Raw genomic sequence first — 142,843 nt, 5'->3', positions numbered from 1 at the left:
TTCAAAGACCGGTGGACGAGAGATTGTCAGGTCACTCTGACTCAGCGAAACTGTTTGCTGCTGTTTCTGAGAGATGTCACCAAGTATCCAGTGACAGATGTGGTCATCTTACACAATGGGATGAGCTTTAATTAAATGTGAGATCTTGCCTTGTGACCTCAATGGGATGAACTAAATCTACCAAGGCAAGGGCAGCTGGGGTGGGTGGGACAGGGAGTAGAGAGGGTTGACAGAGGGTAGAGTTGCACTGGTCTGCAGTGAAGGGAAACTGAGGCCTGTGGTGGGTGTGGTGTGGCCAGGCAAATTTCAGAGGGCATGAAGTTCTACTCCTGAAGCACACAGTTTTGTAAAATCAATGTTACCTCAATATAAGTCAAGGGAAGAAGGCTAGAAGAAAGAGGTGTGGCTCTACTTTGCTCCTACTTCTTTCGAGATTTGTTTATTTATGTCTGGTACATGCAATGCCGGGAGTTGAACTTGGGACCTCGTGCGTGAAAGTCTTCATCTGAAAGGACCAGGAGGAAATTCAGGGGAATGGTCCCCCAGCTCACTGGTCATCTGGCCAAGACCTGAGAATATTTCATGCTGTTTGGGAGAGCTGGCTGCTTAACTGTCAGTGAACTGCATCTTAATGTCTCTTCTTGCATCAGTCTTGAGGGACTTACTTTTTTTTTTTTCCAAATTTTTTATTAGTGATTTAATATTGGTTTACAAAATAACAAGAAAACAATGGTACAATTCCACACCATTTCCACCACCAGAGTTCTGTGCCTCCATTCTCTCCACTGGAAACTGCAGTGGTTCACCCAAGGTCACAGATAAGGGTTGACTACTATTTCTATAGCTGTCTGTCTGTCTACCTGACCATCTATCTGTCTGTCTATATTATTTCCTTTTGTGTGTGTGTGTGGCCCTGCCTTCACTTCCTTTCTAAGTCACATCTACACCTATTACTGCTTCCAACTGTTCTTCCATTTTTCCTCTTCTCTCTCCGGGTCCTGATGGAGTTGGAGTTCAGAGTCCTCTGGTCATCTTCTCCTAACATTTCTCCCCCATGGGAGTATGAACCAAAATTCTTTTGGGGGTTCATAAAGTGGGAGTTCTGGCTTCTTACTGGACATGGGCATTGGCAGGTCAAGAGGGGTTCACTTTTCTTTATAGTTGAATCCCCTATAAGTCCTTGCCTGGCCAGCCACAGGTCTCTGTGCTCTCACCAGCTCCTGAGGGTCCCACAGCAGGGTCCACTCTTCCTGGGACAGGCAGACAGGCCAGTAAGCTCAGTCATGTGTTTCAGTGACAAAGTGTGGAGGTTACAAACATCCCAGAAGCACTCACTTTGGAACCCACCACACTCTGAGCTTGGCCTTGCTCTGTGATTTCCACCTTGCCAGTGGAGCACTACAGTGCACCTTTTCACAGAGGGTCAAACAGTAAAGAATTTTGGTCTATACCCCTGAGGGGGAGGATAAATGACAGGGGAAGATGACCAGTGGGCTCTGAACCCCAATCCCATCAAGACGTGGAGAGAGAAGAAAAAAGGAAGAAAGGACATTTGAAAGTAGCGACAGGTGTAGGTATGACTTAGAAAGGAAGAGAAGTCAGGACCATAAAAATGTGCAAATATATAAATATAGACAGATAACTATAGAAATAATCATCAACCCCTATCTGTGACCTTGGGAGAACCACTGCAATTTCCAATGGAGGCAATGGGGACACAGAATTCCGGTGGTGGGAACGATGTGGAATTATACCTCTGTTATCTCATCGTTTTGTAAATCGATATTAGGTCACTAATAAAATTATACCAAAGGGGGACTAATAGGAAAGACTGAGGCTTTGTGGACTGTGTGAGCTCTGTCGCTACCTACACATACCATGAAAACAGGCAAGCAGACGTGGCGCCCAGCTCAGATAGCAAGTGTGGTGTCCTCTGGTGGCCAGAGGACACAGGAAGGTGCCTGAAGGTTGTACCTGGCCAGGTGGAGTGGACTTGGCATGTGTGTGTGTAAAGAGGTCAAGGTAGGCTAGCAGGATGAGGCTCCCAGGGTCAAGGTGCTGAGGCCAGGTGTGACTGTTAAGAGTGTCCAGAGACACACCTGGACAGGAGACTCAAGCAAGGTCCCAGGGCTCAGAAACGCCAGGGTGAGGAGTTTGAATCTCTTCTTCACACACAGAAAGTTTTTCAGGCTTTTTGAGCTGAGGAGGTATGAGGAAAGCTGTGCTTTGGGAATGTTTACAAGGCAGCCCAGAGGAGGAGAGACCAGAGATGGATATTTCCAAGAGAAATTAAGCCTTCAGATTTATTCTCTTGCCTCGTCAAATGTAGTGATGTAGAAGAGGGATTTCGCAAGCTATAAAATGTATGGGATTGTTGGGATTATTTATGATAACAGTAATGCTAACCTGGGTAAGATTTAGACCTCCTTGCTCAGATTCATCCCCACGTTTCAATCATTTTAACTATTCCCTCATCCTGGGTTGTATTTTCACTTCTCCAGACTATTGTAATTGCTGTCCGCGTAATATTGGGTGGAGTGTTTGATTAAATTGCTGTGTTGTGCGTGGAGTGGCACAGAGCATGTTGTAACACCTTTCTGCTTCACCGCAGGGCACCGAACTCTGCCCCAGACACATTTTCCACTAATGGGCTCTGGACACACACTTCCATGGCTCTACCCCTGAAGAATGCTGGCTTTGTGCTATGAAGACCATCACCAGGGCCCAGGAGTAGTAGCTCAGTGGACACAGTGCTGGAGTCTCAAGCCAGAGGTCCAGAGTTCAATCCCTGGCATCTCATGTGTCAGAGTCATGCTCAGGTTCCTCCTCTTCCTCCTCCCCCTCTTTCTCCATTTCTTCTTCTCCTCCTCCTCATCCTCCCCCTTCTCCTCCTTCCCTTCCACTTTCTCTTTCTCCTCCTCTGGGCAGCCACCCAGAGGTATTAGCTGTGGCCATCGGTGCAGGCGGGAAGTTCTGTGAAAACCAGAGACATTGGGACCCATCAGGCAATGAGTGCACGTTCCAGCTCACTCACTAGCTGCTTGGCCCTGGTGAGGAATCTCTCTGTGCCTCGACCTCCCTATCTGAAAATGAGTTGATGATGCCACTCTGGGCACTGGGTCGCAGTGGGCAGGGACACCCCAAGGTGGCTGTCACGGGACATACAGTCATCCCTCAACCACTTCACCTTCTTTTTCTGGTTTAAATGTTTATTTACTTAATATGGCAGAGAGAAACTGAGAGGGGACAGGGGAGCTAGAGAGACAGAAACATCTGCGGTCCTGCTTCACCACTCTTGAACCTTCCTCCCTGCAGATAGGAAACGGAGACTCGAACCCAGGTCCTTGTGCATAACATATGCGCTTAAATACATGTGCCGTGGCCCAGCCCCTTGGCCCACTTCACCCTCTATCCCTGGAAGCACACCACCACCCATCACCCCCAAACTTGGTCCCCTCAGAAGCTCTTGAAGGCAGCAGGGCTCCCCGGGGGCATGTCCCTGCCCCTTTGATTGGTTAGAAAAAGCCCTTTTCCTAGAATGCAGCCCCAGGGAGAGAGGGGAGCCAGAGCATGTGTTTGGCGTCTCCGATATTAATAGCACCGAGTGTCACATGTGAGGACAGTGATGAAAGTGTGGATGGACGCCGGGCCCCTCTCCTAGAGCAGTGCCACGCCCCCTTGCAAACAGAAAATAAACACAGCCCTGCTGGAGCAGAAATGCCAATAACTGTGAGATTTTGATTAAATAATAGATATGTGTTCAGAAGCACTTCTTTATAGTATGTGATTAAGAAAGATAACTAGACATTCTTACAGCCCTAATGATAATAATTACCACCACACATAAAGTGCAGAATATGACACCAGAAAGGCCATTATTAACCTTCCCCAGGGTGATTTTGGGGGTATATTTTTGACACCGTGGACACCGGCATTCAGAAACGAAATAAAACTATAGCTGCAGCAATTACTCGCAGCTCATGCCCCCTGATCCATCAGGGGATCAGGCCGGGGGCCGAGAAGGGGAGAGAGAGAGAGAGAGAGAGAGGCAGTGTGCGGGCGGGCGGGCGGGCGGGGGCAGAAAAAGTCTTTGATGCCAAGCAGATGCTTGTTTAATATCGAACATCTGGCCAGTCTTAGAAAGATTTGTATTAACAGTTCTGCAACTGTCAGTAATTCAGGAAACTGACAGAGCATCCCTGTTTAAATTTTTGCTATAAATAACAACCTTAGATCCAGGCTTTTTTTTTTTTTCTGCTTGCATGCAATTTTTGGTCCCTGACATATGATCCTCAGCCTCTCAGCACATCCTTTCTGCTCTGCCCTGAGGTTGCCTTCTCTGAAGTGCAGGTGCCTTCTCTGAATTCTCACCTCCTAGCACCTTCTCAAGAGCTGCCCCAGCCTCCTCTCTCCCTCCCCTGGGGGTGAGGCTTCAGCCGCCTCCATTTCCCTGTGGTCTGTACCAAATGCATCCTTATTTGTGTCAAGTACACCTTCCGTTGGTTTTGCCTTAGCTGTGTAACTATCCATTTTCCAAAACTGAGTGGTTTCAAGGAGTGGCCAACTCTTTTGCTTATTTTTTTTTTTCTTTTTGCCTCCAGGGTTATCCCTGAAGCTTGGTATCTATACTACAAACCCACTGCTCCTGGAGGCCATTTTTTCCAATTTTTACTGGAATAGGACAGAGAGAAATTGAGAGAGGGGGGAAGATAGAGAGGGAGACAAAATAAAGAAAAAATAAAGAAGAAACACGGTCAAGATGGAGAGAGTTTCAAGGAAGAGACTTTGTTTTCTCTGCTTATTTTTCCTTTCAGATGGACCCCAGTTTTCAAGTTTCTTCCCAATGTTCTTAACTGGTTTGGTGATGATCTTACCCATCTGGCAAGGGAGACAGACACCTGCAGACTTGCTTCACTGCTTGTGAAGCGACCCCCCCCACACACACACACAGGTGGAGAACAAGGGGCTCGAACTGGGAACTTTGCGCCAGTCCTTATGCTTCATACTATGTACGCTTAACCTGGTGTGCTACCGCCCAGCCCCAACTCTATTCTGTTCGTGACTCTATGGGAAGGTTCAGACTGGGCTCTGCAAGGAGGCCTTTCTGGTGGTCCAGGATGGGCTCGTAAGCTCCTCTGTAGTCAGCGTCCAGGTTGGTCCAGGGCTGTGACTTTAGGACGGTCTACCAGGGAAAATTCTTACTTTTCTCACACGCTCCCTCCTGTGCTCTGGCCTAGCCTCTGCCACGTGAATGCTGGCACCCTGACCACAGGCTAGGTGACATGCAAACGGACAAGCTTTCTCGAGGTCTAGGCTGCTCAACCACAGAGCACCATTTCCGTTGCACCCTGCCAGTCAAACCAAGTCATAGAAGCATACTTTGGGGGTCAAGAAATACCGCCCACCCCTTGAGAGGCATGCCAAGTCGGGTTTGCAGGGACATGGCTTGAGGGGACAATTGCGCTTCTTTGCAAACAAGCTCTCCCTGCAGGTACAGCCTCTCAGTCATCACCCTGTGGCCCGCGCAGCCAGGCATGGAAGGAAGGCACTCTCCTCCTGGCTTTCCGGTTAAGGAACCACAGGAGACAGAGAGGCTTGCCCAAGCTTATGTGGCTACTAAGAGATGCCATGAATCAAAAGTCAGGCAATGAGATGCCTGGAGAAGGAAACAGAAGGAAAGTTCTCCAAGTGGGCAGTGAAAGGAAGTGTGGAGATGGGATTCGCCCCAGCTGCAGTGCTGCCCATGGCCAGGCAACGCGTCCCAGCTGAGGGAACCAGCAGCCTCCTCACACAGACACCAGGCCCGCCAGAAGCTGTGTCTACTACTTCACAAATCTGCCTCTCCCACCAGCTCATTCAACACAGCGACCCAGGTCGCAAAACCAAAAGATCTATGCAAATGTCGAAAAGCATTTTGCAAGCGGTGCTGCACCTGGTTAGTGTACATGTTACCATGCTCAAGGGCCTGGGTTCGAGCCCCCACTCCGTACCTGCAGGCGGGGAAGCTTCATGAGCAGTGAAGCAAGTACTGCAAGTGTCTCTTCCTCTTAATTTCCTTCTTAATTTCCCTCTGCCCTGTCCTATAACAAAGAAAAAATAAAAGGGAGAAAAAAGACAGGGGCTGGGTAGTGGTACACCCAATTAAGCGAACACATCACCATGCACAAGGACCTGAGTTCAAGCCCCCAGTTCCCACCTGCAGGGGGAGGATTCACGAGTGGTGAAGCAGGTCTAGGGTCTCTGTCTCTTTCTCCATCACTACCTCCCTCTCCCCTCTCGATTTCTCTCCATCCTATCAAACAAACATAAAGAGGTCAGTGTCGGGGCAGTGGGAGCCATACAAAAATAGATCACAGGGCCAGGCAGTGGCACAGCTGGTTAAGTGCTCACATTACAGTGCACAAGGACCCAGGTTCAAGCCCTGGGTCCCCACCTGTAGGGGATAAGCTTCACGAGTGGTAAAGCAGGGCTGCATATCTGTTTTTCCTCCCCCCCCCCTCAATTTCTCTCTGTCTCTATCCAATAACAAATGAATTAAAAATTTAAAAAATATATTAATAGATCACAAGTTGGGGTAGGGTAGTGCACAGGACTTGCAAGTGAGAGGTCCTAGGTTCAATCCCCAGCTCCACCAATAGCCATAGTTGACCAATGCTTCAATAAAAAGCAAAGCAAAGCAAAACAAAACGAAACAAAAGCCAGAAAATACAAACAAGCCCAGCTCTGGCATGGTAGCCAGGGAGTGAAGTCTCCACCCTCCGACCCTTCAGTGGGTGAGAGACTCAGAGACTACATGGGACACACAGCCCAGCTACGACCTGAGGATTCTTGAACATGCAGACAGACCAACAGACAGACGGAGCCCCTGCCATCCCAAATTCACTCCACTTGACTTAGAACTATGTCCAGAAAGGTGCTGGAAAGGGCAGCAGATTTCTGGGCTCTGTAGTCGCTCCACAGGTTTAGAGCCTCGTGCGGGGGAGACAGAGACAGAGATGATGCAGGGCTTGGGGGCTGAGGTAGCCGCCCGCCTGGGCGACATTCTCAGGTGGCTGTCTCTGTGGAGAGCCTCCCGCTGGCGTCTTCCAGCTGAGTGCCAGTTCAAACGGGCACCCTGGCGTCGGGGTGCTATAAGGAGGCCCTGTGTGGCAGAAGCAGGAAGTCGGTGATGCAGAGCCTCTGAATCATCCAAGCCAGGGACACAATTAGATCTCGGCTGCCTTAAGGGACTGAGGCATCACCTGGAACAGCCCTCCTCCTCCCCCCCCTCCTCCTCCAGATGCTGATGGGAAAACTGAGGCCAGGGAGGAGGTAGGGCAGCTGGGAGAACTAGGTCTCTCCACCTGGGTGTCCTAGGGACAGTGTGGTGGGAGAGAGCATGGCATAGAAGATTCACCAGGGGCGAGGGTTCAAGCCTGGGACACAGGTGCCCCCAAACCTAGGCTATCTCAACATTTGGGGCCACACAGATGGGTGGATGAGTGGGTGGATACGTGAGGACAAGCCGGGCTCTAGATCCCAGTGTTCACTTTTTTGAAACAAAGCTCCCCCCAAGTGAACGCACACCCCACCCCCGCCCACAAGTGCAGCCGCACAGCCTTGCTCCTTCCCCCAGGAGCCTGGTCCGCTGCACCTGACCGGGGCCCGCTGCTTCATCAGCAGCGCCGAGCACGGAAGTCAGAGTCAGCCACACTCTGCACCCTCAGCTCCATAGCTCTGTCCACCGCCAAGCAACACGAACATCCTCTGGGGGCAAAGGAGGGTGAGGACCGCAGACAGAACTCACAAGAACTTCTGTGGGAGGGGGTACTAGTCAGAGGCTTGGCGGGGGGTGTCCCACGCAGCAAGGAGGACCCATGAATCTGTAGAACAGCAACTAGAAGAGAAGAGAGGAGAGGATTCTGGGAGGGCACATCCAGAGTGGAAGCTCTGAAGGGACTGTGGTCTTGTGGAGGACAATCCCTGAAGACAGACCCAACAGCAAGATGGCAGCCATGGCGGGGCTCTGGCATTAAGTGGGTAGCAGGCCCACCCTTGGCTGGCGGCAGTCAGCAGCAGGGGCTTCACTTGTAAACATTTTGTTCCATGGCAGAGAGTTAGAAGCAGGAAGGTGACATCCCATCAATTCTCACTTCCTGCTGCCATTTTTTTTTTTTGGAGCAGGGATGTGAAGGGAGGGTGCCTGTTACACAAACAAGTGACAAATTTCCGAGTCCCTCTTCCTTCTTGTCACTGTTACTCTTCACTTGTCTGTGTGCACGTGTGTTTTTTTACAGGTGAGGGTTCTTGTCTTCTGACTTCAGATGACAATATCAAAGACCACAGAAAGGGACATTCCCGTGGGCACACTTTTAAGTCACTCCTTGTGTTTGGAGGACAATGGGGTCCCTTCTAGGAGAGCAGTGGCTCTCACCAGCCACAGTGTTTCCAGTGAGTTTGTGTCCTTAGCTGTGAAACAGGGGACTTGGGTTGACTTCTCAGTAGCTCTGAGCCCCACCACACCTCAAGTCTTTGACACCAGAGGGAAAGACAAGCTCTCCTGGGGGTGGCAGTGGGGAGATGTCTATACAGAAGTCAAGTCAAAACAGAAACCACCCTTCTTCCCCTTTCTGGGCTCCTACACTGCTTCTTTTAATAAAATATGCAAATGTCCTGCAGCACATTGATTTTCCAGTTTCATTCTCTTATCTCCGTGTTTATTATCCATGATTCTTCCACTCCTGGCTGGGACGTGCACAGGGGGCAGGTCTGGAACGGAGCCGCTCTGACTTGCCTCCAGTTGATATCAGATGACTCCCGCTTTCAGTTATGAGGGAGACTCAGAGGTAGAAAGGTCTTTTTAAAAAAAAAATTTTTTAATTTTTTTATTATTGGACAGAGACAGAGAGAAAGTGAGAGAGGAGGAAGAGATGGAAAGGGAGAGAGAGACACCTGCAACCCTGCTTCACCACTTGTGAAGCTCCCCCTGCAGGTGGGGATCAGGGGCTCGAACCTGGGTCCTTGTGCATTGTAACATGTGCGCTCAACCAGGTGCGCCACTGTCTGGCCCCGATGCAGAAAGGTCTTCACTCATCTAAAGACAGGAGCCCCCACAGCCTGGCAAGCCTGAGCTGGGGTGTGACTTTGTTCGGTCCTTCAAGCAATGTTGCCTAGATGCTGTCCACATACTTGCTCCAAGTGAGTGATTCTCAGTCAAGAATTTGGTGAAGGAGAAATCGAAGGGGCTCTATTGCTTGACTAGACAGCTTTTTTTTTTAATTTGCTTTTTTTCCCCCTTTTGTTGCCTTTGTTGTTTTATTATTGTTGTTATTGATGTCGTCGTTGTTGGATAGGACAAAGAGAAATGGAGAGAGGAGGGGAAGACAGAGAGGGGGAGAGACAGACAGACACCTGAACACCTGCTTCACCGCCTGTGAAGCGACTCCCCTGCAGGTGGGGAGCCGGGGGCTTGAACCGGGATCCTTACACCAGTCCTGGCGCTTTGCACCATGTGCGTTTAACCCACTGTGCTACCGCCCGACCCCCTGACTAGGCAGCTTTTAAAGGGGCTGGGCAGTGGTGCAGCCGGTAGAAGCACCAGGGAGGGATCAGGATGGTGGTGCACCTAGTTGAGAGCACATGTTACAACATGCAAAGACCCAGGTTCAAGCCCCCAATCCCCATCTGCAGGGGAAAACTTCATAAGCGGTGAAGCAGGGCTGCAGGTGTCTCTCTGTCTCTTTCTCTCTCTGTCTCCACTTCCCTCTCAATTTCTGGCTGTCTCTATCCAATAAATAAGACAATTTTAAAATATGTTAAAAAATTAAATGAGAGAGCACCAGGGAGAATACTCAAGGACCCAGGTTCAAGGCCCTGGCCCCCACCTGCAGCGTCATAAGTGGTGAAGCAGGGCTGCAGATATTTCTCTTTCTCTATCTCCCCCTGTCCTCTCAATTTCTTTCTGTCTCTAGCTGAAATAAACAAGTTAAATATACTCTCTAAATTAGTATTAGACTGTTCATTGTGTATCAAACCTGGCCCCAATGTTCCAGCATCTGAAGCAGAGAGATCTGGGCATGAACCATCACTGGGCAGTCACACACCACCTCAGACCACAGTTCCTGTGAGTCTTCAAGAAACAAATTTCCTCACCTCTCCTTCCCTCTGATGCTCAGGGAGGTCTGCCCACTGAACTCGCCTACCCCTGAGTTACCCCTGAGCTCTCCTGTCACTATGCTCTGGGTCACCTCTCTGCTCCAGCCATGCCTTGACTGTGGGTTTCACCAGCCTCTCCCCATAGGGCGTCTTAGCCTCACTGCTCTTCTGGACAAATTCCCACCCCCTCCCCAGCCTCCAGTCTGTCTGACCACCCTCCCCCATCCTCATGAGTTGGGGTGGGGGGGTGCTGGTTGGGGACAGGGGACAAGCCAGGACCATGAGGTGGCAGCCACAGGCACAGAACCTTGGGTGCTGCTCTGGTGGGGCTCCACGGGAGACGAACTTACCCATCAGTGACCCTGTCCAGAGCTAAGGCAGCAGTGAAGAAACTGCCACCCAGGGGGGGTAGTTGGGGGGCTGGAGAGCTGTGGGGGGCGGGGCGGGGAGCAGCACACCAGGGGCCTCAGATCTCTAGTTCAGTTCCTTGTCACCAGCAGATGTTGGGCCTCATTCACACCTGGTCGGGGTAGTTGGGGGGCTGGAGAGCTGTGGGGGGCGGGGCGGGGAGCAGCACACCAGGGGCCTCAGATCTCTAGTTCAGTTCCTTGTCACCAGCAGATGTTGGGCCTCATTCACACCTGGCCGTCAGCAGGGAAACTCCTGTGCCACTCTCTGCTTGTGTCGGACTAGTTTCTATTCTGCAAGAGGACAGAGCATCGCTCCACTGTCCGTGCTGGTGAGGACTGAGCCCACAGCAGTGCTGCCCTCTGCCAGCTGGCTCACCCCCAGCAGGGTCATGTCTGTCTTGTTGTGTCTTCTCAAGAGGAGCCACACCAGGGCCTTCGAGGATGGACTCACAGCTCCTACTGTGCTCCCAGGGGTCTCAGAGTCCAGTGGGACCACTTGCTTTTCATTCTTCCTTCCTTCCTTCCTTCCTTTATTTTTTTTTCCTCCAGGGTTATTGCTGGGGCTTGGTGCCTGCACTATGAATCCACTACTCCTGGAGGCCATTTTTAAAAAATTATGATTATTATTGAATAGGACAGAGAGAAATTGGGGGGGGGGGAAGAAAGACGCCTGCAGACCTGTTTCAACGCTTGTGAATTATCGACCCTGCTGGTAGGAAACCAGGGACTCAAACCCGTTCTTGTGTCTCACACTATGTGCATTTAACCCAGTGCACCACTGCCCACCCCCCCTTCTCTCTCTCTCTTTCTTTCTTCTCTTAATTTATTTTGGAGGTGATTTTTTAAAATATAGTTATTATCTTTATTTTATTGGGTAGAGACAGCCAGAAATCAAGAGGGGCAGGGGAGGGAGAGAGGGAGAGAGACAGAGAGGCACCTGCAGCCCTGCTTCACCACTCGAAAATCTTTCCCCCTGCTTGATTCTGGGCCCTTGCACACTGTGACCTGTGCGCTCAGCCAGGTGGCACCACCACCCGGCCCCTTTCTTCCTTTCTTCCTTTCTTCCTCCCTCCCTTTCTTTCCATTTCTTCCTTTCTCTCTCTCTCTCTCACCTCTCTCCCCCTCTCTCCCCTTCCAGATACAGAGTGACAGACAGAGAGGAAGAGAGGGGCAAAAAGAGAAGAAGAGACACCAGTGCACCCCCCCCGCTTCGACAGCTTGTGAGGCTTCCTTTCTGTATGGTGCTCCCAGGGGTGGCCAGGGGCCTTAAACCTATCTCCTCGAGCATCACAAAGTGTGTATCGTACTGGGCAGACTTTCTCCCAGCCCCCATCACTATGCTCGGGCTGCACAATGCTAGGACTCGGGGCTAGTGGTGTCTTCTGCCTCTTTGATCAGATTCCCTCACCCCTGTCACTCAGTCACCCAGGGTGTGTGTGTGTGCGTGTGCGTGTGCGTGTGCGTGTGCGTGTGTGTGCCTAGAATAATATGTGGTTTCCTGTATGAGAGAGAGACCTGGTATGGAAAAAAGGTCCAGAAAAATCCATATTAAACACATCAGAGGCCCATTTCTCTCTCATACGTCAGACTAGAGGGTGTGACCCTGGGCTGTAGCCATGGTTCTGTGGCCACTGGGAAGCCAAGCACCTTCTCTCCTCACACAACCTCCAAGCATCTCGAGTCCATTCCGCCGGTTACCTCACAGCACAAAACAACAAAAAAGGCTGCCGAGAGCCAACCACCTCATCTAGACTCTAGGTCAGAGGATTCTGCGCCCCGTGTTGTGATGCACCGTCCCCCTGGCCGGGGCTCTGTCCCTTGACCGGCCTTAGCCTTGGCGGGCAGTGGGGCTTTGTCACAGGGCCCTTCCCCAGACAGCAGGCGGAGCTGCCAGGGAGCAAAGCACCAAGTCATGCCATGCCCTCTTTGCTCCCAGTCCCCACCTGCCACCAGGCCCTTCCTGGGATCACAGGGCACAGGGGACCTGCTGTGACTGACTGTCTTCTGCAAGCTGAGTACTGTCCCTGGGCCCCAACAGCTCTGGGGGAACCATGGGTGCAGGAGGGGAAAAGCACCCACAGAGTGTGCCCCAAGACAAGTGGGTACTGGAAAGGTTTGCGTGCTGTGCCCTCCAGCTAGGCCGGGCCCCCTCCCATTGCTCGCTGGGACTCCGAGTGAATTAATAATGCCACTGATGAATATTCAAAAGTAGGCAGCTATTGTGCCTCCGAGCGCATAATTAATTATTCATTACACATTTTTATTCACCGAATTAAAAAACACGGAGAGCTCTGGGAGCTGGAACATGCTGGCGGCGGGTGCCGGAATCCGGCGCTGCCCCTTTAAGAGTGATCATTCTCTCTTGGCGGTTTCCAGGCAACATAAATGCTGGGCAATTAGATCATGCGTCTCCCCAAGACTGATGGGATAATAAGCAGTAGTTAAGTATTAAGTTGACCCAGCGAAGGTCCCATCTGAATAAACCTGGCTGGGACTGCAGCTGGTGGCTTTTCTGAGAAACTTGTACATGAATCCGGTACAAAAGGTGACTCTGGTCTCCCCACCCCAGCACGTGTCAGCAACATGGGGTTCTTCTCCACACCCGCAGTCCAGTCTCCAGGGCAGCCTGCCTAGGACGTGAGGTCCAGCCTACCCCCTTGGTCCCTCCGGGGAAAGAGGGACGCAGCCCAGCAAGTCGCAGACACAGAGGCGGTGAATGGGCTGGAGCAGGGGGTGGGGCGTGCGAGGAGAGAGCTCAGGTCCCCTCCTGCCTGGACCCAGCCCCAGGTGGGGCTCACTGCCCAGGACCCAGTGCCCATGACCTGGGCTCAATCCCCAGCACCACATGGAAGCCTCCGGGGCCCCGGGGAAGCCCCACGCTCGGTATCTCTCCCTCTGTCTTCTTTCCTTCTGTTTTTCTATCTAAATTCTTTTCAGGGGCCCTACTCTGTGTTTCTGAGTCCCCCCCTTCAGCGCCAGTGTGACTGTGTGTGATTCCACAGCTAGCTTTGCAAGGTGGGGCTGGGAGCTCCAGGGAGAGCTAACACCACCAGGCATCTGCAGACAGAGGCGTCTGACCGTGGGCACTGCAGGCCGGGGACCTGGCCCAGACACCACCCAGCATCCTCGGACCCAGGGCCTGTCTCCTACCTCCCCACATGAAATAGAGGCTTCAGTTTGAAAACTCCTAGGAGACTTCCAATCCCAGATCCTTGAAGGAGGAAAAATAAAAGCATCTGCTCTCTCTCTCTCTCTTCTCTCTCTTTCTTTTGCTAAGGCTGGTGGTGGTTGTTTTGAAGTTGCCACTGTCTTGTGTTCTCCCCCAGCCCCGTGATGGGAGATGGGGAGGGGGGCTTCCTTGTGTTTGGAGATCATTAATTTTGTAGACAAAAATGTGAACACACGGCTTATCTCGGGCTGCAGACACTTCGCTAGGCTGGAGCATGAAAGAGTTGGCAGGTCGAGATAAAGAACAGCCGTCGAGAGTTTGGGGAGATGAAGCAGAGGACACGGCTCTCCCCGAAGCTGCATGAGGTCTGTGTCCAGCAGGGGACACTCCGCAACGGTGACAGCCTCTGGGTGACAACCAGAGCTTCCTGGCAGGGAGCGAGGTGCTGAGGAAGCTACAGTGTGTGTGTCTGGTGGGGAGAGAACACAGCATTCTGCCTAACCTAACCACACACACACACACACACACACACACACACACACACCCCAAATGAAAAAACTGGGTACTGGCTCAGTAGTGTCACCCATGAGTGAGGGTCTGAGTTCACAAGGAAACAATAAAATAAATAAAAACCAGTGTTTGGGGCAGGGAGGGGTAGATAACAAAACGGTTATGCAAACAGACTCTCAAGCCTAAGGCTCCATCAAGTCCCAGGTTCAATCCACCGCACCACCATAAGTCAGAGCTGAGCAGTGCTCTGGTAAAAAAAAAAAGAGTGTTTGGGGGCTGCTCCCCCTGGCCTGGACGGACATCCCAGAGACATGTGCCCAGCCAGTCTGGACATGTGTCCTTGTCAGTCTTGGAACTGACAAGGTGTCGACTCTCTTCAGAGCGAAAGAGTGGCGATCGCTGGAGACTTTAGCTCTCCGCTCTTCATAGTGGCTAGAACTGGGGGCCAGGGAAAGTGCTCATGTTGCCGTGTGCGAGGACCTGGGTTCAAATCTCCGACCCCCACCTGGAAGGGAGGAAGCATCATGAGTGATAGAGCAGTGCTGGAGACAGCTCTCTCTCTCTCTCTTTCCTTTTATCAAAATAAAAAGTCATCTGCAATAGTGGAGTTATGTAGGCACTGAGCCACAGCAATAAACCTGGTGGCAAATAATAATAATAATAATCATGATAAAGAGTAGTAATGATAATTGTTGCTAGAATAAGTAGACAAATAGCCAAAGTAGAGAACACTAGCAACCATTTCTGGTGATTTTTCAACATTTTTTATTTTGATATGACAGAAAATTGAGAAGGAAAGGAGACAGAGAGACACCCGCAGCCCTGCTTCACCACTCGTGAAGCTTCCCCGTGCGGGTGGGGACTGGGGGCTTGAACCTGAGTCCTTGTGCATGGTAATGTGTGCACTTAACCCAGTGTGCCAACACCCACCCCGTCAACTGTTTTCATTTATCCAAAACCTTTTTTTTTTTTTTTTTGCCCCAGCTTAATTGTGTTATGTGGACAATCACCACATGGCTTCATGGTGACGTGGCAACATGGTGACGGCAGGCACGCATATTGTAGGTGAGCCGTGATAAGGTGAGCTGACACCTTGAAAAATTACTGTGTGTATATATAATGTCAAAAGAGTTATCAAGGGGCTGAGTGGTGGCACACCTGGTTGAGCGTGAGTTGCATGTACAAGGACCAGGGTTCAAGCCCCTGGTCTCTACCTGCAGGGAGAAAGCTTTGTGAGTGAGGAAGCAGGGCTGCAGGTGTCTCTGTCTTTCTCCTTCTCTATCTCCACCTCCTCTCAATTCCTGGCTGTCTCTATCAAATAAATAAAGATGATAATAAAAAAATAACTAAACTTAAATTTTAAAAAAGAGTCATCAAAAGATGGTTGCCAAGCCCAATGCCAAGCTTTGTTCCCTATTTCTGATAAAGTGCTCAGAGAATTCCAGGCCTTCTGTTTAAGTATCTAGTCCATCTTGAGTCAAGTTCCATGAGTGAGGTCCATGAGCTCATGTTCACTCTTGCGCTTGGGTAACTTCTAGGTTGACACCGTTCACTGAGAGTATCTGCCCCCTTTGAGTCTCCTTGCTCCCTGGAGGAGCGCTAATTGGCCCTGTGTGTGTTATTCCTCACTGATCTGGGCTTCGTCTTTGAACATGTCTCCCTGTCCGCCAGAGCCAGAGAGCCTGAATAACTCTGGCTTTGGAAATCAAGCTTGGAGTCAGGAATTGGGGTGCTTCCAGATTTGTGCTTTTTTTTTTTTTTTTTTCGACAGGACTGCTTTGGTCACTTGTACTTCCTTCTACCTGAGCTTTATGATCTCTGTCTTGGTTTCTCAGAAAAACCAACATGGGAATTGGAATTATTATTATTATTTTACCAGAGCACTGTTCAGCTCTGGCTTATGGTGGTACAGGGGATTGAACCTGGAACTTTGGAGCCTCAGGCATGAGAGTCTGTTTGCATAACCATTATGCTATCTACCCTCCGCCCTGGGAATTGGAGTCTTATTAGGACTTGTGTTGACTACAGGCGGCATTTGGTTAGCCAGGAAATTTTAACTATATTAAATTTTCTGGCCCATGAACATGGGATATCTTTACATTATTTTCTTGATGCTGCCCACCAACTTGGCCTGGCCGACACTGTGGAACATTCCCCCAAAGACAAAGTGGAGCCCAAGTTCTTTATCACATGTACACATAATATGCACAAAGAGAGGCAATATATTCCAGGCCATAAATCAAGTCTCTTTTTTTTTTTATAACTGTAATTCATATTTTATTTAATTTTTAAATTTTTTTTAATTTTTTTTTTTTTATTAAAGAAAGGATTAATTAACAAAGCCATAGGGTAGGAGGGGTACGACTCCACACAATTCCCATCCATAAATCAAGTCTTAAGGGGCCGGGTGGCGGCACATCTGGTTGAGCACACTTGCTCCAATGCACAAGGACCTGGGTTCAAGCCCCTGGCCCCCACCTGCAGGGAGAAAGCTTTGCGATTGGTGAAACAGGGCTGCAGGCATCCCTCCGTCTCTCTCCCTCTCTATCTCCCACTCCTCTCTCAATTTCTGGCTGTCTCTATCCAACAATTAAAAAAAAAACAAAGTCTTAATACATTTCAAAGGATTGGAACAACAAACATTCTGAAGATGAAATTGTGGGGGGAAATATCCCATCACAATAGTATGTGAAAGAGTACAATGTCAGGCCTCAGCATAACAGGAGAAATGCATGGCTTGGACACAAGAGCTGTACCATGTTGCTGGAGTGGCTTAAAGGGGATGTCAGTGTGTGAAGAGACAGAGCATGCCCTGACACCGGAAGCTCAGGATTAAGATGACAAGTCTGCTCAGACTGGTCTACACAGTGCCTCAGAATCCCACCTGGCCATATGACGAGGGGATCCGAAAAGTAACTGGTCAAAGTACAATGGCCCAGAATCACCAAAGCAATTCTTAGAGAGAAGAACTTGGACCATCCATCTTCCGAGTTGCTCATGAAGCCAATTAGCCAAGACAGGAACCCAACAGACCGATATTGAAAGTCCATTTAATTACACTATTATTTTATGACCAGCTGATTTTTGACAAAGATGTAAAGACCACACATTGGAGATAATAAGAGATAACTGACCTTTTCAACAATGCTTCAGAGATCATTATACATTGTGGTCCGGGAGGTGGCACAGTGGAAAAGGCATTGGACTCTCAAGCATGAGGTCCTGAGTTCAATCCCTGGCAGCACGTGTACCAGAGCAATGTCTGCTTCTTTCTCTCTTTCTTCCTATCTTTCTCTTTAGTAAATAAAATCTTTAAAAAGAAAGAGATCATTATACAGTTACAGGTAAAAGAATACATTTAGGCTATTAACTCATAGCACTCCAAAGTAATAATAATAATTCAAATGGGTCAGAAATTGAAATATATAACTACAAACATAAAGCTTAAACAAAAATTTCTTAGCAAAAAAACTTTGAACCTGAGGTTGGATAAAAACATCTTAGGGGGATCCAGGTGGTGGCGCACCTGGTTGAATACACACATTACAGCGCACAAGGACCCAGGTTCAAGCCCCTAGTCCCCACCTGCAGGGAGAAGAGACAGAGAGAGACCTGAAGCCCTGCTTCACCACTCAAGAAGCTTCCAACTGCAGATGGGGACCAGGGGCTCAAACCCAGGTCCTTAAGTTCGGTACATGCGCTCTATAGGCCGCACCATTGCACTGCCCAGCCATCCAGCTGACATTTTGAAGCAAATGAACAGTCCCTGTCCTGAGCTGTGTGAGCGGTGAAGCAGGGCTGCAGGTGTCTCTCTGTCCCTCTCTGTCTCCCCCTTCCCTCTCAATTTCTCTTGGTCTCTATCCAATAATAAACAAAAAATAAAATTAAATAAATCTTAGATACAATGCCAAGAGCACAAATCCAGAAAAGGAAAAAAAAAATACATTGGGCTTCATCGAATTAAAAACTTTTGTGCTGGGGGCCAGGTGGTAGTGTAGCGGGTTAAGCGCACATGGCTCAAAGCGCAAGAACCGGCATAAGGATCCCGGTTTGAGCCCCCGGCTCCCCACCTGCAGGGGAGTCGCTTCACAGGCGGTGAAGCAGGTCTGCAGGTGTCTGTCTTTCTCTCCCCCTCTCTGTCTTCCCTTCCTCTTTCCATTTCTCTCTGTCTTATCCAACAACAAGGGCAGCAATTACAACAATAATAACTACAACAACAAGGGCAACAAAAGGAAAAAATAGCCAACAGGAGCAGTGAATTCACAGTGCAGGCACCCAGCTCTAGCAATAACCCTGGGGGCAAAATAAATAAATAAATAAATAAAATAATAAAAATTAAAAAAAAAAAAACCTTTTGTGCTTCAAAAGACAATATTAAGCAAATGAGGGGCCAGGCAGTGGCGCACCTGGTTGAACGCTCACATTACAGTGAGCAAGGACCCAGGTTCAAGCCCCTGGCCCCCTCCTTCAGGGGGAAAGCTTCATAAGTGGTGAAGCAGGGCTGCAAGTGTCTCTCTTTCTCCCTCTCTATCTCCCCCGTTCTCTCAATTTCTCTGTCTTTACCAGTACTTAATAAATAAAAAATATTTAAAAATAAAATGAAGAGAGAGCACACAGTGGCAGAAAGTATCTGCGAGTCACATATTGAACAAAGGATTTGGGCCCAGAATACATGAAGGACCCTCACAACTCAATGATCGCAAGACAAAATGAAAACCTCTATTTCAAAATCGACAAAATTGAATAGACACCACCAAAGGCACTACACAGGAGCTCATAAACACGCAGGGAATGTCAGCATCGCTAGCCGTAGGGAAATGCAAACTAGGGCCACACAGAGAGCATCCTGCACCCCCAGGCGGCTATTTGGGGACACCAAGGCTCACATGGTTGGGTGCAGAGTGGCTTTGAAAAGCTTCCATGGCTTCAGGAAAGGCAAAACAGGTCTGCATGTCACTTTTTTTTTTTTTAAATATTTGTTAAATTATCTTTATTTATTGGATAGAGACCGCCAGAAATTGATAAGGAAGGGGGAGATAGAGAGGGAGAGAGACAGAGAGACACCTGCAGCCCTGCTTCACCACTCGCAAAGCTTTCCCCCTGCAGATGGGGGCACCTGGGGCTCAAACCTGGGTCCTTGCACATTGTAACGTGTGCGCTCAACCAGGTGCACCACCACCCGGCCCCTCACTCTATCTCCCCTTTCCTTCTCAATTTCTCTCTATCTCTATCCCTTTAATAAGAAAATAAAAACCTTTTAGGGGGCTGGGTGGTGGCGCACTAGCTGAGTATACACACCACCGTGCTCAAGTACCCAGGTTCGAGCCTCCACTCCTACCTGTGGTGGGGGCTTGGGAGGGAAGCTTCCCAAGTGGTGAAGCAGATGTCCAGGTCCATCTCTCTCTCTGTCCTTTTTTCTCCTCTTCCCTCTCAATTTATCTGTCTCTGTCCAATAAATAAATAAAATATTTAAAATACTAATAATAAAACAAAAAAATAAATAAAAAAATAAAATACTAATAATGATTATGATGATGGTGATGAAATAACCAGGAGAGAAGCCAGGGAGGAGGAGGAAGGGGAGGAAGGGGACAGAGACTGGAGTAGACGCCATGGCTGGGGGCAGCGAGCAGCACCGAGTCCCACGAGGTGCCCGGGCAGAGGCCGAGATGCCAGCTGGGCTTCCGGTGGCCTGGCCAGCGTGCGGGTCTCGGGGGCTGCTTGTGCCAGGTCCCCGGCCCGGCCTCCCCGCGGCAGGCAGGCGGCCTCGGCAGGCGGGCAGCGCCGTGGAGAGGAGCTAATTGGATTTGTTGTCACCTCCCGATGCTGCCAGGAGTGCACGTCTGCTCCGGTTACAGATGAAGACATCAGCGTGACAGGCTTGCAGACGGCTCAGCTGGCGTCGCAAGGCCACTAATGGAGCCGTGCAGAGCGAGTGTCCAAGCCGAGAGGGGCCGCAAGCTGTTCAGTGCTGCCTTCCAAGCCGGCGGGGAGGCCGGCCCGCGTCATCTGTGCCTCCTGCTCATGCTGCCGGGGAGCCCGGCTCGAACCCGGGCATGGATTCTCCTCCGTGGCCTCGGGCGGAGCGGAGGCCGGGGCCTTGAACCTGCCCTCCTGAGAGAGAGACTGGCGGGGCGGGGAGGGCTGGCCTGTTTTTATCCTTGCCGACACCAGTCATCCTTCCAGAAGTGCTAAGTGAGCACTTACTACGTGCAAAGGTGCCTCTACTTACTCAGCACCTGTCCAGAGCCATAGGTCAAGGGCGCTTGCCAGGTAAGGGGCCCAGGTTTGAGCCCCAGCTCCGCATGGAAGGGTGCCATGGCTCCAGGAGGAGGTCTGGTATTGTGGTGTCTGTCTCCGTCTGAAGAACAAGCAGCCTGGGAGAGGTGGAATGGCGTCTGTGCGGGTTTCTCCCTCCACAGAGAAGTGGAAGAGGATTCCAGTCAGAGGCCGAGCAAGGAGGGGGCCCTTCACCTGGAAGCTGGGGAGTCGGTGCCAGTGGAAGAGGCAGAGGAGCCAGGGAGGAGCCCGAGGGCCCAGGGTGAGCTCTCCCTGTCCGTCCGTTTGTCACCCAGGTCCCAGCCCAGCTCTGCTCAGCTCAGCCATGCTGCCTTCCCCAGAAGTGACCTGGCAGTCAGCCTCACCCCACCATGCAGTCCTCAGGGAGAAGGGAAAGGAGGGAGACAGAGCCAGAGAAACATTTCCTTGAGAGCTAGAGAGGCAGCACCATGGTTCTGCAAAAGACTTTTCATGCCCAAGGCTCTGAAGTCCTAAGTTCAATCCCCAGCACCACCATCAGCCATAGCTGAGCAGGGTTCTTGGGAAAATGATGATGATGATGATGGTGATGATGATAATGATGATGATGATGATGATGATGATGGGGAGACAGAACAGTGGTTCTGCAAGACTCTCCTGCCTGGAGTTCTGAGGCTCCAGGTTCAATCCCCAGCACCACCATCAGCCAGAGCCGAACAAGGCTCTGGTTCTCTCTCTCTCTCCTCTCCCCCCCTCATTAAAATAAATAAATAAATGGGGCTGGGTGGTGGCGCACCTGGTTGAGAGCACATGTTACAGTGCACAAGGACCCAGGTTCAAGGCCCTGGTCCCCACCTGCAGGGGAAAAACTTTGCAAGTGGTGAAGCAGGGCTGCAGGTGTCTCTCTGTCTCTCTCCCTCTCTATCTCCTACTTCCCTCTTGATTTCTGTCTGTCTCTATTCAATAAATAAAGTAAAAAGTTTTAAAAAATAAATTTTATATATATATATATATATCAAAAAAAGAAAAACTCCCCCATTTATGGGAAGGAATCCAGGCCCGGCAGCCCCACACACCAGAGAACAAAGGCAGGATGGCAGCTCCCGGGCAGGGGAGGCCGTGGGGAGTGCTCAGGGCTCCAGAAACAGCAGAGCCCCATAAAGCAGCTCCTCCTTGCCCCACTGACTGGGCCTGCACTTCCCTCCCCATGGACCTTTAGGTATCAGCCCCCCACACTCGCCACAAAGGATCTGCACGTCAGAGACCCTCGATGGAGCCCCGACTCTCTCCCCGCCCCACACCCTCCTACAGCCCCAGCAAGCACTGCCCTTCCCAGAGCCCGGGGCTGCACTTGGAGGCTGTCACTTTGCAGTGAGTTGTTTTTGCTATTTAGGTTCCACCAATGAGCCGTCTGCCACTTCAGGCTTATTTCACACAGCACAAGCACTGCGGAGTTCCCTTCATTTTTGTCCCCAAAGATACAGTGGCATCTTGTTGTGGGCCTACTGGTATACCATGGAGCCTAGAACCCACAGCCTCTTCACCCTGTCACCTGACGTTGAGGACGGGCTGCCGGCACGCTCTGCTGTTGTGAATCCTGCTGTGATTAACAGCGAGGCAGAGAGGCTCTCACATGAGGGCTTTTGTGTCCCTCTGATAAATGTCTGGACAGGGAACCACAGGGCCTTAAGGTTGTTCCACTCTTTATTCTTCAAGAACTCTCCCACCATTCTCCATAGAGCCACCAGGAAGAGGAGAGGAAGAGAGAGAGAGAGAGACAGAGAGAGAGAGAGAGGAGAAAGGAGAAAGGAGGAGAGAGAGAGAATGAAAGGGTGCTAGACGCTGGTGCACCCAGTTAAGTGCACATAGCACTAAGCTCAAGGACTCCCGCGACAGTCCAGGTTCGAGCCTCTGGCTCCCCACCTGCAGGGGGACGCTTCAGAAGCAGTGAAGCAGGTCAGCAGGTGTCTGTCTTTCTCTCTCCCTACCTCCCTGTCCTCTCTCAATGTCTCTCTATCCTATCGAATAAAATGAGGGGGGAGTCTGTGTTGAGACTCGCAGTGCCGGGCTTGGCTGCTGGCAGAGTCAGCTTCCCGGGATGAGCCCCGGGCACAGATGTCCCATTTCTGCTCCATCAGTGCAGCCCCGCCCTGCGCCCCGACCTCTGCACCCATGATGATTGCCTGGCACCGGCCCATCCCACCAGCTGGCTGGGGAACCGCTCCGGGCCAGGCCTGCCTGCTCTCAGCCCTTTTCAGGCGGGGCCACAGAGATGGCACCTTCCAGAACCTTCTGGAACCTTCTAGAACCCAGCCCTGGGCAGGCTGCAGAAGGGGGGAGGCAAGGGATGGGGGAGGGAAGGGGGAAAAATCAGAAGAGGAGGAGGAGGAAGAGAAGGAGGAGGAGAGAGGAGAAAGAGAGGCATCTGGAATGGAGAAAGGGCTGGGAAGGGTGGAGGGTAGATAGCATAATGGTGATGCAAAGAGACTCTTGTGCCCAAGGCTCCAAAGTCCCAGGTTCAATCCCCCGCAACACCATAAGCCAGAGCTGAGCAGTACTCTGGTTAAAAAAAATAATAATAATAATAATAAAAGCTGGGGAGATAGCACAATGTTTCTGCAAAATGACTCCCCTGTCTGGGCTCTGAATTCCCAGGTTCACTCCCCAGCACCATCAGCAGCCAGAACTGAGCAGGGCTCTGGGCTCTCTTTTTCTTCATCTCTCTCTCTCATTAAAATAAATGAAAAAAAAAAAAAGAAGAAGAGCTCTTTAAAAATAAATAAACAAGTGGTCCGGGAGGTGGCGCAGTGGATAAAGCATCGGACTCTCAAGCATGAGTTCCCAAATTCAGTCCCCAGCAGCACATGTACCAGAGTGATGTCTGGTGCTTTCTCTCTCTCCTCCTATCTTTCTCATACATACATAAAAAAATTCTTAAAAAAATTAAAATAAATAAAAATAAACAAGTGGTCTGGGAGGTGGTGCAGTGGATAAAATATTGGGCTCTCAGGCATGAGTTCCCAAGTCCAGTCCCCAGCAGCACATGTACCAGAGTGATGTCAGGTGCTTTCTCTCTCTCCTCCTATCTTTCACATAAATAAATTTTAAAAAATAATAATTTAAAAAATAAAAATAAATGTTTTTTTAAAAAAAAATAAAGAGAAAGGCTGAGGGGAAACACAGGCCTCAGTTTAGCCCTGGCTGGTGGAATCTGGGTGAACTGCTGACTTTCCACTTTATTTTCTGGCTTTCAGACGCTCTGCAATGAGGAGGGTCACTCCCAAGTGAGAGTGACCTCTGAGAGAAGCTGCTCACGGTCTGGGGTTCCACACACACACACACACACACACACACACACACACACACACGCCACTTACAACCCTCCCCAGCGGGCAGGGCATTCTGGTGGGGACAAAGCTTGCCCTCCTGAGGTCAAAAGGACCGGGAACAGGGCTGGTGAGTTGGGCTGGGCTGGCTACCCTGCACCCCACCCCACATGCGCTGAGGCCCAGCTGTCCACCTGCCTCCATCTAGGGACTTTCCTCCCCAAGACCAGAGCTGGCTGAGCCCCCCTAGAGCTGACCCTAAGAAATGGCCACCTCCCCTTAAGCCCCCCCCCAACTCTTGGGGAGTCTGGCATGTGGGAGGTTAATTCTCTTATCAAAACTGTACAAAAATCCTAATTTTACAGAGTGGCAATTTGGGGGAGAAAAAAAAAAAGGCCCAGCAATGGGAAAATGTTGGTTAGGCAGCCGTAGACGTTTAGTTCTCAGGGGATCAATTATAAAAACACTCATTCAGCTATTTCTATTCAAATGAACACCTGAAGAGGAGGCCTCAATGGTTTTAAAAGTGTGTGGATATTACTGGATAAATGTTAGTCCAATAAAAGAGATCATCATGCGCTATTTGTGTACATTTAAGCCGACACTAAAAAGATCTTTCTGGAGGATCTTGCGCTGTGGCTGTGGCTTTTTCTGCACGTAGCTTTTCGTCTCTGAGCCTCTTAACGCTTTCGGAGCTGAAGGACACAGATCCAGCACCGTGGGGCTAGGTTCTGGGGTCCCGTCCACCGCCAGACAGAAAGGATGAGGGGTGCCCGCACCGGGCCCTCCCCCCATGAATCCGTGACGCCCGCGGTTCCTCTGGAGAGCTCATGGACCTGGGCCTGCGTTGGGGGACAGGCGTTTGCCCGTCACAGCTGACGTCCCCAGCTGATTCCAGAGTCACCTCTCCTTCCTCAAGGTACATTTCTGTCGTACAGCCCGACTGAATTCTGCGTGACCGCCTTTCTCCACAGCACATCCACCCCTTCTTTCTGTGTTCTCTCCAAAGAGGAATCAGGGTGAGAAGGGGGTGGTCAGAGTCCCCCAAGCCCCTCCACTAGAACTGCTGAGACTGGACAGGACCCCCCAAGAGCCCAGCTAGACACACCCCAAGTCCCGGCCCCGGCAGAGCCCCCCCCCCCCAGTCCACAGTGAGAAGCAAGAGTGAGAAAGGAGGGACTAGTGAGGGTGTGTCAGGGCTGGGGCCTCCCCAGAGCAAAGTCAGGTGCGTTCGCTCAGGGCCTGGGACCCCCACCCCTCGGGGTGGCCAGGAGGAGGCCATCAGCTTGTGGGGGTAAAATTCCTGTGAAAACAGGTGGTCATTCTGGATAAAGCAGACTTGAAGAAGGGGGAGAGGGGTTCCAGCCAGGTCACAGACGGTGGAGTGCAGCAGGCAGGGAGAGGTCCAGGGTTCAAGCTCTACACGGAACATGTCAGCTGGCGGATGCTCTGGTCTCTCTCTCTCTCGAGTCTGTTTTTAGGTGGCGTCTGTGGCTGACGGAGCTAAAAAGGGGCAGCTGACAGCATCTGACGCAAGAGGAACCACATGGGGCCACCCCACCTTTGGCTCCCCAGCTGTGCCCCTAGACAGGGGAGTGGCTGCTCCCACCCCCATCGCCCCCAGGTCCCCGTGGCCTCAGGCTCCAGGTCTCCTCTGCACTGCCGGCTGCCTGCCACCTCCTGCCTGGCACCCCCACCTCTTATCAGTTGCCCTTGTCCAGGAGGTCGTGGGAGTCAAGGGCATGTCCCAGGATCCTGGTTCTGAGGGGCTGCCTGGGGGGGATCTTTATTTATCTGGGCGCACAGCCAGGAGGGTACCACACCGCTTCTGGGTCCCAGGGCCCCCAAGCAGGAGCCCTGAGCCGCCCTGGGGACAGCACTCCCGTTTCAGGGAGACAGTGGCAGCATAGCAGGTCACTCAGAACAAGTGGCCTCCAGCCCCTTCCGGGGACACCACAGCCCCGCTTCCTGCCGCCCGTGCATCACCTGTGGATGCTAGAGAGAGGACTCTGCCCCCCCACTCTGACGGAGCTGGGGGCGAGGTGTCCTACTGCTCTCAGGTTCCGGTTCTGAGCTTCCAGAAGCCAGAGGCAGGGAAAGCCACAGGCAGGAGCCAGTCCAGATACTGCAGACACAGACCCTCAACCAAGGGAACCCACCGGCTCCAGCGTCCATGCGGGGAGCAGGGGGCAGCCAAGTACTGCTGGGCCATGGTGGCCTCCTGGCTGTGACCACAGGGACCACCCAGGACACCCCAAGGACACACGTCCCCCGCAAGGCTGCTGCAGTGCCCAGATTCCTCATCTGGGAGGTGGGTCCCTCCTGCGTCTCCACGGCCTCTGGGGATCACCCAGGAGCCCCCTCCGCTTAGAGGCTCAGGGATGCTGGAGGGAGCCCCACATGCTCCCCACCTGGAGGGAGGAGGGGAGGCTGGGCCCCCACGGGCAGCCCCGAGGTCCCCTGTGGACATGGAGGGATCGGCAGCTCCAGGCCGCAATGGTGGCACCATAGGCTGCGGCAGCAAATGGGGCGCGAGACTTGAGAGCCCAGGCCCTGGGTTCGACGCCTGCACTGGGGCGGTACTCTGCTTCCCCACCCAACCCCCTCAGGGTGCAAAACCCCCAGCAGCGTTGGGGTGGCCTCTGCCAGTGGCACTGGGCCGGGACTCAGCTCAAGATAAATTTAAATGTTCCTTTAACGCATTTTATTTATTTATTGGGTGGAGACAGAGAAATCACGAGAGGGAAAGAGCCACCTGCAGCTCTGCTCCACTGCTCGCGAAGCTTTCCCCCTGCAGGTGGGAACAGGGGGCTGGAACTCTCGTCCTTGGGCATGGTGATATGCGTGTTCAATCCAGTGCTCCACAGCCTGGTCCACCCCACCCCCAACTTTTTTTTCCTTTTCTTATAAATGGCCAGAGCACCACTGGGTAGTGTCAAACCCAGAGCCTCAAGCACACCATCCTGGGCTCTGCCCAGAATCACCTCCCCAGGGCTGCACTGAATTTTTAAAAAAGTATTTATTCCCTTTTGTTGCCCTTGTTGCAGTTATTACTGATGTCATTGTTGTTGGATAGGACAGAGAGAAATGGAGAGAGGAGGGGAAGACAGAGAGGGGGAGAGAAAGACAGACACCTGCAGACCTGCTTCACCGCCTGTGAAGCGACTCCCCTGCAGGTGGGGAGCCGGGGGCTGGAACCGGGATCTTTACGCCGGTCCTGCACTTTGCGCCACCTGTGCTTACTTAAGCCACTGCACTACCGCCCGACTCCTTATTTGAAGATTTTTAAGGACAGAAGTGAGAACCCCAGAATCGCTACAGCACAGGTGGCTCAGGGGATCAAACCCAAGACTCCACCCAAGACTCCAGGCACACACGCCACCCTCAGCCACCAAGGCCACGTCTTCATTTCTCTTCGGGTGGCCCGGCCCCCACACCCCCAGCCATCTCCCAGGAAGACTGCACGTGCCCGCCCTCCCGAGTCTGTCATTCCAACAGCGCACAGACAGGCAGCCGGACTGAGGACGGCCCTTCCTTCCCTGACCGCGTTGGTCCATCCCCCACCAAGCCTTCTGTGAAGGTCACAAGCTGCCGATGGTCCTGGGACCAAGGGCCCGGCACTCAGGGCAGAACTGGCGCTCAGAGCGAGCACCACCCAGCACCTGTCACGTGGCCCCCAAGATTCCAGAGGACCCCTTGCTCCAGGACACTGCCGGGTGGTCCTGACTGGCCAGCACTGGGGGGAGCAAGACTGGGGGTTCCTGGGGCTGCCTCACGCCCCTGCCTGCTTCAGTCACACACCTTCCTCTTCCTCACCTGGCAAGTCAAATACAGCTTCCAGGGCCTGTGGTCCCGAGGGAGAGAAGTGTGACCGGCCACGGCCAGGGCGGGGAGGGGCTAGAGCTCACAGGACCACCTGCCTTCTCCACGGGGGCTCTGGGGCCGTAACCAGCCGGCCTGGCACCCGGGACTGGGCTGGCTTTTCTTCCCGGCTCGGGCTAACCAGCCGCCATTAGTTCAGACGTCGCGCCAAGAATGTCTCAGGTAGAAATGCTTGGTGACCCTCGGAGACCCGCACATGGAGCAGCCCCACCTCTCTCTGGCCCACCTACCACTCTACCCCACCTGTGCGTCCTGCAAAGTCCAAATCTTAGTGGCCAGCTGGAGGCGGGGAACTAGTGTGTGTGCACATCAGTCAGAAGCACAAGGTCCCCGGTTCAATCCCCAGCACCCCTTCTGTCAGTGACATGCTGGTGTTGTCTCTCCCTCTCATTAAAGATTAATGAACTTCTCTGTTCCAGACTCTTGGAAACAGAGTTGGCAGTCAGCTGAGGTAAAGAACAAACACCTCATCACAGACCCCTGCGAGCGTCCACCCGGCTTTGACCTGGCACGTTATGATTGGGCCCTCCTCAATCACTATCGAACAGGCCATGGCCGGTGCGCCGCTATGTTCGCTATGTTCCATCGCTGGGGAGCCAGAGACGACCCGAACTGCCCCTGCGGCTCCAGACAGACTATGACCCACATAGTCAATGACTGCCACCTCTCCAGATTCAAAGGAGGTCTCGAAACTTTACATCAGGCTCAACCTGACGCTGTTGACTGGCTACGGAAGAAGGGCAAACGCTAGAAGAAGAAGAATTAAAGATTAATAACCAGGCATTCAGCCACCCTGTCTGGTGCCCACATCCTGTTCCCAGTCACTGGCCGGCTGTATGTCCCCGCAGATCCCTGTCCTGTCACCTCTCGGGCCCGACCTTCTGAGACCAGAGAAACGGCCTGTTTGCAGGGTGACCCTGGGCGAGGCAGTCTGCATTTTGGTTCCCTCCTCTGTAGATGGTGAGAGCACTTCCTGTGAGGGCCAGCGTCAATAGTGCAAAGAAGTCCCCCGAAGGCAGGCCGTTTGTCCTGGGTTCCTGGGCAGAGCTGTGTTCCTTGGGGTGAGAGTGTGTGTGTGTGGGGTGTGTGTGTGTGTCATGCTTAACACCACTCCACTTTGCCCTGCCCTGCCCAAGTTGTTGATCAAGGAAATCAGTTTTGTTCTTTCTTTGTGAAATCAAGACAGCTTTGGGAATCAGTAGGAGACGGTTTGCCAAGCTGTTGGTAAGATAACTGGCTTTTGTCTTTATCAAATTCAAATGGATCTGGCTCTTTGACTCTTGAAATATATTTACCTGTTAATCCACATGTAATTCCACTAAGAAATGATATAAAACTGTGGGTACTTGAACTAGGTCCTTGCGCACTGTAGCGTCAGCTCCTTTGGGGGCACCATCCAGGCCCTGCATGCCCACCGGTGGACTACTGGCTTAACGACATAAGTCGGCACGATCTTGGCATTTAAAATAAAGGCAGTGATACTTGAGAAATAGTAGGTCGGCGTTCCCTTCCTCTCGCCACTGCTGGGGATCAAGCACAGCACCTAGAACCCGACTGTAAACACTAACTAGCCGTCTGACAGCTGACCCAGTGAGCTAGACTCCTCTCAATGGGTGTGGCGAGAGAACTCAGCTGGTACAAAGAGGTTCCTTCTGACTGAGGCTTTACTGAAAAAACTGACGTCTTGCTACTGGTGAAAAGATTATTTTAAGATATCGTTCCTAAAGTCTGATAATTTAACATATAATCGGACTGTGAAATCACAGCTTTGGCAGATGGGAAAAAAACCCTCATCTTGAGAATTAACTTTCCACTATGAAGAAACTGATGTCCGTGTTTAACTAGACAAAGGTGATGCCATCAGAGGTTTCCTTAAGGAGCAATTTCACCAATCGCTCATTCTAAAAAACAAAAAACCTTGCAACGAGGACAGCTTAAATCAGTCCCTCCACCCTGGCCTGTGTCAACAATTCTGATGACACCAGCAGCTGAAAGGGACGGACGGCATCACCTCTCTCCTAGGATGTGAACTCCACACGAGCAGTCGCAAAAAACAAAACAAAAACCCTGCAGCACCGGACTGCATCCTGTTGCGTCACCCGGGGCTGGGAGACTGGACGAGGCTGCAGCAGCAAAGCTTCCTTCAGCGGGGTGAGGGCCGGGCTCCAGCCACGGGAAGCAGCGTGATGCCCTGGGGATTATCTTGCCAACGCTTTATAGATGTTTGAGGGGGCTGCTTGCCCGGGTGGGGGTGGGTAAACCTGGGTGTTGTAGAAAAGGTACCGTGACACTTCACATAGTTTCACAGACCCTGATCAGGACGAGTATGACAAAGATTCTTAGTTGTAGAGAGTGCCATGTTCTCCAAAGTACTTGTCCTGACCGTTCCGTGGATTCAAAAGGGGGGGGCTGTATACTCTTATCCTACGGTCTTGTCGATCATTATTAAATCAATTTTAAAAAGGGAGGGGGGGGGTCGTAGGCCCAGTCTAGACTAAAGGGCCGCGGTGGCCCGCGCACAGTAACGCGCCTTCTCCTGCTCTTGGCTCGCTGCTGGGAGCCGCATTCCTGGCTGTGAAGGCAGATCGCGCCCTCTGTCGCTCACAGGGAGCAGTCCTGCCCAACTGTCTCCTTTCGACAACTTTGTCATCAATCTCTATTAGCAGCTCCACTGCAGTCAGAGAAACGCAAACAAGGCCCAGTTCTCGTGCCAGATTTCTGGAAATCGCATAGCACCAGGCACCAGTGTGAAAGTTTGTGAGGTGTCGTGCCAGGAGGGAGGCAGCAGCCACGAGGAGCGAGTGAACACCGTGTCGGGGCACTTCACAGCGAGGCGCTAAGCACACACACCGGCCCTCTTGTGCTCAAGGTCTCCAAGAGCCCAGAGAGAGAGTGTGTGTGTGTGTGTGTGTGTGTGTGTGTGTGTGTGTGTGTGTACAGGGACTCTCCAGAAATTACTGGCTTTGAATTTTTCTGACCTTTTTCTTTCTTTTTAAGTAAGACCTGTTTTAAATTATTGGACAGAGAAAAATTGAGAGGGAAAGACAACTACAGCACTGTTTCAATACTTGCCCCCTGCAGGCAGGGCCTTGAACCCGGGTCCTTGCAGTGTAGCCTATGTGCTCACAGACCCAGCCCCTTAAGAGTTGTAATCACTAGAAGAAATAAAAAGTATGACTGTAGACTAAGTGGCCCAGTTAAAGCACAGGAGTGACTTCATCTGCTACAAGCTCAGTTCGAAGTGACCTAGCAAAATAGGAATTGCTTGAACCACACAAAGTCTCTCTTCTCAGACTGAAATTTTTAAAGCCAGAAAACAGCAAACAGCATTTTAAAGATTCAAGTCATGGTTTCTTAAAAGGTTTGCAACTATATTTTTTACTTCTGTTTTTGGCATTATCTTTATTATTTATTGGATAGACAGCCAGAATTTGAGAGGGAAAGGGGAGACAGAGGCACACCTGCAGATCTGCTTCACTACTTGCAAAGCTTTTCCCCTGCAGGTAGGGACCAGGGCTTGAACCTGGGCCCTTCCTTGCCCACTGTAACATGTGTTCAAACTGGTGTGCCACCACCTGGCCCCAGTTTTTTTTTTTAAGAGACCCGGAATATTATAAAGTATGTATGAGCCAGGTGATCAGCCATATGATTAAGACACCACCAACTGCCCGGATATCCCCAGGCCTATGTATGGTACTAACCTGAGCGCTAGCTTAGCAGTTTTACCCATTTTCCTATGTGCAGCCCAAGACTAAAACCTACACTAAGCCAGAATTTACCCTGACGGGCTTCCCAGTAATCTGTTTTGGTCAACGCAATTGTTGGAAAAATGTAAGTCAAACTTACTTTTTGGCAAAATGTTTCAAATTTTGAAAGCATGTAACTATACACACTTACGAGTCTTGGGCACTTTGCTGAGATGTCCCAGAAGCTCTGGCTTGGGGCTCTGGCACCTCTACGTGGCTGGTAGCAGAGCGTCCAGCGCCCAAGTGGCAGTGCGGCTTCCGAGGCCAGGCTGATTCAGCTCTGAGGCGCCTAGATCCTTATTCACAATGTTAGACAAAATGAACACGGCCTTCCTCTTTCCCTAGGAAATTCTGGGACCTATTATGAGGGCGTTTACAGATGCCAGCACAGACGCGTTCCACAGAAAGGACAAAAGCCACACGCATATGAAGCTGAGAAAGAAGTAAGGGAAACCTGGATGTAAAGACAGCAAACATTCTAAAGCTTGAAAGTACAAAATCTGTTCTGTTCACTTCCCAAGACTTTTCCAACCCATCAGCAGAATGTAAAGATACACGAAAATGTAAGAAAAATCACGGTTGTCATTTTTATACATTAGTCTGGATATTTTCAAAATTAACACTGTGAAGTCTCGAAAACTTAAACAACAGTTTGCCCTATGTGGATATTTTAACTATTTGAAAATGTGAGGCTTTTAAAAAGATAATTAGAAAGGGGTGAAAAACAACAACATAATTGTAATCACAGCCCTCCACACACAAGTTTCCGTATTGCCTAACTCCACCCTTCCGAGGTAAGGTTGGAGAATCAGGAGAAGGTGAACAAAGAAAATCGTCTCAGTAAGAAACCTATGTGACGTTTTCATCAACCGTGATGATGAAGTCCTTCCCAGAACACTAAGAATGGTGGGAAGCAGTTGAACGACTTCCCGTGTACGAACCCACTTCTGGAAGTACATGTAGTCACTCCAAAGTGTACAGCTCAGAGAGCGATGCTATCTTTCCTGATTTCAAGAAAGACGTGGAAAGTGTCGTGAGAATTTTGTTGGATGGCAAATATAGAGAAAGGACGCATACATTGATCCTACAACTCTATTAGGCAGAATGAAACCGCTGTTCTCTGTGTGACTGAAGATCTTGTGATGAAATACACTTAATGTGTCGTTTACCAGGTTCAGGCCTGAGTTAAGACCGCACCATTTGTTATTCTGAAGACAAGTGAACGGAAGATAAAGTAGAGACTTAAAAGTATCTACATGCAAAGCAGGCTACGAGCAACTAATTTCCCTCGTCTTGGTCTTCCCGTGGAATCAGAATGAAAGCAGGCCGAATCTGAACGCCTCCTTCAGAAAGGAGGTTTACCTTTCCCTCTGGCCCCAACTGGTGGCTGTGCTGTCAGGAGCCACTGGCCAGTGCCGTCCTGAGCCGTGTCCTCCAGGTGTCCGTTCATCCCAGAATAACACCCAAAGCCACACAGTGCACACACTTCAGCTGCCATCTGACTAATTCGGAAAGGTCCATGGGACGGATGCCCAAAGGCAGTAAGCCTCTGCGTGTTGCTCCGTGCAGGTGTCACGGCAACTCGGTGTCTTCACGTGCTCACCTCGGAGCGCAGGAGAATTCCTACGGAAGTTAAATTCTTAGGACACCAGCCACACTGGGGGCGCAGTGGCACAGCAGCATGCAGGCTTTCCGAGTAGGGCATGTCCGTGTCCCTTTATACAGAGAAACGCTGAGTGTTTAAGGACTTAAGCACAACCCCCAGCGGACTGAAGGGACTGGTGCCACGGTCTCTTTTTCTGCCTCTATTGAAAAGGGAAAAAAGGGAAAAGGCAGTATCTGATTTAAGTAAACTGAGAAGTAGGAATTCTGGCTGCTCTGGACTATGATTCACAGAAAAAGCAACAGTGCCACCTGCTGACACTGGAGTTAAAGCCCCAAAGGCTGAACACCCTCAACGGGCAACGGGGCCGGCTAAGAAAAGGCAGAGACCCCTTGCACAGCTACACACTACAGGTTGCAGATGGACTGATGGTAATTATATCCACATTTTAATCCCGCAATTATAAACTCTGTAATGCCAGCCATGAACACTAGGTCCTGGCTAATGGCACAAATTAATGAGGAACAAGGATCTTCTAAATGTAACCAGAACAAATCTTCAGAAAATCATATTGCTTACTTTAAAAAAAAAATGTTAAAAAGAAATCAGTCAACTGTGGTTTGTTTTTTTTATTGTGTTTTCAATGGAGAAATACATCATCTGTTTACAAAATAGCTCTTGAAAAATACAAGGAGTACAGATACTATAAAAGAAAGCAAACTCCAGTCATGAGACACTACAGACATCATGCGGAAGCAACAGTCTGATCTCCAGCTTATGGAAACTAGAATTCAAGTCACTACACAGAAAAGGTTCAAGTCCCCAGCTTGGCAAAACTTGGGTGCAATTACATGAAACGTTTAATAAACTGAATTATTCTCCCCAATGTGTAAACAAAACGACGAGACTAAATCTGTGCCTGGCAATTCCAATCTAACTCTGAAGCTACACAAAACACACAGACACCTTGTAGCCGTCACCGGGTGGTCTGACCTTGGTTTCTCGGTGGTGGGAGGGCAAGGTGGCCGCAGAGCAAAGATGTGGGAGGCAGAGACAGTGCACACTAGACATTCATCAAGTATGGGGAAAAGAAAGCTTCAATTAATGCAGAGCAGAGCCTACAGGGAAAAGACTACACTCGGACTTCGGGAGATGAGTTGAGAAGGACGAAGAGTTAAGAAACCGCAGTTCGCTGTGAATGCACGTGGGGCAGAATGGAGCACAGGGGCGGGCAGGGCACATGCGCACCAGAAAACCCTGCCCGGCTCACCGTGTCCAGAGTAAGAAAGAGGAAGCTTATCAACATCTGGCGTCTCTCCTACTTCCTAGAGATGGCTGTTCGGATTAATTATGAGCAACTTTTCTTTAAAGAAAGTCCCTAGTCTATTGATAAAACCAAATAGAAATACTAGCTACAAGTGATCGCAATGTTTCTACATGGAAAATCTACTGAAAATGTTGGTCACCCATTTGAAAATAAAAATCAAGTTTAAGATTCTTGGGAGAAAATGCCTTTTGCCCATATGTTTAAAACTGAAAATCAACTTTAGACAGTTCTGTGGAGTGTACAAAATTCCTCGGATTTCAAGATCAGATGGCCATCCAAAACAGACAGCCCTTCAGTCACCCTAGTTTCAGCCATAGGACCAAAATGTAGTGTTCTGTGTCGTGGAGCCACTGGATCACCGGTTTCACGTCATGGCTTGAGAAAATACTGGCATTTTTTTTTTTTAATGTGTAAAATAAACCTTACCTTTGCATACAAGCAGAAAGGAAATGGGTGAGCAAAAAGCTTTGTTTCAAAAAGAACAGATTAAAGATAAAAGAACACGGAGCTCTAATATAGCTCAACGAAAAAGACCTGCCGGCTAACCGCTGACTTGTATGCACTCTAAAGCAATTCTATAAATAAAACCAATGTATCATCTCTTAATCATGACCCCATCAGAAAAGCAAGGATTTCCTAATTGTTCTTTCCATGTCGAATATAAAGCCTAGAGCTGCCATTTCATTTCCATGGGCTCCAGCCGCCCCCAGGGACTGAGCGAGATGTGTTCCTCACTGGAAAGCAGCACATCTCTCAGCATTGCCAGCCAATCTTAGCTCTGATAGTCAAGAAAAATCTTTAGGAAAAAAAGAAAATCCATCGAGCTGAAAATCTAAACTCGGTTCTACCTTCCACTAAAGAAATCCATAAAAGTGCGTCTTCAGAATAAGAAGCGCTCCTGCCAGTCTGTACTGCACTTCACAAACAACGCACCCGAGGCCCACTGATCCAGATGTCAATCACAAATACAAAGAGAGCTTGAGCTTGGCTTTTTTAAAGGCAGTATTTTTTTTTTGTAAGTAGTTAATGCAACTGTTGCTAACACAATAATAATAGTACTCTCCTGGTTTCACATACTAACCTGGACTTCCGATCAAGTGCTGGTTAGCCCAGTAAAGGGAGGTCAACAAAAGAAAATAGAAAAAAGAAAGGGGGAAACGAGGAAAGGGGGGGGGGGAGAAGAAAGAAGGGAAAGGCAAGGAAGGGGAAGGGGAAGGGGAAAGGCAGGGCAGGGCAGGGCAGGAGGCCTAAGTCCATTTTCAGTCCCGTCGCATCTTGCACGCTCCGTTCTCCTCAGCATCTGGAGATGACAGCAGGTCGAGCTGGCATTGCTTAGGGACCCCTGAGGCGCTTCCTCACCGATTCAGCCTCAGCTTTATTGAATTCTTGATAACCGGAATAGGGTTTGCAGGGAGAGCAGGGATATCAGAAAGGTCTGTACTGGATGTTTTCTGAGAACAAAAGCAAAGAACACAACACTGTTCAAAGCACTGTAACTATGAGGTTTGCTCGCCACAGGGGCTTTCCTAAGGAACTGGTGAGACCTTATCCAGTGTCAAGGATCACTCAAGAGGGTTGTCAACAGCATGAATTGCAAATCACACGACCGTAGCCATTGTTCTGCACCTGTAGACATTTTCACAGTAGGACTATTTTAGCAACGTATGAGAGCCGGCATCGGCATCGTCTCAGGTGCGACTTTTTACAGAAGGTCGCGGGAGCAATCTCTCCCGGCCTGTGCTGCGTGTTAGCCAGTGTTGGAGCGCCTGGCCAGCCAGTTCTATCTTCTTCTTCGTCTTTTTTTTTTTTTTTTTTTTTTAAACCAGAGCACTGCTCAGCTCTGGCTTATGGTGGTGCGGGGGATTGAACCTGGGACTTTGGAGCCTCAGGCAGGAGAGTCTGTTTGCATAACCATGATGCTACCTACCCTCCACCCAGTTTTATCTTCTTAAGTGAGTGATTCTCAATTATTCTCGATTCTGAGAAAGCTTTACTATGTTAAAACAGAGCCCCTAGCTTTCTCTGGCTTTCATAAGCACAGGCGAAGCTTCAAATGTTCTAGTATGGGAATCCCCAATACACGTGGAAGGAGGACACATGGCTTCAGCCACGATCCTTCCACCTTCACCCTCAAATTATTCTGAAGCAAATCCCAGAGATGTTATCATTTCATCTATAAATATTTCAAGTTAGTCTCCAAGCAGTAAGGATTCTGTGCTGGAAACAAACACAGTGTGGCAGTTATCTCCCCGGAAGTAAATATTCCCCCTCACACATCACCAAGTATGGCTGAGGATTTTTTAATCAACATACTTTAAAAACAACAGGGTGTGGGACCAGGTGGTGGTCACCTCAAACAACACCTGTTTGAGCGCACATGTTTACAGTGTGCAAGGACCTGGATTCAAGCCCCCGGTCTCCTCCTGCAGGGGAAAAGCTCTGCGAGTGGTGAAGCAGGGCTACAGGTGTCTCTCTGTCTATCAACCTTCCCTTCTCGATTTCTGGCTGTCTCTATCCAATAAAAGAAAGATAATAAATAAATAAAACATTAAAAAAATAACGGAGTGACTTTTCATTCAGGGACTCTAGAAAATCTTTTCATCAGGAAGAAAGTTCTTAGTCTAGAACATCAGAGGGTAAACACACTCCCTCCTCCCAGGGGCACTAAGCCGTGAGCTATGAGAGAAGTCAATCAGAACACATCCACCAGGAGCAGGGGTGGCATTAGCAACACTAAGCACTCTTACTAATGCTGCTTTGCTTCCCTTTCCACGATTGTCTAAGGGTTATAGAAACAAGACATTCCAAAAAGGAAGGAGAATATTCGTATCTTTAGGGATCAGAATGGCTAACAACCAGCAAAAACACACCGGAATGTAGTCACATTAAAATAACCAAGCCACAGAGAGAGCGAAACATCACTGAGCCAGTCGTCATCACTGCAAAGCAGACGCTATCTATGGCCACCATTCTGTAAATGTTAACTGGCTTCAGGTCTACTTAAAGCAAATATTTGCTTTGTCAGCGGACCTAGACTTTGGAGATTCCAGAAGAAAACAGTAAGTTCACAGGTAAGATGAAGGCTCGTCAGTCAGTGAAAAATGTTTCCTGGTCCTAGTGGAAGCCAGGGACCGTCAAAAGTAAAATGTACAAACAAAAGGTTACCGAATGGCAGATCATATTCAATTAGCATTTAAAGAGGTGAACCGAGACGGGAACATTTTAAATATAAAAAGAACATATTAACGTTGCAAAAATAATCCATAAGAACAAATGACTCTCTGTTCTGTCAAGATTTAGAAGCTACTAAGAAAACCTCAGTGAGTCGGCACACTGCCGACTCGTGGGGGCCACAAGGTTAAGTGTCAAGGTGAGCTGGCATCTTCCTGACGGAAACCGCTCCAGGAGCCCGATCCAGTGTTCTATCACATATCACAGCCCGCGCTGCTCGCGGCTGCAGGCGAGTCACGGGTTTCAGATCATTTTAGCCGTCTTCTGTAAATAGGACCGTGTGCTGCATTACATCGCACTACTCTTAACACTGTAAAGCTCTCCTTGCTTGTGCACTTAGTACCTGAGAGGCCAGCAGAGAAGCGGCTGTCTGAACAGTTTCTGATTGAGTTGTACTTGTCTCTGTATCGAGTTGTTCCTGTGGGACAAAGAGGACGGGGAGGGAAAAGACTTAAAAAAGAAGAAAAGAATGTCACTGGACTCGGCGTCTAGTAGAGGGAGAGCTGGAAGATGGGGGGGGGGGTCACTAGGTCATCGCTTCAGCCTGCTTGGGGGCTATTTTTACCATCACACGGACATTTCTACTTGCCCATTCACATCTCATTAGCACAGTCAAAATTACTCGAGAGTTTTCAACCGTCTACCGCAGTGCTTCCCACCATCGACCTCTCCTAATGAGACCAACCTCAAAACAGATGGCAGCCAGCTATATGCTGCAGAGGGAGAGCAACTTCCTCTGGAAAACAGAAACTTCGCTACAGGGGCCCGGTGGTGGTGCACTTGCTTGAGCGCACATGATACAATGAGCAAGGACCTGGGTTCAAGCCCCTGGCCCCCAACTGCAGGGGAGAAGCTTCACGAGTGGTGAAGTGGGGGATGCAGTTCTCTCTCTCCCTGTGTCTCTCCTCTCAGTTTCTGGCTGTCTCTATCCAATAAAGAAAGATAATGAAAATTTTAAAAACTTCGCTACAAAAGGGGAATAGGTTGACTAAAATAACAACAGCCAGAAGACATAATCCCGTGTAGCTATCAGCGATGTTTTGTAGTTTATCTATTGATATCAACACTCTTCTCGACTTACGAGTGAATAAAAACGTGAAGTTAAAGGCAAGTCTGCACACACAGTGCATAAATTTACCAAAAGAATACTTGACCAAACAAAATCACAAAAGTGGGAGTAAATGGAGGAAACGGGGGAGACGTCAACTTCTGATACAATGATACCCAAAGTCTGAAACAGTCTGGCTAAAACCATCTCTCCTACCCCATCTACTTTGTTAGAAAAAAGCCCACCAGCCCAGGTTCTAGCTAGAACCTTCTGGCAAAACCCAGACCCTGCGGCCACGCACAGCAGACGGCCAGCTATTCTGCCTGTCCCCTATCCCCGCAGGCCCGTCCCGCCCCCACCAGCCCTGGCTCTGCGGGCTTGCCTTGGCTGCCGTGCCTAACTGCATCTGCGCTTCTGCCTTTCCCGCTCAACTTCACAGGCCGTCTACTCAGAGTCTGCCTCACTCTCGGGGTGCTGACAACCTCACACACTGAGATTCAGTGCGAGGTTAGAGGTGACATTTGAAAGGTGAGTGCAGTCACAAACTTGTAACACAAAACACAGTAGTACAACATTCTAGAGACATTTTAGCACAGCTTCTGAACTTTTAATTGTGTACATATCCCAAGGCTAATTGATATACCTTTGTTTCTGTTTTATCATGTCCACTCAAAGCAAGACAGTTAGCATCTTCACTTGTTTCATCCTGTTTTTGAAAAAAAAAGCTTTATTCTCTAAGATGAAAAATTTAGATTATCTGCCAATCAATGCAATTATGAAAGTATTTAACTTATAAGATCAAGTATGGACTTAAAATAGCTGGCTCCCTTAAAGTCTTATTAAATTTAATTTGGTTTCAGTAGCCACCAAAATTGGATTTCCACCATCTAAAAGTAAATTCTCTAAACCACTAAGTTCATAAACTATCTATTCTAAAGGGGGGGGGGTGAGAAAGAGTTCCTTTATCAACTGTAGAACTTGGAATACAATCACCCCCCACACACACACACACACACACGCTCTCTCTCTTTCTCACATCAATCAGGACACAATATGAAACATGACTGTGCCCAACTTTGAATCAAAACACCTCTGTGCTTACTATCTTCAGTTCTGAAATGTTTAATTGACTGTAATTCTACTCAACACAACTCATTTTTGGATTTTTAAAAAGGGAGGAGGGGTTAAATCCTGCTATATTAATCATTCCATTAGTGAAGTAGACATCACTATTTTTTTTTTTTAACCAAAGCACGACTCAGCTCTGCCTTGTGGCGGTGTGGGGGATTGAACATAGGACCTTTGGTGCCTCAGGCTTGGAAGTCTTTCTGCAGGACCATCATGCTATCATCCCAGCCCTAGGCAGCACTTTTTAAGAAAAACAATTTTGACATAATTTCTGCTTTACTTTAACTAAACAAAACTGAAATTTCATTTGAAATTTGGCTTCAAAGCAAGAAACAGTAACCCAAATAACATACAGGTCCCAAGAAATGTAATAGTGTTGCCAACCAATCCAACGAGAAGCTTATTTCCTGCAGACAGTGCAAAATCAAAAACGTTTCCTTTAACTCAGGAGGCGGCATGGTACAAGAGCCTTGGACTTAAAGACCCAACACCACAAACGCCAAAGCGCTGCTCTGGCCTCTCTGTTCACCTCTAGCTCGTGAAATAACATGTATCTTAAAAAATAAGAAATAAGGTGGTCTGGGAAGTGGCACAGTGGATAAGTCACTTGACGCTCAAGCATAAGGTCCTGAGTTCGATCTTCAGCAGCTCATGGACCAGAGTGATGTCTGCTTCTTTCTCTCTCTCTCTCTCCCCCCCCATTAATAAATAAGAAATTTTTAAAATATAAAATAAGAAATAAGTGTATGCAAACATGTTCTTTAAGCCACAACGGGTCGGAGTCCAGCACTAACTGGACATGACACTGTGGAGTTCCCGACACTGCCAAGTACGCTGGTGCACGGACACACACACCCAAACACTTACAACAGTGAGCGCTAGTATTTTTTAAATCCGTATTTCTGATATGCACTGAAATATTTATGGTTGAATAATATACCTGGGATTTGCTTCATAACAACGAGGAAGACAGTGGACACAGCAGGCTGCTCGTGACAATTTCTTCTTCAGAATCAGCAGCAAGGGGGTTAGACCTAGGTTCTAGTCTGCTGACCTCGCCTAGCTTGACAAACGGGAAAGGCACTGCACCTCAAGCCCTTCTGGGATAGGAGGTCAGCCTCTGGGATAACAGAGAGGCTGAGTTTCCATCTACATGCTGAGACTGTTAACTAGCTGGCTGGCAGGGCAAGACCACTCGCTGCTCTGCAGGGACACAGCCACTCGGTCCCAGGTCTCAAGCAGACTTTTTTTTTTTGTTTTTTTTAAATCAACAACTATCAGGAATGTTTGAACAGTGGCTAGAGAGTATCCATTAAGGAATGTATTTTTTCCTAAGGTTATTTTGTTTTCTATTTTTTAATCCTTGATTTATGTTTGTGATTAAAATATCCGTGAGCAGAGTTGTGAAACTGTACGAGACTTGATACAATTGTAAGCCAATGGCAAGTCAGCAAAATCTTGTTTTCAAAGACACCATTCAAATGGTAGTCTAGATGCTGTATGTAAATCAGTCATCTAAGTGAAAAAGCAGAAAGAGGGCTGACAAAGAACACACTGGGACAGTGTCTCTGTCACAAGTGAGTGGCCCAGTTCAAATACGATGGCTCCCCCACCCCCCCGCACTAGCGGGAGGGGAGGCTCACTGTAAGTGTCTTGCCCTGCCTCTCTCCTCTCTCTGAAAAAGCTGGGCTGGAGCACAGGTCCAGTGACAACGATAACAAAAACAGAGGAGTGAAAGAGCCTGTGGACCAGTAAGAGTTCACTGAAACTACAGGTGGGAACATGGTGGACACATACATGATCTACTTGTGTATAAATGAAAAAACAAAGTCTACATTCTTACTGCTTTGCTTAGCTGAACAAAAAATGTCAATGTCTTCCTACCAAGGTAAGTACAAATGATGACACACTTTTTGAGCTTTCTGGGAACCACTAAGAATTCAGCCACTAGGTACATGGAAGAATAAACGTCTAGAGCTGTGCTTAGACAGACTTTACTACGGTAAGGAAAATGTGAATTCTGAAAGGATCTGACAACTCCAGGCAAAATTCAAGATTACACCAAGAATAGCACATTTTTGAGTCACTGCACCACAAAACCATGCAGCAAAAGTTTTAGTCAGATTCCCAGGGCCAGCTCCTGGAGTCCGACCCAGTCTAGTGAGGAAAACCTAAAATCTCTATTTTTAAAAAGTCTGAAAAAAGGAATTCTAATGTACAACTGAAGTTGAAAATCACTTTCACATGCAGCGCGTACACACAAGTACACACGTGCGTGCTCTCAAGGAGACAATGTGGAAAATACATTCTCCGTGGTCCGGGAGGTGGCATAGTGGATAAAGCATTGGATTCTCAACCATGAGGTCCTGAGTTTGATCCCCGGCAGCACATGTACCAGAGTGATGCCTGGTTCTTTCTTTCCTCCTATCTTTCTCATAAATAAATAAATAAATTTTAAATAATAAAAAAAAGAAAATACATTCTCTACACTCATGTAGCATCAGAGAATATGAGACAATTTTCTTTTGTTGCTACAGATCAAAGTACTCTATGAGAGACCCATTTAGTCTTCCAATTTTAAAGAAATGTTGGTGTGAAGAGTGATTTCCTAAGAGATTGGCATTTTTGGACTGTCATCTCTGATGCCACAGGGAACGTCTTACTAACAGAACTGTGAAGTGACAGTGACTCAAAGAAGCAAAGTGTACGAGTAACGAGACTTCTACTTTGAGACACACACCAAGATCACATCTAGTTTCAATGGTCATCCTCAAACTACCTGAGACTCTGACACGATAAGCCAAATCACTAAAAAAAATGAAAATAATGTTGAGAAAAATTATCCCAGAGGTGGGATATCAAAACGCCAAAACAAACCTGGTTTTGCCACTCAGGTCATTCACAAGAGTTCCAGGGGTGCAGGGCGGGTTCCTGAGAACCTCTTCTAATCTGTAATGCCACATACAGTGTAGTAACTCCATTTGGATCACAAAAAAAAAAAAAAAAGAAAGAGGCAAGCGCTATTCAAAGACGGTGGGCAGTAACAAATGGAGACGGCGCGCGAGCCAAAGGCAAACCGCCTTGCATACTAGATGTGCTTTCAAAAAAGGTCAAATGAGAAGCACAGGTGTGTGTGGCAGTGGTGGGGTAAGGACAGAACAAGCGGCCTGCAAGCAACAAGCCCCAGGTCCAATCCCCGACACCAGCAGCAGCCAGAGCTGCGCTGCGCTCGGGTGTTACAGAGGCGCAGCTGCTGGACAGGCAAACAGACGCTGCTCTTATCAGAGCTTTCTGCCTGGCCCTCTTCTCTACTCAGCGCCTGCAGGTCCTCTTCCACAGGGCTTGGCAACAGCAAGCTGGCAGCCCCATGCCTGACGCACATATAGATACCTCTTCCGTTTTGGCTTTCTTGGGACTCTCTTCTTTATTAGGGGAGGATGTCCGCTTGACTCCGGCAACAGGATTTGGGGCCTTCGCTGTGGCATTTCCTGGAGGTCTGGATGGTGTGTTCACTGCACGTGCTGCGGGAGCAGCTCTGGAGACCGCAGGCTTTGGTGGCGGGGACGGGGCTGGCTGTGTGGCAGTGTGTGGAATGCTTTCGTTCGCCGTACCTAGAACCAGTACGTGAATGCACGGGTTAATCACATTTCCTCACCGATAACCTGGCGTGAAAAGAACTAAGTGGCACCAAACAGAGGATTTACGCCCCGTTATCAGCAGGGCCATCGCTCCAGGTCGGGACTAGAATGAACCAAGTGCCCTCCAGCCAGTCTCCTTACCCCCTGAGCTTTCACTGGAATTTACTTGTGGCACAGAAACTTCAGTAGCCTGTGTGTTGGTCACAGATGCTGCTGTCACAGCTGGAGCAGGACTGCTTCTGCTATTTAAAGAAAGTGGAAAAAGAAGACAAAAGTATAACATAGTGAGCAGCAGAATTTAATACACAGACAAGTAAATGGTTGTGGTTTTTAAAAATTTTTTATATTTATTTATTTTCCCTTTTGTTGCCCTTATTTTTTACTATTGTTGTAGTTATTACTGCTGTTGTTATTGATGTCGTTATTCGATAGGACAGAGAGAAATGGAGAGAGGAGGGGAAGACAGAGAGGGGGAGAGAAAGACAGACACCTGCAGACCTGCTTCACCGCCTGTGAAGCGACCCCCTCCTGCAGGTGGGGAGCCGGGGGCTCGAACCGGGATGCTTGAGCTGGTCCTTGCACTTTGTGTCACGTGCACTTAACCCACTGCGCTACTGTCCGACTCCCGTAAAAGGTTTTTATTAGGTTTATTACTTGTACATACACATTAGTAACTGACTTTACTTGATAGTGAGAAACTGAATTTTATTTAATATTACTTAAAACACAAATTATCACGTGTCTAGTTACTGCCTTATAAGTCGGAGCAATTCATGACAAAAGCTGCTCCTGACTGGCTTGGTTTAGCAGAGGTAAAAATTCACTAATCAAGGCAGAACAAAATCCTACCAGGAGCGGCCAAAAAGAAAATTGCCTAAGAAGTAGAAATGTGTCTGCACACAGATCTAAACCACAGAAGGCCAGTGGCCAGATAAAGGAGGCTGCCGAAGCCCAGTTCTCTCTATGCCCTCAGTCCTAGGCCCTTCTGTCTCAAACATCACACACTGACCGATACGGAAGGAAGAGGTGTATCAAATCAGTGTGCATGCTGATTAATTTTGGTGCCTCCAAAACTGAGACTAAGTTGTTATTTTTAAAAAAGGGAGTGGATGGAAAATGCCATTCTAAGGCAGCCTTACCCCTGAGAGCTGCCAGAACTATTCAGCGGACTGGTCTTCATAGCACTGGTCGGTGAAGGCACAGACATGCTGTTGTCACTGTCCATGGACAAGTCGAGGCTGCTGTCATTCAGAGGTGGCAATCGGATGCCTTCTGTTGAATGCTGCAATTAAGAACATTTCTATCAGATAAATGCTTTCACCTGCCCAGATCTCTGAAACTACAATGACACGTTACTTTTACTGAACCCCAGACATTCACGACTCAGGTAGTAAAAAATCACAAGAGTCAAACTCACTATGAAAGTCAAAAGACTTGGGATAAACATTCCTCTTGTAAGAGGGTTTTGATTTAATTGCAGTTCTTTCATGGGAAAGTGAGGAGGAACAAGACATTTTTGTAAGCCCCCCCCCCCCCCCCCAGGTTCATCTCTGGGACTCAGTGCCTGCACTATGAATCCACTGCTCCTGGCGGCCACTTTTTCCGTTTTATTGGACAGGACAGAGGGAAATTGAGAGGGGAGGAAATAAGGAGAAAGAAAGAGACACCTGCAGACTTACTTCACCACTTGTGAAGCTTCCCCCCTGCAGATGGAAAGCTGAGGACTCGAACCCGGATCCTTGCGTGGGTCCTTGCGCTTAATACTGTGTGGATTTAACTGGGTACACCACTGCCCAGCCCCAAAAGCAAGACACTTCTGCATAGTGAAATCTAAAACATGCTGAAAATTAAAAAGCATTCTGACATGAACACACACACCTAAAACCAGAGGATTGTGTGGGTATATCTGTGTGTACATACGTACACACCAACACATTACTAGAAAAAAGTAAAAATAAACATAGCACTAAATAAGGGTATCTCTAGCTAACGGAGTGAGAAGCATGTTTTGTTTGGCTGCAGATTTTAATTTTGCAAGTACTCAAATAATCCAGGAGAATCAAATGGCAGCTAATGGAACCATGCATGCCATCTATTCCCGCCATCTCCTTGCAGCGGAAGACGCTAAACCGAATTGGAATGGCCAGAGCCTCTCCAGTACCTTTTTCTTCTTCTGGAGCACGTGGCTAGGCAGGAGTTGATGGAGTTGCTTTCGTTTGACATGCATAGCAGCGATCTTCATATCCACCTCAAACATCTTGCTGTTTATCGCTTGCCTATAAACTATACAATGAGGAGATCGTTAGAAGAAACAAAACATTTCAACAAAGGCGGCAAAACGCATCCAGGAGACACTCTTCAGAGGAAGATCCACTTTGCACCGTACTGTGTGTCTGTGATGTCACCACTATGAGAAAGAGCGTCTGCCCACAAGGTGAAGGTAAAGAAAGCACAAGGTGCATCCGTTTCCCAATGTTCTCATTCTGAAGAGTCAGGATTTTAAAGATGAACTCTTCAAAAAGAGAATTAGGGAGAAAGGATCTCTTAAACTCCATAGCTCCTCATGCCACCAATGTAGCCAATATTCTCTCCCATGTAGGGAACAAACAGCAAAACAAGTAAGGAACACACTGAAGATATTCCTTAAGGGTCTGAAAGATAAAATTTTAAGAAAAGAAATGACATACTTCCACTATAGAAGTAACCAGAGAGGCCGAATTAACAGAAGAAAAAAAAATAAATGCAAACAAATTTATTCCGAAGTAGAAAAAAGTCACCTGTTAAATAATACTGAGCACCAGAATGTCCCACACTGTTCTAGATAGCGACTAAGATACAGCAGGAAATTAAGAAAAACAAAACCAAAAACTGTCACAACCTACTTTCTAGTGTAGAGACTGGGATGAAAAGAAAAATACAGAAATACAGAAAAATACTTTATACTAGATGGTATGAAATGTGCTATGGAGAAAAACTGAGTAAGGAAGAGGGCATGGGGGGGGGCAGTGATGCGCCTGGTTGACTGAACATGTTACAGTGCACAAGGACCCAGGTTCAAGCCCCTAGTCCCCACCTGCAGGGGGAAAGCTTTGTAAGTAGGGAAGCAGGGCTGCAGGTGTCTCTCTGTCTCTCTCCCTGTCTACCTCCCTATCCCCCTCGATTTCTGGCTTGTCTCTATTCAATAAATTAAGGTAAAAACAAATAAATAAATAAATAAATAAATAAATAAATAAGAAGGCATGAGGCTCAAGCTGGACACGGAAATTACATATGAGCAAAGGTGAGTGAGCAGGACATGAACTCCGAGTGCCTGGCAGACCAGCACTTGAGGAAAAGCCACATCAAGGACCAAATGTCCTCAGTGAAGAGGATTCCCAGGTTCCTGAAAAAATGGCCCAAAGGCCATCAGGGACAGCAAGTGTGGGTCTCTTAATCCCATCTGCAGTGTGGAAACTGCACCATCTCGCATGCACTTCCCCACAGCTCACCTGGCCCCACGACCTGGTAAGCCCACTGTAGCCATAGGGTCTGCCCTTACTTACTGTGAACCTCAAACAGTTCACAGGGCAGTGTCACTGCTTTAGACTACCAAGTGCTGCTCAGGTCCCACTGGAAGTATCTGCTGACTTTCTAGCTGTGAGACATGGACGATGGATTCTGAACTGAGAGCAGTTAATACAGTGAAGATTAGGTCAGGTAAGACCTGCAAACCACAGGAAAAGCCGGAGTCAGTGAATATGGGTTTCTGCCTTTTTACCACTCTGTTTCCTACTGGACAATGGCGGGAAGGCAAGTATACGGTGAGCCAGCATAATAGTGCTAAGTGGCTTGGACTAGGGTGACATCAATACAAAGCCACCTTGATATGCGCTGAAAGCAAAAGCAAAATAATTTCGGATGGATTCATATCAAGTAGAAAAAAATCAGGAGTCAAGTTAGACCACAGGACTGCTGGCTGAACAACCCAGAATGTAAATTGAAGTGCTGGGTCTGGAGAGAGCTCACCCAGTAGGGCGACTATCTTGCATTTGTACGGCCCAGAGCCAAGCCCTGAGACATCACATGGAGTACTAGGACACCAGGGAAAGCTTCTGTGCTCTCTCTCCCTTTGTATCTCTATCTCAAAGTCACCCAGAGGGGTGAAACTGTGTGTGTGTGTGTGTGCGTGTGCGTGTGTGTGTGCGTGCGCGCGCACTAAGTTTCCCATTGAAATGTTTCAAGATAGAGGATCACTCTATATTTCCTCAAAGCTCTAAAATGTCCTTGGAAATCCTGATGGTTTATCTGCACCACCTCTGATCAACAGTTCAGTTTGAACACCACTTACAAGGCAATCTAACTGAAATGTCCCTCTATGATTGATTATTAAGTTTAAAAATAATTGTTGAATGGGAAAGCTATCAGGGGAGGGGATGGGATATGGAGATTGGGTGGCGGGAATTGTGTGGAGATGTACCCCCCCATCCTATGATTTTGTCAATGTCTCCTTTCTTAAGTAAATAAATAAATAGATCTATCACATATAAATAAAAAAAATTAAAATGTTGATGTCAGAATTGTCACTTTGAGAAACGCCTGCACTATCCAACAGGAGACATGCGCCCTTCAAATCGCATCCTGAAACTCTATGGAGTACCCCTGTTGTCGGCGTCACTACTGGGACTGTCACTCACTAAGGGCACTAGCTGCCCGTCAATGAGAAGGGGTCCTCCTGGTTAACAATCTGACCACCTCCTACTTACAAAAGATTTAAAAAAAAAAAAAAAGCTGATTTTATTGTATTTGACTTACTCAATTTTACAGAAAAACAAATTCTTCATTTGGGGTTTCCAGAAAAGCAACTGTTATGCATATTTGAAAAGGATCTTTAATTGTAACTTTTTCAATTGTAACAACCTTTAATTGTAACTTTTAATTGTAACTTTTTCAACACCATCCACAAGGCTGGTAGTCTTTGAATGACAACACACCTGTGTTGGCAGGAATGCAGCTGTTACACTGCAAGTGATTCCGTTGGTAGGTGGAACCACTGGACACCAGTCCGTAGGCTGACAGCTGACCCTGAGTACTTACACAGTGAGACAAAAAACTAAACTCTCACCACCTTCATACTCAGTACATGGGACGGACTTCTTAACAAAGTGTACTTCTTCTCCAAGGAGGCTGAATAACTGAATTAATTAGTTAATTAAAACCATCCTTAAGGAAAAACTATTAGAAACATGTGGAAATGACATAAAACATCTGCATGGGGAAGGGCCAGCTGGCACACTCGGCTGAACACACACCTTACTAAGCACAAGCACCCACTCGGCTGAACGCACACCTTACTAAGCACAAGTAGCTGGGCTTGAGCCCTGACTCCCCACCGGCAGAGGGGAAGTTTCTCAAGTGGTGAAGCAGTACTATAGGTCTCCCTCCCTCTCTATCTTCCTAGCTCATAGTCCCCCATCTCAATTTCTCTCTGTCCTACCAAATAAAATAGAAAGAATAGTAATAAAAATGAAAGAAGGCTGCGGGGAGCAGTGGATTTGTAGTGGGGGCACTGAGCCCCCCAGCAAAATCCCTGGTGACAACAAAATTCATTAAACTGAGAAAGAAAACGCATGGCCCTTCAAGAAGATACATTCACCACTACTTTGAAAAGTTGTCCACCTCCTGCACTCCATAATGCCCCTGGGTCCATGCTCCCAGAGGGTTAAAGAACATTAAAGCTACCAAGGGAGGAGATGGGATACGGAGTTCCGGTGGCGGGAATTATGTGGAGTTGTACCCTTCTTATCCTATGGTCTTGTCAGTGTTTCTATTTTATAAATAAAAACTTAAAAAACAGAAAAGAAAAAAAAGTAATTTTAACAAAAAAACCACTACATTCTTTAAATTAAAGTAATAAAAGCTCAACTGACTTAAAAAAGAAAGAAAAAGCTGTGCATATGGTCTCCAACTTCTGCCAATAGCATCTACCATTTGCTTTTTAAAAAAATTTTATTATCTTTATTTTATTTATTGGATAGAGACAGCCAGAAATCGAGAGGAAGGGAGCGACAGAAAGGGAGAGACAAGAGACGCACCTGCAGCACTGCTTCACCACTCGCAAAGCAAAAGGTGGGGACCAGGGGCTCGAACCCAGGTCCTTGTGCACTGTAACGTGTGCTCAACCAGGTGTGCCACCACCGGCCGGCTTAAAAAGATGAGATTTTAATATTTTATTTTAATTTACTGGACAGAGACAGTCAAGAGACATCGATATGGACGAGAGAAATAGAGACAGAGATGCCTGCAGCAGCGCTTCACTGCTAGTGAGCCCCCACCGCAGGTGGGGGGCAGGGGGCTGAAGCCAGACCCTTGTCAGGCCCTAGTGCAATGTAACATGCATGTTCTGCTGGCTGCAACACCACTTGCCCCATTCGGTCAGTCAGCTGACTACATTTCATCTTGGGCTATAGGTCAATACAGAACGGGGCTCTGGCAAGGCAGAAGGTAGCAAGATCGACTAGGTCCCAATGGACCTCTCGAGTGTGAGGTCCGAAGTTTGATCCCCAGCATTGCGTATGCCAGAGGTGCTTCCTCTCCAATCAAATGACTGATTTTTAAACAGAATGAGACAAGAACTCTCAGGCCTTTAGGTGGACAAATGAAATCATAGTTCTCCCCTTCAAGGCCTACTATAATTAAAATCATTTATAATGGATTAGGCATTACTAAATATATTGATAATTAATCAACAATATTAAGACAGTTCTGACAGTCACTGTTCATGATTCCAAGTAATTAGAAATCATTGCAGTTATTATTGATATACAGCAAGAAAATAATGAAATATGCAAATACATTCTTGGATTACCTAAGACGGACATACCTGTGTCTGTGAATGACTGAATATCATAGGTGAGATCAACACTGAGATTTTCAGAGTTCTCTGTTTTTTTAAACACTAACCCAATCACCCACATGGTACGGAATTCTTCCCTGTAAAGTAAGAAAGTTATTAAAAATCACCTGCATAAACCAGAGTAACAGCTATTCCATTACAGACTACTAAATCTATTCATTTACATGTTCAAGATCTCTTCAATGATTTTTGGATCCTTTTCAAAAGTTTTATGCTAATAGTAGTCAAGTCCCAAATGTACCAAGTATAGACGACATGGCAGAGTCTCAAAGTCAGACAGCAATAATCAAACCAGAAACGGACCTTTAGAAGACTGTTTGGACCGTTGGGAGACAAAGGGAGTTTGCTCTTACTAATTTCTCAGGATTCTAGAAACCATCACAAATCAGATTTTTGCAAAGCCAAAAGTTTTCCATTTTAAAAACCAAGATAAAAAGGAACGACTAGTGACTGATAGATGGGCTACTGTCAACTGTTCTGATAAGCACTGTAAAGGGCCTGGGCAAAGACTGGAGGGAGCAAGTCACCAGCAGAGAAAGCTATGGCAGTGGTGACTGTGCAAAGGCTAAACTACAAAACTCCAGTGGGCCTCCAAGTGCATGTTATTAAAGAACACTGACATGACTAAAGAGTGTCTAGGACTGTCCAAGTGGAAACAGAAGGCGAGTTGAGACTAGAAGTTGCTTACTTGTCAGGGTTTTCTCTGGGTGCAGGAAATGACTGGGGATTCACATGAGCCAGTGTAATAAACTCATTTTTCTCCAAACTTCCGACCAGGATTCGGATTTTTGATTCCACCAAGCCCACCCTGAACAAATGTCACTTAGTATTAATGAAAATTCAGGTTAATTTAAGAAAATAGACTGCACAAAATCAAAGTTTTCTGAAAAGCTACCTAATATAAAGAGCACACGTAAATACACATGAGGGTAGCTCAACTATCTAAACCTGGATGACGGGTAAACCCAAAGCCTAGCGGCCGGGAAGCTGTCTCGGCAGGAAAAGCGCAGAAACTGCACCTTCTGTGGAGAAGACCGAGCACCGCATCTGCCTGTGAGGTGCTTTTGCCCTCTCCATCTTGTGAAATTCTTTTTAAAAAAACCCATTAAGAGGGAGCCGGGCGGGAGCACTGCGGGTTAAGTGCACAGGGCGCAAAGTGCAAGGACCGGCGTAAGGATCCCGGTTCGAGACCCCGGCTCCCCACCTGCAGGAGAGTCACTTCACAAGTGGTGAAGCAGGTCTGCAGGTATCTGTCTTTCTCTCCCCCTCCTCTTTCCATTTCTCTCTGTCCTATCCAATAACGATGACATCAATAACAACAACAGTAATAACTACAACGATAAAAAACAACAAAGGCAACAAAAGGGAATAAATATTTTTAAAAATCCATTAAGCAACCAGAGAGGTGGCAACAGTGAATAAGGTAGACTCGCAAGGATGAATCCAGAGTTTGGTCCCCACCATCGCATGTGCTAGAGTAATGGCTCTGGTTCTATCATATTTATTTAAAAATTAAAGTAGCAAAAACAAAAGGTTTACACTATGGGGAAAAAAAACAACAAAAAAAGATTATCAAGTCACAATCCAAACTAGAAAAGTTACACGGGGCTTCCACGCAAGTCCATACAGGGGGGAAAAAATCCATTTATAGACCAAAGCACTAGCAATATGCTTAAAGAGTAAGCGGTCTCTGTAAAGGTAAACAAAAAGATGGACAGATGCCCAGATTCCTGTAATCCACCACAAGCAGTAAAGCCCCATTCACAAACTAAACAAGCCTCCTCCCATCTCCTACTGCACTGGTGGCTGGCTGATTGTTTGAGGTTTAATTTTGTGTCAAGGCCGACCTTGTACTCACCATTCTAGGCGTTGTGTTTCTGTTGGTGCACTTGCTAGAAGTACAATATAATGCCTTGGAAGATAAAGACAACATGCTATTTATTTTAAATGTTAGGCGCTGGATATTAGTACCATTATGTAATAGCTTCTTACAGTTACACATTAGCATCAGCTGAGCAAGTAGGACTTGCCATCTAAAACTGCACAATCACAAAAGCTAACTTCTTTCTACAAGCTTCTAACTACAGGTGAGTTTAATGCTTCTGAAAAAGATGGTTACTTTACGAACAACTCAGAAAGCAGTTCAATTAAGAAACGCTGAATAAGCACCCACTGATACCAGTTACTGAATGAATGCTTTTCCTAGAAGATACAAATTGTTTAGCAGAAATCAAGCTCTAGGGCTTTGGCCACAAATATAGGATAAGCACGTTGCTTCAAGAAATTCATAAACGGTATCACACACACCAGACTTTTCAATTAAAAGGAAAAATCAAATACCAAAAGTAACAGTATAAATTTCTGTAAAAAGGCCAGAAACCTGATTTCTCTGTGGCATCTAACTCCAAATAAAGAATAGGCAACTTTTCAGCTCAGAAAATACCGTAAACAAGTAACTACTTGTCTTTCAAATGAACCGACTTACAACTAAAGTAAAATACACTCATTGCCATAAAAGTCTTTTTCTCCACCCCGTAAGTTCAGGACAATATACTCCTCCACAAAACCCAGTTTTGGTGTAGAGGCAAAACTTCTCACACGGGGCTAGGTGGCAATGCACCTGGTTGAGCACACACATTACATACAGTGTGCATGGACCAGGGTTCAAGGCCCTGTTCCCTTTCTTCAGGGGCTGTGAAGCAGTGCTGCAAGTCTCTCTCTCTCTCTCTCCCCCCCCCCCAAACCTCAGAATTCCTGTATCTATCAAAAGTAAAAACATTTCAACAAAAAAGCTTCTTACCTGAGATTTTAATCTCAGAAAGCAAACTGAAAACAATAGCTAATGTAGGTACTAGCTTGGAAAACCCAAGTGTAAGCAAAAATTCAACTCCTCTAAAATTACTTTTATAAAAGAAGCTGGGCCTTTATATCACCCTTCACGTTCTACAAATAATGCTTCTGTCCAGGAGCAAAAGGTTAACTGAGGATCCAAAAAAAAAAACCCAACCACATCATTCAAATCAGTCAAAAACAGAAACAAGAGAAACTTGCTATTTTAAGTATTTCTTAAATTATTGCTCCCTTAAAGAATTCCATTTGGTGGTCTGGGAGGTGGTACAGCGGATAAAGCATTGGACTCTCAAGGCCCAGCGCCCATGTACCAGAGTGATGTCTGGTTCGTTCCCTCTCTCTTCCTACCTTTGTCATTAATAAATAAAATCTTAAAAAAAAAAAAAAAGCTCATTTGAATATTACTTGTGCCAACAAAGTATTTGAAACAGTGCTGATTCTTCCACCATGAAACCCAGACAAGAACTGAGGGAGCAGTCTGTAAGTGAAGACCTGTCTTTCTACAGCATCCCTGAAGCCCACGTACTCCCAGAGCTAAGCAGCAGAGGCAGTATGTACAGATAAAGACCTGGAACCATGCAGCTGGAGGCGTGACCGCGCGGGCCAATCACTCTGCCTGCCACTGGAGCGGCCAAACATACCGAGTATAAATGGCCTGGCGAGATAAACCACTAGCAGGGTCTCCTCTGCTCAAATCAAAGACAATCCTGACTGGGTCATCTCATTCCTAAGCCGCTCAGAGACTAATACCGAGCAACAGATCTTCTCAAATCAGATGCAGCTAGACGTCTGACAGACATGTCACAGGTGACAGCAAAGCACAGATAGCAGACATGCACACAGACAGCGGTGTCTCAGGGACTACTCTTACACTAGTGGATAGACGACTGATCACCACTAGGCTTCCCGAAATTTCTGACATACAAAGTTCTCAGCTTACAAAGGCAAATCATAAAAGCTTGAACATAATGTGGCGGCAATGATGAGGTCTTTCTAAGTTTCAAGTTCAACTTCGGTTCCCAGAAAATCCAGGGGGTGGGAAAAGCATCTTTGCCCGTGGTTTTATGTGCAAAGGCACTGGTTTACATGCAGTGCAAATACTTAAGGTCCGGTCAAAGGGCCTTTACTCACGCATTGCAAGGACATTATTCATTACGTATCTTGTACTCTTTCACATTGCAGTAAATGTCTCAGTGAGAAAAAATAGAAAATATACAGTTTAACAGAAACAGCCTGCAAAAACTGGTTTACAAAACAAATCCTCATCAAACAGAAGCAAAAGCCCAACTCACATTCTAAAGTTTTAAAAATCAGAAATCACATTCAACCTCTAAGAGCCCTAACAGAGCAGAGAACAAGTAGTACTTGTCAGTTCAGGCACTGGGTCTGGGTAGCAGAGATCCTGTGTGAGCACACACAGACCTGGGTTCAAGCCCCAAGCAGTGGGGAAGCTTCCTGTGTGGTGAAGAGATGCTGCAGGGGTGTATCTCTTTCTCACACTCCTTCCCTCCCTCCCCCTCAATTTCTCGATTCTAAATAAATTAAATAACTTTTAGGTATCATATATTTTGTTGCTATTTTTTTTAATGGGCCCCTATTTTATACTCTACAGCTAGCATGCTTAACACACTCTAATCATTCAGCTTTTCCGCCAAATTCAATTATCAATTATTATAATTCAATGATAGAAAAAAATGTATGAAGATGTATCCAAATTAAAACTCAAACTACTAAGAACACTTAATTCAGCTGCTATCAATAGTGGCCCCTCCCACAAAAAGCAGTGTGCCAAGTAGGATTTCTAGGCCATTCTCACCACATCAACACTTTTACCTGAGTGGACAACTTGGCTATCAATGCACTGAAAAATCTGTCTCTTGGACAAAAATCCTGGCAATTCCATACTTAAATAACTCAGAAGGGGGAGTTATCACTGTGAAGCCACTTATGGGCTTGGGTCAACAATTCACTGGTAGAGCAAGCACCTGTCCTGCCTTGGGGGTGGGAGGTGGGTGAGAAGTAGGGACAGCGCTGGGTTCAAGTACCAGCACCACGAGGTGAAGCGGTGTGGTAGCTCACTCCTGTTTCAGGGACAAAGTCAGCCCAAGGTGCTTGAAGTCACACATTCAAGAGGCCTGACCACCACTTAAGACAAACAAAACCGGATAGATGACTCATACACACTCCTTGAAATTAATCTTACACTTAAGACAATATTCTTAGTTCCTAATTATCTTTCCTCTTATCTTTCTTTTCAGTGACACAGAACACCTGAAATAATCTTTGATACATCCAATGGAAAGTACTTATTTTACTGCTAAGTTACTTAAGTTTTGGCTTTAATATCTTAAAAAGACATGTAAATATTTGCTTAGAACTACTTAGAATTTCACAAAGCGATGTTACCCCTTTTTCTGAAGGAACACTGATATCTTCTCAAAGATGATTTGTCTGCATTTTAAAACAAATGAATTTTCTCCATGCTTCCCTCCCTTCCAAGAATGGCAGGCAGGTATATTACACACGGTTTAAAATCCTACACATAACAAATGGCAATACTTACAGGATATACTTCAAACAAGGCTTAAGCTATCATTCAAGGGGAAACTAAGAATTTCAGTTCAGTTTTAGATATATGTCACACGTATTTATTAAAAACTCTTTACTTTTGTGACTGTGTATAGTCTGATAGTAACCACTAGATACCTTAAACGAGAAAAAAAAAGTTAAAAGTGTAAATAGAAGCTGATAATTAGTCTATTGTCATGTTCTCAAATCTTAAGTTTCTCTAAAGCTCATTACAGAATTTAAACTTTCCTGATAGAATCTCCTGTGTTTGCTGCTATGCTGTCATTCAACAGATTTATACAAAGTTAGCTTTAATCTAAACTCACAGGCTTCAAAGCTCAGTAGAAAGGACAGTTTAAATGGGGGGGAAGGCACTCTGGTAAAGCTTTAAAAAACCTTCAGAGCCCTAGCCATGCACATTTATTGAAATAGAGTAATACTATTAAGATCTGTTCAATTTCATCTATAGTTGTTCTCAAAAATCAAGGCAGGGACTTTTGGTAAGGACTTTCAAAAAGTTAATCCTGCCCTCCTCTGACAAGCAAGTATGGCAGAAAAAAAGAATTTAGCCACAATTTTGGTTCTCATGGATTAAGAGATACTGGTGACTTTCTACAGGATTGATTTATTATTCCTCCTTGCAATTATGTAGTATAATTTTTAAAGCATTAGAATGTTTATTAGTCTAAATGTTCAAACTATTTCCCTCAGCATCAGTTAAAATAAACAGAGAGAAATAACTGCCAAGTGGGACAGCAGGCTTTCAGGGGTCATGAGGGAGAGTTTTCAATGGTGCGCTACTCATACTTCCGCTGACATCACAATGTTCTCAGAACACATTTAAGCTGACTTTTTTTTCCGTGCAAAAGATACAGAAACAAAACACAGAGACATCATGATGGTCATCATTCTTGTTTTTAATTGGGGAAATAGCATAAAGCAATCTTGCTTAGATTATTACAGAACACTTAATTAATCCAACACTTAATCCAACACAACCATCAAATGGTCAGGAAAGTTTCAAGTAGTAAAGAAAAAAAAATTAAGTGGGACTTTGGCAAGGTTTCAATTGAGGGCAAATAAAAGTGCAAGTCCATTTTTGAAGTAAGATTTATTATAACTTACAATTGTCATTAAAACCAACACAGTCAGGCTTTTAACCTCTACTAAGTTGTCAAACCATTAAGACCTTTGGCAAAAATTTAAAAAAAAAAAAATCACACCCTCTTAGACTCCAAGAAAATTATTTGTAGAAATATTTGCAGGGTTTTTTGTTTATTTTTAACACTAGGGGAAATAAATAGTAGGCCAACCATGTATTACATAATTACTGAAAACAACTGACAACATACTGGCACTAGATTAGCTTTATCTATATTATAGAGGATCTTAATGATATGTAAGTTTCCAGAACTCGGAGAAAATAGTTTCTTAATAGAAAATTATCGTGGTCCAGGAGGTGGTTAAAGTTGATAAAGTGTTGGACTCTCAAGCATGAGGTCCTGAGTGTGATCCCCGGCAGCACATGGACCGGAGTGACAGCTGGCCCTTCCCCTCTCTCCCCTCCAATGCTGATCATTTGTAAATACACTATCTTCTAAAAAGAAAATCACCTACTCGTTTTTAACACTCCCTCTCTCGTCAAGATACAGAGATTTCAGTTTTGGTGGCGACTGTGCCCACCGGACTGCGGCTGCCACTAGGGTGCGGCAGCAGCTTGGCTCCACGAGGCCGGAAATAGGTAAAGGCAGCATCTAGTCTGACAAAGAAAACATCAGGGGACTACGAAAACAGTAAGTTACTCGTGACAGGAAGGGGGACTGCAGAGAAGCTTAAAGGAGAAGTCACAGCTACATTATTCTAGTAAGAGAGGCCACGTATACTACCACTAAACCATTAAGACAGTAACATGTCCGACATGCCTTAAAATACATACTTGTACTTCTGAAAGAAGTTTGGAGCTTCAAAAAGTTTGGACCACTCTCCCTTACTCAGCAAAATTTCATCTGTCATTGCAAGACCTAAATTAAAAACATATTAGAATGTTTGTGCACTTTAGTCTAACAATCTAAATTTTAAAAAACGTTTTAAACATCATATGCATTCACTAATCCTAAAGCCATGCTTTGAACAAATAGGAATTTCAGTCTCTACTACCTTTAGAGCACAGATATTCTTACATGCATAGATGTTACCCAAAAGGTTGGGAGAATTTTAAGTTTCTGATAAATTACTGTTCAATTCATAATGCCAGCTCACAGAATCTTACATACTCAGTTAAGTTACCCAAGAAAGAAAAGTCTCCAAAAAACTTTGTCTCTCGCATTCTGACAAACAAGCTTCCTGCTTAATTGACAGCAACATCTCCACATGAGAAGAAGCCTCTTCAGAACACCCCGCTGGGGTACACAGAATAATTCTACAGTTGACTCTACTTCCTTCACTGCTGTGAGTTAAATTAAACCATGCTGTATTTCAGGTACTTCCCTCAGACTGGTAATGGTTCTAGCTTGCTATCAGCAGTACTCTCGGAACTCGGAAAATTGTAGAGGGGCTTCTAAAACCAACAGTTTGACCCCAATTCTGCTCAAAAAAACTTTTCCGAGAGCCTGTTAAAAGCATCTCAAGGGAACTGGGCTGTAGCGTGGCGGGTTAAGCGCAGGTGGCGCAAAGCACAAGGACCAGCGTAAGGATCCCGGTTCGAGCCCTGGCTCCCCACCTGCAGGGGATTCGCTTCACAAGCAGTGAAGCAGGTCTGCAGGTGTCTTTCTCTCCCCCTCTTTCTTCCCCCTCTCCTCTCCATTTCTCTCTGTCCTATCCAACAAAAATGACAATAATAATAACTACAACAATAAAACAAGGGCAACAAAAGGGAATAAATAAAATAAATATTTTTTTAAAAAGCATGTCAAGTCTTCCAGCGGAGACCAACTAGGGTAGCACATATAATTTTAGATGTTAATAGTTCAGAACACAGAGCCCTCACATGGCCCAGCTGAGGACACAGCTTAAACCCAGCTAATTATCTAATGTAAATTCAAAAATTCCTGACAACTCAAGTTCACTATAACCCACTATAAGAAATTCTTTCTTCAGTGAGCATCATATGGCTGACACATGTATCAAATACACTGAGGTGTAAATCCTTTGTGGAGAAAGAAGGAGAAACACTTACCTTGTTTAAACTCCTCAACCATGACCATCCGTGTTGAAACGGACACATTGTACGTGGAGTTCTGCTGTGGGTATGCTGGTGTAATTATAGGCATAAGATGGTACCTATCACTGGGGTTTACCTACATACAATAACAGCCAATCAGTTTCTTCAAGTACATATGCAACAGATACTTGGACTTTTACCCCTTGTTAAACTGAACCATTGATCTTTTTTTTTTATTTATTTCATTCATAGCTGGAGTTGAGAAAGAAAAACCATGTATGACATTGTTTCTAATAGGAGATCTCTATAGAATGAGATTTGATCTTAACTAAGAATTTGTTTTGATCACCTGAGCATGACTTTTGGCAATCTTACAAAAGTGTGCCTGTAAAAAAGGTCCCACCTGATTTCTACTGGTTAGTTTTTCTTTTATCAACAACAGAAATGGAGGTGCACACACAGCCACACGAGAAACTGATTCAATGTGTGTAAAATAAATTTTAAATACAACGGAAACTGAAGTTTCTGGTCTGATCTTAAAAAGGGCAAGGCTTATTAATAAATGGCGGAACTATTAATCCATGCTGGCATCATATCAAGAGGTAATGAAGTGATTTAATAACTGTTCATCTTAATCTGTATACTAAGTGGTATATTTATAAGAAAATCAGAAACTCACATTCCTCTGCTATCATATGGTTCAAGACTAAAAAAAAAAACTTAAAAAAGACAGCTTGATATCACATCACTACTAGAACATAAAACTGACAATAGTTTTTAGTTTGTAAAAAGGTGGCAAATTAATGTAGAAAAGTAGGATTCTGTGGTCTAGGAGGTGGCACAATGGATAAAGCACTGGACTCTCAAGCATGAGGTCCTGAGTTCAATCCCCAGCAGCACATGTACCAGAGTGATGTCTGGTTCTTTCTCTTTCTCTCTTACCTTTCTCATGAATAAATTCTTTAAAAAGAAAAAAAGAAAAGTAAGATTCTTACTATCTAAAAAGCTTTATCCAATTCTAAACTTCTTCTCTCAATGAAATCTATGCTTTTCACCTTGAAACTGTATCAAGAGTTTAATCTTAACTCCCCAAGAACCAGAATGGAAGCTTTTCCCTTAGCCAAGCCATGTTGTTTAGAAAAATCTGCAACATCTAATCAATTTTCACAGTTGCTTCCTAGTAATTGAAAAGCTCCTACCTATATGTACATCATCAGCAACAGTTTAACTACAATTTTAACAGAATATTTAGATCAAATAAAAAAATACAGGATTGTTTAGTATCCTTTTATTTGTTTAAGTACAATTACCCACAATGCTTTCCCTTACAAGGGAGCTCTATAAAGAAATAAAAATGTTAGTGAACTTGATGTCATAAGCTACGTACAGTTTTAAATGTATTTCACAGGGTACATAATTATGCTTCTAACAAGACGACAACTGCAGGTGAGGTTTCTAAAATAAAGTGAAATACGGACAAGTCCATTCATGGGAAAGGATGGCAAGTCGCCCTGAACTGTTTTGCAGATTATTTTTACTTGTTATTTATTGCACAGTGTGAATTGGTAGGGGAAAAAATAATACACTAACCCTTGGGTCCCATACAGGCAAATTAAGATTGCATTCTTCAGGCTGTTTCAATAGCACTGGATTTGGCCATTCCCTGTTTAAAAAGATTGTAGCACTCAATAAGACTATTGGATATACCACCTAAAGGTACTCTGTTAAACATACAGTACTTGTGAATGTGATCCTTCTTCATTCACTCTGCCCTCTGGGTACAAATAACCTTTCTGCAGACATTAGACTAGCCCAAAGACCTCTCTTCTCCAACTACCTGGCAGCTGAAGTCAAACACCTCTGGCTCTCAAAGGGTCTGGAACGCACTAGCACTAGCAGCAGGCATGCAAGTGTCCACTTCAACTCACAACACGTGAGCTCCCCACTCAGAAACTATAATCCCCCCTCCCATACTAGCTCCACCCAAAGACAGCTGAGGATGAAAGAGTTCAGATTATAGTAGCCAAAGCAGTATGAATAATTATAAAAATTGATTAGGAGTTTTTCTGCCAATCATGACTTGAAATGTGGCAACGTGAATTCGTGTTATAAGATTTAGGGACGCGAATGCATTGTCATGAGCTGGCCACTGTCCCAGATGGAAGAAGTTGAAAAGTGAAAGGAAAAAAAAAGGGAGGGAGGCCTGGGTGGCGGTGCACATAGCTGACCGCATATCACAATGCACAAGGACCCAGCTTCAAGCTCCCAGTCCCATCTGCAGGGGGCGGGAGAAGCTTTGTGAGTGGTGAGACAATGCTGCAGGTCGATCAGTCTGTCTGTCTGTCTGCCTGTCTGTCTATCTCTACAAATCCCCTTCCCTCTCCATTTCTGGCTGTCTCTATCCAATAAATAAGGATGACTTTAAAAAAAAAAAAGTGTGTGTGTGTGGGGGGAACCTGTCACCTTTAGTATCAAAATTAGCCTCTTCAAAATTATCTGCACAGCCCGGGAGGTACAGCAATAAATAAGTGTTAAATAAACCCTGAAGCATGAGGTCAAGTTCGATCCCTGGCGTCATATACGGCAGAGTGCGGATCTAGTTCTCTCCCTCCTCCTCCCATTCACATATGAATTCTTTAAGATATGCATTGCTTGTCAAGTATGTGTAGCATCCTGGAAATGATGCCATTCTCTAGTCAGCCTCCAAGGATAAGGTACTGTCAAATCTAAAAACCACAAGATGCACACTGCAAACGGGCACAGTTGGCAATCATAAATGGTCTCCAACAATTTTGATTAAAAAAACGAGAATTGTTTACTCAAAAGGAGGTGGCACATGGCTTGGTAGGAGTAGGAAGGTTAGGTAAAATACATGCTATTATAAACCAAGAACACTGACCTCACTGTACAAACTTCGATAGATGTTAAAATAAAAGCAAATTAAAATTAAAAGAATAAACCTCACACACACACTCCCAAAAATTTTTTTAATTACCTCTAACATTTTGACTCAAATTACTACAGAATAGCATGTCTCACGTCTTTTAAAAAACGGATAGTTAACCCCCACCTGCAGGGTAGTGGCTTCACAAGCGGTGAAGCAGGTCTGCAGGTGTCTGTCTTTCTCTCCTCTTCTCTGTCTTCCCCTCCTCTCTCGGCTTCTCTATGTCCTATCCCACAATGACATCAATAGCTACAACAATAAAACAACAAAGGCAACAAAAGGGAACAAATAAATTCAAAAAAATCATTAAAAACAAAAACAAAAAACCCGATAGCTAAGAAAATGTCAGTGGGAGTCGGGCTGTAGCGCAGCGGGTTAAGCGCAGGTGGCGCAAAGCACGCAGGTGGCGCAAAGCACAAGGACCGGCATAAGGATCCCGGTTCGAACCCCGGCTCCCCGCCTGCAGGGGAGTCGCTTCACAGGCGGTGAAGCAGGTCTGCAGGTGTCTTTCTCTCCTCCTCTCTGTCTTCCCCTCCTCTCTCCATTTCTCTCTGTCCTATCCAACAATGACGACAACAACAATAATAACTACAACAATAGAACAACAAGGACAACAAAAGGGAATAAATAAAATAAATATTAAAAAAAAAAAAGAAAATGTCAGCAAGCTTAAATGAACTTATGAGAGGAAAAAAGGTATCATATGGCTGGGGAGACAGCTGTGCGTGGGACATACAGAGCTTGTGTGCTTGAGGTTACGGGTTCAATCCCCAGCACTGCATGTTCCACAGTGGGGCTCTAGTTTCTTACATGAGATAAAAATGAATCTGCAAAAGGATCTTTGGGGTCAATGACTAGCCTTGAAAAGTTAATCAACTGCTCTCTTTCCAAGTTTAAACTTACTCCTAAGAGTTTCCTATACATTCATAACTTCAATACTGTACAACAGAGAGGGCCGGGCCTGGGAGATAGCTCAGGAGTAGAGCAGAGGTCCAAAGTCTGACTCACATGCCATATGTTTAAGAGGTGAGTGATGCTCTGGCATTTCTCTTTCTCATAAAAATAAGAATGAATGAATAAATGAATGAATAAATAAATAAATAATAGCTGACCGTGCAAATCACAAAAAAACCAGAGGCCAAAAGAGTTAGAAGAACTCAAGTAAAAGTGGCTGTACGTGTTTAGCTAAAGGAACAGATGCATCAACCTATCAATTCTCTGGGGCGGGTTCAGCAGACAAAGCAAACACCCAGCTGCTGTACAGTCTGTTCACTCATGGACATGCAGGTGGCTCCGGCCTTACTGCCGGGGAAAGCCCGGGGCAGGAATCAAGTTAGGTCTGCCGTCTCACATGACACCGCCTCCCCAAGACTACCAAGTGTTCACTACGTCACGAGCTAAACTGTGGATCTGAAGTCAGCTGCAGAAGGTCATAGAAATAAGACTAAACTTCAGTGTCTACAATCAATTTTATTTTAATAGAATCTAAACACATACCATTTAGAAAATACCAAGAAAAATTTATGTACAAGAGTTGACGCTATTGCATTTGGGTAAAGCTGGCAAGTTCTTGCTACTAGCATAGCCCAGGAAACACCACCGAGGAAACCTAAGATATTGGAATAGATGTTGTGGCCTGTTGGTAAGGGAAAAGCAAAAAGAAAAGTTAGTGCTGGGCAAAACCTTCAAATGTTTTCAATAAGCTAGCCAACAAATTCTCAACTCACGTTTGGCCCACAGCTTGATAGCTCTCAGAGTTAACCTGAAGTTGTCAATGTTTGGTACTAGGTGTAAAATCTCATCGGTTACCCTGCAGCCTGATCAACAGGAGTGAAAAAACAACATTAAACCATCAGAAGTTTAACGGCTATTCAGTCACAGATTCTAATCGGTGTCAGATTAAATAAAAACTAGCTTGGTAGAATCAGTCATTTTAACTCAGTGGATAAACAAGAAGCTTCAACATTTATATCCTGCAAACACTGCCTATCTCAGCCCAAGAATCTGTGCTGAAGTCTGTCTACCCTAAACTTCCAATTCCTAATTAAAACTCCATCCTGTCCAGACACACCGAAAGGGCTTGGTTCCTGGGTCATCTCTCTCGCGTCGCTAGCCCGACACCAGTTAATTTTCCAAAAACTGCTAACCAAGAACATAATAAAAAACAATGGTAAATCAAGTGCTCACAAGTAACCCTTTTAAATCATAGCCACTAATCACAGCATTACAAACATCAGAATCAGAATCAGGGGCTATGAAGTGAAATCTGTGATCACTAGCAGAATACAAACATCATATAACCTTCACATGCCCCAAGGAAAGAACAGTGAAGAAAACCAAGGTGTAAAATAAATTACCTACACTCCCTACAGTCTGCTTTAAGCAAAGCAGCTTCCTGATTCCCTGTGAGTAAGCACCATAACTACAAAGTAATATCCACTATACACCTAGGTAGGAAGCACACCTGACTTACATACTCAAGGCCCAGGAAGCCCCTAACTCAATCCCAGGGACCACCGTATTCCAGAAATGAACAGTGCTTTGGCCCTTCTGGTCTGTCTCTGGCTCTCCTCCTATGCTTCTATCATAAAAGATAAGCATTATTTCTCATCTTTGTTATAAATTCAAGTAAAAATCACTTTCATATTTGACTGACAACGCTACTATGAATAGAGAAGTGTTGACCGACATACCGTTAAGACTTCTTATGCATCTTATATCTAAATTTTTTAGCAGACTGTCATCTCGCAGATCCAAATCTTCTGGAATAGTCTGCAGTGCTAATCTTGCAAACAAAATATCAATCTAAAAGAATAATAAGATTCCATATTTATAGAACTATTTTTAAGGCCTTCCTTTGAAAGAGAAAATAAATACTCCATAAAGTCAGGGTCTTTTCATCAATTATCAATACAACAATGCCTTCAGAAGTCCAAATGTCAACTCATCCATCATTTAAATTAAAAAAAAAAAGTTACCTTAAGGCATGACAAAATGAAACAGGACTTGTAGATACCCACCTGTCACCTCTACCATAAACGTGTTCTGTTAATCAAGTGCAGCTAATGAATTGACTGAGCTCGGAGACACGCCTGAAAGTAATTGTGTAGTCCGGGCGTGCCGCTGGGTGGCAGAGGATGTACGTGTACACGGTCTTGGCTGCAGCCTTTTGCCCACCTCCACCTTTCAACTGTTAGTGCTCGTCCATACGGACTGTGGACTGACGGCACACGCTAAACCAGTCCAAACAGAAGGCTAATTACCGGGCTGGCTTTCCACTCTCCTATCGGGAGCTCTCCTCATCCGACAACATACACGTCTGCACCTTTTTAGTGTACTCCCTGCCAAGAGATTCTGGCAGAACGGAAGAGATTCGGCAGAACGTGGAGGTAGCAGAACTGGCTAGTAAGGGAGGGCCATAGGACACTCGTGGCTTCTTTATTGCTGAAGGGGAGGGAGGAGAGCAAAGTACCGTAGCTTGCGTCTGGTCTATTCTTGTAATGTGAGCACTTGGCCAGGCGCGCCACCGACTGGCCTGGCCTGGCCGTTATTCTTGTGGGTTTGATTTCAACAATGTCAGAAATCTGGATTCAGTTATAAAAAATGCTTTTTTAAAAAGACTATTTATTTATTCATGAGAAAGATAGGAGGGGAGAGAGAGAACCAGGCATCACTCTGGTACATGCGCTGCTGGGGATTGAACTCAGGACCTCATGCCTGAGAGTCCAATGTGTTATCCACTGCGTCACCTGCCGGACCACAGAGCACTTTAATGTAGTAGCAGAAGTAAGTCTGAGGCCTAGCACATATGTCACACTGCTGAGCTGCCCAGCCCCATTTTCATTCTGTATCTTAGAGAGAACGGGGTGAAAGAGAAGTGAAAGAGATGAGGCAGGGCAGATAGCATAATGGTTATACAAACCAACTGCCATGCCTAAGGCTCTGAGCTCCCAAGTTCAATCCCCCACACCACCATAAACCAGAGTTGACCAGTGCTCTGGTAAGAGAGAGAGAGACAGAGACAGAGAAAGGAGAAAGAGACACGCAAAGCATAGCTTCGTGGGTTTCTACCCACTCTTGGCCCTGGTTCTCTTCTGCGGATCTAGGAATTGGGGTCAGCACCCCCAGTGCCTCAAGTGCTGAGCCGCCAGTGTCCTTTGAACTGACTTTAAAAAGCAGTATTTAACACAAACCCACAGGATAAAAAATAAACACAAGGGTGGTGGCAGACAGCTTAATGGTTATTCGGAAAGAATCTCATTCCTGAGGCTCCAAAGTCCCAGGTTCAACCTCGGCAGCACCGTAAGCCAGAGCTGAGCAGAGCTCTGTAAAGAGCGGCTTTATCAGACCATAAATACATCACTTACATGCCACACATTCGTTTTTGGAAAACTCTTTGCGCTATTACCTCGAGGCCACTGCAAGTACCTAAAGCTTGCGCGTGGAAAGCTGGCACGGGTCTTAATGCAGCAGTCAGGCACTAAACCCTCTGAAGACTAAGACTTTGTGCATCCCACAAAGAATAGTGAGTCACCTCCGTTTTAAACATCAACTCAGTCATCCTAAAAATTTACATCAAGTCGTTAACTTATATACAGCAAGAACTGTCTATCAAAACTAGAACTTACCTCTATCCCGTCAAAACAGAGTTTGATAACTGGCACAAACGCTTCTTCAACGGCCTGTAAGGAAATCAGACACGTTCAATGCCTCTGAACTCCACACCAGGCCTACCGCAGTACTTTTAAATGGCTGCGTTATTACACAGCAAGCGTCACGTCCAACACAGACTTAGGTCCTCAGCAACTCTGTGTAAAGTTCAGAGCTTCCATTTCTGCCACTCGTGTGGCTGGGCTAAATTAACTTGCTGCTGACTTTGACTGGCCCATTTCCTACTCTGCGGGTGAGTTTACAAATTTATAAGTTAAAATATTGTAAAGGACTCAATGCAAGTATTTATAATAAGCATTAAAAAGGACCAAAGCGCCGACTCCAGTTCGAACCCCTGCTCCGCCCGCACCTGCAAGGGGAAATGCTTCAGGAGCAGTGAAGCAGGCCTGTGGGCATCTACCTTCCCCTTCCTGCTCAGTTCTCTTTATCCTATCAAATAAAAAAGATAGGAGAAGGGAAGAGGAGAAAAGACCGCCGGGGAACTGTGGACCTCAAGTGTCTGCACTGAGCCTCAGTAATAACCCCGCTGGCGACAGATAAGCGCCCAGCAAGGCCCAGAGTTTAGTAAGCAATGTCTGTCACAGCATTCACTAAACTCCCCTCCCATCCCAGACATTTACTCACTCTTAGATCCTTCACTTCCTCCTGTAACTTCAACTTTCTGTCACAGCATTCACTTAACTCCCCCCCACCCCAAACATTTACTCACTCTTAGATCCTTCACTTCCTCCTGTAACTTCAACTTATCATAGAATGAGGTGAAAAAATCGCTCCGGTCGACATGTCTGGGTGCGACACACAGCGCGTCGATGTCAGCACCTAGAGGGGAGCCGAGCCCGTCAGCCGCTGTCAGCCGCTGTCACGAGGAGACCGCTGTGCATCCCACCACAGCAGCGGTGGAGGTTTACAGCCTGCCAGCAGGAGGCTGCTTTCTGACAATGCACTCCTCCTCCCCCGACAAAACTACCAGTTGGTGCAGAACAAAGACGCGAGGGGACTGGCCATCCTACCAACTGGAGAACTGCGAAGCTGTTTTCCTCGCTGCAGCATCGCTAACAGCTGTTGCCTAGAAGGGCCATCTGTAGAGAACGGTGGCGAATCCAGTATCACGATGCCACCGCCCAAAACCATGTTCACCAGAGACAAAAGATAAAGCTTTCTGCTATAGAGTATGTAACCGGGGCTTACAGACACAAACTTAGTCCAGTCCCTGCATGGAACTATGAGAACAAACTTTCAGAACCACTGGCAAGAATTTAGGTGACCCTGGGAAGACTAAGGGTTGTTCAGTACTTGCCAGGGGCCAGCACTGACTACATGAGAAGACATGGACTCAGGCCAAAGCAGCTCTCTGAAAGCTGCATGTTTACCCGAAGTGCATACAGCGGTGGATCAACAGCAAGGAACCTACTGAGACAGACAGTGGGAGAGGGAGAAGGCAGGGCACCTGGACACACACCAGGCGAGGCGAGCAGATACTTCTCAAACAGAAAGAGCAGTGGTTATCGCTCATTACCACCTTCTTTCTGGGGCAGGGGTAGATAGCAGAGTGCTATGCAAGGAGATTCTCATGCCGGAGGCTCTAAAGTCTCAGGTTCAATCCCCCACACTACCATAAGCCAGGGCTAAGCAGTGCTCTGGTTTAAAAAAAAAAAAATCTTATTTCTGCAGAGATCACCGAGGGAAACTATTCAAGCTTTATGGATTCTTAAAATGTCAGACTCCCAGAGGCCAGGAGGTGGCACATCTGGCACAGGACACCTGTGGTGGGCGAGGACCTGGGTTCAAGCCCAATACAGAGAAGATGCTAATAATGTCCTCTGCCACAACACTATTAGAGGAAACTACAAACATCAGTAAGAGCATGCCGACAGTGTCTGCCGATGGCTCCGGACACACAGCTCTGCCGTGTCTTTCTTTGCTAAGGTGTATTTTACAGCTATAAAGAGCATGGGAAAGCATCTGCATTTTCCTCTGACTTCCAGCCTGAGATCCTCACAGGGAGGCAGTGGTCCAGAGCAGAAGTCCTCGGGGAAATGCTACGCATCTGCACGTCCCAACATGGCAGCCAGGAGCCACAGGGGCGCCCTCCACTTGGTGCTTTGTCTGCTAGTGGCTACAACCCTTCATTTTTGGAGCTTCAGTGACACAAGCTGGATAGAGTGCAGCACTTACACAACACCCACTTCACAACTTCACTCTGATCAAAATACAGGACCCACGAAGCTCTGTCACTGCAAACCTAAAATCTAGGCCCGTGTAGCCGAGATGGCTTTCACTATGATTCTTAAAAGATACAAAGGATTTTTTCACCAGGCCATTCAAACATTCACCTTTTGTGTGGACTCCTAATCGGTAAGATCCAAATGTAAAAATTTTTCCTCCAACATTTTCAATTACAGATTGCGGAAGATTCTGTAAAAACAAGCACAAAGGGGTGGTGGTGGTGATTTTTGGCAGTGGAGCCCGAGAGACTATTTCCAGTAACACTGTAAACTGAAAATGGGGGGGGGGGATATCCCAAAGTTAAGATTTTAAATGTAAATTTAAGGGGTAAACAAACCATAAACTCCACAAAATACCAGGCCTTCATAAAGTGATCTAATTTGAAATCCAGCCAACTTTCAACTTGCAAAGATCGTTGGGGCCAGGTGGTGGTGTGCCTGGTTAAATGTGCATGTTATAGTGCGCAAGGACCAGGGTTCGAGCCCCCAGTCCTCACCTGCAAGGGGAGAGCTTTGCAAGTGGTAAAGCAGGGCTGCAGGTGTTTCTCTCTCTCTCGCTCTCTCTCCCTTCCTATCACCACCTTCCCTCTCAGTTTCTGGCTCTCTCTATCCAATAAATAAAGATTAAAAATATTTTTAAAAGATTGTTCTTTATTCAACTATTTCACATTTTTGTCACATTCCAGAAATTGCTGTAGAGGACTATGGTGGTAGAGCGCACACAGAATTCCAGGAGAGGCAGAGGGTTTTACTTGCTCGCCTGGGCAGGTTGGTCTGCTTCCCCTGTGTGTGGGCCACTTTTCCATTCAAACTGAGAAGTAGGAAGACAGCCACGACAACACAGGAGGACCTCCTGCCAGGGACCCTCCTCTAATAGGGGGTCACCACACTGAACACCCTATCAGTTACTGGAATATGATTCTGCTATGTCAAAAATGTCTTGAAGAAAAACTACAAATAATGCCTTTACTTATGTTTTCTGGAAAAGGCTTGGTAGAAGAATTTGAACAGAACTAGACTTAGAAAGTTTCCCAGGGGGTGGAGAGAAAGCATTTAGAAATCACTTTCCTGAGCCTGGTACTAGGCCAAAGTAATGTAACAAATGCTAACAGCCACGGTGGTGAGCATGACAAGCGCCACCCAAATAAAAAGCAAAGTGGATGTGTGCTAGGTAAAGTACCTAGTACCAAAACATTAGACAGGTCACTCCTTACACCCTCCTATGATGGAATGAAAAGCTATGTTATACTCCAAAAATGAATTTTAAGAATCTAGGGTATTCCTAAGAGCACATCTAATAGCCAAGAAAACAGATAATCTCTCTGTGTGATATCACACCATAAATAAAGTCCTGGTCTTCCTTTATCTAGATACTTGCAAAGCTGACCCGGCTGTTTACGGTAAGGTGGGGAACTAGAGCGTTATCTGGAAAAGTGAAAAATGGTGCACGCGTACCAACTACTGTGCTTTACTGTCGACTGTAAATCACTAGCCCACCCTCCCCATAAAGAAAAAAACCAAAAACCGAATCCACTGGGACCCAACAAGAGTGAAGCTGCGTGCAGCTGGCAAAGCAGATACAAGGAAGCGCCTTACCTTGCTCTCACTGATTTCTCGGATCCACTCTTTAACCAGGTTATTCAATTTGCCCAAAATTAAAATCCTGCAGAGAGAGCAAATCCCAATTAAGCACCAGGTGCTTGTTTCCGGTCCCCGCGGGGAGGGAGGGCTGGAGCAGCACTGTGTCGCCTAGACGGCGCCTTCGGCCTTGCTTCCCTTGTCACTTCTACTGCAAGATTTGTGCTTCCCGCCCTCAAGACATCTGCTATCTCTTATCGCTGCCATTTAAAGTTTAGAAATTGTCTTCAGTGAGTGGCTTCCTGCATTTTCATCAGCTTTGAAGTTGTGAGCAGAAGGAAAGGATACCTGGGGAATGGTATGTAGGCACTTACTTTGGGAACGGCATTTCCCTAGCTAAGGAGGGCATCCTCATTGCCCCGACACTTCCATGACTAAAGCCTCGAACAACACAATTAAAGTAGAACTGCAGGCATATAAACAAACTCCACAGTCTACATGTATATAGAAAATGTCAGGGGGCTGGTGGTGGCACATCTGTCCGAGCGCACATGTCGCAAGGCACAAGGACCCGGCTTCAAGCCCCCAGTCCCCACCTGCAGGGGAGAAGTCTGCGAGTGGTGAAGCAGTGTTACAGGCGTCTCTCTCCCTTTCTACCCTCCTCCCCTCTCAATTTCTGGCTCTCTGTCCAGTAAATAAATAAAGATAACCAAAAAAAAAAAAAAAATCAAAGTTGAGGCCAGATATTTATTTTAAAAAGAGAAAAAAGAAAAAGAAAGAAGTCTGTCACGTGGCCCTGCAGGCAGAGCGGGGCTTCTCAGTGAGAGAGGCCCCAGGACTGAATCCCCAGCACCAAGCACGGCCTGCTTCTCTTCTATCACAAGTGTTTCAAAAAGTCTTTTTCTGTAAAACTATCCAAAAATTGCTAAGTACCCCTACCTGAAATGGATATACTGCTGGGAGAGTAACTCTGACTCTGAGTAGAGTGCCGCAAAATGGTTAGCAGCACAAACCCACCAGCCAACCAACCAACCAACCAACCAGAAATAGAAACAGACATTTACCTGCGCTGCAATTCTTCCTCCTCTTCAAAAACCCCAAAGGGCTTCAGAGTCTCGATGAGTCTCTGTGTGAGGGTGCAGTCGGTCTCCTTGGGGGCCGCCAAACTGATGGGCGAGGTGATGCCATAGTGCTTCTGCGGTGGCTGCGTCTGCTGTGACCCCTGCGTCGTAACTGGACTACAAGGGATACGGAGTTAATTGCTGTCAAAATTCCTGTACAGGTCGCACGAAAATAAGTAAAGAAACTAAACGAGCATGCGACTGCTTAAAAAACAAGTAATAACCGGAGGTTGTATTGTTGTGTGGAAATGTTATGCATGTATAAACCATTGTATCTTACTGTTGACTGTAAACCATTCATCCCTCAATAAAGAAATTAAAAACATAGTAACAACCTAGTTAAGTCAAATAACATGCAAGGCTAGGGACAAGGTAAGGAAAGGCCTGTCATTCTCCCCATGCTGTTCCTGACGACACAAGGTGGTGATTTTATAACACAGAGACATGCATCTTTTTTTTTAAGTCCTAAATAAAGTCCTTTCCACTCAAGTGCTGTACTCTGCTTAAGCAATGAAGTGTCAAATCTAAGAATGTGGAGCCTAAGTCTCATTATGTTTTTGCTACCCATCCACCGGATTGAGGTTTATACCACCAAGACTGTCGATGTTTTCGGCATTTTCTCTTCAGATATTGGCAAAAACCATCGCAGGGGGTGGGTGCAGACAGCATAATGGTTATACAAAGAGACTCTCATGCCTGAGGCTCTAAAGCCCAGGCTCAGTCCCACACCACTAGCCAGAGCTGAGCAGTGCTCTGTGGTGGCACACCTGGCTGAGCACACACGTTCCAATGTGCAAGGACCAGGGTTTGAGCCCCAGTCCCCCCCTGCCAGAGGAAGGCTTTGCGAGTGGTAAAGCAGTGTTGCAGGTGTCTCCGTCCCTCTCTACCTCCCCTTTCCCTCTGATTTCTGGCTACCTCTAGCCAACTAGTAAAGATAATAAGTTAAAACCCAAGGCGCTGGGAAAGCCAGTCACTAACCAGGCACTAGTGTCTCCACCACCTGTTAGTGCTCCCTGGCCTGGTTGCACACGGGCACACTGTAAACCAGGGCCTAACAACTGTTGAACTAGGCAAATCCAATCGGACTCACCTTAAGAATAGGTCCTGTCTACGGTCATACCACCCTGAACACGCCCGATCTCGTCTGGTCGCGGAAGAACAGGTCCCATGGTAGCGCTCCCTACTCTCCTGAACCCCTTCATCCCGTTTCTCCACGACTTATTTATTCACGGCACACATGATAGAGCCATAGAGCTCAGGAGTCCTGCACTGTCCAGGGCGCAACCCTGGCCAGGATACTCAGGCACCCAAGTCCCGTACTCAGTGCAGCCAGTGGCACAGCATGGAGCACATAAAGCCCTAAGTGGCTGCTACAGGATGGGGCCTGCTCTGTAAGGCGCCACGCGGCTGGAGAACCGGCCCCACTGGGCCAGGGTGCTGCATCAGTACCACAGTGGCTATCCTTCTCTTCCTTGTGCTCTTTAACCAGAGCACTGGTTAGCTCTGGCTTGTGGCGGTGCCGAGGGATGAAGTGGGGCATGAAAGGATAAACCAGCCTGTCTCCATTAGAAGAAGCCCCAGCAAGGGAAGGGAGTGAGCCAGGCAGACTCCCAGACACTTGGGGCAACACAAGGCTGGCCCAAGAAGTGAGTGTTTAACCCCGCAGGTTCTAGCGTAAGAGAAAAGAGATCCTCGTGACCATTCAGTGGAACGGTGAGCTCTGGGTCCAGTCCCAGCACCATACACAACACAAAAAGATGGCTCGTGTACTGTGCTCAAGAGTTGTATAGGAACAACTAAACAGAATTAAGTCTGAAACATTCTACTTAATACCTTGGTTTTGCTTCATTTTTTTTTTTTAAACCAGAGCACTGGCTTATGGTGGTGTGGGGGACTGAAGCTGGGACTTTAGAGGTATGAGTCTCTTTGCAAAACCACTATGTTATCTACCCCCACCTTAAAGTAAATATTAATAGCAAACTGAGTTGGAAATCATCTAATTAGACAATGAAGGAAAACAGTAAGGAAGAAGACTAAAATTACTCTCTGGCAATGGACACCAAGCCAATGCTCGATATAAAGCAATAATTAACTTTTTCGTTGCTTGCTAAAACTTGCATTTATACTAATCAAAACACAGTCTTATGTAAGTGAAATAAAACTTTTGAAAGAGATTTGTCTGAACAATACTCTATAATTACAACCAGGAAGCAGTTCACCCAGTACAGCACCCACTTCAGCACCCACTTCTGCCCCAGGTACATGTTGGTCATTTCTCCTTTGGCTAATTCTGCTTGTTTCTATCCGTGTTGGTCATCAGACCCGGTTCCCTTGCACTGCTTGATGCCGTGGGCTATTTACATAGTCACTGTTTTGCCTGAGACTCGCCCTGCCTGCAGGGCACTGGTTTAGTCCCCGCTGGTCAGATGGAATTCCCCCCCTTTTCCTTCTCTCCACCCACTCTCCTACCCAGTTCCTTTTTCCGGCCTGCCACTTCCGGCTCAGAAGGTATAAAGGCAGATTCTTTTCTAATCAATAAACATTGGATGGTGTTCCCGCTCAGCCATGAGTTCCTGGTCGTCTCTCTCCTGCCCACGAAGCTCTCTCTCCCACCCGTGAAGCTAGCCCGGCAGGTACAAACTCTACCAGCACCAGAGGAGAAGGCTCCATAGGGTGGGGCAGCACAGCAATGTAGTGTTCAATAAACGGGGGGGGGGGGGGGGGAGTGTTGGAGGCTTTTCCCCTGGTGGGACCCTGCACACTGTCATGCCACCTGGCCCCAGAGTGGAGGGTCTGACCCAGGGACAGTGGAAACACATGTACGTGATGACGCTCCTGCATGAAAGCCATGCTGAGCTTTGAAATACTAGAAAAGTCTCCATTTAGTCTGGGGTGCAAACTCTTAACAAGTACAAAGTAAACACCTCGGATGTTACAGAAGCCAAGAAAGCTGCTAAGCTGCACACAGCAGGAGAAAGAAGGAGTGGAGTCGGGCGGTGGTGCAGCGGGTTAAGCGCAGGTGGCGCGAAGCGCCAAGGACTCACAGAAGGATCCCGGTTAGAGCCCCTGGCTCCCCACCTGCAGGGGAGTCGCTTCACAGGCGGTGAAGAAGATCTGCAGGTGTCTATCTCTCCCCTCTCTGTCTTCTCTTCTCCCCATTTCTCTCTGTCCTATCCAACAATGATGACATCAATCGCTACAACAATAAAACAAGGGCAACAAAAGGGAATAAATAAATAAAATAAACAAATGATTGCAAAGCATTACTAACTGGCCTCTCCTCACATCTGGCAAAGGCAGTGGACATACTTCGAGTCTAAGAATATTCTTTAAATTGGTGTTCTGGGCCAACAAAATAGCTCACCTAGACAGTTGGCTGCTTTGCCATGGGCCTGGCCCCCACTGCACTGCACTCTTCTCCCTCTTGGCCTATCTTTAAATAATAGGTACTCCAGGTTCATCAACCAACACATCAAGCAGCAACAGAGGTGCAAATAGAAACAAGGTGAGTTTCTATTTGAGGAGCCCAAGCCCAAGCTCTGGGAATGCAGGGCGGCTCTACAGAGAAAGGATCCGGGCTAGCTGAGGAAGCATAACAACAGGATGCAGGGCACTGAGCTGCCCCATGCCCTCTGCAGAGGGGCTGTCACGGAGCAGTATCTAGATAGAGCACAGCACTTCTGCAACAATTTGCAAGGACACCTTGAAAAGGAAAGCAGTACGATTGGGGAATCTCAGTCCAGTGACGGATCAAAATAGGGCCAGGTGGCGGCACACATATTCCAGTGTGCCAAGACCTGGGTTCAAGCCCCTGAGCCCCACCTGCTGGGAGAAAGCTTCACGAGCGGTGAAGTATGACTGCAAGTGTCTGTCTCTTTCCCTTTCTATCTCCCCCTCCTCTCTCAATTTATCTCTATCCAATAATAAAGACATTAAAAAAAACAGATTAAAATAGTCAAGAGAAAAAAGGGTCATCTCATTTTACTGTGCTCTGCAGTGTCCTTCTCCAGATAATTACTTTACTCTTAAGTATTTTCTTTATTTATCATTAATAGAGACAGAAATTGGGGAGGAGAGAGGGAGAGACAGACACCTGCAGCCCTACTTCACCACTTGTGAAGCTTCCCCCCTGCAGGTGGGGACCAGGGGCTTGAACCCAGGTCCTTGTGCACTGTAATGTGAGCACTTAACCAGGTGTGTCACCGCCTGGCCCCAGATAAGTGTTTTACAAAGTGAAGGTCTGTGGCGACCCTGCACCTCCCAAGTAGATGAATGGCATTTTGCTAGCACCTGTCTCACTTCCTGCCTGTATCACCATGAAACGTACGACTGTATTTGGGCTTCCTTTTACAGTTACCATAGGGGGGAAGGGGGTGTCACAGCATCATTCTGGCACATGTGGCGCCCGGTGCTCAACTTGGAGCCTCACGCCCAAGCCCAAGTGCAACGCCACCTCTGTGCCACCTCCCCTGGCTGCATACAAAGCTACTGCACACCTAGAAGAAGCAGGCCGTAAAACCACTTCTGTGAGCGCGAGCAGACTTTGTTGCAGGGCGCAGCTCATCGTGACGACCTGAACTAGAAGCCACAGCACCCCAAGGTGTGCCTGCATGTTAAGTAATAGTGCACAACTCAAATGCCCCAATGCAAAACACGACACAACTATTGCTTCTATGAAATACCAGGGCACTGCTTGGCTCCAGCACACAGTGAGGCTCTCCGATATGCGAGTCTTAAACTCTGTGCACTGAGCTATCTCCACAGCCATGACGTTAACTAGAAACTAAAACTGCACTGACATAACATAGAAGTCAGCTCCAAGATAAAATCTAGACCAGTCAGACCTCTGTGTCTTTCCCTCCGTATTTCTCTTTTTTCTGAGTGATGAGAGCATGGCTCCACCCACCCCGACTCTCATCCAGTGGTGGAGCCATGAAGGCCTGTATGTAAGAAGGGTCCCTCACTGATACCCTCCAACCCAGAGAATCACAGCAGTGACAGGTAAGAATGGAGTCCATCTAGCAAGGGCACAGCAAGGGAGATGGCACAGCGGTCACACACGCACTCACGACCGAGGCATTTCACAACCAGGGCAGACATCCACTAAGCAGTGATGCAGTCTCGAGCCTCTGCTCATCAGCATCTCACTGGAGCCAGGCGTCCTCTCCCCAGACATCTCCCAATACACTGGTCTGGTCTGGGTGGCTGCCAGAGCCATCAGTGGGGCAAGGTGACTATACAACAAATCCGCCCCGGTGGTCGCTTGCTCTGTTTTTGTTTTTCCCTCTTTACATTATTTGATAACACAGAGAAATTAAGAGGGAAGAGTAAGAGAAGGAGAAAGACGCCTGAGGGAGGGCCTGCTTCACTGCACCACCCCCAGGTGGGGAGCTGGGGGGGGGTGCTTGGCCTTGGTAATGTGCACACTCACCCGAGTGTCACTGCCCCATCCCCAGAAAATGTCTTTGCAGGCGTCAGGTCCTCCGGACTGTCTGCAAAACCACCACGGGGCGTATATAGTGTAATGCTTCTGCAAAAACTCCTGCTTGAGGCTCCCAAGTCCCTAGTTCAATCCCAGGCACCGCCATCAACCAGAGCTGAGCAGGGCTGGGGAGAAAGGGGAAGATGAAGACACCAGTGGCAGATTCTGCCGCTGGGAGAAAAGAGCAGATTGGGGCAGTGTTTCTCAAACGCTCGACCTCTGGGCCTTGTTAAGGACTGGGCTCCAAAGAGCTTCTGCTGAGGGTGTAATCCACTATGTTGCAATCAACTTTTAATGTTTATTCTTTTTTTTTTAATTTATTCCCTTTTGTTGCCCTTGTTGTTTTATTGTTGTAGTTATTATTGTTGTTGTCATTGTTGGATAGGACAGAGAGAAATGGAGAGAGGAGGGGAAGACAGAGAGGAGGAGAGAAAGATAGACACCTGCAGACCTGCTTCACCGCCTGTGAAGCGACTCCCCTGCAGGTGGGGAGCCGGGGTTCGAACCGGGATCCTTATGCCGGTCCTTGTGCTTTGCGCCACCTGCGCTTAACCCGCTGCGCTACAGCCCGACTCCCTTAATGTTTATTCTTAAGTAACAAGAAATCGACTATATATGAATAACTTTTTGTGTGAACAAATAACATTTAAATGGTTTCCAAAAGAAAGTGAAAGATGTGGGGAGGCAGGAAAAAAAAAAGTGAAAGATGTGTAAGGATGGCACTACAGGGAGTTGGGAAGTAGCACAGCGGGTTAAGCACAAGGACCGGCCTAACGATCCCGGTTCAAGCCCCCGGCTCCCCACCTGCAGGGGAGTCGCTTCACAAGCGATGAAGCAGGTCTGCAGGTGTCTGTCTTTCTCTCCCATCTGTCTTCCTCTTCTCTCTCCATTTCTCTCTGTCCTACCTAACAACAAGGACATCAGTAACAAAATGATAAAACAACAAGGACAACAAGAAGGGAAAATAAGTAGGAAAATTTAAAAAAAAAGAAATTGGTTCATGCCCCCAGCCCCCACTTGCAGGGGGAAAGCTTCACAAGTGGTGAAGCAGTGTTGCAGGTGTCCCTCTGTCTCTCTCGTTTCTATCTCCCCCTCCTCTCAATTTCTGGCTGTCTCTATAAAAAAAAAAAAAAAAAAAAGAATGGCACTACTTTATATTTTTTGCAAATGTCTTAAAAATCAAGGACAGCAGGTTTCTCTACCTGCTCAGGCTCGCAGCTACCCTGAAGGCTGGATTCCTAGCGACAAGCCCACTGTGCTGTGCTGGCTTATCCCGCGTTTGCAAAGTGCCTTTTGGAGCAGGGTGTGCAGGGACCTGGGTTCAAAGCCCCAGTCCCCACCTGCTTTACAGAGGTGAAGCAGTGCTACCTACGTGTGCCTTTCTCTCTCCCTCTGCTCTCAATTTCTCTATCTATCCAAAATACTTATGTAAAAATACTTAAGTGGGTGTTTACTATATGACTGACAGTTTAGGGGGAGAAAAAACTCTTGCACCAAATCTTATGATGTGTCTCTTCCAGTAACTTCTTCACTTGGTAAATTATGTTGGTCCCAGGTTCAATCCCCTGCACCACCATAAGCCAGAGCTGAGCAGTGCTCTGGTTAAAAAAAAAAAAAAAATGTTGGCTCCCAAATATGGAGATATCACACATACCCCAAACCTCATCACCGAAGCCACCAAACTCCATGCAGAAACATCATTGCTGGATGTTGAGCCTCATCACAGGTAAAGTAGTACCACAAGTGTCTCTCCCACTCCCCTCAGGAGCCCTATCTCTAGCCAAGAAATAAATGATGCACATTAAAAAAAACAAAAGGAAAGTTGTTGAGCTTGCAACGGCAGAAACTGGTTTTCCACAATTCTAGGTTCTGACTTAAAACTCAAAACGCTATCGAAATGGCGCGTGCTCACTTCACTTCCTGGAAGGCTCAATAGTCACATGGGTTCCACAGTTCCTTTTTTTTTATATATATAATTTATTTCTTTATTCATGAGAAAGATAGGAGGAGACAAAGAACCAGCCTTCACTCTGGTACATGTGCTGCCGGGGATCGAACTCAGGACCTCATGCTTGAGAGTCGAGTGCCTTAGCCACTGCGCCACCTCCCGGACCACCACAGTTCGTTTTTTTCTCAGGTAGAAACGTGCCAGGAGACCAGCGCCAGATGAGCTCAGGTGGCGCGCACACATGTGCTCTTCAACAGACTACAGTTTACGACTCAGGGAACTCCCCCACCACTTGTTTCTTTTTAGATTCAACTTACATATTAATGACATGGGACAGAAAACCACGCACAGAACTTGGGATCTCATGCCTGAAGAGTCCAAGGCTTGAGGTGACATCCACCTTAACAGCACGTTTTAAAGATAAGCTCAAGGGTCAAGATTTACTGACATTTTTACAGCTTCATCCAGGTGTGTGTGTGTGTGTCTTTAATCTGTGTACAATGAAGAAATAAGAGAACCGTGGGAACCATAAAGGCAAGACTGCCCACCAGTGCTCTTCTGTGGCGGTGTAAAGAAAAGACCGCAGCATAAGGAAACCAACTGGACTCCAGGCACCCTCCTGACAGAACCACGGCTACACAAAGCTGCACCCAGCCGCTCACGCTCACTCGGGAGCTGCGGAGCTTCGAGATGGGCCCGTGGCTTTGGAGCCTCAGGCATCAAAGTCCCACGGATACTTGGAGAAAGACTACTTCCTCTCCAAGTCTTGCCAATTATCTCTTCCGGTAACTTCAACAGCATCACCCGATCGATGCCGAGAGCGAGCGAGCCGTAAGTGCTGGGTCACTGACGCCGGCTCCTCTCCAAGCGTCTAGGAACAGACCTGACCTCTGGAGTAGCTGCCTCCAGGGCTCCCACAGCTGGATGCAGTGCTTCCAAAGGGCTCTGGCTCCCCAGCTACTCTGGCAATCTGGGCAGGGGTGTGTGTGTCACAACTGGGGTGGGGGCCCAGACCAGGCACTGGCAACCCCCACAATGACACTCACTACCCTACATCAACAGTGTCTACAGGACAAACTCTCACCGGCCCCAAAACGCAAATCTCTTGGCAGCTTCAGCACCACAGCCCTTAAACTGTACCAACATTTCAAAATCATCCACGCGGGAGGGAGACGCAGAGGACTCTTCCTGCCTGAGCCTCCGACTCCAACTTCAACAAGCTCTTTAGCTTAGTCCACCGGACAATCCAGCTATCAACAGTCAGGCAGTGTAGCAGGGGAAGCACAAGGAATGACAGTTGGCAGCCAGAAGTGGCTGATCCCGGCCGGGCTGGGTGCAGAGCTGAGGGCTGGAGGGTGGCCGCACTCCGCTGGCCTTGCTCTCAAACCCCAAAGGACGCAGACTAGCTAAGCAGTCTCCTAGAGTCCTGCTGTTGAACTGGAGCATAAAGCAGTGACCCAGCGTGCGAGCTCAAGGGTTTCATTTCGCTCCAGGCCCTGGAAAGGCAGCAACCTTCACTCTCTTCTAGCTCCACGTTTATCTGACTTCCCCATGATTTGAAGCTATTTTTTTTTTGAGAGCACAGTTCAGCTCTCACTTATGATGGTGGTGCTGGAGGTTGAACCTGGGACGTTTGGTGCCTCAGACCTGAACGTCTTTTTGCAGAAGCACTAAGCCCAGCACATTTATTCTTTTTATACACATATATATTTTATTTTATTTATTGATTCTCTTTTGCTGCCCTTGTTTTATTGTTGTAATTACTGATGCCGTTATTGTTGAACAGGACAGACAGAAATAGAGAGAGAAGGGAAGACAGAGAGGGGGAGAGAGAGACAGACACCTGCAGACCTGCTTCACCGCCTGTGAAGCGACTCCCCTGCAGGTGGGGAGCCGGGGGCTCGAACCGGGATCCTTACGCCGGTCCTTGCGCTTTGCGCCACCTGCGCTTAACCCGCTGCGCTCCCGCCCGACGCCCAAAGCACTTTCATTCTTTTTTTTTTTTTTTTTTTTTTTTTTTTTTTTTTTTTTTAAAGATTTTATTTATTTATGAGTAAGATAGGAAGAGAGAGAAAGAACCAGACATCACTCTGGTACATGTGCTGCCGGGGATCGAACTCAGGACCTCATGCTTGAGAGTCCAAAGCTTTACCATTGCGCCACCTCCCGGACCACCAGCACTTTCATTCTTAATGCAAACATACAGCTCCCTTCTTTGAAATAAACGTCGGTAAAAAGTAGACACTACAGAAACTTAACTTCTAGGCAGGCAAAGAAAGTCCTGTTTTCATTAGAACCCACTGGCACGATCATGAGAGAGAGAGAGAGAGAGAGAGAGCGCGCGCGCGCGCGACAGCGAGCAATAAAATGTGGACACAAGGTCCCCGGCGCTGCAGACAGTCGTAATGGCCGCGTCTGGCTCAGGCTTAAAGGTTTCTCGGGCGGCCCCCGGGAGGAAGAAGTCAACGAGGTGTCGCTCCCGACTTCTTGATAAAAACACACTGGGGGCTCATCCTCATCCTCATCCTCATCCTCACGGCGGGAGGAATGCTGACAGGCTGGGAGCACACACGTGACTACGCCGAGGACCCGGGTTCGAGGCCGCCAGACGCGCACGTGTCTCCCTGTCTGTCTGTCTGTCTCCCTCTATACGGAGGAAAATAAGGAAAACGGGGGGAGAAAGGAGGGTAGCAGTCGGAAGCGGAGGAGTCACCAAGCCCCAGCAGTAAGCCTGGCGGCAAACCGGCGGAAGGTGTCAGGAGTGGGGGGCAAGCAGCGCCCCCCGACATGTCAACACACGCCCGAGCACTTCTCAGACAGAAAGACAGAAGAGAGGACAAAAAGGGCAACTCCAGCGGCTTTTGCCAGACACCCCGGGGTGCTCCCCGGCCCGCTCCCCGACCCCTCCACCCATCACACTCAGAAACTAAAGCTCGGCCGTGACGCCCCCACATCTCTCTCCCTCGAACCCGGGCTCAGGGGGGAATGCAGCCCCGCGCTGCGGGCAGACACGCCGAGAAAAATAATAATAATAAAGTGGGGGGGGGGGAGGAGAAAGAAAGAAAGAAAATAAATGAGAGAGAGCGAGCAAGTTGTGATCGGCTTTCGATCCCAGCCACGAGTTCTCAGGTTACAGCTGGTTCTTCCAAAGAAGCAAACAACAAAAACTTGAAATAGCAGCAAAGTGCGCGGGAGGGGGGTGCGGGGCGATGAGCGGCGGCGGCGGCGAGGTCGCCCCTCTCGACCCCCCCCCCCGCCCAGGGCCGGGCCCCCCCAGCCGGGGCGCTTCCGGGGGGCTCCCGAGCTGCGCGCGCTCCGGCGGGGCGGGGGCCGGCGTCGGGGGATCGGGGGGTCGGGGAGCCCCCAGCCCGCCCGCAGGCCCCTCCGCGCCCCGGCGGCGCTTTTGTTCGTCCCGCGCCGCTTCCCGGCTCCCCCCGCGGCTCCGCGCGGCGCAGGCCCGGCCCCCGGCGGCCGAGGAGGCGGGGAGGCCCGGCCCGCCGCCACCCCGCGCCCGGCGAGCCCACACGCAGCCCCGCAGCACTTACAACGGCATCGTCTCCTGCGCCGGCACCGCCCAGTCACTTCCCCCCCGCAACCGCCGGCGCTGCCGCCCTGGGCATGATCCACTGAGGCGGGAGGGACGGGGGCGCTGCGCCAGCCCTGGGTCCAACCCCACTCCCGCACCCGCTCCCGCCGCTTTAAGCGCTTCTCCTCCTTCCCCTTCGTCCTAACATGGCGCCCGAGCGCAACCACAGCAACGTTCTAGAACCGCTGACGCCATCACGCACGCCGGACGCGCGCCTGCGCACAGGCCGCCCGGAGCCGCGGGGTCTCACGGGAGTTGTAGTTCGGGAGGCGGCGGGACGGAGGGCTGCTTCCGCCCATGCGTGCCGACAGGGCCGGGGCGCGCGGGCTTCGGGCTGAGCCCGGGTCCCGGCTTCCGTCCCCAGAGCGGCGCGGCCGGGATGGAGGGGGCGGGAACGGCCGCGGGGAACTGCTTCCGGCGGGCCGTGAGGTGCCGCGGGCGGTTGCGGCCGCGCTGGGCGTCCCTAGAGACGCGGCGGGGCGGGGCCTGGCCCCGCAGCTCGGAAGCCGGGTCTGCAGAGTGGGAGCAGAGCCCCGCCTGCGGTTTGCGCGCGGTCGGGCGACACGTGCACGAGCCTGGTGCAGAAGGGGCCGCGGTGGCCCCAGGTCGCCCTTCTTCCCTCTGCACGGTCCCGGGGAACTTTCACGTCCAAGATGACAAGTGCATTGGCAGGGCTGCGCTGTGAGCAAAGTGCATCCTCCAGCACACGCCAATTCTACTTTTTTTTTTCTTTTAACTAGAACCCTACTCATCTCTGGCTAACGCTGCTGCCGGGAATTGAACCTGGGATCTCCGAGCCTCAAGTTTATACATCATTTTGTATAAGGAGCATGCTATCTACCCCGCCGCTACCCCCCACCCCACTGGAATTTGTTGATAATGCTGTCAGACTTGGGTGGCCGGCACCCAGGGACCCTAGCCTAGGCGAGCAGGTCCCCCAGGCTGTGTTTTGCAACCTATCTCCCCAGGGCCCCGGGAGAACGACCCTCCCCGCCCTGCAGACGCCAGATAACTGCGCCTGGGGCTCTGGTACTCTTGGAACTTGGAATTAAGAACAGGCTGTAAAGTGACTCACCGTCAAGTCAATAAAAGTGACTCAAGGAAGGTGAATGCTCGAGAACGGGCAGCCCGTGCGTGGAAGCTCAAGCTGTAAACCCTTAGATATGTTGATACGCATTTGTGAAAACTCAGGGAGGAACTGTCACCCCCACCCCCACCCCCACCGGAATATCCAGTGCGACTAGTGTGGGAAGACTTTGGGGTGCAAGCCCGCTGATGTCCAGTAGCGAGTCCATGGCTGCTGGTGACTTTGGGGCGCCTGGAGTGCAAACAGTATGTGAGGAGAAGGATTGTGAGACCGCCCTGATCTTTTTTCTCTTTCTTTCAATTTTTTTTTTTTTCCTCCAGGGTTATTGCTGGTGTTCAGTGCCTGCACTACGAATCCACTGCTCCTGGGAGCTATTTTTTTTCTTTTGGTTGCCCTTGTTGTTTTGCCGTTATTATTATTGTTGTTGTTATTGCAGTCATTGTTGCTGGATAGGACTGAGAGAAATCGAGAGAGGAGGGAAAGATAGACCTGTAGACCTGATTCACCGCTTGTAAAGCGATCCCCCCCCCACCGCCGCCGCTGGTGGGGGGCCGGGGGCTTGAATCGGGATCCTTACGCGGGTTCCTGGGCCTCCTGCGGTGTGCGCACCCCCACGCTGACCTCTTATGCTCCCATATGGAGACCTCTAGACCTGCTAAAGCACAGAATTGCATGCCTGGGACCTGGGGCTAGAGCCCCACACCCTCTCTGACAGAATGATAGTCTTCTCACCCTGTGTATCAGAGTTAAGTCAAGTCTCCTGTAAGTGAATTTCACCTGTTCCTTTGGCATGTGGCTACTGGAACGTTTTAAATTCTCTATGTGACCCTCAGCTTCTCTTACTAGCGTTGATCTGGAGACATACTTTGCTTCTCATTTCTGCTGATTCTCTTATTCTCTTGTCATCAAAGTGGCCTTGGTTGAGGAACCAGGAGCGGATGTCCTTAAAAGTGTGAAAAACTCTGGTTGCTGGGGGGAAATGAGTCAGTGTCTAGAACACCAGCCTCCAGTGGGTGAGTTTCAGGCTTCTGAGCACAACCCGCCCCCCCCCCCACACACACACACTCTGGTCTCTTTCTAAAGAAAACAATCCTTGTAAATACCCATAAAGATAGAGCCTGGTGTTGTGCTTTATGGATGAAACAATGGGAACTTCTCCAGCTCCTGGCTGTCCTCTGCCTGGCATTGAGGAAAGCAGTGAGAGCTGGGATGGCAGCATAATGGTTAATCAAAAGATGTCCACCGAGGCTCCAAACATCCCAGGTTCAAAGCAGAGCTGAGCTGTAGCTCTGAGAAGGGTTGGGGAGGTAGCGTAACTGTTACGCAAAGCTCTCATGGCCTGAAGCTAGGGACCAAAATCCCCGGGTTCAGTCCCCCACACCGCCATACCCCAGAACTGAGCATTGCTCTCTCACCCCCCTTCCCTCTCTATTCCTGGCTGTCTCTATCCAATAAATAAATAAAGATAATAAATAAATAAACTGATCAAAGAAGATGGAAAGGCAATTAAAAAAGAAAAGGAAACAAAGTCTTTTAAAAGTGGTGGTGGCACACCTGCTCAAACACACACATCACAATCTCAAGGACCCTGGTTCAAGCCCCTGGTCCCCACCAGCAGGGGGAAGTGAAACAGGACTGCAGGTATTTCTCTGTCCCCCTCCCTCCCTATTGTCCTGTCCTCTCAATTTCTCTCTGTCTCTATCCAGTAATAACTATTTTTTAAAATTAAATCAAAAAGAAGAAACTAGGCACAAAAGGGTATTTATTGAGTGACTCGTTTTATGTGAGGGTCCAGAACGTGCTTGCTCCTAGATCAGTGTTTGCCAAGGCCCGTGGAGGAAAGGGATTTGGGATTAATTAATAAGGATTTGGCTGTCTACTGGCCACAGGGTTTCCATCTGAGGTGACAAAAAACTTCTGGAACTGAGTGGTGACATGGACAGTGTTGTTGCTGCTTGTTTCTCTGTTTAGAGATGGAGAGACAGTGAGATCAAGAGAGTGGAAGACACTACAGCCTCGAAGCTTCCTTCAAGGTAGCAAGGAGCTGGGCTCCAACCTGTGTTGCACACACACACACACGCACACGCACACGCACACACACACTGTCCAAGTGAGCCATTTCGCTGGCCTGGCTGTGGACACTGGAGAACGTGCTAATCACCACTGACTTGCATACTGTTTGCCTCATTTTTTTTTTTTTTTTTTTTTTTTTTACCGGAGCACTGATCAGCTCTGGTTTATGGTGGTGCAGGGGATTGAACCTGGGACTTTGGAGCCTCAGGCATGAGAGTCTCTTTGCATAGCCATTATGCTATCTACCCCGTCCTCATTTTTTTCTTTGTGATTCACAGTGGGTTACAAGATTATGAGATGACAGGTCAGGGGTTGGGCGGTAGCACAGCGGGTTAAGTGCACAGGATCCCTGTTTGAGCCCCCGGCTTCTCACCTGCTTGGGTGGTCACTTCACATGCTTGTGTGAAGCAGGTCTGCAGGTGTCTGTCTTTCTCTCCCCATCTCTGTCTTCCCTTTCTCTCTCCATTTCTCTCTGTCCTATCCAATAACAATGACATTAATAACGATAATAACCACAACAATGATAAAACAACAAGACCAACAAAAGGGGAAAAAAGTGGCCTCCAGGAGCAGTGGATTTGTGGTGCAGGCACCGAGCCCCAGCAATAACCCTGGAGGCAAAAAAAAAAAAAAAAAAAAAAGATGACAGGTCTGGCTCCACACCGCCCCACTGCCAGAGTTCTGTGTCCCTGCCCTCCCACCTCCCAAAGATAATTTCTGCCGTTCTCACAAACTGACATGTGCTCTTTAAGGCTGCTGTAGAGGTGAATTTATGCTGTGTGCATTTTTACTACAATTTGAAAAACAGTGCAGTCTATTCAGATCTCCTTGTTGCAAGAGAAGAAAGATCTATGCAGTTAAAGTCCACCTGGACAAATCTGTCATTCAGGGTAATGCTGACAACTATGGGATGTTAAAGTACTAGTTTGTTTTTTTTTTTTCTTCTCCTCCAGGGTTATTGCTGGGCTCAGTGCCTGCACCATGAATCCACCGCTCCTGGAGGCCATTTTTCCCCCCTTTTGTTGCCCTTGTTGTAGCTTCGTTGTGGCTATTATTATTGCCCTTGTTGACGCAATTCGTTGTTGGATAGGACAGAGAGAAATGGAGAGAGGAGGGGAAGACAGAGAAGAGGAGAGAAAGATAGACACCTGCAAACCTGCTTCACCGCCTGTGAAGCGACTCCCCTGCAGGTGGGGAGCCGGGGGCTCGAACCGGGATCCTTACGCCCGTCCCTGCGCTTTGCGCCACATGCACTTAACCCACTGCGCCACCGCCCGACCCCCAAAGTACTGGTTTTGAAGGCTGGGGAGATGGTTCTGCAAAAAAGACTTTCATTCCTGAGGCATCGAAGGTCCCAAATTCAATCTCCAGCATACTATAATCCAGAGCTGATCAGTGTTCTGGTAAAGAAATAGAATAAATAGGGAGTAGGGCGGTAGCACAGGGGGTTAAAGCACAAAGACCGGCGGAAGGATCCCAGTTCGAGTCCTTAAGGATCCCAATTCGAGCCCCCGGACCCCTACCTTCAGGGGAGTCACTTCACACCTGGTGAAGCAGGTCTGCAGGCGTCTCTCTGTCTCTCTTCCTCTCTATCTCCCCCTTCTCTCTCAATTTCTCTTTGTCTCTATCCAATAACAAATAAAAAAAAGAAATAGAATAAATGTATTCATTTATTTTGAGAGAGAGAGGAACTAGAGCACCACTCCAGCATATAAAGCATCAGAATTGAACTCTGGGCCTCAGGCCACATTCATGCCCTACACACCACCAGATAAACCGCCCTCTGGACATGGGAATTTGGGGATTTTCTTAGAGTGGTGAGGGAAGGACGCAGAAGAATCACTGGTTAATGCCTGTAGTGCAAATGGGATGTGTTGAAAACATTCTAACTAGCCACTAATATCAGAATTATCTCTCCTGCTACACGAAATGTTCTTTTTTATTCATTCATTTATGTATTTAAAACATGAAATTTTCTATCAAGAGGTTTATTACCATTCTGATTTGTTGGTGAGGTTACTAACCCTGGACTCTGCAACTTTTCGAAAACCAGTTGTCGCTGGCTGACCGTGACACCACAAAGCATAAACAGTTCAAGTTTATTTCCATCTAATGCCATTGGTACTGGAATCACAACAGTTTATGTCAATCTATTAGCATTCATGCTAGGTTAATATGTAATCTGATTTTTCTTCATTCCGTAAATTATGACATACAGGATGTTTAGACTGTGAGTGAACTACTACACCAAAACTTGTTTTGTGAGTTCTCTGCAGATAGCTTATCAACTCATTGTCTCAACAGAGTTTTAATGAAGTAGTCAATCATTGTTGGATAGCTTTCTATAACAAGCCTGCTTAATAAAACAGTTGTTCACAGCAAGTAAAACGATTTAACTTTAAAAAAAATGAAAAACGTTTTTAAAAGCAATACTTCAAGTTACTTTGTTTAATCTCTGGGTCTGCAAAGTGTCTGCCACAAGGTCTTTAATGTTTCACAGAGTCTCGGGGTTGTTTTTGAAGAGATACTCTGCCTGTAATTGAAAGAAGAGAAAAGGTTAATTTTTTAGCAGCTACCGCTAGGTCTTTACTACTGATTCTCTGCGCTGTTAGTGCCTGTAACTGGACAATTCAACTCCATGGTCTTTTACTGTCCACTGAGTAACAGAAGCTTCATTATAATTATTATTATTATTGATCGATTTACCAATAGTGTCCTTGTAAATGTGCAGCTAGACCATCCCAGGCTCCTTTTCATTAAGAAAGAGAGATGGAGATGGAGAAGGAGAAGGAGATGGAAGAGGAGATGATGATGGAGAAGGAGATGAAAGAGAAGGAGATGAAGAAAGAAATGGAGATGGAGAAGAAGATGGAGATGGAGAAGGAGATGATGAGATGGAATGGAGAAGGAGAAGAAGGAGATGGAGTTGGAGACAGAGATGGGGGACTGCATGGTGGTGCATGTGGTTGAACACACATTTTACAGTGTGCAAGGTCCCAGGTTTGAGCCCCCGGTCCCCACCTGCAGAGCGAAGCTTTGCGAGTGGTGAAGCAGGGCAGCTGGTGTCTCTCTTTCTCTCTCCTCTTTTTTAAATTATTATATTTATTTATTTATTCCCTTTTGTCGCCCTTGTTTTTTTATTGTTGTAGTTATTAGAAAGATAATTTAAAGGAGAGGGGTAGATCACAACATTGGAACTTCCCCCAGTGCCATCGCACCTGCCATGTGGCACCTGGGGGCTTGAACCTGAGCCATAAAATGACAAGACATGCACCCTACTCAGTGAGCTATCTTTCTGGTGACCCAGGAAGTCTTATTTTCTTTTTTAGCTATATTTACTTATTTATCTTATTTATTTACTCCCTTTTGTTGCCCTTGTTTTATTGTTGTAGTTATTATTGTTGTCGTTGTTGGATAGGACAGAGAGAAATGGAGAGAGGAGGGGAAGACAGGATGAGAGAAAGACACCTGCAAACCTGCTTCACCGCTTGTGAAGCGACTCCCCTGTAGGTGGGGAGCCGGTGGCTCAAACCGGAATCCTTATGCCGGTCCTTGCGCTTTGCGCCATGTGCGCTTAACCCGCTGCGCTACCGCCCGACTCCCAAAAGTCTTATTTTCAACAGGGGAGGCGTTGGAGGCAACTCCTCAAAGAGCCAGACACACGCTCTGTCTCTGTCCCAGTGCCCGCTGGCTGTCCCTTTAGGTCCACGCATATCCTAGCACTTTTGACAAGTGTGAAGCTCTCACCAGGAAGTCCACAGGGTCGTCGGGCCTGACCTTGCAGCACTCGTTGAGGCCCTGCATGAGCGTGGGCATGACGTAGGTCATCAGATAGTTCCTCAGAGGGACGGACTGGGTCTCCAGGAGCTCTCTTTCTTCTCGTTTCACCTCTTCCAGCTGTTTACTCTACAGGGTGAGTCACCGGGAAGGAGAGAGTGCTTATACAGGGCTCGCTCCAGAGAGAGCATGGGGCACCGCTCTCCACGCTCACCCAGGGGTGGTGAAGGTGGCGTCTCCACGCAGAGGGGAGACTCGGGGGTTAGAACAATGGCCTAGTCATTTGGCAAGCGGCAGACTGGGTCCCGAGCTCACTTCCTCAACCAAAATAATCTCTAGCTGGCCAGAAGAATACAAGTTAAGTACTCACTACCGCCGCCACCAGCACCACGTCTGAGTCAGGGAAATGGCTAGCCCATTTGGACAGTGCACTGCTTTGCCATGTGTGTGGCCTAGGTTTGAGGCTGGCCCCCACCACCTGGAAGGAGGCTTCAGTGCTGTGCTCTCTCACTCGCTCTGCCTTCTCCGTCTCTATACAGATAAGTAATCACAATAATGATCATGGTGATGACGATAGTGTCTGCCTATAAGAGGACTCTGGTGGTCTCTGAAGGCAGTGCACCTGTCACGACTCAGGAAATGCTAGAAGTTACGCAGGTTGAGAGGTTCAGGGCATTTGAAGAGGACTCGTTTCCCTGCCCAGGCCTCGGGGGCGTGCGTCTCTGAAAAGATGCCCCGTCTCAGAAGGTTCTGGCTGTGCGGGAGCAGAGTGCGGCCTGCCGTCATTACACTGGTGACATCAGAAGGTGTGCCCGGGCAGAACAGTGAGGTGGGCACAGGCAGGACTCTCCCGAGCTCCTACTTAAAGACACAGAGAGCAGCGCTGAACTTCAGACGGACTTGTCAGTATAGTCACAGGCCCTTTGGAATTTAACGAAAACATGCCTACTAGCCATCTTCAAAATGGAGGACCCCCCCAACTCTTCATCTGCACCCCGTCTCCCTCCGTGTATACTCACCCACTCCTCCCAGCGAGCCATCTTCTCTGCCATTTCTATGGCTTCCTTGCGCTCCCGTTCAGCCTCCTCTGCAGTCTCTCTGGCCAGGCGCTCCTCCGCAGCCTTGCGCTCCTGCTCTGCCTTTTCTTCGTCGGTCAAGCCGAAGTTCCGAGGCTCCCCGATCTCTTTGATGAGCTGTTTGATGGCGAGTCTGTTCTGAGCGTCTTCGAGTTTGCCTACGTCTTCAGATGCCATGAGAAAGGGAGGACGTGAGTGCCCACTGCATCCCAGCCGCCTGCTAAACCCGGCACAGTGAGCCCCTGAAATGGGCATTGGGGGTTTCTTCTTCTAGGTGCACAGTTCAGACTCGTGGGTCTCTAGACGGGGAGACCGTGCAGCAAAGCATGAGACGGTCCAAGTTCAATCCGAGCACCACCCACGGAGCCAGGTGTGCACTGGTCAGAAAGGCAATCTCTCCCCTCTCTGCCAGTGACTGGGAATAAAACAGGCGTCCGGGTCCTGGCTGCAGATCTGAGAGGGTGCATGGGGAACACACTGTCTCTGAAGGGTGAGTTTCCTCCCTGGAGACATCCAAGTAGAGACTGGGATACTTTTGGGGTGGGGGGCCACAGAAGGAGATCTTGCATTTACTGGAGGTCAGGTGTGATAAATTCTGTTTTCACTTTTCTCTCTCTCTCTTTTTTTCTTCCTGAGAATCAGTGGTTTGGGGATACATTCTTATTATATCCCTAAGCATAAACAACCATTAGGCTAAGGAGATAGAATAATGGCTATGCAAAAATATTTTCATGCCTAAGGTCCCGGAAGTCCCAGGTTCAATCCCCAGCACAGCCATAAGCCAGAGAGTAGTGCTTAATCACTCCAGTTAACCTATTTATACAGGAGAAGACTTCAAATTCCAAAATATATCTTCCTGATGCTAATATCAGAACAAAACTGGAGGAAGAGAAAGAGAGGCAGAACTGGGGAGGCAAAAGAAGAGGGGAAGAAAAAGAAACACTAGCTGGGGCAGTGCAGGAGGTGGTGGAATGGCTAGAGCATTGAACCTACAGGCAGGAAATCCCGAGTTCAATCCCAGGCTATCTGCTGTCTACCAGAGAAACGCCCTGGTTCTCCCTCTTTCTCACTACTAAATAAGTCTGTGGTCTGGAAGATGGTGCGGTGGATAAAGCACTGAACTCTCAAGCATGAGGTCTCAAGTTCAATCCCCGGCAACACGTGTACCAGAGTAAAATTTGGTTCTTTCTCTCTCTCCTCCTTTCTCATTAATAAATAGTTAAAATCTTTAAAAATAAATATACAAGGCCATCTTAAAAAACAGATTTATGGGCAGAGGTAGATAGCACAATGGTTCTACAAAGAGACTCTCAATAGCACAGTAGAGAAAGCACTGGACTCTCAAGCCTAAGATCCTGAGCTCGACCCCCAACAACGTAAGTAGCAAAATGATACTCTGGTGCCATCTCTCTCTCTCTTTCTCTTTTCCCCTTCCCCTTTCCTCATTAATCTTGTGTACCAATGATACCTCAATGAAAGTAAATAAAAACAAAAGCAAAAAAAACAAAAATAATAATAAAAAAGCAATTATAACAACAAAACAGATACACAGAATGAACCCTTCACCTTCAACCATAAAGAGCCAGTGCATCTGGATTCCAGCAGCAGGCGCTTGGCACTTCACAGGAAGAAAGACCAGACCGAGACAGAAACAAACAAAGACAACTTAAGCTCCTCTTTTTATGTTTCTTCAGGCTTAGAATGGTTTCTGCTCAGAGATCGGAATCTTCTCAGAGATCTGAATTCTCCTTCAGCCAGGATGACAGGACTTACCACAAAACCACTAGAGACATATTTTTCTTTACTTAGGAAAATTAATAAAAGCAAACGATTATTCTAAATGTTTTCTTTAAGAAGAACATACAGCCTGCTCCAACCTGAGGCAGGCAGGGAAAGTGGGGGAACACCCAGAACACACACACTCTCTCTGTATCTCACGACTCACTTTTCTCTGCGCAGGTCACAACCTTAACTCTGAGAAACAATGTTCTGGGCTGGGGAGAGCTCACAGGATGAGCATGTGAGAGGTCCCTGGACCTGGCACCACATATGCCAGAGCTGAGTGCTGCAGAGGCCTCTTTGTCTCTCTCACAGATAAAGGTGAAGAAGGAGGTGAAGAAGGAGGAGGAGGAACAGCAGTTCTGGGTGGGGAGATAGCATCATGGTTCTGCATAAGACTTTCATGCCTAAGGCTCTGAAGTCCCCAGATTAACCCCCAGCAGTGCAATAAACCAGTTTATTTTTTGTAAAAAAAAAAAAAAAAAAAAATCAAGGTGAACTAATCTTGAGTTAAAGAGTCTCCATTATTACTCTTCCGTGCTCTCATTAAAAAAGAAAAAAAAAGTCCTTCCCTCAATAAGGCATTAATGCCATGGCTGCTTCTTTAAATTCACAGTCTCCAAGAACCATTAAGTGTATGTGCTGAGCTCAGATTTGCCTCAGTTCACCTCTTTAAGTCAACAGTGACGACTTGTCTTAAGGACTGTGACTTATCAAAAAATTCAACCTGAAACCACCATCTTTCTGAACATAAGCACGTGAGCCAAATGGCAGGGTGCGGCTGCCTTGGTTCTGAGAAGCTGAATCAGCCGCGCCCTAGAGCTCAGGCCTCTGTGAAGGACCAGGGCACAGTGACCTGAGGCCTGGTCGTCACCTGTCACCAAGATGCACAGATAAGCAACCATTCCATGACGTGCAGCCCCCATTTCCCTGAAGACGGGGTTAGAGAAACCGGAAAGCTGAGGAAGGGCCCGGCTTGTTTGGAGAAACATTGAGGTTTCTTAAGATAGTGGCTGGACCAGTGAGCAGTCACTGGAAAATGAGCAGGCAGGGCCCGGTGGTGGCACACCTGGCTGAGTGCGCGCGTTACAATGCTCAAGGACCGGGGTTCAAGCCCTCTAGTCTGCACCTGCAGAGGCAATCTTCACTAGTGGTGGAGAGTCACTGCAGGTGATTCTCTGTCTCTTTCTCCTTCTCTATCTCCCCTTCCCTAATTTCTCTTTGTTCCATCAAATAAATTAAAGGAAAAGCAGAGCAGAGGGTAGATAGCAGAATGGTTACGTAGACTCTCATGCCTGAGGTTTCAAAGTCCCAGGTTCAATCCTCTGCACCACCATAAGCCAGAGCTGAGCAGTGCTCTAGTCAAAAAAGAAAAAGGCAAAGCATATGAAGAACGAGCTTTAGGGGCCTGGTGGTGGCACACCTGGTTAGGCGCACATGTTATAGTGCACAAGGATCCGGGTTCAAAGTCCCGGTCCCCACCTGCAGGGGAAAGCTTTGCAAGTGGTGAAGCAGGACTGCAGGTGTCTCTCTGTCTCTCCTACTCTCTATCTTCCCCTCCCCTATTAATTTCTCTCTATCTCTATCCAGTAAATAAATGAAGGTAATAAAAATATTAAAAACCATTTTTTTAAAATCTAGCTTTAGCACAACAGGCGGCAGTCAAGCAACCTCCTCTCTGTCGCTTGGCCTTGCTTCTGCCTCCCTCTCTGCAGCTGACTCTTTACTGGCTGCCTGTCACCTCCCTTGACTATTTCTGGGGTCCTCCGAGCACTGCTGGCCTTCCTGCCTCACACATTCCTTACCTATATGGATCGGGTGGATTTCAATGTCGTCAAAGTAATTGCAGACAGTCTCATCTTCCGTGTTGATGTCCCGGTAGTTGCTCAGTGCCCGGAGGAAGCGGTCCTGGCTGTAGTGGGTCCCGGCCACCATGCTCTCGGGGAGGTTCATCACCCGCTCCTTCAAGAACTCATCAGAGGCATCCAGCGCACACACAAACTCTACGGGGAGCAGAGGGCCGCAGTGCGCAGTGGCAGTGGGCTGGCTGGCACAGGGCTTTGCCGTGTCGTGGGCTCCAAGGGCAGCTGGCTGGCTGCGTGCACTGGCCCTCTGGCTGCCTCTGGGCAGGGCCAAGGATGTGAGGCACCAGTGTTTCCAGAGACCACCCTCCAACACCCTGCCACAGGGCATCTGGAGGGATCTATTGTCTTTCCCGGTCCTCTTCTTCTTTCCTCCCTCCCTTCCTCCTCCCCTCCTTTCCCTCCTTCCTTTCTTCTTTCTTTCCTCCTCTCGCCTTTATTCCACTCACCATACTTATCTTCTTCAACTAAATGAAGGCCACATCACAGAATAAACCAACAAGCAAACTGGACCCAGAGACAGCTTACCTGGTAGGCAGGTGCCTTTTCCCATGCCCAAAGCCCTGGGTTTGAGCCCCAACACCAAAGGGGAGATCACAGCACATGGGGAGCAGTGCTGTGTCTCATATTAAATACATATTCTATTTATTTGTGTATGTATTGGATAGAGACAGAAATCGAGAGGGGAAGGGGAGATAGAAAGGGAGAGAGACAGAGAGACACCTGCACCATTCGTGAAGCTTTCCCCACTGCAGGTGGGGACCAGGGGCTCAAACCAGGTCCTTGTACACTGTGATATGTGCGCTTAACCAGGTGTGCCATCACCTGGCCCTTTTAAATACATATAATATATGCATGCCCCCGAAGGGGCAGAATTGTGTGTGAGTGAAGCCCTGGACACACACACACACACACACACACACACACACACACACACACACACACACACTTAAACAGGATAAAAATAAAAGCAACAGGAAAAATAAATGTTGGTGGTCTGGGAGGTGGCACAGTGGATAACGCAGTGGACTCTCAGGCATGAGGTCCCCAAGTTCAACCTCTGGCAGCACATGTACCAGAGTGATGTCTGGTTCTTTCTCTTTCTCCTCCTAACCCTCTCATAAATAAATAAATAAATAAATAAATAAATAAACAAACAAATGTTGACTGTAGCACACCTGGTTGAGTGCATATGCTACCATGCAAAATGACCCATGTTCAAGCCCCTGGTCCCCACCTGCAGGGGGAAAGTTTCACAAGTGGTGAAGCAGGGCTGCGGGTGTCTCTCTGTTTCTCTCCCTCTCTATCTCCCCAACCTTCTGGATTTATCTCCTTCTCTATCCAATAAGTAAATTAAGTAATAAAAAAGAGAGAGAAAGCTTCATCAGTTATGAATGAGTGTTGTGGTGTCTCCTCTCTCTCTCCCTCTCCCTTCACCTTCCATCTGAAAGAGCATAGAACAATAGAATTGTGAAGGCATAAAGCCCCAACAAAGCCCTGAAAATACAAAAAAATAAATGTGGGTGGGGGAAATTGCATAATGATTCTGCATAAAGACTCATTCCTGGGAGTTGGGCGGTAGCGCAGCAGGTTAAGCGCACATGGCGTGAAGCACAAGTAAGGATCCTGGCTCGAGCCCTCAGCTCCCCACCTGCAGGGGAGATGCTTCACAGGCAGGGAAGCAGGTCTGCAGGTGTCTCTCTCTCCCCCTCTCTGTCTTCCCCTCTTCTCTCCATTTCTCTCTGTCCTACCCAACAACAACAACATCAATAACTACAACAATAACTACAACAACAATGAAAAACAACAAGGGCAACAAAAGAGAAAATAAATAATTTTTTTAAAAAAATAGACTCATTCCTAGGGGGCTGGGTGGTGGCACACCTGGGTAGCGCACATATCACAATGCACAAGGACCCAGGTTCAAGCCTCTGGTCCCCACCTGCAGGGGGAATCTTCACAAATGGTGAAGCAGGGCTGCAGGTGTCTCTCTGTCTCTCTCCCTCTCTCTCTTCCCCTCACCTCTCAATTTCTCTCTGTCTCTACTCAGTAGTAAATATATAAAGATATATTTTTTTAAAAAGTCTCATTCCTGGGGCTCCAAAGTTTCAGGTTCAACCCCTCACATCACTGTAAACCAGAGCTGAGCAGTGCTCTGGTAAAAAAAAAAATAAAAAAAAAAAAAAGTTATTAGAAATTAAAAGTAAAACCCTGGCCAGCAGATCACGTGGACAGTGGGCTGCTTTGCTGTGAGAATCAATCACGTAGAGTCTTTTCCGTGGAAGGCTGGTTCAGGTCCCTCTGTTTAAGTTGTACCAGCAGTCACGTAGTACAGGACAAGGATGCAGAACAAGTCCTGCTGAAGTCCCTCTCAGTCCCATAGCCCCTTGGACACTTGTCACTCCCCAGCCCCTTCCCTTAAGATTTCGCCAGCATCTAGCTGGTGAGAACTTGCTCCAAGGAGGCAGGGCCACGGTGCAGCTGTGACCTCGAGTTAGGGATCAAAGCTCCATGTGCTGAGGCTCTGGTGGGTGACACACCCTTGGCAGAAGTGAGCGCTGCCTTGCTAATTCACTGGCATATAGGGCTTTTCATTTTGGGCAGTTTGAATGTTTCTTTTTCTTTTCTTTTTTTTTTTTTTAAATATATTTGTTTATTTCCCCTTTTTGTTGCCATTATTGTTGTAGTTATTGTTGTCGTTGTTGTTGGATAGGACAGAGAGAAATAGAGAGAGGAGGGGAAGACAGAGAGGGGGAGAGAAAGACAGACACCTACAGACCTGCTTCACCGCCCGTGAAGCGACTCCCCTGCAGGTGGGGAGCCGGGGGCTCGAACCGGAATCCTTAAGCCAGTCCTTGTGCTTTACGCCATGTGCACTTAACCTGCTGCGCTACTGCCCGACTCCCTGTTTGAATGTTTCTAACATTTGCCACGTGTGGGACCTAGGTTCAAGCCTGGCCCCCAGCGCACTAGAGGAAGATTCAGGGCCACATTTTTGCGTTTATCCTCCTCCCTGACTCTTTTCTCTGTCTCTCTGCATCTGGAAAGAATAAAGTCATCCCAGCGTGGTGAGTCACCAATGATGACAAAGTAAGAATAACAGCAAGCACCTGAAGCCGGTGAGCCTGCACAAGATGGGAAGCGGCAAGTCACGGATGGGCCTGGGGCTGGGGGTGGAAGGCCTGGGTGTGGAAAACAGCTTACCTGGAGAGTGTTCTGCTTGGCCATGTGTGTGCCCCAGCCTTGAGGCCGGCCCACAAGGCCTTGAAGGAAACTTCAGAGCTGTGCTTTCTCCCCCATCCCCTGTCATTTTGTCTCTGTCTATCTGAAAAAGTCAGCCTGGAGTAGTGAGAGCCTAGAGATGACAACAGCAACAACACCTTAGAAATCCCTCAGCACTGTGAACACTTACATCCCGCCGACCCTGCCCTTCTCAAGAGTGGGCGACCCCTTTAACTAAGTTGCGACTCACACCCACCCTTACTCGTTATATTTTCACCTCCCTTAACTAAGTCTTCTGTCCCTGTGGAGCTCCTTTGCATTTTCAGAGACTAAGCTAGCTCTCTGTCTTTGGCAGGTACCTTTTTTTTTTTTCTTTCTTAATTCTGGGTTTCTTCTCTAACTAAATCTATATTCCTTGCCAAAAAACTGGGTATCCTGTGAATTATTTTAGTTTTTTTTAAAAAAGATTTTATTCGTGTATTAATGAGAAAGTAGGAAAGAGAGAAAGAATGAGGCCTTACCCTGGTTCATATGCTGCCAGGAATTGAACCCGAGACCTCATGTTTGAGAGTCCAAAGCTTTATCCACTGCACCACTTCCTGGACCATTAGTTTTAGTTTTTTAACATGTTATTATTTTTTTATTTATTTATTTATTTATTTATTTATTTATTTATTTATTTATTTATGAGAATGATAAGAGGAGAGAGAGAGAGCCAGACATCACTCTGGTACATGTGCTACCAGGGATTGAACTTGGGACCTTATGGTTGAGAATCCAATGCTTTACCCACTGTGCCACCTCCCAGACCACAACATGTTGTTATTTATTTTGAATAGAGAATGAGAGAAGCTGAAAGGGAAAGGGGAGATGAGGAAGGGAAAGAGAGAGAGAGAGATCGAGACCTGCAGCCCTGCTTTACCACTTATGAAGCTTCCCCCCTGCAGGTGGGGGCTGGGGCACCTTGCAATTTTTTTTTTAACCTCCAGGGTTATTGCTGGGGCTCGGTGCCTGCACTATGAATCCACTGCTCCTGGAGGCTTTTTTTTTTTTTTTTATTGTTGTTGTTATTATTCTGAGTTTTTTTTTTTTTTACTAGAGCACTGCTTAGCTCTGGCTTATGGTGGTGCAGGGGATTGAACCTGGGACTTGACAGAGCCTTAGGCATGAGAGTCTGTTTGCATAACCATTGTGCTATCTACCCCCGCCCCATTGTTGTTATTGTTGTTGTTATTATTGTTGTTGTTGTTATTGCTGTCATTGTTATTGGATAGGACAGAGGGAAATGGAGAGAGGAGGGGAAGACAGAGAGGGGGAGAGAAAGACAGACACCTGCAGACCTGCTTCACCGCTTGTAAAGTGACACCCGCCACTGTAAGTGGGGAGCCGGGTGCTTGAACCCAGATCCTTACGTAGGTCCATGCCATGGGTGCTTAACCCACCATGCTACCACCCAACCTGCAATTTTTTTTTTTTTTAAGATTTTATTTATTAGGAGAAAAATAGGATAGATAGAAAGAACTAAACACCACTCTGGTACAAGTGCTGCTGGGGATTGAATTCAGGACCTCATGCTTGAGAGTCTAATACTTTATCCACTGTGCCACCACCCAGACTACCCCATGAATTCTTTTTCTCGTGAACCAAGAGCCTCTTGAACGAACCTCTTATTAAATCACTCCTATGATGACAGCTCATGCAAACCAATCCCAAAGACTTTTTTTATCTTTTAAGTTCATGGTAAGGTCACAAGAAATGCCTGCTGGGTAGTTGGTTAATGTCTTTTTTTTTTTTTTTTCCAGTAGAATGTGTTCTTTATGCTTCACTTTGCTGAAAACATTGTGAAATCACTGTGTAAATATGTAGCTGATTCATCTTGCTGTGGAATTCACAATAAACCAAAACTTCGCCCAGTTTTGTTTCTTCACTATTCCTTTCATCTGGTCTCACCTCCCCCTACTTTCTCTTCAGGGAAACTTAGTTTTATTTATTTACTTATTAACATTTTCCAAAAAATCTTTTATTCATTTTTTTATTGGATAAAGATAGAAATCAAGAGAGAAGGGGGGAGGTCAGAGGGAGACAGAGAGAGAGAGAGAGAAAGACACCTGCAGTACTGCCTCAGCGCTCGTGAAGCTTCCCCGCTGCAGGGCAGGGGCTGGGGGCTTGAACCCAGGTCCTTGTGCACCGTAACTTGAGCGCTCAACTGGGTGCACCTCCACCCAAGCTAGTAAACTGAGTTCTATTTCACTTTGGGCTGATTTGTCTTTCTGTTTTGATTCGTCAGCTCATTCCTTTCATATCCTTGCATCGTGCCCGTGGGCCTACCTGTTATTGGCCTTTCTCTTCCTGCCTTACTTTGCTTCACAGACTTCCCTTGAGTCCTTCCCTTGGTGCTGCACATGACAAAGTTTCATTTACATAAAGATGTTGAAGAGCAAATTCTGTTGTGTAACAGGCCACTTCTCTGCTCAGTCACCCGCCGCCGTGGGCACTATGGTGGCTCCCACGGCTTGGCTATGACAAACTGTGCCTCTCTGAACACTGGAGCAGAGGCAGCTTTTTGAGTTCACACTTCCTTACTCTTTGGACTGAACCCCGGAAGTGGGATGGCTGGGTCACAGCGTGGCTCTACCTCCTAGCAGTCCTCAAAATGTTGGCATCAGTGTACGTGCTTATACTTGTCCTGTCTCAACCCAGAATTCTGAATGTCTTGTGGGAAAGGCCACAGCATCACTGGCTCCCAGAACTGAAAGAGAAGGGAAGGGCCACTGGGACCCTGTCCCTCCTGGTCTCAAGAACAGAATTGGAAGACATCCGTTGGCTGGCTTTATCCCAAGAGAGAGTGGCAGAACTTCTGCCCATTTTAGGACATGAGTACACCTGACCTTTATCCCAGTTCATTCTTTAGTTTGGAGGTTTAATTTTAAGCTTAACTTTTTAAAAAATTTTATTTATTTATGAAAAAGACAGGAGGAGAGAGAAGGAACCAGACATCACTCTGGCACATGTGCTGCTGGGACTGAACTCGGGACCTCGTGCTTGAGAGTCCAAAGCTTTACCACTGCGCCACCCCTTGGACCACTTAAGCTTAATTTTTTATTTACATTTAAAAAAAGAAAAAGAAAACACCCTTACTTTATTAGCATCAAAATATTATTATGTGGGCAGGGGAGACAGCATAATGGTTATGCAAACAGACTCTCATGCCTGAGGCTCCTAAATCCCAGGTTCAATCCCCTGCACCACCATAAGCCAGAGCTGAGCAGTGCTCTGGTGTTTCTCTCTGTCTCTCTCCCTCTGTTTCTCTCTCTCTCTCTCTGCATCTCTCTCAAAAATAAAATAAATAAAAAAAAATTATTATGTTACAACAGAGATATGAATGGAGGGGGTAGAGAGCATAATGGTTATACAAACAGACTCATGCCTGAGCTCCAAAGTTCAATCCCGCTCTAGTAAAAAAAAAAAAAAAAAGGCATTCCCTTAAACATGACCTTGAAGATGTTTTTGAAACTTACCAGGTATGATTAATTTGTCAAAGGGAAACATTTTGCCTCTGGTTTCTTCCTCCTCCTCCTCATCTTCATCTAATAAAACAAAACATATAGTGTCCTGTTTACTATATGTTATCATGGATGGGGGAGGTGGTATAATGTCTCCAAAGTCCCAGGTTCAGTCCCCACCGCACCACCATAAGCCAGAGCTGAGCAGTGTTCTGGTAAAATAAAACAAAAACAAAAGGGGAAAAAAAATGTACCCACGTGTCAACAACTGTACTGTAAACCATTAAAATCCCTGTCAAAATTAAATTAAATTAAAATAAACAAATAAATTTCTCATGTTATAATAGCTCAGAAAAAAAAATTAAATATTTCAGTTAGCAGTCACTCGTGGAAACCAGCCACGAATCCAGCAGTCTCTCAGAGGAGACTGAATAGCTCTGAGGACTAAAGTGGCAACTTCTCTTCAGGTAAGCAAAGGGAACCCCACACTCACGACTAAACAGGTCTTTGGCTTGATCATAGGTCTTAGGGAAGCCATCCAAAATGTAACCTTGATTCCTGCAGGGCATGGATTTCAATTTTTCTCTTACAAATCGAATTACATATTGATCCTCCAGTCGGCCTGGTTAAAAGGAAAACGAGGGGACAAGATAGCATAATAGTTACGCAGAGAGACTCTCGTGCCTGAGGTTCTGAAGTCCCAGGTTCAATCCCCACGTCAGCATCAGCCAGAGCTGAACAGTGCTCTGGCAAAAAACAAGGAAGGAAGGAAGGAAAGAAAGGAAAAAGGAGAGCGAGGAGGTCCTGGGTTTAATCCCTGGCATCAAAAACACATATAGCAGCATTTATATATAAACCCGCCCACACAAACATTAAAGAAGGAGAAGGAGAAGATGATGCTTTTCCGTGGTCTGGGAGGTGGTGTAACAGTTAAAGCGCTGGACTCTCAAGCATGAGGTCCTGAGTTCAGTGCCTGGGAATGCGAGTGCCAAAATGAGGCTCTGGTCTTTCCTTCCACCACCACCTCCTCCCCTTCCTCCTCCTTCTCCTCCTCCTCCTCTTCCTCCTCCTCCTCCTCCTTCTTCTTTCTTTCTCTCTCTCTCTCTCCCTCTCATTAATAAATAAAATCTCTAAAAAAGTGATTTCAGGGCCAGTGAAATAGCTCACCTGGTAAGGTGCCTGCCTTGCCTTGTGCTCAACCCCAGCTGGAGCCCCTGGTAACCTCACCACCAGGGAGTGCCCTGGTGCTGTGAGGTCTCTCCCTGTCTCTGTATCTGAAAAAGTCAGGTCAGAGATGTAAATCTACACATGTGTAAATGTATTGGGTGCCCAGTAATAAAGTGGAAAATTTTTTTTTTGTCTTCAAAAGGCAAAAGGATTATCACTGGGGCTTGGTGCCAGCACTGAGCCCACTGCTCCTGGAGGTCATTTATCCATTTTATTTGACAGGACAGAGAGATGTTGAGAGAGGAGGGAGAAAGAAAGGGAGGGAGAAGGAGAGAGAGAGAGAGAGAGAGGGAGAGAGAGACCTGCAGACCTACTTTACTGCTTGTGAAACATTCCCCCTGTAGGTGGGGAGACAGGGACTCAAACTCAGATCCCTGTGCAGGTCTTTGTCTGGCACTAAGTGCTCTCAACCAGGTGTAGCAACACCTGGCCCCCTTAAAGTGAAAAGTCTTTAAGTCTGGCTGTCAGATGCCTGAAGGAGCACGTGGTTCAGTACCAAAGTCATGGGTTTCAATGACAGAATTGCACAATGTTCCAGGACTGTGAACTTCACTTGTGTGAGACCTGAGGTTTGATTCCTGGCCACACACATACACACATACACACACACACACACACACACACACAAATGGTGGTCTGGGAGGTGGCACAGTGGATAGAGTGTTGGTTTCTCAAGTACAAGGTCATGAGTTCAAGCCCCAGCATGACATGTGCCAGAGTGATGCTCTAGTTCTCTCTCTCACACAAATCTTTATATATACACTGAAAAAAATACCTCTTTTTTTTCCTCATTAAAATAAAATGACTGAAAAAGGAGAAAAAAATAAAAACAGAACTTTTCCAAAAAAAATAGTAAAAATATTTTAATAAAAGTGAATGTTCATAGGCATTCTGAACTACCTTTCAAACACCATGCTGCCACCCCCCTTTTAATTTCAGTCTATATTTGAAATGGCACTAATATTTAAAGTGTTACTATCAGGCCTTGTTTAGAACAGTCACTGTTAGCTTACATTCAGGGTCATAATAAAACATGCTGTCCTTGTTGTTGTTTTAATGATCTAAATTGGGCAGGGAAGTGCTTCTGCAAAAGACTTTTCATGCCTGAGATTCTAACCCACATTCAGTCCCTGGTATCATCACTAGCCAGAGCTGAGCAGTACACACACACACACACACACACACACACACACACACACACACACACAGAGAGAGAGGGAGAGGAGATGTATATTTGTATCGGAAAAACTCAACCTGGAGCAGTGCAGCCCAGGTAATAACAATATAAACAAACCAAACTGGGTCAGAAAAGTGAGTTCACTATGTCTCTGTCCTAGTGGTGAGATTCCTGTGTGGGGCTCAAAGGTCTTGCTCTGTTCAAATCAATCCAACCTTGTCACAGGTTCAGGTAAATAAGAACTGGAAGGGCTTTTAGACAAACTTGAGAGAGGAAGGCACAACCACCTTCCACAGTTAAAGGGGGCTGAATAAATTGCTCCACTCAACACAGGAAGCCTCCGGTTGGCTCCATGGGCATACCCGTGAGGGCCAGGGTGGGGAGGGAGCCTAGCTGCTGCTCAACACTGATCTCTTCTCTCTCCCAGGCTCCCTCTCTGCTGAGGCTGACGACCTGGTCTGGCCTCACATCTGGGGGAGGAGCAGAGTCTCCTGCCAAGGACAGGCCCTCCTGAAGCTTGGGCAACATATGAACTTCTCAACTCGGCCCTGCCTGTCTCTTCTCTGGTTCATGTTCTCCTCCGCCTCCGTGGGCGTGGAAAGGGCTCAGTGGCTACTTGACAGCACGCTGTGTCATTTTGGGTAAGACTTCTGGGCCCTTCCATCTGCACGATTTGAGGAGTTAACGGGCAGGCTCACTGCATGGTAGTCAGGAAAGTACACAAAGACAGCTGGAAAGCAGACAAGGACTAAGATTTCTTTTGTGGGAACAGTGGCACTGGATTTAAAAATCTCTCTATACTATGAAGGTGGAGCTGGGGGGTGGACGCAGGGCTTGTCCACACAGCACAGCTAAGCAGCCTCCCTGCTTCAGTCTTTCATTCTCCACTCTTTTTTGAGAGGAGAGAGAGGTAAGGTGGCTGGGCAGTGGTGCACTTAGTTAAGCACATATATCACCACACACAAGGATCCAGGTTCCAGACCCACTTGCCACCTGCAGAGAGGGCGCTTCACAAATGGTGAAGCAGGTCTGCAGGTGTCTCTCTGTCTCTCTCCCTCTCTATCGACCCTTCCCTCTCAATGTATCCCTGTCAAAAAAAAAAAAAAAAAGAAAGAGAAAGAAAGAAAGAAAGGCTACCAGAATCCTGCCAGATCAAAAGGCAGCTAGTAGTTACTGGAAAGAACTGCTTAGTTGGGGGTAGATAGTATAACGGTTATGCAAACAGCTCTCTTGCCTGAGGCTCCAAAAGTCCCAGGTTCAATCCCCTGTACCACCATAAGCTGCAGTTGAGCAGTGCTCTTGTAAAACAAACGAACAAACAAACAAACAAACAAACTGCTCAAAGCTAGGACAGAGAGGTTACTTATTACCTATGAGTTCTACGTAGGAACTGCCTGAAATTCCAGCCAAGGGTGGGAAAGAATGTACCCAGAAGTCCTGTTTAAAACAGTGTCTTGGTGTCATTAGTTTATTCAATGAACTGGTTAAAATTACTAGGTGAATAAAACATTTTTCCATCCACTTGCACTTCTTCTTGCATGAATTACTAGTACAAGTTATTCATTTTTTTTCCCACTAGGGAGCTGATGTCTTAGTTTGCCTAAGCATTTTACATATTAAGGAGATTGATTCTTTTTTTTATTATTTTAAAATATTTTACTTTATTTTTGAGAGATATGCAGACAGAGAGAAGCACAGTGAGAAACACCAGAGTTTATGGCAGTGTGGGGAATTGAACCTGGGACTTTGGAGCCTCAGGTATGAGAGTCTATTTGCATCACCATTAGGCTATCTTCCCCAGCTGGCTATTAACTCTTTCTCATACTTGGGGGGCAGATATTTCTTCCTGGTTTGTCTTTTAACTATATCTATTTTCTTTAATTTATCCAGAGCACTGCTCAGTTCTGGTTTATGGTGGTGCTGTGGATTGAACCCGGACCTTTGCCACCTCAGACATGAGAGCTTCTTGGTATGACCATCGTGCACTCTAATGAGCTTTGTAACCACGCGTTTGATTTTTTTTTTTTAACTAGTGCACTGTTCAGCTCAGCTCTGATTTATGATGGTGCTTGTGACTGAGCCTGAACCTCAGAAATGGAAGTTTTTTTGCATAAATTTTATACTGTCTCCCTGGCCTTGATTAAAAAAAATTTTTTTAACTATCTTTATTTATTTGATACAGGCAAGCAGAAATTATGAGGAAGGGGATATGGAGAGGGAGAGACACAGAGAGATATTTGCAGCACTGCTTCACCACTCGTGAAGCTTTCCCCCTACAGGTGGGGACTAGGGGCTCGCACCCAGGTTCTTGTGCATTGTAACATGTGAACTCAGCGAGGTGTGCTACCACCTAATTTTTTTTTTTTTAACCTTAAGTAGAACCTCCTCTCCACCCTCATCTAATGATCAGATGGTTGACAAAGAAGCAAAAGGTGGTGGCCCGGGAGGTAGCACAGTGGATAGAGCCTTTGACTCTCAGGCATGAGGTCCTGAGTTTGACCCCTGGCAGCACATGTACCAGAGTGATGTCTGGTTCTTTCTCTCTCTCCTCCTATCTTTCTCATTAATTAATAAATAAAATCTTAAAAAAAAAAAAGAGGAGGAAGCAAAAGTTGCTATTTTCCCAACCGTGGGGAGAGATATGATCATGATTGAAATTTCTTTGTTGCCATAACTTCTGAACCTCTCCCTTAAAAAATTTTTTTTTAATTTGGGGCCAGGTGTGCTGATGGCGCACCTGGTTGAGTGCTCATATTACAGTGCACAAGGATCCAGGTTCAAGAGACAGGTCCCCACCTGCAGGCAGAAAGTTTTAGGAGCAGTGAAGCAGGGCTGTAGGTGTCTCTCTGTCTCTTTCCCTCTCTGTCTTTCCCCTTCCCTCTAGATTTCTCTTTGTGTCTATCAAATAAATAAATAAGTAAAATATTAAAATGAACTTTTAAAATTTAACTTATTAACGAGAGGAGGCGGAGAGACAGAGGGGGGGAAAGGGAGGACAGTAACTAGAGTACCACACTGAACTCTGGGGTCTGAACTCAAAACCTCATACTTGAGAATGAGATACTTTATCCACTGTGTGAACTTCCAGGCCGCCTGGACTTAGCTTTTAATAGAAAACAAGTTGGGTTTTGTTCTTTTTTTTTTTTAATTTACTTTTATTTACTTATTCCCTTTTGTTGCCCTTGTTTTTTTATTGTTGGAGTTATTGTTGTTGTTGTTATTGATGTCGATGTTATTGGATAGGACAGAGAGAAATAGAGAGAGGAAGGGAAGACAGAGAGGGGGAGAGAAAGACAGACACCTGCAGACCTGCTTCACCTTCTGTGAAGGGAAGGGAGCCAGGGGCTCGAACCGGGATCCTTACGCCAGTCCTTGCGTTTTGCACCATGTGTGCTTAGTCCGCTGCGCTACCGCCAGACTCCCTTGTTCTCATTTTGTAGAGAGACAGAACAGAGCACCACTCTCCTGTTTATGATGCTCTGTTCTGTTCTGAGCCTCACCAGAGAACAAAGCCAACACACACACAATGCTGCTTCTCTTTATCTGTTGCAAACCTGGGGCCTCTGGCACATGTGATTTCGGACTGACACTTTTCTTTCTTTGTTGTTTTTCCTTTTTCCCGTTGAGGCAGGAAGACAAACAGAGAGACAGAAGGAGGAAGAAGGAGAGAGAGTGCAGCACTGGGGGAAGCTCCGGCCCATGAGGAATGTTCTAGAACAGGAGAGCCAAGCCCTGCTAGGAGCAGTGTGCACTGGCTGTGCTGCCTTACCTGCGTTCTGCTCCAAGTTTTCCTTGACGCCGTCCAAGAGCTCCTGGGCGTCTTCCACATTCTCCTCCTCCTCCTCTTCCTCCTCTACTTCCTCTTCTCCTTCCCCGATGTCTTTGGGTGCGACAATGGCCTCCTGCACGCAGCAAGGACATGAAATGACAGTGTCCTGCTCTCACGTGCTGCCTCCAAATCACCTGACAGGTGACCTGGGGAAGGCTGAGACCCACACGGGGGGCAGAGCACAGAACTAGCCTGTCTGGGGCCCTGGGTTCGATCCTTCGCATCACATATACCAGCAAGGGTCCCTGGTCTCTCTCTCGCATTACAAATAATAATAAATAATAAATAATAATAATGCAGTGCCAGGAAATGAACTCGGGACCTCATGACTGTGTGATGCTGTTCAGAGACCTTCTGAGGCCAATTTCCTTTTTTAAGTTTTTCTTTCTTAAATTTTTATTTATTTATTTATTTATTTATTTATTAACTAGAGCACTGCTCAGCTCTGGCTTATGATAGTGCGGGGGATTGAATCTGGGAACCTGACAGAGCCTCAGGCATAAGAGTCTGTTTGCATAACCATTATGCTATCTACCCTCGCCCCTATTTATTTAATTAATCAATTTATTTATATTTATTTATTTTTCCTTTTTGTTGCCCTTGTTGTTTTTTATTGTTGCTGTTGTTATTGATGCTGTTGTTGGATAGAATAGAGAGAAATGGAGAGAGGAGGGGAAGACAAAAGAGGGAGAGAGAAAGACAGACACCTGCAGACCTGCTTCACCGCCTATGAAGCGACTCCCCTGAAGGTGGAGAGCAGGAGCTTGAATCGGGATTTTAATGCCAGTCCTTGTGCTTCATGCCACGTGTGCTTAACCCTTTACACTACTACCCAACCCCCCCTTTTTTTTTAAATCAACAGGACAGAGAGAAATTGAGAGGGGAGATGAGAGAGAAAGAGAGACTTGCAGACCTGGTTCACTGCTTGAGAACCATCCTCCCCTCCCCCGAAGGTGGGGAGCCAGGGGCTTGAACCTGTGCACCATGGTTCTGCCCACCTCCATACATTTTTTTTAAAAAAGATTTTATTTATTTATTAATGAGAAATATAGGAGAAGAGAGAAAGCACCAGACATCACTCTGGCACATGTCCTGCCGGGGATCGAACTCAGGACCTCATGCTTGAGAGTCCAAAACCTTATCACTGCGCCACCTCCCAGACCACCATACATTTTTTTTTAAAACACACTTTCCCAGGTATTCTGCTTCCTTGGAGCAGATCCACTTTGCAGAACTCGAGACTATTTCCCAGTAGCCATTTATGGACATGCAGTGATGCATCTACCACGGTCAATCTAAGGATTCTATACGTCAGTGAAGTTGGAGGGGGGGGAGGTCATGCATTTGCTTACTGGGCTGGGCAACAGGCTGAGTGCCCCTGCCCCGAGGACCCAGGACCGACTGGATCTCTGTCTCTGCCTCTCTGACTCTCTCTCTATAAAATAACAGCTTGTGGTCCAGGAGTTGGTGCAGTGGCTAAGGAACTAGACTCTCAAGCATGAGGGCCTGAGTTCAATCCCCGGCAGCACACGTACCAGAGTGATATCTGGTTCTTCTCTCTCTCTCTTCTTATCTTTTTCATTAATAAATAAAATCTTGGGAGTCAGGCGGTAGCGCAGTGGGTTAAGTGCACATGGCGCAAAGCGCAAGGACCAGCCTAAAGATGCTGGTTCGAGCCCCTGGCTCCCCACTTGCAGGGAAGTCACTTCACAGGCGGTGAAGCAGGTCTGCAGGTGTCTATCTTTCTCTCCCCCTCTCTGTCTTCCCCTCCTCTCTCCATTTCCCTCTGTCCTATCCAACAACGAAGACATCAATAACTACAACAATAACTACAATGAAACAACAAAGGCAACAAAAAAAAATCTTAAAAAAAAATAACAGCTTAAATTTTTTCTAAGAAGATGACATATCTCTTTGTAGGATGCTATGTGAAATTGGTGATCTTTTAGTAATTGATGAAGCAAAGCCTCTTGAAAAATAATAATACAGTGGGTTAAGCACACGTGGCACAAAGCACCAGGACCAGCATAAAGATCCCGGTTCGAGCCCCCGGCTCCCCACCTGCAGGGGAGTCGCTTCACAGGCGGTGAAGCAGGTCTGCAGGTGTCTGTCTTTCTCTCCCTCTCTCTGTCTTCCCCTCCTCTCTCCATTTCTCTCTGTCCTGTCCAACAACGACAACATCAATAACAACAACAATAATTACAACAAGAAAACAAGGACAACAAAAGAGAATGAATAAATAAATAGATAAATATTTAAAAAAAGAAAGAAAGACAAATAATAATACAAGAGCTCCAGCAGCCCAGGAGGTGGATCAAGTGTTGGACTCTTCAAGCGTGAGTTTGACCCTGGGCAGCGCGTGTGCCTCCCCACACACATCCACTGAAAGGAGTAAAGCCTAGGGACATTGCTGTGCGTCCCAGAATTCCTGTAGACGCCAGAACAACAGCTGAGTGTGTTACCAGCTTTGCGATGGCTTCGGAAATGACATCCTTCAGGTGGACGCGGTGCAGCTTGTAATGCTTGCACAAGGCTTCCGCAATGCTGGACTTGCCCACGGCCGGAGGCCCCAGAATGCAAATCTTGATGGGCTGGAAGAAGACAACAGGACTAGGCTGAAGCGAGCTCTGAAAGATCTGTTTGTAATCAACAACTTGTTGGGCTTTGTGTGTGAACTCTCATTTCAGCCACCAGGTTCTAGGTGCCAGCATGATGCCAACCAGACTTCCCTGGACAGACGACCCCACCAATGTGTCTCGGAGCTCCGCTTCCCCAGAGCTCCACCCCACTAGGGAAAGAGAGAGACAGGCTGGGAGTATGGATCCACCTGTCAACGCCCATGTTCAGCGGGGAAGTAATTACAGAAGCCAGACCTTCCACCTTCTGCATCCCACAATGACCCTGGGTCCATACTCCCAGAGGGATAAAGAATAGGAGAGCTACCAGGGGAGGGGATGGGATACAGAGTTCTGGTGGTGGGAACTGTGTGGAGTTGTATCCCTCTTATCTTATGGTTTTGTCAGCATTTCCTTTTTTATAAATAAAAAAAGAAAGAAAGATCTGTTTACTTTCGCTTTGGGGAGGGGGGTGTCTCTTTTTGAAACCCTATTGGTCCTGCAGTTAATTCTGGATCCTTAGTGACCTTGCCCAGAGTCACTTCCACTGCTGTTTGTCTTCAGGATTTCTCTCTCTCTCTCTCTCTCTCTCTCTCCCTCTCTCCCTTTCTACTATCCTTCCTTTATTCTTTCCTTCCTTCCTTCCTTTCATTCTTCCTTTCTTTCTTTCTTTCTTTCTTTCTTTCTTCCTTCCTTTCTTTCTCTCTGTCTTTCTTTCTCCCTTTCTTTCTTAGGTTTGACTCAGTCTTTAAGGAGGGTTCTTTTTATTAGTGATTTAATAATGATTGATAGGATTGTAGGATAAGAGGGGTACAATTTCATATAATTCCTACCATCAGAGCTCCATATTTCATCCCCGCCATTGGAAGCTTCCCTATTCTTTATCCCTCTGGGAGTACGGACCAAAGATCAATAAAGTAGGAACGACAGAAGCTGGATAAAGGGACCAGGTGGTGGCACACCTGGTTAAGTGCTCAAGTTACAATACGTAAGGACCCAAGTTCAAGCCCCTGATGCCCACCTGCAGGGGGGAAGCTTCATGAGTGGTGAAGCAGGGCTGCAGGTGTCTCTCTGTCTCCCTTTCTGTCTTTCTCTCCCCTCTCAATTTCTCTCTGTCCTGTCCAAAAAACTGGGAAAAAACTGTCTACCCACTTTAATCTTACACATGCTTCCCAGGATTAAATGCAAAGGTTTGATCAGGGAGCAAGCTTCAGAGAGCAAGGGTGGGGCTTGAAGCTGGGTAACCCTTCTCGCTGTGTTTGCATCTGAGCTAACCTGACCCTTACTAGTGTCCTTGAAGGCATGTCTTCACTTCTCTCTCTCTCTCTTTTTAAAAATATTTTTGTTGGGGAAGTTGGGCAGTAGCGCAGTGGGTTAAAGTGCATGTGGTGCAAAGCACAAGCACCGACATAAGGGCCCCGGTTTGAGCCCCCGACTCTCCACCTGGAGGACAGTTGCTTCACAGGTGGTGAAGCAGGTCTGCACGTGTCTATCTTTCTACCCCCACCTCTGTCTTCCCCTTCTCTCTCCATTTCTCTCTCTCCTTTCTAAAATGACATCAATAACTACAACAATAATAAAAAAAAACAAGGGTAGCAAAAGGGAACATAAATAAATATATATTTTCTATTGGGGCCAGGTGGTGGCACACCTGGTTGAGTGCACATTTTACAGTGTGCAAGGACCTGGGTTAAAGCCCCTAGGTCCTCACCTGCAGGGGGAAAGCTTCACAAGTGGTGAGGCAGGGTGTCTCTCTGTCTCTCCCTCTTTTTTTTTTAACCATAATACTGCTCAGCTCTGGTTTATGGTGGTGCAGAGGATTGAATTTGGGACTTTGGAGCCTCAGGCATGAGTGTCTCTTTGCATAACCATTATGCTATCTACCCTCTCTATCTCCCCATTCCCCCTTAAGTTCTGGCCATCTCTACTATCCAATAAACAGAAATAATAGGGCCCAGGTGGTGGTGCACCTGTTTGAGCGCACATGTTACAGTCCACAAAGACCCAGGTTCGAGCCCAGTCCCCATCTGTAGGGGGAAAGCTTCGCAAGTGGTGAAGCAGGGCTGCAGGTGTCTCTCTGTCTCTCTCTATCTCCCCTTTCCCTATCAATTTCTGGTTGTTTCTATCCAATAGATTAAAATAATTTAAAAAATTAAGAAACAAAGACAATAAAAAATATATATATATGGTCCAGACAGAGAGAAGTTAGAAGTGGGGAGAGAGAGAGAGAGAGAGACCAGCAGCACTCTTTCATCACTTGTGAAGCTTCCCCTGCTGCAGATGGGGGCTGGGGGCTAGAACCCAGGTCCTTGTGCCCTGTAACATGCACTCATTCAGGTACGCCTCTACTTCTCCAAGCCTCAGTCTTCCCTTCCTGTCTCGATTTCTCTCTGTCCTATCTAACAACAGCAGCCGCAGCTGCAACAAAGATGATAATAACAGCAACAGCAACAATGGAAAAATGGCCTCCGGGAGCAGTGGATTTGTAGTGTTGACACCAAGCCCCATTGATAACCCTGCAGGCAAAATAAATAAATCATGATGACCTGCTGGGCCAGTAGGAATGGGCAGCAAGCAAACAGACTTTCTCTTCCACCCAATGTGTGTCCGAGCCAGGGCAGGATATGTGGTGTGTCTGATATTTTTCTTTGTCTGGACCACTTTGGACCCATCAATTTTGAGAACTCAAGCTCCCTTCAATCCCAACATAAGTCAATATCTGTGTGACTCTCACATGTGCAATGTTTGGTTGACAAGTATAACCTACAGTGTGTTCCCATGTGACAAGGGACTTGAATTCACAAGTGTGGGCACTGGAAAAATAAAGAGGTGTCCTAGGAATGGTCACACTTCCAGCTTTGTCTCCTTGGCTTGCGCTGGGCGGTTAGGCAGGACGTGCTCATAGTTACCAGTAAATGCCGGCTCTGCTTGTACTCCTTGAGGATGGTGCTGATGTTATCCACAAAGCCTGTTTGCGCAACCCACCGGATGTTGAAATTCTCTTTCACGAAGAGGGCTTCCATTCTCAGGTTGACCAGCAAGTGGTCCAGGCAGTCTTGCTAAGATTAAAGGGAGATTAATGATCTGTCCTCTCCTTTTCTTCCTTTCTTTCCCTTCTTTCTTCCTTCCTTTCTTTCTCTCTCTCTTTCTTTCTTTCAACACAAACCTAAACTCACCACTGCTATTCCGGAAGAAATGTATGTGATTACTAAATCTGCAAGTCAATGACGGGGCCTGGAGGTAGCTCACCTGACAGAGCATAACTCACTGGGCATGAGGCCCTGGTTCGAGGCCCCTAGGAGCACCATGGTCAGCACTGGGAAACTCCATGGATGATGAGCTGGTGTTGTGGTGTCTTTCCTCTATCTCAGGCAGCCAGAAATTGAGTGGAGGAGGGGAGGTAGACAGGGAGAGAGACAGAGAGACACCTGCAGCTCTGCTTTACCACTTGCAAAGCTTTCCCCCTGGGTTTTTGAACCCATGTCCTTGTGTACTGTAATATGTGCACTCAACCAAGTATGCCACCACCCAGCTCCTCCTCTTATAGTTTTGATTTATTTCATTTATTTCAGGAAAGTTGGTACATAGAGAGAGCAGAGTGAAAGAAAGTGATCAAAGCAGGATTGGGGATCAAACTCAGGACCTGAAACTTCTAAGTCCAGAGCTCCACCTATGTGCCACTTCCCAGGGATACCAGCTCATCTGTAACTTAAAACCAGCCTGGGTATGATAGTTTAAGTACTATTATGGGGGCAGGCACTCACTGGGGGTGTCTTGAAATATATCCCGTTGATAATGGGGAGAACGCCATCTACCATTTGATATGCAAAAAAGCTTTTGAGTGATTTTTCCAACCACAACTTCCAATGGTTTTTCAGAATAGAGAACAGGTCTGCAGAAAAAAGGACAGGTCTGCAGGAGAGAGCACAGGTCTGCAGGAGGGGACAGGTCTGCAGGAGAGAGCACAGGTCTGCAGGAGGGGACAGGTCTGCAGGAGAGAGGACAGGTCTGCAGGAGAGAGCACAGGTCTGCAGGAGGGGACAGGTCTGCAGGAGAGAGCACAGGTCTGCAGGAGGGGACAGGTCTGCAGGAGAGAGGACAGGTCTGCAGGAGGGGACAGGTCTGCAGGAGAGAGGACAGGTCTGCAGGAGGGGACAGGTCTTCAGGAGAGAGAACAAGTCTGCAGGAGGGGACAGGTCTACAGGAGAAAGGACAGGTCTGCAGGAAAGCGCTACGTGGCTCTCAGGCATTGGTGTTGGGGAGGAGGAGCCGACTGACGATGAGATGGACAACCAGGCTTAGTCTGAGTCCAGTCCCTCAAGTGCTAATATTTGTGACTGACCAGTTAAAAAGTCCACTTTTCTGTTGAAGGTAGCCACCTAGCACTAGCCATGGCTTTCAGTGTGGGCCTCCCCAGCAGCCTCTGAGTGGCCATAGGCACCCACCCAGTGGCCCTCACTTCAGCCTCCCCATGTTATTTCCCCTCTGCCTTAACTAGAATAATAAGGAAAGAGGGGGTTTGCACTCACGGAGCCTGTGTGTCTGATAGAGAAGGGAACAGACAAGGACAGTGAGTGGGAAACGGGGGCCATGCCTGTAGCCTGGCACGAAAGCACTCCAGTGCGATCCTCATACGGGAACGTTGCCTTCAATTTCTTTTCAAGAACAGAGTAGAGCAGCCAGAACTCGTTGTGTACTGGTGTCAGAGATGCCCTGGAGATGGGGCTCTCACTAGCTCAGTCTCCCTTTCCCCAGCTCCCTGCCCCTCCCCACCCCGAGATGCACCTGCCTGCCGTCTTCTCGGGTACTGAGCACCTGAACAAACCCGCTTTCCTCCCGCCCATCCTCAGCTCTTTTTTTTTTTATTTTTAAAAGATTTTATTTATTTATTAATGAGAAACATAGGAGGAGAGAGAAAATACCATCACCCTGATACACGTGCTGCCGGGGATTGAACTCAGGCCCTCATGCTTAAGAGTCCGATGCTTTTATCCACTGCACCAACTCCCGGACCACTTGTCTTCAGCTCTTGAACATGGTCTCTCATGCACTGACCTTTGACGTTCAGGTGACATGGCGATACAAAGAGTAGAGGAAAGTCCCACGCACTTACTCTTAATTCCTTGCTTAGGAAGGCGTTTTCTTTGGGCACTTTCTGGATCTTCCCAGGACCAGTACTCTTACTGATGCACTAGTAGAGAAAAACACAAACGCTATCTCATACTCCTGTAAGGTGTTGTTATCTACTTGTTGATTTATTTTGTTTTACCGGAGCACTGCTCAACTCTGGTTTATGGTGATGCAGGGGATTGAACCTGGGACTTTGGAGCCTCAGGCCTGAGAGTTTCTTTGCAGAACCATTATGCTGTCTACCTCACTCTCCTTAGCTACTTGTTTGAGAAGGAGAGAGGGAGGCCTGAGTGCTACTCAGCTCGGGCATACACAGTGCCAGGGCTGAACTTGACCTCCTGGTGCGAGTCCTGTGCTTTGTGCTCTGTGCTGAGCCACCTCCCTGCTGCAAGTGCCCCCCCCCCCCACACACACACACAGACTGGCTATCTGTGCAGGGAGTTCCAGCAAGCAGCAAGCCTCCTGCAGGTGCTCACGGTGAGTTTGCTTTGAAGGGTGTTCTGTTGTGGGCACTGGGGCGTCACCACTCCGGGCTGGCTCACTCTTTCTCTCTCTTTCCTTCTCCTCCTCCTGCTACTCTTCCTTTTCCCTCCTCCTGCTTTTCTTTTCTTTTTTTTTAAATTCATTTTTTGGCTGTACATGCCTACCTCTTTATTTTTTAAATATACTTTTTTTTTTTATTTATGTGTCTTGGATAGAGACAGACATTTAGAGGGAAGGGGAGAGAGAGAGGGAGACACCTGCAGTCCTGCTTCACCACTCATGAAGCTTCTTCCTTTATGAGGGGACTGGGGCGCTTCAACCTGGGTCCTTGTGCACTGCAATGTGTGCACTGAACCAGGTACACCACTATCCAGCCCTTCTCTTTTTAAATTTTATTTAAAAAAGATTTATTTACTTTCCCTTTTGTTGCCCTTGTTTTTTTAATTGTTGTAGTTATTATTATTGTTATTGATGTCATCATTGTTGAATAGGACAGAGAGAAATGGAGAGAGGAGGGGAAAACAGAGAGGGAGAAAAAGACAGACAGACACCTGCAGACCTGCTTCACCCTTATGAAGGGATACCCTGCAGGTGGGGAGCTGGAGGCTTGAACCGGGATCCTTACGCCGGTCCTTGTGCTTTGAGCCACCTGCACTTAACCTGCTATGCTACCGCCCGAGTCCCCCCCCTCCCCCATTTTAAAACAAGAGCTCTGCTCAGCCCTTACGGTGATGCCTGGGATTACATCTGGGCATCAAAGTCTTTGCAAACCCAGAGGAAGTCTGAGGAGCCCTGGTTGAGAAGGCAGGATTTGGAAGCCTTCAGTTTCTCTCTATGTGCACCAAACCCAGCTCCTGGCTAGCCTGCCTCCCCCTCCCCTGCCCTCACTCCCACCTACATGAAGGTGACACTCTTGAGGATGGGCAGGTTGATTGGAGGTACTCCAGCCTCCAACTGTGGATTCCAATGGCAGTAAAACCTTGCTCCCTCCGCCCCCATGGCAAGGCTGGTGTGGCACAGCTTGGCTTTCTGCTTGAGAGCTTAGCTTGTGCTTGAGTTCGTTAGCACACCAGGTCCTGTAAGCAGCTCTTAAGGGTAAAATGGTTCCCAGAGGGCCCCAGCTCTGACGGGGCTGTACCTTGACCAGGTCTTCCAGGGTGTGCACAGACTCATCCACGGCGACCAGGTAGTGGAGCTTGGGCACGTGGTCTATGATGTTCTGCACCACCCTGTGGGCCGCCAGAGGGAACAAAGCAAAGCCGGCCGGTCAGTTACATTGAAGATGAGTCCACTTGTCACAGGAGCCAGCCAGAAGCTTTTGTCTTTCTCAGACAAGTGTTGGAGCTGCAATTCAGAGCCCAGTGGGTCTGGCTCTGTGGTGAAGCAGGAACTCAGACATGACCTGAGACATGACAGTGGCCAGCCAGGAGGACACAGAGAGCTGACCTGTGATGCCCCATCCCAGGTCCATGATGAATGACCCTCCAAATGGCTCTCCCTGATTCTGTCTAATGGTGTGTGTAGAAAAAAAAGAGAAGACGTAGTGACCTTGCTTGTCTGTAGACACCAGGAGAGGAGGGGACATACTGGGAATGTGCCAGTTTCCTATTTACATTAGACTAAGTTCTCAAAACACTGCATCTTTGTACTTATTCAGATATAAGTCAGAGGGAGAGAAAGAGAAGCCGCTGCACCAAAGATTGCTTCAGTATGGTGGGGGCCAGGCTCGAACCTGGGCCACACACGTGGCAAAGTAGCACACCATCCAGTGAGCCATCTTGCCAGCCTCATCTCACCGTCTCTTTTGGTTTCTTTTTGTGTTAAAGGGTGAACACTATTCAATGAATCCTGTGGGGTTGGGGGGGAGGGAGGGAAGGCTACCGATGGGGTGGAGGACTAAGTCCTTCTGCCATGGGAAGTAATTTAGTCTTCTTAAAAGCAGCACAGAAGATTCTTCCAGGTCTCTAGAACCTAAATAGTGTAATCGTGCAGAACTTGGCGGAAACAAGAGGTCCAGTGTTCATGCTGGCGGACGCAGGCATAGGTTCTGGGTGAACTAGGAAGCAGCCACGCTGCAGGGAGGGCCCCTTCAGGAGTGAAGATTAAGTTGGTGGCCTTGGAAAGTAGAGACGAGGGGTCCCCAGTCAGTGTAAAAATCCGGCTGGGGTTGTGGCCAGTGGGTGGGAGGGAGAGAGAATGGGATCTAGAAATAGGAGCCTCAAGAAAGCATGGAAAACGTAAGTGCTTCAGTCAAAGGCTGCTAGAATCAGGCCCTCAGAACATCAGCACGGAGCCAGCAGTTCTTTGGTCTGGAGGGGGAGTCGGAGTCCGCAGAGGGGCAGAGTCAGGATTCTCTCAGTGTGAAAGGCATCTGACAGCTCTGCCTCAGGTGCCTGCAGGTGTGTATGAATGCACGTGTGTGTGCCTACATGTATGCATGCGTGTGAGTCAAGACTTCAGGTTAGGGAGCTGGGTGGTAGTGCAGCGGGTTAAGCGCACGAGTTGCAAAGCGCAAGGACTGGTGTGAAGATCCCGGTTCGAGGCCCCGGCTCCCCACCTGCAGGGGAGTCGCTTCACAGGCGGTGAAGCAGGTCTGCAGGTGTCTGTCTTTCTCTCCCCCTCTCTGTCTTCCCCTCCTCTCTCCATTTCTCTCTGTCCTATCCAACAAACGACATCAATAACAACAACAACAACAATAATAACTACAATAGCAATTTAAAAAAAGACTTCAGGTTTAGAACTGGCTATTGTCTGAGCTGGATGTAGCACACTCACCTGTGACAACAGACTAAGAATCTGAGATGCCCTCCCCCGAAGTCACCTAGCAAACTCCTCTATCCCAAAACTGGAAGACAAACTATGCTGTTAAAGAGTTTATGTTTCTGAAAGAACAAAGCAGGGCATCATTCTGACACATGAAGTTTCAGGGACCAAACAGGGAACCTTGTTGCTTGCAAGTCTGGTGCTCCACCTCCCAGGCCACTGCTGGTCACGTTGCTGAGGGGTTCACCTGAGCTTGTTCTCAGAGCTGGGAGTTGGGGCACCTTTAGGTGTGGACAGTGTTTATCAGATGCAAATGGAGATACTGAACAGTAACTTCTGTGTGGCGTTGCTGGGAAGGAGCACTGCCCTGAGGTGCACGAGGGTCTTAGCACCTTGCCAGTGCTCCATGGATGTTATAAACAAACACATGGAAGTCAGGTCTCTAAGGGAGTCCTTACCCCGCGAGATCCATAACATGAATTGCTGGAATCACGTTTGTTCCATTGCCAAACACTGGTAAGGCAGGGAGCTCCCCCAGCCAAGCCATCTGAAAGAGAGGGGGACAGGCATTCGACACATGCCAGCAGCTCCCAAAGGTCTGCCTCTGGCAGGAGTCACCTGCAGGAGATGCAGAGATTCACTTTAGGTCAGATTCTATTAGGAGTAAGCAAACACATTACCGTGCACAAGGACTCTCACAAGAATCTGGGTTCGAGTCCCTGGCTACCCATATGCAGGGGTGAAGCAGGTCTGCAGGTGTCTTTCTCTCTCCCTCTCTATCTCCCCCTTCCCTTTCAATTTCCCTCTGTCCTATCAACAAAAGTGGAAAAAATGGCCACCAAAGGCAGTGGACTGTAGTGCCAGCACTGAGCCCCAGTGACAACCCTAGAGGCAGAGAGAGAGAGAGAGAGAGACCAGAGCAGAAATCTGGCATATCTGCCACCGAGGCCTGAACTCAGGGTCTCGAGCAGACAAGTCCAGTGCTGCATACACACAGTGTGCCGCCTGCCTGCCTGCTCTGGCTTAGTTTTTGCCGCTATCATGCCACCTCCTTAATCCCACTGTCTGGAAGCCTCCCCTCTCCTCCCCTAAGTAACCGAGCCAGCTCCCTCCCTGCCTTTTGCCTTCTGCTCAGATGGCCCCACATGCCTCCCAGTCCCAGCCGCACTCGCCCACTCTCTCCTGTCCTCTGTCCGGACAGTCGGCCCTGACTGGCAGGATTATCATCTCTTGGGGCTTCCTCCCTCACTGGACTAGGAATCCCACAGTGCAGGAGGCTGCCTGCTTTGCCACATGTGTGAACCAGGTTCAGTTCTCAGGTAAAGCATATGGGAGCTTATCGCACTGTGCAAAATGTTTGTGCTGTAGTCTCCCCCCACCCCCACCCCCACCCCAGTCCAGAACGAAGCCCCAGTCAGTAACAACAAAGCCCTCTCTCCCACAGACCAGGGAGCTAGCTCAGTGGTAGAGCACAGACTTAGAAGAGAGGGCCCTGTGTGACACATCCTGGCTATAATCCCTCCCCAGCACCAATTAAAAACCCACACAGGGCTGGAGAGAGAGCTCAACGTGTAGGGTGCATGCTTCGCGGGAAGCTCCAGTATTGGGGTGGCTCTCCCTCTCTGTGTCTCCTTGCCTCCCTGTGGGGACAAAAGCATTGATCTGGGAGTGGGGAAATGGTGCAGGCATGAAGCCCAGCTCTGCAAACAAGACCAAACATTTACACGGTCATAGGGGGAAAAAGAAGTCGTACCTTGAAAAATGTGTGTAAGACGCCCTCTTCCATTCCATACTGAATTCCAGCTGCCACTACGTAAGTGGTAAACTTTTTGACCTGTGATGTAAAATACAGAGAAAGCTGAGTATCATGACATAATCATAATCAGAGGACACATCACACTTACAGAATCTGGAATTATAAGAACTGTAGGCATTCTCATCTGACCTTTGGCTTTAATATTCACTTATTTCCTGAGCACTGCCCAGCTCTGACTCATGATGATGCTGGAAATTGAACCTTATACCCCAGAACCTCAAGCATGAAAGTCATTGCACAACCAATAATCTCCCAACCCTTTTCAATAAGACTGAGCTTGGAGAGCTTTCAATCTTTCAATGTCCCTATTGTAAAACCCTCTGAAATCACTAGGTGTCACTTTAGAACTATTATTAATCACTACTCCCCACCCCCACCCCCGCCTCTTTTATTTGATAGGACAGAGATATTGTTGGAAAGGAGGGTATAGAAAGGGAGACAGACAGAAAGACACCTGCAGCATTACTTCGCTGCTTGTAAAGCTTCCCTCCTGCAGGTAGGGACCTAGGGCTTCTGCCCTGGCCAACTGGGTGTGCCACTGCCAGCCCCTATCATGGCTACTTTAGGTCTTCTAACGGGAAAAAGGGAGGAAACCCTTTAGACAAATGGGTTCTTTGCAAATTAAATGAGAATGATGATCACAGAAGCTACTTCTCAGAAACTGAACATTTTACAGGGGACGATCACAGGAGGATTCCTTAAACAAACACGGGTGTGTGTGTGTGTGGGGGGGGGGGTTTGACAGCATAATGGTGATGCTAAGAGACGCTCATGCTTGAGGCTCCAAATTCTCAGGTTCAATCTCCTGTACCACTATAAGCCAGAGGTGAGCAGTGATCTGGTAAAAAAAACAGACAAACAAACACTTAGCCATGTCTCGCAGGTAGAAACAAGTGATCACCAGTTTTATTATTCCTATTCATCACCAGGGAATTCCTGATATCTATTTTTATAAAGAGAACATGAATAAAATAGTTACATACATGTCAAAGTGACAAGTGCTCAGCGATACCTGATGCCAGGGACCTCAGCTCTCTACAAAGCAGGCACTCTACCCACTGAGCCACCTCCAAAGCTGTTAAAAGGAACCTTTCTGGGGCCAGGTGGTGGTGCATCTGGTTAAGTACACACACTACTGTGTGCGAGGACCCAGGTTCAAGGCCCTGGTCCCTATCTTCAGGGGAAAAGCTTCAGGATTGGTAAAGCAGGGCTTCATGTGTCTCTCTCTCTTTCACTCTCTCCTCTCTCTCTTTTAATAGTTTATTTATTTATTAATGAGAATGATAGGAGGAGAGAAAGAACCAGACATCACACTGGTACATGTGCTCCTGGGGGTTGAACTCATGCTTGAGAGTTCAGTGCTCTGTCCATTGCACCATGTCCCAGATCTTTTTTTTTTTTTTTTTTACCAAAGCACAGAGCACTGATCAGCTCTGGGTCATGGTGGTATGGGGCATTGAACCTGGGACCTTGGAGCCTCAGGGTTGAGAGTCCCCTTGTATAACCATTATGCCATCTGCCCCTGTCTTTTTTTCCACTCCCCCTTTTTTAAAATGTCTTTTGTTTTTAGAATTTTTTTTACTACATCTATTTATTTATTGGCTAGAGACAGTCAGAAATCAAGAGGGAAGGGGGTAACAGAGAAGGAGAGAGACAGGGAGACACCTGCAGCACTGCTTCACCACTCACAAAGCTTTCCCCCTGCAGGTGGGGACGGACCAGGGGCTCGCACCTGGGTCCTTGAGCACTGAGCACTGTAACATGTGCGCTCAGGCAGGTGCGCCACCGCCTGCCCTCCCTCACTCTCTAGCTCCCCCTCCCCACTCAGTTTCGTTCTGTCTCTACCCAAAGATATACACACACAGCTCTGCCACCCAGACTTACATTCTTTCCCAACTTGAGAACTATTTTTTCAGCATTTATGTGATCCAGAAAATTGGGATGGTGCCGCCTTCTTCGATAATCTTCTTCAGTAAATGGAATATCAGTATCATCCTATAAGATAAAAACAAGTGGGCTTGGTACAGAAAAATCCAGAGGAAAGGGGGAGGTAGAGAGGGAAAGGGGGATGGATGTGTGTCAGGCGGTGGCTTAGGGTTAGTCCACATAGTACAAAGCGCAAGGACCCCACCTGCTGGGGAGAAACTTCACAGGCGGTGAAGCAGGTCTGCAGGTGTCTATATCTTTCTCTCCTCCTCTCTGACTTCCCCTCCTCTCTCGGTTTCTCCCTGTCCTATCCAACAACTACAACAAAGGCAGCAAAAAAAAAAAAAAGGCCTCCAGGAGCAGTGGATTCTCAGTGTAGGCCTTGAGCTCCAGTGATAACCCTGGAGGCCCCTGAAGGGAGTGTGCTTGGTCAGTGAACTCTGAGAGCTTGTTCTGGGACAGAGCTGCACAGTGGGAGACAGTTATCTCTGCAACCAGGCCTTCAACACAACACTTACAGGATCCAGGGGTTTGGACCTCGCCCATGTCATCACCGTGGACACCAAGATAAACAGCTTGCGTTTCTCAAAATGGTTGACCTCTTCGTTCAGGGCTGTGGGACCAGAAAGTACAGTGGTTATTTGGAGCCATAGCAGAAAAGTGTCACCCCCTCCCTCTCTTCCCTTTCCCCTCATTTAGTGTCACCCCCCTCCCTCTCTTCCCTTTTCCCCCATTTAGTGTCACCCCCTCCCTCTCTTCCCTTTTCCCCCATTTGTTTGTGACTAATAGTGGGTTACAAGATTGTAAGGTTGTAGTGTATATTCCGCACTACATGCACCACCAAAGTTCTGTGTCCCGACTCTCCCACCTTCCAAAGACAATCACCAGAATCCTCACAAAGTCTGCGTCTTCTTCTTTTTTTTTTTTTTGCAAGTTCATGTGTGTTAGTTTTCCTGATTTCACATGTAAGTAAAACTATCCAGTAGTCGTCTTTATTTCTTATTTTACTAAGCATAAATGACTAAATATATGTATATTTATATGAGACAGTTACTGAGAGAGAGATACCATGGTACTTGCTCAGCTCTGGCTGATGGCAGTGCTGGGGATTGAACCTGGGACCTCAGAGCCTCAGGCATGACAGTTTCTTTGCAGAACAATACGCTGTCTCAGCAGCCCTATTATTATTATTATCTGTAATGAGTAAGGAGAGAGAGAATGAGTTGGGCCAGGCAGTGGCTCACCTGGTTAAGTGCATCCATAACAGTGCACAAGGACTTGGGTTCAAGCCCCTGGTCCCACCTACGAGGGAAAAGCTTCCCAAGTGGTGAAGCAGGGCTGCAGGTGTCTCTCTGTCTCTCTCCCTCTCTCTCTCCCCCTCACCTCTCAATTTATCTGTCCCTACCCAATAATAAATAAATAAATGATTACATTTCAATAAAAATTACATCTCATTAATCAACAGAAAAGATTATAGAACATATATTCCAGAGTTCAGACCAATATTGGAAAATTACACAAGAGTTTATAAGTCATTCATATTAAACCCTTTGGACTAGTCTAACCTGAAATAAAGAGAGACAGAGAGAGAACAGAGCACCACTCCTTTTGCTCTCTCCAGCTGCTCAGGTGGTGCTGGGGACTGAAGCCAGGACCTCTTGTATGCAAGGCATACGCTCTACCACTGAGCTAACTGCCCGAACACCAGCAGGACTCCTTTCCACCCCACGGCAACGTGAATCACATTGATTCGTGGCCTTCACTGGTTCCTCACCATGTGAGATAGGTACTATCACCAGCTCTGTCTTACAGATAAGGAAACTGAGGCACAGTTTACTCAGGGTCATGATGAGAGTGGCGGCTCCAGGCAGCAAGGCCTGTGCTCTCCCCACACTGGCTAGCAGCATGGGGGCTGGGGTAGGCAACCCTATCAAAGCAGGGACTGGGGACTTTAAGCGACTTGGTGTCAGGCTTGTCTGCCCGGGCCTTCCCGCTTCACATTTACTGCAGTGGGGGGGAACTCTGGTTCCTCTCTTTCTTTCTCTCCTATGAAAATCATTCTCATAGGAAACAAGTTTTTAAAAAATTAGGGAAAAAAATAAAAGAAAGAAAAAAGAGAAACGTGGCTGGGAGGTGGCACAGTGGCTGGAGCATCGTGTTTCCAAGCCTGGTCAGTAGGGACAGAACTGACAGCAGCAGCGGACAGACAGGAGAAGTGCTTGCTCTCTTGCTCTTCTCTCTTCCTCTGTTTTATGATGATGATCATCATCATCATTATGGTCATTATTATGCTCAGCTCTGCTTGATGGTGGGGTGAGGGACTGAAATTGGGACTTTGGAGCCTCTGGCAGGAGAGTCTGCTGGCATAACCATGATGCTCTCTAACCCCACCCTGTTCCCTTCTTCTCAGCAGAGCCCTGGGCCTCAAGTGTTTGTCACTTTTACCACAAGTTTGAGCACTGAGTTTCCTCGAATACTCTCACATGTGATTTCACTAAGACATTTTTAGACCATGTATATATATATAGAACAGGACAGAGAAACTGAGAGGGAGGAGATAGATGATAGACGATAGACAGACACAGCTGCGGCACTGCTGCTTCACTTGTGAACCGTCTCCCCTATTGGCAGGGGCCAGGGACTCGAACCTGGGTCCTTGTGCACTGTAATGTGTGCGATCAACCAGGTGTACTGCCACCTGGCCCCTCACTGAAACACTTTTTATCACATATACTTTTCTAGGAGAAAAAGACCCTAAAGTGAGGTGTGGGTTGTCAGAGGATCTAAGCGGCAGTTGTGACCCCCCCCACACACACACACACAGATTCAGTCTCATGAGCTGACTGGCCCCTTAAGCAAGAGGCAGAAGTAACAAAAGCAGGAAAGCCAAACCGGAAGATGAGAACGTGTTACTGGGTGGAGTCTAAGTGTCTCTGTCCACATCTCAGTACCAAATCCAAATGCTCATTTCAGGTCTAGTTTTATTCTACGCACAAAAGTGCCTCTTAATCCACCACATCAACAAAAGCAAGACCAAAAACCACATGGTCATATCAATAGATGCAGAGAAAGCCTTTGACAAAATACAATATCCCTTTATGATCAAAACACTACAAAAAATGGGAATAGGTGGAAAATTCCTGAAGATAGTGGAGTCTATATATAGCAAACCTACAGCCAACATCATACTCAATGGTGAAAAACTGGAAGCATTTCCCCTCAGATCAGGTACTAGACAGGGCTGCCCACTATCACCATTACTATTCAACATAGTGTTGGAAGTTCTTGCCATAGCAATCAGGCAGCAGCAAGGAATTAAAGGCATACAGATTGGAAGAGAAGAAGTCAAACTCTCCCTATTTGCAGATGACATGATAGTATACATGGAAAAACCTAAGGAATCCAGCAAGAAGCTTTTGGAAATCATCAGGTAATACAGTAAGGTGTCAGGCTATAAAATTAACATTCAAAAGTCAGTGGCATTCCTCTATGCAAACACTAAGTTAGAAGAAACTGAAATCCAGAAATCAGTTCCTTTTTCTATAGCAACAAAAACAATAAAATATCTAGGAGTAAACCTAACCAAAGAAGTGAAAGACCTGTATACTGAAAATTATGAGTCACTACTCAAAGAAACTGAAAAAGACACAAAGAAGTGGAAAGATATTCCATGTTCATGGGTTGGAAGAATTAACATCATCAAAATGACTATATTACCCAGAGCCATCTACAAATTTAATGCTATCCCCATCAAGAACCCAAGCACATTTTTTAGGAGAATAGAAAAAATGCTACAAATGTTTAACTGGAACCAGAAAAGACCTAGAATTGCCAAAACAATCCTGAGAAAAAAGAACAGAACCGGAGACATCACACTCCCAGATCTCAAACTGTATTATAGGGCCATTGTCATCAAAACTGCTTGGTACTGGAACATGAACAGACACACTGACCAGTGGAATAGAATTGAGAGCCCAGAAATGAGGCCCCACACGTATGGACATCTAATCTTTGACAAAGGGGCCCAGACTATTCAATGGGGAAAGCAGAGTCTCTTCAACAAATGGTGTTGGAAACAATGGGTTGAAACATGCAGAAGAATGAAACTGAATCACTGTATTTCACCAAATACAAAAGTAAATTCCAAGTGGATCAAGGACTTGGATGTTAGACCAGAAACTATCAGATACTTAGAGGAAAATATTGGAAGAACTTTTTTCCGCATAAATTTTAAAGACATTTTCAATGAAACGAATCCAATTACAAGGAAGACTAAGGCAAGTACAAACCTATGGGACTACATCAAATTAAAAAGCTTCTTCACAGCAAAAGAAAGCACTACCCAAACCAAGAGACCCCTCACAGAATGGGAGAAGATCTTTACATGCCATACATCAGATAAGAGTTTAATAACCAACATATATAAAGAGCTTGCCAGACTCAACAACAAGACAACAAACAACCCCATCCAAAAATGGGGGGAGGACTTGGACAGAATATTCACCACAGAAGAGATCCAAAAGGCCAAGAAACACATGAAAAAATGCTCTAAGTCTCTGATGGTCAGAGAAATGCAAATAAAGACAACAATGAGATATCACTTCACTCCTGTGAGAATGTCATACATCAGAAAAGGTAACAGCAGCAAATGCTGGAAAGGGTGTGGGTTCAAAGGAACCCTCCTGCACTGCTAGTGGGAATGTCAATGGGTCCAACCTCTGTGGAGAACAGTCTGGAGAACTCTCAGAACGCTAGAAATGGACCTACCCTATGACCCTGCAATTCCCCTCCTGGGGCTATATCCTAAGGAACCCAACACATCCATCCAAAAAGATCTGTGTACACATATGTTCTTGGCAGCACAATTTGTAATAGCCAAAACCTGGAAGCAAACCAGGTGTCCAACAACAGATGAGTGGCTGAGCAGCTAGTTGTGGTATATATACACAATGGAATACTACTCAGCTGTAAAAAATGGTGACTTCACCGTTTTCAGCCGATCTTGGATGGACCTTGAAAAAATCATGTTGAGTGAAATAAGTCAGAAACAGAAGGATGAATATGGGATGATCTCACTCTCAGGCTGAAGTTGAAAAACAAGATTAGAAAAGAAAACACAAGTCGAACCTGAAATGGAATTGGAGTATTACACCAAAGTAAAAGACTCTGGGGTGGATGGGTGGGTGGGGAGAATACAGGTCCATGAAAGATGATGAATGACATAGTGGGGGTTGTATTGTTAAATGGGAATCTGGGGAATGTTATGCATGTACAAATTATTGTATTTACTGTTGAATGTAAAACATTAATTCCCCAATAAAGAAATAAATTATAAAAAATAAAAAATAAAAAATGCCTCTTAGATTCAAGTTTGCAGCCCCCCCCCCAACACCCCCACGCACACCCCCCTTCTGCCCTGCTGTGCTTCAGATTGGCCTGTGCTGTGAGGACCTGGCTCACCTGGCAGTCCTCTAACTGGGTGACCCTTCTGTATTTGGCAACATCTTCCTGGGTCGAAAATGACCTGCTGTTCTCGCAGGAATAGGCACAATGTCACCCAAATATGCAAATGTTTCCCTCATCCTCCCCCTCGTGTTATGGTGTTTTCCCTATGCCACCTTTGCTTTCCCTTGACACTACCCATGAAAGGCAAGGTTAAGGAACATTCTTTAGTAAAAACACCAAAGGGCCAATGAAGTAGCACAGTGGTTCTTCAGAAGACTTTCATGCCTGAGGCTCGGACGTCCCAGGTTTGATCCCCAGCACCACCATAAGGCAGAGCTCAGCAGTGCTGTGTTAAAAAATACTACTATGGGAGCTAGGCAGTAGTGCACTGGGTTAAGCACACATAGTGTGAAGTGCAAGTGTGGGGTTGGAGGGGGGCCCCAAATATTGAGAGCAGCTGTGGACCCGAGGCCAATTGTTCCTTGTTTTGTGTGGATGTTTCCACCTGTGCCCACCCTGTGATAACTATAAGAAGGTGGGACGAGAAGTGATGGGGTCGCAGACTCTTCCTTTGCTTGCAAGGGTGTCAGCGGCCCAAGCTTAAGCTTGATAATAAAGGCTCTTGCTATTGCATGTGATTCTGGTCTTCTTTGCATGAGATCGGGACTCGAACTTCTGGGCATAACACAAGGACCCGTGCAAGGATCCAGGTTCAAACCCCCAGCTCCCTACCTGCAGTGGGGTTGCTTCACAAGCGGTGGAACAGGTCTGCAGGTATCTAACTTTCTCTCTCCCTCTCTGTCTTCCCCTCCTTTCTCAATTTCTCTCTGTCGTATCCCACAACAATAACAACAATAACAACAGCAGTAACAACACGGGGGAAAAAAAGATGGTCTCCAGGAGCAGTGGATTTGTAGTGCAGACACTGAGCCTCAGAGATAACCCTGGAGGCGAAAAACAGAAAAAAAAAACCCTAATAATAATAATAATAATAATAATAAAATACAAACACTAGAAAAAGTTTGATGAAACATTACTACAAAATATTGCATATTATAAGTGAGCAAGCCGTGGGCACTTCTTACACCATCTGTCTTGTCCCCAATTTTGTTTTTACTTTTTTCTTTTTTCCCCTTTTGTTGCCATTGTTGTTTATCATTGTTGTTGTTACTGCTGTCCTTGTAGGACAGAGAGAAATTGAGAAAGGAGGGGAAGACAGAGAGGGGGAGAGACAGATAGACACCTGAAGACCTGTTTAACTGCTTTTGAAGCAACCCCCCCCCCACCCCTGCAGGTGGGGAACCGGGGGCTTGAGCAGGGATCTTTATGCTGGTCCTTGCACTTCGCGCCATGTGTGCTTAACCCGCTGTGCTGCCACCCAATTTTAAAGGTGTTAGACCGAACCCTGTCACAGAGGACTCTGGAAAAGGGCAAGTCTAGGAGCCCATCATGCAGACCTCCGAGAACAGGACCTGGTTAGTGGTGTTAGCTCAGGTTTCCAAGGGTCAGACCTCCGGGGTTGGGTGGTTCATTCTGTGTGCCAGCAGCCCACTACCGGCCACGGGCCCTTTACAAACCCCAAGCTCCAGCCTGAGATCCTCTACAAGATGGACAACTTCTGGGCTGATAGCGTAACAGTTACAGATTGGGTGGTCGGAAAAGCCATGATGTATTTTTTTCTGTGAATTTCTATGCCTAAATACATCATGGCTTTTCCAACAACCCAATCAAAGACTAGGCCCAAAATATGACAAAACAGGCACCCCTCAAGGTGAGCTGTTGTGCCAGGCTCCGAAAATGTGATTCACAGGAGACAGAAAGAGCTTCCCAGAAAAGAGACAGGCCGGAGGAGCAGCTCAGCGGCTCACTCGCCCCGGGCATGCAAGTCCTGAGCTCCAGCAGCCGAACCATGCAGCTGGCTGCTTCTGTCTAGGTTTCATCTCATGAAAACTTTTTAATCTTAATAATAATGTGAGTATACATCATCTAGAGAAAAAAAATCAGTTTTCAAAGCCTGGCAGCAAAGAACTCTGTAAACATTAGCTCTCTTGAATATTTATTGCAGGTGGTGCAATTATTTCAGAAGACACAAACATCCGTCATCTGCAAACACTTGCAAAGGGAGGCAGCGCAGATGCAGAAGCTGACACAACGGTTGGGCTTTTGATGTATGTCTCACTGAGTGGAAGGCAGGCACAAGGCTATGAATGAGAAGTCGCACTCTCCAGTTCAGGGAGAATCCCTCATGCACAGACAGTGCTCTGCCGTCTTTGTTTGCCTGAATGCACACTCCTGAGGCCTATCTCTCACTCTCTCTTTCTTCTCCTATTCTCCCTTTCTTCCTCACCCCCCTTTTCTTCCTCCTTTCCTTACTTCCATCTTTTCCTCTTTCCCAGCGAATGAAGACAGGACCTAACACATTTGATGCCGCTGAGCAGTCTCCCGGCCTATGTTCCATTCTCTATACTTCTGAGAGACAGAAGGGAGGGAGAGCTGAGGGAGGTGGCATAATGTCTATGAAAATAGACTATCATGCCTGAGACTTTAAGGTCCCAGGTTCAATCCCCATGATCACCATAAGCCAGAGTTGAGCGGGGCTCTGGCGGAGGCGAGGAGAGAATGAACAAAGCCTACCTCCCTATCTCTGCTGCTCCTATGTGGTGCCAGGAACATAGTCCAGAGCCTCACCCGTGATAAGGCATGTGCGCCACCCACTGAACTACCTACCTCCCAGCCCCCTCCTTCCCACTTATTTGAATTCAAACCAGAATACAGCTCTACTGTTGGTCTTATCAAGGATGGCAAAGTGCTGCCTGCTTTATTTACTAGCTTTTTCCCTTTATGGAAAAGTTTGCTGGCCCTGATCTAATGGGCCTAAAATGAAAACATCGATATTGATGGATAGAACAGCACTGAAATAAAGGTGCTTTGGGCTGGGAGACAACATCAAGTTTCTGCAAAAGACTTTCCTGCTTGAGGCTCTAAGGTCCTAGGTTTGAGGCCCAGAACCACCATCAGTCAGAGCTGAGCAAGGCTCTGAAGATAAAACAAAGCATGCAAGACAAAAACAAAACATAAAAACAGGCATAACTGCAATGGTACCCCCTCAGCCCAATGGACCCTTCTGAGAAACACTTCCAGCTGGAATCAAGTTCTCTTTCTTTCTTTCTTTCTTTCTTTCTTTCTTTCTTCCTTCCTACCTTCCTTCCTTTCTTTCTTTTTTTTTTTTTTACCAGAGCCCTGCTCAGCTTCGGCTTATGGTGGTGTGGGGGACTGAACTTGGGTGCCTCCGGCATGAGAGTCTCCTTGCATAACCACTATGCTATCTAGATGCACCCTTCAAATTTTCTTCAATATTGATCAGAGCTCTGGCCATTGTTGGGAGCTCAGGCATAAAAATTAGTTTGCTCTTCCTTTTCTCCTTCCTACCATTCTTCCTTCTTTCTCTTCCAGAGCACCACTCAGTTCTAGCTTATAGTGGTGTAGGGGATCAAACCTGGGACTTCAGAGTCTCAGGCATGAAAGTCCTTACGCATAACCATTATGCTATCTCTTTGCCTGAAATTAACACACTATAAAAGCAATCTTTTTCTTTTCGTTTTTAGCAGAGCACTGCTCAACTCTGGCTTAAGATGGTGAAGAGGGATTGAACCTGGGACCTTGGAGCCTCAAGCATGAGAGCCTTTTTGCATAAACATTATACTATCTCCCAGGCCCCTCTGGCCATGATTGGTGCCTGGGATCAAATCTGGGCCCACCTGTCCACAAGTCCTGTGAAGTATTACTGTGCACTCTCCCTAGCCCTCCTACACACTTGAGATTTTAATTAATTAATCAATTAGTTAATTAATTAGACAGAGACAGCCAACAACTGAGAGGGAAGGGGAGTCAGGGAGGGAGAATGACAGAGAGACACCTACAACCCTGCTTTACCACTCGCAAAGTTTTCCCTCTGCAGGTGGGGAGCAGGGGTTTGAACCTGGGTCCTTGCGCATTGTAGCACGTGCGCACAACCAGGTGCACCACCTCCTGGTCCCCACTTGAAATTCTTTTTTTTTTTTTAAAGATTTTAAAATATTTTTCTATTACTTATTTTCCCTTTTGTTGCCCTTGTTGTTTTATTGTTGTAGTTACTGATGTCGTCGTTGTTGGATAGGGCAGAGAGAAATGGAGAGAGGAGGGGAAGACAGAGAGGAGGAGAGAAAGACAGACACCTGCAGATCTGCTTCACCGCCTGTGAAGTGACTCCCCTGCAGGTGGGGAGCCCGGGCTCCAAGCGGGATCCTTACCCGGCTTCTTGCTCTTTGCGCCACTTGCGCTTAACCCGCTGTGCTACCGCCCAACTCCCCCCACTTGAAATTCTTAACTGGCCTCGGTTTTTCTCTTAGCACCAGCCCAGGTATATCTGTCAGTCTAGCTGCATCTGGTGCGTTCGGGGTGGGGTGCTCGCTGCCCAGCGCCCGCTGGGCGACCGCGGGCAGAGAAGCCTGCAGAGAGCGCGCCGCACTGACCAGAGACGGCCCAGATGGCCTCCTCCACCTGCGCGGGGCTCTCGGTGATGTTGTAGACGACCGCGTCGCACTCCAGCAGACGCATGAGCAGATCCTCTCGGCTGATGGCCTGAAAGGGAACCCACAGTCACAGGACGCAAGAGACTTGAGCATCACCCTCATAATCAGCTGGGGTGACAGCTTCCAGATGACACACGCTGCATCCCAGAGTCCGGCTGGGGACACCTGCAGAAGGATGTCTACTTAAAATCAAAGCTTGGCTCTCTCTGTGTGTCGGTTTTCAAACCACGAAGATATTTGTGAAAATAGCGAGGAGGGTGTCGGGCAGTAGTGCAGCGGGTTAAGCGCACGTGGTTCGAAGCGGAAGGACCGGCATAAGGATCCAAGGATCCAAGTTCGAGCCCCCGGCTCCCCACCTGCAGGGGGGTCGCTTCACAAGGGTGAGGCAGGTCTGCAGGTGTGTCTTTCTCTCCCTCTCTGTCTTCCCCTCCTCTCTCCATTTCTCTCTGTCCTATCTAATAACGACAACATCAATAACAACAATAATAGCTACAACAACAATTAAAAAAAAGTGCAACAAAAGGAAAAATAAATATTATTTAAAAAGTAGTGAGGAACAGATGAGTGACAAATCCCATAAGGGTCGCAGGTACTATTGCGGCATGCCATTTAGACCCGGGCTCACAAGGGAAGGAGGGGGGGGGGTTGTGAGGCACTTAAAACACACTTCAGCTGAGTGAGAGCTTTGTGTCCTCTAGTTTTTTATTCTTTCTTTTTCTTTCTTTCTACCAGAGCACTGCTCAGCTCTGGTTAATGGCGGTGCGGGGGATTAAACCTGGGACTTTGGAGCCTCATGCATGAGAGTTTGTTTGCATCACCATTGTGCTATCTACCCTCTGCCCTTTCTTTCTTTTTACCAGAGCACTGCTCAGCTCTTGTTTATGAAAGTGTGAGGGACTGAACCTGGGACTTCAGAGCCCCAGGCAGGAGAAACTCTTTGCATAACCATTATGTTATCTTCCCCCACCCTTGAGCAAACTGTGTATCTTGAATTACTTAGAAGAGGAGGGATTAATGTGGGTTGTGTTTGAATCCTTAAAATGGATCAATCCATTCCTTTTCTAGATGAAAGGTAACTTATTGCAGCTAACACCTGGGGACATTTTTGAAAATAGAAATTTATAATGGTTAAAAATACAAAATTCCCGGGCAGGGGTAGATAGCATAATGGTTATGCAAAGAGACTCTCATGTCTGAGGCTTCAAATCCTCAGGTTCAATCCCCTGCACCACCATAAACCAGAGCTGATCAGTGCTCTGGTAAAAAAAAACAACAAAAAACAAAGTTCCTACATTCGAGAAAATTAGCTTTGCTGATCATTTAGTTTTAGTTATTCCTTGCTGTGTAGACAGAACTCCACCTCCCAAGACTGGGTATTTTAAAATCATGCCTAGAAAAATATGTATTTATTGGGGCCAAGCAGTGGTGTGCCAGGTGGAGCACACAAGTCTCCACGAACAAGGACCGGGGTTGAGACTGTCAGTCCCCACCTGCAGGGGGAAGCTTCATGAGCAGTGAGGCAATGCTGCAGGTGGCTCTCTCTCCCCATGTCTCTCTGCCCACCATTCCTTTTCCATTTCTCTGTCCCTATCAAACATTAAAAAAAAAAAAAGTAAAAGAAAATGGCTGCTGGGAGGAGTGGATTTATAGTGCCGGCACTGAACCCCCACAATTACTCTGGTAGGAAAAATATACTTTGGTCAAAGATGGTCCCTCCCTCCCTTCCTTCTTGTGATATATATATATATATATATATTAATCAGAGCACTGCTCAGCTCTGGTTTTTTGTTCTTTTTTATAATATATTTTAAAATTTATTATCTTTATTTATTGGATGGAGACAGTTGGAAATGAAGAAGGGGGAGATAGAGAGGGAGAGAGACAGAGACACACCTGCAGCCCTGCTTCACTACTTGCAAAGCTTTCCCCTTGCAGGTGGGGACCAGGGGCTCGAACCTAGATTCTTGCGCACTATAGCACGTGTGTTCAACCAGGCTTGCCATCACTCGGCCCCTCAGCTCTGGTTTCTGGTGGTGCAGGGGACTGAACCTGGGACTTTGGAACTTCTGGCTTGAGAGTCTGTTTGCATAACCATTATGCTACCTACCCTTGCCCCTTGTGATAACTTTTTCTTTCTATCTGAGAGAGCGAGCGCTGAAGAGTGGGTAGCACAGTGTCAGAGCTTCTCCTCTGGTTTGGTAACTGCAGCCAGGGCTTGAGCCCTTGTGTCACACATGGCAGGCTAAAGCCCTGCCCAGTGCACTGTCTCTAGTCCCAACTTTATTTCTTCCCATACAACATGGAGAACAAAGAGAAGCACAGGAGAAACCCTTCCCTTATGAAAGCAGAGGATTTTGGAGACCCAGGCACGAAAACCGTTTCTTTATTTTCACCACTCACCCTTCCCCCCAGCTAATTTAAATACTTGGCTTCAGGGAAGTGGAGATGGGAACAGGTGGCCATGCACTCAGTTGAGAGCATATGTCATCATGACAAAAGGCCCCCCAGTTCAAGCCCCCTCCCGGTTCCCACCTGCAGGGGGGATGCTTTTCCGGTGGTGAAGCAAGTCTGCAGATGCCTCTCTTTCTCTCTCTCTGTCTCCCCTTCCTCTCAAGCTCTTTCTGTCCTATCAATTGAAAGGGCAGCGGTGGATTCATCATACAGGCACAAAGCGCCAGCAATTATACTGGCAGCAATAAAAATAAACAAGTAAGTAAATAACAATGGAAACAAGTCTGTTAATTTCCATCCTAGGATGGAGACTGTTACAGGCCCAAACTGTATCTCACAGCTCCAATCCCCATTCCATGTTGAGAAGGAAGGAAGTTCAGAAAACAACAGACCAAGCGAGGGCGCTGGAGCTAAAAGTGGCTTTTCCCCTTTGTATCTGCAAAAAGCCACCTGGACCTACATAGTACGTCTCCAGGGCGAACTCGGGCTGGGGGTTGTCGAGACCGGACACTGTGCCCACAATCTGGAAAGTTCCTTCCTTCAGCTTGGCAGCTGAGGTCTCTGGGATGGCTGACTTTTCATCTTCTTCCTCCTCCTCTTCTGTGATTTCTTCCAGGGAAGCCCCAACTACACAACTAGATAGAAACTGCAAGAAAAGAGATTTTTAAAAATAGAATATATTTATTTATTTATATATTTTTTTCTTAGAGCCCTTCTCAGCTCTGCCTTATGCTAGTACGGGGATGATGCTGGGACCTCAGAGCCTTTTTTTTTTTTAATTAAAAAAATATTTTCCTTTTTGTTGCTTGTAGTAGTTAGTGTTGTTGTAGTAGTTATTGGTTTTGTATTGTAGTAGTTATTATTATTGTTGTTATTGATGTCGTTGTTGTTGAATAGGACAGAGAAAAATGGAGAGAGGAAGGGAAGACAGAGAGAGGGAAAGATAGACACCTGCATAACTGCTTCACCACCTGTGAAGTAACTCCCCAGCAGGTGGGGAGCCAGGGGCTCGAACCCAGAGTCTTAGGCATGAAAGTCTTCTTTGCAGGGGGAAGGGTATGTTATGCACAATGGTTATGCAAACAGACTCTCATACCTGAGGCTCCGAAGCCCCAGGTTTAACCCTCTGCACCAGTAGAGACTAGCACTTATCACTGCTCTGGTAAAAAGTAAAGTAAATAAAAGTATTCTTCGCAGAATCATTATGATGTCACCCACACTTTCTTTCTTTCTTTCTTTCTTAAATATTTATTTATTTAGCACAAAACATAAGAACAGGCATAAGGATCCCGGTTTGAGCCCTGGGCTCCCCACCTGCAGAGGAGTCCCTTCACAAGCCGTGAAGCAGGTCTGCAGGTGTCTGTCTTTCTGTCTTACTCTCCCCCTCTCTGCCTTCCCCTCCTCTCTCCATTTCTCTCTGTCCTATCCAACAATGACAGCAATAATAACAACAATAATAACCACAACAACAATAAAAAAACAAGGGCAGGCACTAAGCCCCGGCAAGAACTGTGGAGGCAAAAAAAAAAAAATCCAGCAGATGCAGTGCGATCTCACATGGTTTCCAGACACCCTCCGTGGATCTTTATAAAGGGCCGGCAGCAGGAGAGAGCTCACCCAGTAGGTGCCTGTGCTCCTGAGCACACAAGTCAGGGCCAGCACCCAGGAACACGTGGACAGTGATGAAGCAACAGAGGCTAGGGGGTGTGTCTGAATGCTGCTGTGGCTTGTGCTCTCTCTCTCTCTCTCTCCATCTCATATGAAATATTTTTTTTAATCTTCTTTTAAGGTGGGGGAGAGGGGCAGGGATAGATAGCACAATGGTTATGAATAGAGACTCTCATGCCTGACGCTCCAAAGTCCCAGATTCAATCCCCTCAGCACCATAAACCAGAGCTGAGCGGTGCTCTGTTGAAAAAAGAAAAGAGGGAGTCGGGTGTTAGCGCAGCAGGTTTAGCGCAGGTGGCATGAAACACAAGGACCAGATCCCTGTTCGAGCACCCAGCTCCCCACCTGCAGGGGAGTCGCTTCACAGGCAGTGAAGCAGGTCTGCAGGTGTCTATCTTTCTCTCCCCATCTGTCTTCCCGTCCTCTCTAGATTTTTCTCTGTCCTATCCAACAATGACGACATCAATATCAACAATAATAACTACAACAATAAAACAAGGGCAACAAAAGGGAATCAATAAATAAAAACTTTTATATTTATTTATTCCCTTTTGTTGCCCTTGTTTTATTGTTGTTGATATTGATGTCATGGTTGTTGGATGGGACAGAGAGAAATGGAGAGAGGAGGGGAAGACAGAGAGGGAGAGAAAGACAGACACCTGCAGACCTGCTTCACTGCCTGTTAAGCGACTCCCCTGCAGTTGGGGAGCCGGGGGCTGGAACAGGGATCCTTATGCCGGTCCTTGAGCTTTGCGCCATGTGCGCTTAACCCACTGAACTACCGCCCGATCCCTCCTGCTGGAATTTTTTGAGGAGAGAGAAGAGACACCAGAGCACTGATTCACCATTTAAGGAGCTTTGATTGGTGCCCTGCTTGGTGCTATGTGGTGTCTGGGCCTCCGTCCAGTCCTCATGTGTGATCAGGTGTGCATTCTGCAGTGGTGACGAAAATTAAAACAATCTGTGGGCCCTAAAAGTCCTGTGTGGGTCAGGACTGCAGCCACCAAGTGACTTTGGGGTCCCCTCTTCAATGCCACTCTGTCCTCTCAGATTTTCGTAACTTGCCTTTTTAAAAATGATGTTTTTATTTGATTTATTTTATGAGAATGAGAGAGACCAGAGCTGAGTCACCCCTCCAGAGTCACCTCTCCAGCCCCAGACCTTTTCTCTCCGCTGTGCTTTGGGGGAACTAATTCCTTTTGCGTGGTCCTCTCCTTGGGTGTCCTATTTAGATGCCACCGACCTTTCTCCCTCCCTCCTTTGGAGGTGGGTGACCCGGGCTCTGTCCAGGCCCTGTCCCCCTCGCTCTGCAACCCAGGGCAGGACTTGCTCCTTCTGAGCCTCGGTTTCCCTGTCGTTTACAGGGAAGGACCTGGGCTGGGTGCAGACAGGGTGCAGGAGGAGGGGCCCCTCTGTGGGGATCCAGGCTCAGGCCCAGGGTGCGGTGTGGGGGAGGCTGATCCTCCTCTCACCTTCCCGATGTTTCGGCTGCTGTACGAGTCGAGCAGGTTTAGAAACACCCTCTGGATCCGAAGAACCTTGTCCCTCCGAGTGGCAACGTCCTCCTCATCAGCCATGGTGGGAGCCGCGTTGGTTGCCAAGGAGAAAGCGTCCCTCTGGTTGCTAGGGAGGTGGGGACCAGGCCGTGGGGGCGGGGCTTTCCCTGAAGGGGAGGGGCCCGATCCTGGATGGGGCGTGGTTTAGTGCGGGATGGGGCGGGGCCTAAGGACGAATGGGATGGTCCGGTAGGGACGGGGGCTGTGGGCGTGGCCTGTTGCTAGATGGGGCGGGACTTAGTACTGAGTGGGGCGGAGCCTGCGCGCTGGGCCGCTCCAGGCCACCTCTGGCTCTCTGAGGACAGCATCTGGATATCTCGGTCCTCTCTCCTCTCCTTCTTCCAGCAAACTCATGCAGGTGGCCTGGGAGGGCGGGAATGTTAGTGTAACAGGTGCGAAGGAGAAGCCAGGCCCCTGGCTCGGGAAGGCCTGGCAGGGGCCGGTGTGACCTGCAGGGTAGAGGGTTGGTGTCTGGGGAGTTGTCTTTGGAGCCTCCCTCGGGCCCTGGGGGCTCTGCTGCTTCAGCTCTGCACTATAGCTGTTTTCCTGCAGGCCATTCCAGGTAAAGGTCTATCCACATTCACAAAAGGGTGGAGTCTGTCTTTTGATCTTTCCTGAAAGAGATTGCAAACCAGCAGACGCCTTGCCTTCAGTTTATCGCAGCACCATTATGAGGGCTCTCAGAGGGCTAAGGAAACACCCTATCTCCGGAGATCCTGGTTCTACTCAGATACTTCCTGTTTAAAGGTTAAGCTGCTATGTAGATATTTAGTGCCTGCAGCAATCTTAAAAAGAACGGTTCTTCTTCTAGCGTTTGCCCTTCTTCCGTAGCCAGTCAACAGCGTCAGGTTGAGCCTGATGGAAAGTTTCGAGACCTCCTTTGAATCTGGAGAGGTGGCAGTCGTTGACTATGTGGGTCATAGTCTGTCTGGAGCCGCAGGGGCAGTTCGGGTCGTCTCTGGCTCCCCAGCGATGGATGGAACTTAGCGGCGCACCGGCCATGGCCTGTTCCATAGCGATTGAGGAGGGCCCAATCATAACGTGCTAGGTCAAAGCCGGGTTGACGCTCGCAGGGGTCTGTGATGAGGTGTTTGTTCTTTACCTCAGCTGACTGCCAGCTCTGTTTCCAAGAGTCTGGAACAGAGAAGTTCAGTGTAGGCATAGGGGACCAGATTGGGTAACGAGACGTCAAGCGTTGGACAGGGTGGGCGAAGATATCCGGGTATATTGGCAGGACCGGTCGAGCGTAGACGTGGGAAATGAACTTAGATGATGCCGCATCCTGACGAATATCTGGCGGGGCGATGTTGCTAAGAACTGGCAGCCATGGAACCGGGGTGGAACGGATGGTTCCAGAAATGATCCTCATGGAGGAATATAATTTGGAGTCGACCAAGTGGACATGGGGGCTACGGAACCATCCTGGGACACAGTATTCTGCAGTGGAATAGCGTAATGCCAGAGAGGATGATCGTAGTGTGGAAGCGCTCGCGCCCCATGAGGAGCTGGCCAGTCTTGCAATGATGTTATTCCTCGCGCCCACCTTTGCTGCAGTTTTTATGAGATGTTTGTGAAATGACAGAGTGCGATCGAGAGTAACGCCAAGATAGACTGGCTGGGCTTCATGCCGAATTCTCGTATCGCCAAGCTGCACATTAAGCTCATGCGAGGCCGAGGCATGGTGTAGATGGAAAACAGATGAAACCGTTTTTGCAGTGCTAGGGATTAGTTGCCATTTTTTACAGTAATCAGATATCAGAGACATGTCTTTCGTGAGTGTTTCCTCGAGGATGTCGAACTTGGATGCCTGAGTTGCACAGCAGATGTCATTGGCGTAGATGAACTTCCTTGAAGAAGTTTCTGGGAGGTCATTGATGTAAATATTAAATAGTGTAGGAGCCAGAACAGAGCCCTGGGGGAGGCAACTTGAGACAAGTTTCCATCTGCTAGACTTGTAACCCAGATGCACCCGGAATCTTCTGTTTTGGAGAAGAAACGATATAGTGTTGGCCACCCATGGAGGCAGGCATCTTGAGATCTTGACTAGGAGACCATGGTGCCAGACCGTGTCATAGGCTGCTGTGAGATCAACAAAGATAGCACCCGGTATGGTAGCACAGCGGGTTAAGCGTACATGGCGCAGAGCACTAGGACCCACATAAGGATCCCAGTTTGAGCCCCCCAGCTCCCCAGCTGCAGGGGAGTTGCTTCACAAGCGGTGAAGCAGGTCTGCAGGTGTCTATCTTTCTCTCTCCATCTCTGTCTGCTCTTCCTCTCTCCATTTCTTGACAGCAACAACAACAACAACGATAAACATGGGAAAAAATAGCCAATAAGAGCAGTGGATTCATAGTGCAGGCACCAAGTCCCAGCAATAATCCCTGGAGGGGGAAAAAAAAGGGTTAAAGAAAACAAAAGATCAGTTATTGCCTTGGGTGTATGGGCTTCCCCCAGAATCACCTGGGAGCACACTGGACAGCACCAAGACCCCTTCCTATCCCTCACAGTGATGCTTAACAAATGGTCCGGATGACTTAGCGCCTATGGGCACTCAAGAGATTTGGCTTTGAGTTCCAGCTCTTCAGTCATTTGTGGGCGAATGGCGCCCATCCTTTAGCCTTTCCCAAGCTGTTAAGTTGGTTGTAAAACAGGAGGGAAACCACCAGCTAAACGGAGTACTTAGGGATTAAATAAGGAATCTATGAAAGCCTTAGTCTGCAGTGGTTTGCAAAGGTGAAATTGCTTTTTTTTTTTCCTGAAAAGCTAGATTGCACTTTACACACAGAGGCCTTTCACTGTTTTCTCTTAAATATATCTCATTAAAATGTCTGTCTTGATAAAATGATCTAACACTTTAAAATTTTACAGTTTGGGAACAGCTTGTTCATACAACGAACTTCTTATCAACAACTAATTATTGTCAGCTTCTGTGTAACATAATAATAATTATTATTATGATTATTATTATCAGAGCACTGTTCAGTGCTGGCTTATGGTGGAGTAGGGGATTGAACCTGGAACTTTAGAGCCTCAGGCATGAGAATCTGTTTGCATACCCATTATGCTATCTATCCTCCACTCTGTATAACATAATTCATGCAAGACCAGTGCCAAACATGGAAGAAATATACTTCCTCCTTTCTCAAGTAGACTGTTCAAATGTTTTAGAGATTCAGGCTGGGAAGATAGTATAATGGATATGCAAACAGTTTTCATGCCTGAGGCTCCCAAGTTCAATCCTCAGCACCACCAGAAGACAGACCTGAGCAGTCTTTCTCTTAGTATCTTCCTCAGTTTCAGCCTCTCTTTGATTAAAAATAAAATGTTTAAAAAAATAGGAATTGTGGAAACAAACAAAATCAAGATCCCAGGGGTTCAAACCCAGGTCCTGGTGTTCATGGGGATGTGTACACTTAACCAGGTTGCCACAGCCCAATTTACTTCATTTTCCTATTATATGTATGTGGTTTTCATGTCCCTTTTTATGTAGTATCAATTTTTCCCATTGCCATTTTCCATGATTCTTAATGGCTGTATATGTTTCCATCATAATAGTATAGCATGATTTAGTAAATTAGAACCCTTTTACATTTTCATTAGAGAAAATGAATATTCTTGTATCTGTTGACATATATTCTGCTCAGTTATTTCCTTATGCTGGACTGCTGGAATATTGCCAATCAGAACTCACAAGCTTTTTTTATTAAAATTTTATTTTTGATGAAAGACAAATATACACAGAAAGACCAGAGCATTGTTCAATTCTGGCTGATGGTCCTGGGGATTGAGCCTGGGACTTTATTTTATTTTATTTTATTTTTTCCTCCAGGGTTATTGCTGGGCTCGGTGCCTGCACCATGACATGAATCCACCGCTCCTGGAGGCCATTTTTCCCCCTTTTGTTGCCCTAGTTGTTGCAGCCTCGTTGCGGTTATTATTGCCATTGTTGACGTTGCTTTGTTGTTGGATAGGACAGAGAGAAATGGAGAGAGGAGGGGAAGACAGAGAGGAGGAGAGAAAGATAGACACCTGCAGAGCTGCTTCAACCGCCTGTGAAGCCACTCCGCTGCAGGTGGGGAGCCGGGGGCTCGAACCGGGATCCTTATGCCGGTCCCTGCGCTTTGCGCCACGTGCGCTTAACCCACGGCGCCACCGCCCAACCCCCGGGACTTTATTTTATTTTTAAAAAATATTTATTTATGTGGTCTGGGAGGTGATGCAGTGGATAAAACATCTCTCAGGCATGAGGTCCTGAGTTCAATCCCCGGCAGCAAGTGTAACCAGAGTGATGTCTGGTTCTTTCTCTCTCTCCTCCACTGCGTCACTTCCCGGACCACATCTCCTATCCCTCTCATTAATAAATAAATAAAATATTAAAAATATATTTATTTATTCCCTTTTGTTGCCTTTGTTTTATTGTTGTAGTTATTATTGTTGTTGTCATTGTTGGATAGGACAGAGAGAAATGGAGAGAGGAGGGGAAGACAGAGAGGGGGAGAGACAGACAGACACCTGCAGACCTGCCTCACCGCTTGTGGAGCGACCCCCTTGCAGGTGGGGAGCCGGGGGCTCGAACCGGGATCCTTACCCTGTCCTTGTGCTTTGTGCCACCTGCGCTTAACCCGCCATGCTACCAACTCCCTGAACCTGGGGCTTTAGAACCTTAGGGATGAAGACCTTTTGTATAACCATTATGCCATCTCTCCTTTTTTTCTTTAATTTCAAAACATCTAAGGGGTAGCAGTGGTGTACCTGGCTAAATGCACACATCGCCACGAATGAGGACTTGGCCTCGAGCTTCCATCCCCCTACCCTTTGAAGGGAGGAAGCTTCACAAGTGGTAAAGCAGATCTGCAGGTTTCTGTCTCTCTCCCTCCGTATCTGCCTCTTTCCTCTCAATTTCTCTGTCCTAGCAAATTACGAAGAGAAAGAGCAAAATGGCCACAGAGAGCAGTGGGTTTACGTGCAGGTACCAAGCCCCAGCAATAAACCTGGTGGCAGTAATAATTCACAAAGCTTATTTTACTTATTCCTTTAAAAAATTTTTTTAAATCATCTATTTATTTATTGGATAGAGACGGTCAGAAATCAAAAGGGAGGGATAGAGTGAGAGACAGAGAGACATCTACAGCACTGCTTCACCACTTGTGAAGCTTTCCCCCTGCAGGTGGAGACTGGGGGCTCGAACCTGGGTCCTTGCACCTTGTAACATGTGTGATCAAGCAGTGCGCCACCACCCGGCCCAACTTACTCCTTTTCTAATGAGTGATAGAGAGACCTGCATACTGAACAACTCTGGTATTCGTGGTGTTTGGGATAGAAGCTATGACTTCAGAACCTCAGACATTACAGTCGGGCAGAAGCACTGTGCT

At 47.3% G+C, this 142,843-nt stretch overlaps 2 protein-coding genes and 1 long non-coding RNA gene across 9 annotated transcripts; 1 reads left to right on the top strand and 2 right to left on the bottom strand.

Moving 5' to 3' along the window:
• Nucleotides 1-33,657: 33,657 nt before the first annotated feature.
• Nucleotides 33,658-82,614, bottom strand: PAPOLA (poly(A) polymerase alpha). 7 transcript variants are annotated; one of them, XM_007518328.3, is made up of 22 exons: nucleotides 82,395-82,614; nucleotides 71,363-71,536; nucleotides 70,317-70,383; nucleotides 68,829-68,910; nucleotides 67,205-67,314; nucleotides 66,453-66,506; nucleotides 64,518-64,629; nucleotides 63,552-63,641; nucleotides 63,322-63,460; nucleotides 60,471-60,543; nucleotides 58,896-59,016; nucleotides 57,657-57,741; nucleotides 52,161-52,214; nucleotides 50,991-51,110; nucleotides 50,270-50,379; nucleotides 45,572-45,693; nucleotides 44,550-44,692; nucleotides 43,552-43,652; nucleotides 43,163-43,383; nucleotides 39,288-39,350; nucleotides 37,940-38,014; nucleotides 33,658-35,816 (listed from the first exon to the last, which is right to left on the bottom strand). In XM_007518328.3, the coding sequence occupies exons 1-22, from the start codon at nucleotides 82,400-82,402 to the stop codon at nucleotides 35,721-35,723; spliced, it is 2,220 nt and encodes a 739-aa protein (XP_007518390.1). In that variant the 5' UTR covers nucleotides 82,403-82,614; the 3' UTR covers nucleotides 33,658-35,720. The 7 variants fall into 7 exon arrangements, with proteins under 7 accessions (XP_007518390.1, XP_016041564.1, XP_016041565.1 ...); XM_016186078.2 differs by having other exon boundaries at nucleotides 43,552-43,649; XM_016186079.2 differs by lacking the exon at nucleotides 39,288-39,350.
• A 5,066-nt stretch (nucleotides 82,615-87,680) lies between these two features.
• AK7 (adenylate kinase 7) lies at nucleotides 87,681-137,531 on the bottom strand. The gene is made up of 18 exons (XM_060181019.1): nucleotides 137,388-137,531; nucleotides 134,708-134,893; nucleotides 131,737-131,845; nucleotides 122,299-122,393; nucleotides 121,739-121,849; nucleotides 119,792-119,872; nucleotides 118,497-118,585; nucleotides 116,414-116,504; nucleotides 114,776-114,853; nucleotides 112,572-112,721; nucleotides 109,510-109,638; nucleotides 106,988-107,120; nucleotides 101,308-101,436; nucleotides 100,830-100,898; nucleotides 94,033-94,230; nucleotides 90,392-90,612; nucleotides 89,343-89,501; nucleotides 87,681-88,128 (listed from the first exon to the last, which is right to left on the bottom strand). The coding sequence occupies exons 1-18, from the start codon at nucleotides 137,490-137,492 to the stop codon at nucleotides 88,090-88,092; spliced, it is 2,172 nt and encodes a 723-aa protein (XP_060037002.1). The 5' UTR covers nucleotides 137,493-137,531; the 3' UTR covers nucleotides 87,681-88,089.
• LOC132535420 (uncharacterized) lies at nucleotides 103,603-106,980 on the top strand. Its single transcript, XR_009547204.1, has 3 exons — nucleotides 103,603-103,859; nucleotides 105,109-105,187; nucleotides 106,850-106,980. It is a non-coding gene; the product is annotated as an uncharacterized LOC132535420 (long non-coding RNA).
• Nucleotides 137,532-142,843: the final 5,312 nt, after the last annotated feature.

This window comes from Erinaceus europaeus, chromosome 22, assembly GCF_950295315.1.
Source record: "Erinaceus europaeus chromosome 22, mEriEur2.1, whole genome shotgun sequence".
Lineage (NCBI taxonomy): Eukaryota > Metazoa > Chordata > Mammalia > Eulipotyphla > Erinaceidae > Erinaceus > Erinaceus europaeus.
Note: the sequence above shows the minus strand (reverse complement) of the source record. Positions and strands in the feature narration are given on the sequence as shown.

Bases quoted from the DNA above. Each gene is read 5' to 3' on its own strand.
- PAPOLA (XM_007518328.3), bottom strand. The intron at 68,911-70,316 runs GTAAGGCGCTTC...TTGTTTTTACAG, and splicing joins GAGAAATCAGTGAGAGCAAG to AATCTTCCGCAATCTGTAAT. The intron at 52,215-57,656 runs GTATGTATTTTA...TTATCTTCCAAG, and splicing joins AACTTCTTTCAGAAGTACAA to GCATTATATTGTACTTCTAG.
- AK7 (XM_060181019.1), bottom strand. From the start codon at position 137,492: ATGGCTGATGAGGAGGACGTTGCCACTCGGAGGGACAAGGTTCTTCGG. The intron at 118,586-119,791 runs GTACGACTTCTT...CCTCTCTTTCAG, and splicing joins TCTTACACACATTTTTCAAG to ATGGCTTGGCTGGGGGAGCT. The intron at 89,502-90,391 runs GTGAGTATACAC...CTCACCCTGTAG, and splicing joins TGGCTCGCTGGGAGGAGTGG to AGTAAACAGCTGGAAGAGGT.